Here is a 104,569-nt window from a genome sequence, read left to right on the forward strand (position 1 = left end):
AGTCTATAGTTTTAGATTCTTTTAAAACCCCACACCCCTGCAGCATAATTCAATATGGGGGAGACACATGCATCATCCCAAAGCTCTCCCAGCTGAGTCACCATTGTTGTCCCATATAAATGGATTAATAAATAATAAGTCATAAAAAATAAAACTATTTTATATATTGTAGTGCAGAGGATGAATTGAGGAATCTCACAGCCTGAGGAAAGAAGCTGCTCTGTAGTCTGGAGGTCTGACAGCAAATACTTCTGCCAGACAGCAGCAGGGTGAACAGGCTGTGGTTGGGGTGGGTTTTGTCTTTTAGTATCCTTTGGGCTCCATGAAGGCTCCTCATTTCACCAATATCACTGATGCTTGAGATGGGTACCGATGATGTTCTGGGTGGTTTTAATCACCCACTGCAGAGCCTTCCTTCCACATCCCATGCCAACTTGTAATGTTTCCAGTCAGGATGCTTTCTATCACTCCTCTGAAAAAGTTAACAAGAACCTTAGAGAGGAATTTTGCCTTTTTTAGTTTCCCTAAAAATTAGTCATTTCTGAGCGGATTAACTTTTTCCATTAATAAAATGTATTTATTTTTAATTTATTTATACTTATGTCATTTTTCATCCTCCATACTCCACATGGCGGTAGTGTGCAACAATAAGATGCCTGATGACGCGCTTTGACCTCAGTGAAGAAGAACTGGACTACCCACAATTCCTTGCCTCCTTCCGTTTTCCAATCATTCGAGTCGTAAGATGGCGGACCGGCGGCGAAGGAGGAGGCGCGTGTCCCAGGACAGCGAGGACGACGACGAGTCCGGTTCGGGCTCGGACAGCGGGAGGTCGGGCTCCCCGGCGACGAAGAGCCGAGGGAGAGAGCCCGACCCGGTGGAAGCTGTAGCGGGCCGGGTGGAGGCGAAAAAAGACGTGGAGTCCGAGTGTGTGAGTAGCTAACTACCGGGAAGCTAACGGTTAGCTCGCCGAGCTGACGGCTGCGTCTCCCGGCGGGGAGCTGTGGCAAATAACCCTTCCAGAAAAACTTTTGTCGGCGGTTCAAGTTCTCGCTTTTGCCCCATGTTATCACCGGGAAATCACCGATAAATAATTTAACTGTAGAGCAACTTGACTCTCCACGTAAACAACTTAATGTTTCATCCTTAGCCGGCGTTAGCTTCAAGGAAACTAACGTTACATTAGTGAAGTTTTTCAACCGTTTGGTAATTTCTGCCAAACAAGTTCTTCATCACATACATATTTAATATGTTATGGTAAATTAAGTGTTTTTAACGCCGTTAATCCCACTAGTTAACCTGATTGTGTCTCATTATGTGGATCCTAGACGAAAAGGCGCCAGTGGGAAGGCATTTACTCGGGCAGCAGATGTGTCCATAACACCGGCTCGGGCTCCTCTGAAACTTTCTGATTTTGTTACTAAAGGTTAAAAGCTGTTGACTGCATACCGGCCAGTTTGTCAGGTAGCCAGGCAGACATAGTTCCCGCACCGGTATGTATGAGGTGTGAGGAGGCGGTTATGAAAGTGGATTTTTTTTTGGGTTTAACCTCTCAGCTAGGCCCCGCTAGTGCTGCGGCTCCGTGTAGTCCGGCTGCCACGGTGCTGCACACGTCAACACCGCAGATACATCACCGGGTTACTGTCGGTACAACACACTCTGTGGCCCGGTTACACTCGTCTTCTGTGTGACACTGACTGAGTTTACATGCACACTAGTGTCCTGGTTTGATCATATTCTGGTTTTGATCATATTCTTGGAATGGAACAAGAGAAACCTGTTTATTCATCTCCCTGTTTACATGAGTCTAACAGGGTCTAACGGGATCCAGGTTTCTGTCATCTCTGTGCGGTTGTGTCTTGATTCCTCATGATCTCAGCTTCTAATTTCGCTACTAACTAAGACGGTTCAGAAACCACACTAGTATCCTGGTGTTGATCACATTCTGGAAGTGGTGTTTATATTAAACATGAGAATCTCCGTCGTTTATATCCCTGTTTACTAGGGATGCACAATATTGGATTTTTTGCTGATATCCAATATGCTGATATTTTCCAACTCATTTTGGTGATTGCTGATGCTGATACAGATATATGCAAATATTTTTTCCACCCTGTTGAGGAGGCTATTATGCATGCAAGCATAGATTGTACTAAGTATGATCAAGAAGGACAATATATGAAGGAAGAACTTTAGAAGACAGGAGCTCAGCATTAAAACTTTAATGAACCTGCCAAGTGGGAGCAGCAGTAGAGTTTTCTTTGAGTTTATTAGACAGACAGGATTAATGTGTAGGATTTAATCTCTGGTCCACACTCTGCAGAAGAAGGTGGCGGTAATGCACCTAATACGCTGGTTGCCAACTTTGGTTATAAACTAAAAATAATAAGTTTTTTCAAACAGAGTGGTACATCCTGTCCGCCGAGGTGTTTCCTACCTGTGCAGCCGAACACAGCAGCTCCTCTGTGGACTGTTTCACCCTGACGGTCCCGGTGTTTCCTCCGCAGGCTCCGCGTCACTCAGCTGTCCGACAGACCAGCTGCTTCTTCCTGCTTTAACCTGAATAACAAACCGGGGCTCAGTGCTCCGGTTGGATCCACAGGGAGACACACAGCCAGCTAGCCTCCGCTAAACCCGGCTTGTTATTCAGGTTAAAGTGGGAAGAAGGAGCGGGTCTGTCAGGCAGCTGAGTTAAGCGGAGCCCGCAGAGGAAGCACCGGGACCGTCGGGGTGAAACAACCCGCGGAGGGAAGCACATTGGTCTGTCATATCGGCAGAAATGTTCATTGCTGATATTCAGTTTTAAAGCCTTTATTTCTCACCATCTCTCTCCTCTACCAACAAATGATCAGAATCCGTGATCAGGTGTTTACATACCACAGTATCCTGGTTTCTGTTGGAGTAGCATGTCCAGGTTTCTTAAAATCAGGAGATGTTTACATGTGCGACGCAGAACAGGGATACTAGCGCCCATGTAAACGCATCCACTGCATTCTAGAGAGTTAGTTGTATGGAAGAATCTATCCCAGTTCTTCAGAACAGACCGGGTCAGAACCAGTTCACTACTCAGAGGCAAACCATGCTCATGTTTTACTGGAGCAATAAACCAAAGGCTGCCTGGGACAGTGAAAATACAACTATAAAGGACATTTTGAGATTCCAAACACCTGTACTGTGGGAACATGTGTGATGCTTAACAAGGAGGACACCGATACAAAAACTGCAGCTAAGAAAGCTACAACATGAAGCTGATCCTTTCTTAAAGCAGCAGTCAGGTGTCTGTAATCATTCCTCCTGTTCATACTGGATATTAAAAGATCCTTCAAATGTGCTTTCAATGGAAGTGATGGAGGCCAAAATCCACAGTGTGTCCACACAGTCGTTTAAAAGTCTGTGTGAAGCTTCTATTCAGCTTCATCAGTCTGAGTTAGTCATATCAAGTGGATATCTGACACATTTACAGTCTTTTTAGCATCAAATTCCCTCTTTGTGTTTCCTCGGACAGTGTTTCCCTGTTGAGCTGCAGGTGGAAGTATAGTAACAAAAAGAGGAACTTTGGCACTAAAAAGACTGTAACGTTGAAAGATATCTACTTGATTTGACTCATGTAGATTTTAGTCTATGGACTCTGTGTTCTTCATCCTGTTCTTGGCTTTATGAACATGTCAGCTGCTACAGAGTGGATGTTATTGTGATTTGATGGACGTAGTTCTGTTTTTGCTTCTTCTACACTCATTCAAACCGACACAGAGATGTTGGTTAAACTTGAGTCGGGGGGGTCTATCTGTATGGGTCGACCCTTAAGGTTAGTTGTCACGTGAACGGGTTCCTCGGCGCAGATTTCCATTCAGGAATCTGATTGGATGTGTTGTGAGCTGCGCGAGTATGACGTAAAAGCTTACCACAAATAAACTCAGCTCCACACATGGTTTAACATAAATGCTGTTCCTCTCAGTCGTTCCTTTGATTGAAGCTGATTGTAGAGTATTACTTGAGGCAGTAATGTTTCATAAATAGATAAATAAATAAATGGATGATTTCCTGGAGCAGCTCTACATTCCTCAGACTACAAACATCCACGGTGTTGTTGTTTCAGGTTCAGGTGAGACATGAAATCGGATCCACGAAGGTCGGTTTGAGCGACAGATGTATGAAGTTTATCAGATATGTCCAAACTGGACTTCCTGGATGTGTTTTTCATCGTCTCACCGGCACCTGAAGCACAAAAACACAAAAACAGCCTCTTGTGCCGTTTTGGGTCTGAACGCTCGATTAGAAACGAGAGAGAGACGAGGTTTTTGTTTGATTTCCGCCAACAGGAGCAGAGAAATGAACAATCAGTACGATCAACATGTACTCGTCTTCCTCCAGATTCACCTCGAGGAAATGACGGAAGTAGCGAATCATTTATTTGAAGCTGCAACGATAAGTCGATTAATCAACTGACAGAAGATTAACCTGCAAAGATTTTGATAATTGAATAATTATTTAAGCAAAAATAGAGAAAAATATCTTGTTCCAGCTTCCAAAATGTGATTTATTTTTTTTGTTTGTTTGTTTGTTTTCATTCTTTTATGATAATAAACTGATTGTCTTTGGAGCTTTAGTCGAACAAAACAAAACAAGACATTTTTAAGTATCTTTGGTCTCATTTTTCACATTTTTCTGATATTTTGACCAGATGAACTATCGATCAATTGAGAACATAAACAGTAGATTAATCACTAATGAAAATAATAGTTAATTGCAGCCATTGTGTTGTTTTGCACAAGTCTTGTTCTCTGTTTTCTGAGATGTTCGTCCTTCCTGTTGATACTTTCACTGTTCGGTGGCTGAATTGTTGACTGTTTCTCTCTCGTGTCTTTGCAGGAGAGTGAGGATGGAGTAGGAGAAGGTAAAGACACGAGAATATTCTATATCATATGATGTTCAGCTGTTGCGTTATCTCTGTAAAAGCCTCTGACACTCAGATGATCTTTGTGTCCATCCAGCGGTCCTCTCTGACTACGACAGTGCAGATCCGGAGGAAAACGGCTCCCACTCGGAGGTAAAAACACACCCGATGACTGAAGCTCAGACCGCCGTCCGTCAGCTACTAATCGATTAGTCGCTAACTATTTTGATCATCTATTAATTGTTTTGAATCATATTTATGTGAATATTTTCTGGTGTCTTTAGTCCTCTTAAGACAGTAAACTGGTTATTTTTGGGTTGTGGAAAAAACATTTTCATTAATTTTTTACATTTTCTGACAAACGACTAATCGATTAATTTAGTTGCAGCTTGATGTAGTAAATGGAAACCTTTTAATAGAAAGATTTAATTAAACAGTTTCACAATCATTCATGTCTGACTAATTTAGGGAAGGCTTTTATTGTGAAGCATCTACAGGAAATGCAAAGTATTTGTGACTGTTTTTGAATAAAATTTGTTTTATATTTTTAGCGCGAATGTTTTCCTTGATCTGCTTCTAAAACAAGCTAAACTTCCTGTTCCCTTCAGGGAGTGGAGGAGGAAGAGGAGGCAGAGCAGTACAGCGATGAAGAGGCTCCGGCAGCAGCCAGCGAGCCTAAACCCTCTGCCGCTGAGGTCCCAACGCAGGGGGAGGAAGAGAGGCATGAGGAGGCAGAGGAGGAGGAGGAGGAGGCAGAGGGGGAGGGAGGAGGAGGAGGCGGTAAAGAGGAGAGCAAGGTGGAGGAGAAAGGAAACCTAGCCGGAGAGAGACAGAGCGGTGACGGACAGGTGAGACACTCTGAACCTCTCAATTTATCACAATAATAATAGTGATGTAAATACTGACTAGAGCATCAACATGGATTAATATGCAGCTGAAAATAGTCCCCAGAACATGCACAGTTTCCCCCAGTTTCAGTAATGTTTGTTTCAAAATACAGTGGCCAGGAGTCTTAAAAAAAAAAGTTAAATTTGATGTCGCACCACAAGCTGAACACAAAACACATACAGGACAAACGAACATTCAGCCAGACAGCAAAAACATTATTACAAAGAAATATTTTTGTACTACGTCTACCTGCAGGAGTCCACAGATGATCCCGAGACGAAGGCGGGAGGAAAACCCGGCCAGAAGCTCGACGACGACGAGGACAGAAAGAACCCGGCCTACATCCCCAGGAAGGGTCTGTTCTTCGAGCACGACGTCAGAGGACACACGCAGGAGGAGGAGAGGTACGGATCGGCAGCGAAGGCGGCGGTTTGATATCAACGTCACTTCCTGTCACTGTTGGGGAGAAAAATCCTGTTTTGTTTGATGCGTTTCTGCTTGAGGAATATCACGAGTCTAGAGGTGTAACGGACCTCGGCTTTGGGGTTACGGTTCGGTACGTTTTCAGTACCACAGAATAAAAAGGAAGGTAATAATATTTTGGTCCTTTTATTTTGAAAAAAATAAAACAATGGCTCATCGGCCAGAACTATTACTGGCACAGTTTACCATATTTTCTCTAATATTAGCCGGGGCCTTTATTTACCTCAACTGCAGAGGGCAGCAGGCCTTTATTGGAAGCAGGCTTATATTAGAGAGACGCCTTTATTCCTAATTCCCTGTTTGATGAGTATATTTGCTCATATTTTAGTACGAAGCCTCCCTGTTCTCTGATCTGCTTCCGTTTGTTCTGTTAAATTTTTGTTACTGCATTATGCGATTAATAAAATTAAAAGCCTTCAATTCCTTACTTTTATTGTGAAACATTACACAAACATTTCAATATAACTTGTGTGAAGTATGACCGGTCAAGTACGGGAGGGGAAATATGGCCACTGTCAGTTAAAAACTAAACAACAGCCAGTTAACAGCACAGTCAAATATCAAATATCAATCAGCTGTCTCTCTAACGTTAGCTTCAAGCTAACTTTCTTCCTCTCACCTCCAGCTAGCCGAGCTCTCCTCTTGTCTCACGCTTCTGTTTTTTTCCAGTATCTGATTCTTATCGAGTCAGTGTCAAAAGCTTTCGCTCCTTAATTTTCCTTCGCATATCGCATAACTCTCTCTTTGAATTTGGAGACCCGGCTTTTAATTGAATACCAGCCACTATTAGAGAAAATACGGTAGATGTGCAGCAGTGAAAAAGGAAAACAACCTTTCTGCTTCGTGCGAGGAGTCGGGACACCTGCTGACAGCTGGTTTATTCTGATTTACGATCAATCAGAACCGGTTCTTATTACATGCTGTCCGACCACGTCAGAAATCAAATTTGTTTATTTGTAGTTGTTCCGAACGGCTTCACACTTGTTAGTAGAAGCCCTTTAAACTGTGTCACGTCTCCTCTCAGACCTAAAGGTCGAAACAGGAAGCTGTGGAAGGACGAGGGTCGCTGGGAGCACGACAGGTTCAGGGAGGAGGAGCAGGCGCCGAAGAGCCGCGAGGAGCTCATCGCCATCTACGGTTACGACATCCGCAACGGCGGTGGCTCCGGAGAGCGACCGTACAGGCAGCGCAGGCCCCGGTGAGTGCCTCCTTCACTCTCTCGTAATATACACATATCTATAAATTCATACTCTTACATGAACCGTCACCTCGCTCTCAAAATCATATTTCTTAATCACCTTATACCAGATTTCCAAAATTCATTTCATGACTGAGTCGAGCATTTTCTCACTTTCCTTGAACATCAAACTGTGGACGCAGCATCCCTCCACACTTCATTCAGTATTTTTCTAGTTGAAGTACAATAACGATCAGAAGTTTGGACACAGCGTCCCGTTAGTGCGTCCAAATGTTTTATTTAAAAAAAAAAAAAAAAAATTATTTGCACACATAAGACACATAAAATCCAGATAATAAAATTTTAAAAAGATGTGAGGGAGAGATCAAGAACATATATAACGGACCTCCCCTCCACATTACAGTGTCTAAAAACAACTAGACCTATGTTATATATGTTGTTGAGTTGTGTTCTTACATTATCCCAAATGTTTCCAACAAGTTTCAAACTCAGAGAAATCTGTAATTTAATCAAAGTAACGGACCGTTTCATTTGGTCGCCTGTCGATGGCGTCATACCTCCTCTACCAAAGAGTAAACACGCACAAGATGCATACAGCGGCGCTGTGTTTGTCCGCTACAATGGCGTCTACCAAAGAGTAACTTACACACATACAAGATCATACATCGGCGTTGTGGTTGTTCCACACAAACTGTTATAAATTAAATTATTTATTATAATTATAATTATAAATATTCAGTGTTTTTACCTGTAATCTCCGGGTCTGTTTGTTCTGGAGAGGAGGAGACCTCTGCAGGTAAAAACATCCTGAATGATGAACACTGGAGTAATCCTATCCCAGTGAAGCTGGTTATTTAACAACGAAGACAACAACTCCCATGATCCCTTGCTACTTCACACCGTCATCACACTCCGTCTGTTGTTTAAAAAATCTAAACTAATATAATTTAGAAACATAATTGACAACAAGAAGCAAAATGAACAGAATAATGAACCAATCAGTAGACGACAGATGAAACACAGATAAGCAGAGTGTCTGATGTCTGAGTGTTTGTGTGTCCTGCAGACAGAGTGTGTCTCCCAGCAGAGACAAACGCTGGCGAGAAGGAGGAGGAGAGCGAGCGGTTCGCTCCTGGCAGAACAGCGGAGGAGGTCCGAACCGAGGAGGAGCTCCGCCTTCATCCATCCATCCCTCCTCTTCCTCCCCTTCCTCTCTCCCTCTCTCCTCCGCTCAGCGTAGCAGCAACTCTTCCAGACCGCCTCCCTCCCGCAGCAGACCATCCCACCAGAATCAAATGCACCTCCCGCCTCAGTCCCAGTACAGGAATAACGAATCGAACGCACCCCAGATGCATCCCAGAGACCGACAGGGCTCCAAAGCTCAGTCGGAGCCCGCAGGAGACAGAGGCGTGGTCAGCAGAGGAGGGCGTGGCGGCGGGGGGAGGGGAGGTCCCTCCGTGGTCATCGAGGACATTACGGTCAGCCAAGGTGGCGTTGGGGACGAGGATCGGGGCTTAAGTGCTGTAACGGCGTCGTCAACGTCACATACGAGTAGTTATCAGTCTGCGTTGCCGAGACGACAGCAGCAGGAGCAACGAGGGAGCGCCGACAGATCTGCATCTGGATTGGCCGCCTCCACCTCTGACCCCGCCCTACAGTCGTCGTCAGCAGCAGCAGCAGCGACCAATCGGGAAGCTTCTCCTCCCACCGAGCGGCCAGTGGAGCGTAAATCATACTCGCTGGCTCGCAGGACTCGCTCTCGGCCCGCGGACCTGGGCAGCAAACAGCCGTCCATGGAGGAGTCTGCAGCCGGAGGGAACGCCTCCTCCCCCGGCAGTGGGGGAGGGAAAAGCTGGACGGGAGGAGGCAACGGGCCGAGCCAGGCGGGAGGAGGAGGAGGAGGAGGAGGCGGCGGAGGAGGAGGTGGAGGAGGAGGGGGCGGCGGCGGCGGGGGAGGAGGAGGAGGAGCGCTGACAGAGCTCGACCAGGACGTGGCTCGGCTCAGTCTGGCCGGACAGAACTGGAGCCAGAGCCCGACCTCGTACATCCGCTCCGAGATGAGAGGTGAGTCTCCGCTCTCAGGTATCCGGTGTCACTTTTGTATTTTTATAATTATTTCTATAAATTATAATACTAAAATCAATCCAGTGTGAGGCGCCAGGTAATTTTCCCCTTTTCTTTCTGTTTCTCAAAAAACCACAATACCCATGAACCTCTGCAGCTGTGGAGAAGAAACCAGTCAATAGTGTGAATCTTATTTTAATTCAGGAAGGTAACATGATGACACAGTTTCTAATTAGAATATTAACTTCAGATTAGGGCTGCAGTCCGCTGGTCGACTGGTCGATTAGTTGATCGATATGCTCTCGTCCGACTAAATTCTCATTGGTCGAATAATCTCCGTGTTATTTTCATAAGGAGAAAAGTGCTACATCAACAGCTTTCCAGGATTAATCCATTATTTCCTGCGGTGGGGGGGACAGACTAACAATTTACCTGTGAAAACAACGGGGGTGTATTCAAAACACCCCCGTTGTTTTTACAACTTTGAACTCGCCCAACCTAACGGAGACTGCTGGGTCTAACTGTACTCAACGTTTACTGAACGGTTACTGAACGTTTACCGAGTCTTTCTCCATAATGACACAACGAGAACCCCCGCCAGCCCCCCAAAAATTTTTTTTTAATATTCGACAGCGTTTGGGAGTCTCTTAGCAGCGCTGTTCCGGTACGTGAGTCAACCTCTGTGTCGTTGCCTGGGAAACCACTGGTCGCGCGGCTCCATTAAGGAGTATGTTTGCGTAGCGAGCGGGAAAGAGCGAGGGACAGAGAAGTGACGGTGGATGCGAACGGAGCAGAGGAAAAGGTTAGTAGTAAGTTGTCAGTCTGGCAGTAAATGTACAGCACAGACTACAGTGTGTCAGTTAATAAATGCTAAAAAGTCACGTCTGTTTCCCCAAATGCTGGAAAGTGAAGGAGGTTAGCTCCAAAGTTAGCAACGATGGGTTAGCATAACCCGAAGATGCTAAACAGAGAAATACAGAACAGAGAAATGTGTGGCTGCCGAGTTTATTGTGCACTCTGTCCCGTTACGCCCCCCCACCACCACTTCAGATTGTACAATCAGTTTTTTCACCAGCGTGATCTGAAGCCTCCGTCTGCCGTTAGCAACACATGGACAGAATTTTAAGATCAGCGATTGGATGTTTTTGGCTGAAATGCACTCTGGGAGTTGTAGTTAGTTTCTACTCCACAGTTTTCGTGTCCAGTCTCGTTTTGACACGACTGATGAAACAAATCGCTTGTGTTTCCACTTGAAGCTTTTCTGTTATTAAGACGTCACTTTGAGCTATGAGACATTATAACAGACATATTTCACTGTTTTCTGACGTTACATTGACAAAACGATAAATCAGGAAAATAATCAGCAGATGGATGGATAATGATGATAATCGTTACTATCAGCCCTAAAGCAAAGCTCAGTGTTTCAGGCTGCGGTGAGCTTCTAACTCCTCACTGCCTCTTGGATCTGCTGAGTTCAGGTTAAGAGATTTCGCTGTTCTGGTTCGTCAGCTTTAGTGTTGAGTCTGCTGACAGCGTCTCAGCTTTTAAACCCGGTTTTATAGACTCGCCTTCTCGTCTGACAATAAGCCTTTCATGTTTACATAACAGCTCCGTTGTGTTTACGGCTGCAACCAACAGTTCCTTTCATATCAGTTAATCTGCCACTTATTTCCCAGAATAATCGCTTTGCCTATAAAATGTCAGAAAATAGTGAAACTGTAGTGATCCTGCGATAAGTGACGTCTTCAAATGTCTTGTTTTTCCTGACCAACTGCCAAAACCCCCCAAAATATATATGTTTGACAAAGAAAAGCATTAAATCACAACGTTTGAGAAGCTGCAACAAGATCATTTCTGACATTTTTGCTCATAAAAATGATTATTCGATTATCAAAATAGTTGGTGATTTAATCTTCTGTCAGTGGACTAATTGTTGCAGCTCTAGTTGTGTTACGGTCAGATTCTCTTTTTATTTATTTTAGCTTTATAGATGATTCTGTACCTGTCTTATATGCTGTTTTTTTACTTGTATGACTGTATTTTATGCACTTTTACACTTGAAAATTATTTAAAGTGAACCCGACATCTCTGTCACCCGCAGGCCTCCCGAACCCCATGCACATCCCCGGCGGCCCGCCTCAGTTCTCCAGCATGGAGGAGATGGGCGTCGGCTCCAACCGGGCCAAACGTTACTCTTCGCAACGTCAGAGAGCCGTACCCGAGCCGGCGCCGCCCATGCACCTGGGAGTGATGGAGGGACACTACTACGAGCCCAGTAAGATCACACAGTGTGACATCAGACAGAGACGTGAATGAAACATGTTAAATACGTCTGAACAGGTCATTTAAAGTCTCACCAACAGTATTTATGTATAAATATGTGAAAGAAACACAACAAAGAAAAGTCTCAAACTTGTTTCAGTCAGTGTTGTTCTTCCTCCTGCTCACCAGCAGAGGTCAGTAAAAGTCAGAGAACGTCTCAGTGTTTAGAGCTGAAATGATTCATCACTTAAATGCAGGACTCTTTCTCTGTTTGGTATCACTATAAACTGAATATCTTAACAAAACCAAACATTGAAAGATGTTAATTTGAGCCCCTTTCAGCTCCAGAGCAGCTGTATGTGTGAACGCAACCGTCTGAATCAGTCGGACCAGACGTTGAACGGTCTTTACCTGCCTGACCGGGCCCTCGTGTGAATGCAGCAGGTCGTCCTCCAGAGCGTGTTGATGGCGTTTCTATCATGTGGCCGCTGCTGGATAAACGCAGCAGTCCAGTAAAGCTGTGAGAGGACTTCCTGTCATTTCTCATAGAATAAAAGCAGTTTTATTTCTGATGAAAAGCTTTAAAACGCTGAATTACAACGGCCGTGTACTTTTTGCGTCATGTCCTGCCTCCTGCACGCTCTGCCCGCCAGGACCAGTATCCTGTCAGTTTATTCCTGTTCAGAGTGGTGTGTTAACATACTGGGAGTCGGAGACCAGTTAACTGTAGTCGTAATAAACACCTCAACACAGAAAATCTGCACTATTATACACTTAACGTACGCTGATAACAATAACGTCTATATCTATTTATGATCAATATAATACGAGAAGTGATCATTTTATTACAAAAATTACAGTATTTATTTTAAGATTGACAAGTTTATTTTTCTAAAACAACACCGATGTTTACAGCTTTCACTACGTCCACAATTAATAATATATTTATTTATTGTGAACTTATTTGGAACAACGAGGTCCTTAATATGTAAACTAATATCAGCAGTGGTAGAAGAAATACTCAAATCCTTTACTGCAGTAAAAGTACTAATACAGCAAAGTAAAAATACTCCATTACAAGTAAAAGTCCTGCATTATAAATCCTACTACAGTAAAAGTACATAAGTATTATGAGCTTGATGTAGTTAAAGTATTGCAGTAAAAGTACATAAGTATTATGAGCTTGATGTAGTTAAAGTATTGCAGTAAAAGTACATAAGTATTATGAGCTTGATGTAGTTAAAGTATTGCAGTAAAAGTACATAAGTATTATGAGCTTGATGTAGTTAAAGTATTGCAGTAAAAGTACATAAGTATTATGAGCTTGATGTAGTTAAAGTATTGCAGTAAAAGTAGTGGTTTGGTCCCTCTGACTGATATATTATTATATATGACATCATTAGATTATTAATAGTGAAGCATCAGTGTTAGAGCAGCATGTTACTGTTGTAGCTGCTGGAGGTGGAGCTAGTTTACACTACCTTATATACAGTTAGCTAGTTTAGTCCAGTGGTTCCCAACCTAGGGGTCGGGCCCCTCCAAAGGGTCAGCAGATAAATCTGAGGGGTGGTGAGATGATTAATGGGAGAGGAAAGAAGAAAAAACAAACTTCCCTCCGTCTTTCCTTCCTGCTGCCTCCTCTTTTTGATCACTGATTGATCGGTTTGTCTCTGTCTCACAGTGTCGTATCAGGGACCAATCTACGCCCACGGGGATGGCCCCGCCCCCATCCCGCCGCAGGGCATGCTGGTCCAGCCGGAGATGCACATCCCTCACCCTGGTCAGTGGAGTTTATGTTCTTCTGTTGTTTTAGGATGTTTTATAAATGTTTACATATGAGAATCATCTCTGTGCCTCGTTTCCAGGCCTCCATCCCCACCAATCAGGCGGCCCGATCGCCAACCCCGCCATCTATGGAGGCCCGCCGGTGTCTCTGTCGCCAGGGCAACCGCAGCAACTGCTGCCTCCGCCTTTCTACCCTCCGCCAGGGGTCATGACCTTCCCTTACCCAGCCATGTACCCAACCCCGCAGGTACACGCTCACCTGTAAACATGAACATATTTTCTCTGTAAATATCCAGTTTATTGAGTTTAGTCGTGTTTATCCATCACCTGGTACAAATGCCAAACATCTGATCCTTTTAATATTATGACGACACAATAAATTGGAACCAAATTTCCAGAAAATCATGAAAAGAAATTAGTACTATTAGCTCTGCTGGTGTGAATATTAGAGATTAAACCAAACATATTAAACCAATCAGCTGCTGAATCGTCCACAGAGACGCTTCAAATCAGCTGCAGCTGCTGAAAAGTGTAAAAAGGTTTTAGAAAGTATCAACAGTCTGAAATTTAATTCACAAAGGTCTTAAATATTTCTTCATAGACACTAATGTTAGTTCTAAAATATTATTTAATGTAATTTTAGCAAAAACTGGCTGGAAAATCCCCAACAAACCTTCAATGAATGAGTTATTGTTGAATTGGTTAATCGATATATCCATTCATTGATTGTTTATCTGCTGCTGATTAATGAGTCGTTAGTTATATTATTAGTAATGATTATTTATACTGGCAGGACGTGATGTGAAATACATTTAAATAAACTGACATTTATTTCACATCTGCTAAATATCATCACTGATGGTTTTTATTAATGTCTTTCATACTTTTAACATAAAACAGGTGTTAAATTCTTCTCTATGTGGTATTAAAATGTCTTAAAATGTCTCTAATATAAATATTAAATACCTCTGGACTCTAATAATCCTTTAAAAATCAGTCAGTCTGTGAAGGAAAGTATCTTTTTGAAAGTAAATGTGACTGCTGTTATTAGTTAATGTGAATATCAGCAGATAAACTGATTCTCCAGTCGCTGCCGGTAAACCGCTGCAGAAGAAGAAGAAACGAGACGACGTCATGAAAAGCTCAAACGATGGAAAACATGATGGAAATATGAGGTTTCTGTTAGTTTCATGTATTGATGTGAGGAAGGTTACAGTCTCCTCATCATCGGGCCTCATTTATAACGAACCAACGCCACTTTTTAAGCAAACTTTGAGATTTATAACAAAACAAACTCCACAGTAGCTTCAACTCTGAAGGCAGGAGGAGGAAATGAGAGAAACGTTTATTTATTAAGTCTGTTTACATTTGATTTTTATCCCCCCCCCCCCCCCCCCCTCTGTCTCAGGGTCAGGCCCAGGTGACGTACGGAGGCGTGACCTACTACGACACGATGCAGCAGCAGGCTCAGCCCAAGCCGTCGCCCCCCCGCCGCACATCCCAGCCCGTCACCGTCAAGCCCCCCCCTCCGGAGGTGCCCTTCGCCTCAGAGTGACCCCTCACCCCTCCCAGCCACCCAGTCCCAGCCACTCTCCGGGTCCAAGACTACAGGTGAGCACCTCTGCTGGTAAAAACATCCTGAATGATGAACTGGAGTAATCCAACGAAGACAACAACTCCCATGATCCCTTGCTGCTTCACACCGTCATCACACTCTGTCTGTTGTTATTGTTTTGATTGAGACGCCTAGCGGCTGAAATTACATGTTGTGCGTTTAAACTCAAACTTCATTGATGTTTTTTAAGTCATCTCACATTTCTGAACCGTGTCACGTTGTTTGCAGGAGCGGGGTGGGAGGGTCGGTGAGGAGCTGCGGTCCCCAACAGCAACCACCAACGTCAACGAGGGAGGGAAGGACGAGCGGACGGAGGGGAGGATGGACAGATTAGAGGAGTGGAGGACGAGGCAGGTGACCCGCAGCAGCATCGCCGCCGCTGGAAGACGACTCGTTCCCTTTTTTTTGTTTTTCTTCTTTTCAACCCCTGCAGCAGCTTCGGCGGGTCAGCTGCGTCGGACTGAATCCCCCCCCCCCCTCTCGCCCGCCCGCTCGCCGGACTGACGAGTTCAAACCCTTTAGAGCCACTTTGAAGCATTTAACGTCACGAGAGTCGGATGTTGGGCTTCACAGTTTTCTACTGAGCTGCGATGTGTCGAAATGAAACGTTGAGAAAGGTTTTATTATTTTTTTGTTTGACTTGTTGGAGTCAACAGGCGATAGTTTCTCTGTGGAACGAACTGACACTCTGTTATTTTATCCGTTTACTTCAAACTGTACGTCAGCTTACTTTATTTCTGTCTTATAGGAAACTTTTCATTTCCAGCATCCATCCTAGTTACTCTGTTAACACAGAACGTTCAAACAGAATCAAATAAAAATCGTATCTGCGGTTGGAAGATGTTTGTAAGAATCGGTTGTGTATATAGTTTGACTGCAGCTCTTCGTGTCATGTTTCCTTTTTTTTTTTTTTTTTTTTTATATTCGTGGCTGACGCGGCGCTTCCTGTAAACCTCCTCGTTACCGTCTCGTTTACCCGCCAATCACAGCTGACAGGAGCTCCGTTCGGTTCTTACACCTGCTGATCTCTGCCTGCTTCTCTGTTGTTGTTGTTGTTGTTGTTGTTGTTTATTTTTAGTCTCTTTTGACGCCATCTTGATCAGCTCTGTGTTTCTTTACTGTAACAGATGTTTAAATGGGATTCAGAATAATATATTGCTGCATGTTCTGGGCTCATTTTCAGTCTCTTTAAATAGAAAGAAGAGATGATGCATTGCACCAAGGGCTTTTTCTTGTTTGTGGTTTTTTTGTTTTGTTTGTTTTTTTTCTTTGTTTTTGATTAATGGATTCATTGTTTAGTCTATAAAACACAGGAAAGCAGTTAAAAATGGCCTGTTACAATTTCCCATAATGATCCATTATCAATTAATCTGTCAGTTACTTCATTCATTAGTCGTTTGATCTGTAAAATTTAAAAAAAAACTTTTTTAAATGTGTGTTTTGTCCAAACTAGAGCTGCAACAATTCATCGATTAGTTGCCAACTATTAAATGAATCAACTATTTTAATAATAAATTCATCGTTTTGAGGTTTTTTTGTTTTGTTTAAAGAAAAAAAAAACGTCCAAATTCTGATTCAGCTTCTTCAATGTGAATATTTTCTGTTTTTTTTAGTCTTTATGACAGTAAACTGAACGTCTTTGCGTTGTGGACAAGACGAGACATTTGAAGACGTCGTCTTGAACTTTGATCCACATTTTTTTACCATTTTCTGACATTTTATGGACCAAACAAACTAATAGATTAACCGACAAAATAATCAGCAGATTAATCAATAATGAAAATAATAATTTGCAGCAGAAAAAGGTGAAAAAAGTTCAAGACGACGTCTTCAAATGTCACAACTCAAATATCTTCAGTTTACTGTCATAAAGACTAAAAAAAACAGAAAATATTCACATTTAAGAAGCTGAATCAGAATTTGGACTTTTTGTTTCTTACATAATGATTCAAAAAAATCAAAATACTTTGTGATTGATTAGAGGGAAGTCACAGCTCTGACGTTACAGACACAAAAATATTCAGTTAAGCATCATAGAAGACAAAAGAAAATTCTCACTAATTAAATATAAAACAGCAAATTTTATTAGTTATCAGGTGGAGTAATCCGACCGAACTCTGTACAGTTTTAACAAAGTTTAAGAAAATCACAAAACTTCACATTTTATGAGTTAATTGAGCTGTTGTATCTTTACATTCAGTCTCTATTGAACTATTTTTCCTCCTAATTTAACTTTCAGAAATTCAGAAATGGCCTTAAAGAACCCAACATGTGTAACTGTAGAGTATGACATCATTATTAAAACTTCCAGAAATATTACAAGCAGGGTTTTTAAAGTCGAGGTTATGAGACGTTCAGATGAGAAAATGTTGAATAACCTGAGGAAGCTGCGGAGGAGGTAACAGGAATTATGGGAAACGTGGTTCGAGACGGAGGTCTGACGGTTAATGTCGATGTTTTTTTTTCCTGTAACAGTATATTAATACTTTTCCTTCCTCTTGACGAGCAGAAAAGTCAAATTAACACAAAGAGACACAAAGAGTTGCACAAAAGTCCCGTCTGAGAGAAGCTGCTGCTGCTGCCGCCGGGTGGAGGCGTTTATTGTTGCTGTACATATATATAAAAATCTAAATGTGTATATAGAAGCTTGAAGAGAGAAAATAGAGCAGTAAACATATTCTAATAATACTACTAGTGCAGAACAGTCGGCTTCTGATTACAAACGCATCGGCAGGGACCTCGAATGTTAACGATGGATGGATTTAATTTAGAGAGAAGAAGAAGAAGAAGAAGCTTTGTGGCTTTAGCTTTTGGTTTGTTTTTGTTTTTTTTGAAATGTCACTGTTTAATTTTAATACTTTTTTATTATTATTAGTAAACGCAGGAGTGAAATGACGACTCGCTGCTCTTTGGTTTTTGTGTTAAACACCCTTAAAGACACACTGAGACAAAGAAGAAAAACCACTTTATGAAAAATGATTATTAACTGTTTAACATTTGTTTGTCCTGCAAAAAAAACAAAACAAATAAAAAAAAAATCTTCAACTCACAAAACAAAACAATATATTTTCAGAGTTGAAGGTAAGAAGAAGCATCTCTTTACTCGACATTCCTCCTCTTCCTCACCGAGCTGCTGCTCGCGCTCTGATGTCACATGACAAACCGAATCCTACATGTTTGTTTTTGTTTCTGTCGTTAAAGTCGATCCGGATGATTTAAAGATGATTTATAACTTCTATAACACACAGAAATAAGTAAACACGGAAGAAAAAAATACTCACGGAAAGTCAAAATTATTAAATGAGTTTTAATCTGTTTCATTCGATTTTTTAAATAAAGTTTTGTGTGTCAGCTGTTTCACTAAACATCCAGATGAAAAGGTTTGTTTCTCTTTATTTGTGGTGTGAAAGTTTTCAAATTTACAAACTGTTGATTAATTTTCGATTGTCTGAGTGATTCATGGATATAATTGTTGCAGCTGGTTGAATCTTCAGATATTTTTGATATAATTCAGAATAATTAAAGTAATTAAAATGTTTGTTTCTTTACAGGAAACATTTGATTCAACCTGCTGCAGAATAATAATATGGACTAATTTAGACTTTCTGTGAGTCTTTTTTTTATATTTTCATGTTATTTTCTTCTCCTGGAGGAAACTGTTGAGTTTACTAAAAGAGTCGCTCTGTAAACTCGAGTTTTAACTCTTTTATTCTGCAGGTTTGATGTTGAACAATAATAATAATAATAATAATAACCGCCAGTATTCTGCAAGAACTTCCAAACAGCTGCCTGAACACCAGATTTCTCCGTCAAGTTTCTACAAAGTCTTGAGGGTTTTTTTTTTTTTTTTCTTTTTTCACGTACGACCAGATGAAAGCGTGACGATGGCGGTGTGTTGGAGGACGGTGGCGGCGGCGCCTTCAACACACTTCCAGCTCAGAGATTCATTTCAGCTCGTTTGTGAATCAATCAGTTGATTTGTTGTTTAGATTTTCATTGGTAGAAAGTTTATTAAAAAATGTTCCTTAATTAGTTTGTTTCTAACTTTCTTCTTCGTTAAAACGCCGGTTCGATGACATATCTGTTAACTGTTTGACCTTTGACCTGAGCTGACCAGACTGTGTTCACTGTGAGGGCAGTGCTCGTTTGTTTGTTACGATGATGATGATGATGATGACGACGACTGCATCCATGGTTTTGTTTCTGTTCGTATGTGGAGAACGTTGTCGTCCACACAGAGGATCAATAAAGAATATGATGATGATGATGATGATGATGATGACAGTTTGTTTCGTCTCAAGACAAAGTTCAGTTTGAAGAACCGAAGGTTTAAGATTCAGAAACAGACGAGAGACGAGAAATCACAAAGATAAAACATGTTATTGATCACCGCAGCAAATATTCAACAGGAAGAGAAGAAATAGAGAATATGAAAGAAAATGTAGGATGAAGGAAGTAGGGGATGAAAAGATGAAGATGAGAATAAAAGGAAAAAAATAAAAATGGAAGCTGGCATGAAGGAGGAAATGTATGAAAATAAAGGATGAAGGGGAGAGAAAGATGAATGACAGGAAAAGAAGGATGGAGGAGGAAGATGATGAAAAAGAAAGAAGATGAAAGGAACGGAAGGAAAATTATGGAGGAGGAAAAGAAACAAAGGACAGGTGAAAAGATGAAAAACACAAGGAGAAAGAAAGGATGAAGGAAAGTTGGATGAGAAGGATGGAGCAGGAAAGAGGATGAAGGAATAAAGAGTAAAAAGTTTAACAGGATGAAGGAAAAATAAAGATGGAAAAAAGAATAAATGCAGGGTGAAGGAAGTTGAGGATGAAAAGATGACAAAAGAAATGAAGGAAAAAAGATGGAGAGTAAAAGGAAAGATGAAGGGAAAAAAGGAGAGAATAAAAATGAAAACTGGCATGAAGGAGGAAATGTATGAAAATAAAGGATGAAGGGGAGAGAAAGGAAGGATGGAGGAGGAAAAGAAATAAAGGACAGGTGAAAAGATGAAAAGCAAAAGAAGAGACGGAAGGAATAAAGAGTAAAAAAAAGTTTAACAGGATGAAGGAAAAATAAAGATGGAAAAAAGAATAAACTAGAAAAAGATGAAAAGAAACTGAAGACAGGATGAAGGAGAAAATGAAAACAGTAAAGGTTAATAAAATGATGGACAAGATGAAGGAAATGAAAAAGGGATGAAAGTAGGAATAAAAGATAAGATGGAGGAGTAAACGGAAAGACGGCGGGATGAAGGAGAAACTAAGAAAACGATGTGGAGGAAAGTAAAGGATGAAAGAAAAGAGGAAGATTTATTAAACATATTAAACATTAATGTTACAGATTCATCCGTCTAATAATCAGAATATATTAGAATATTTTAAATGATAAATTATTACAAAAGCACTAAAGACATTAAAACAGGAAACACTTTATTATATACTGCATATAAAAGGCTATATATATAGTATATAGTATATAAACACTATATATGTTTATACACAAGTTATTTATGTGCAAAATCAATAATCTGCACGTTAAAGTGCAGAAAACAGAATATTTGAATCTACATCACAGATCAGGTGATAAATGTTTCTTTACTTTGATTGAAATAACATTTAAAAAGTAAAACGCTGCAGAGATACTGAAGAGACTGAAGAAGAGTTTAAAGGGACAGTTCACATATTTTGAAGTGAGGTTGTTTGAGGTTCGTCAGTGTTTCACAGCAAAATGAGTTTTAACCACCTAAAAATATCAGTTTAAGTGTTTGTTATATTTAGAATATTTTCACCATCAGACTTTCCTTCACACTGCGTTTTCTCAACCATGAACTTCCTGTATTCCTGCATTATCAGCTTATTTACTACCTGTTTTATCTTTTTATCTCATGATTTTACCTCCTTTTATCCTCTCACCTCTTTTCATCACTGTAGTTTTTTTATTGTTTATTGTATTTATCTTTTAATATTATAAAATATCTTTTTTTTACCTCTTTCTGTAAAGCACTTTGAGCTGAAATGATTATGAAAGGTGCTATATAAATAAAGTTTATTATTATTATTATTATTATCATTATTATGGAAATCTACGTCATACAACCTCACTTCAAAATAAAACACAGCTTCCATCTGACAGACTGAAAACTGACCCGACCTGGACCAGGTAAGTCTGACTGCAGGGACACGTTTCCATGGTAACCGAGGTCAAACTTTATTTAAACCAACAGAAGATTAAAAACCACATTTACTGAACTGAGCCTGGTTTATGAGATAAATTAGATTATTATAACATTCTGCCTTCACATCATTTTATACAAACAATAGTAAACTTTATTTCTACAGCAGAGTCGTACATTAAGTGCTTCACATAAAAACAAAGAGTCATAACATTTACAATAAAACAAGGATAAAATTAAATAAAAAAGACAAAGAAATAACCCAAATTTCATCCTCATCTCTTAGATATTTGTGAATAAATAAAGTTTTGTGGGTTTGAATGAGTATCTGGTGATGACATCACTGCAGGGTCCGACAGTTAAAGGCGTAAATGAAGCAGAAATGAGCGGTATGGCCCTTTAACAGCTGAGCCTCTCTCTTTGTGTTGAGCAGCTGCTGCTGAATATTCATGAGGAGGAGAAACTCTGTGCTCTGATTGGCTGTAAGGCCCTGTCAATCAGGCTGTTTACGTAAGACCCCCCCCCCCCCCCCCCCCCCCCCCCCCCCCCCCCCCCAGGTTATAAATATTCATATTAACGGTCAGAGAGACGAGCAGGTGTGTGCAGAATAAATAAAACTTAATGAGTGTGTTTTGATTTAAAAAAGGAACAAAAGCATGAAGGAGGAAAAAGAGGTGAAACGGGATGAAGGAGGAAGGAAACAAGGACAGAGGAGGTAGAGAGAAGGAAAGGAAAGAAGGGAAAAGAGAGAAAGGAGGTAGAGAAAGGAAAAGAAGAAGGGTGAGACAAAGAAAAGTAACAAATGAGGAAAACTGAAGGAAACGAGGGAATGACAGAAAAAGTGAAAGGAGATGAAGATATAAAAGTTAAGAAGGATGAAAGTGGGAAAAAAGAAAGGAAAGAGGAATGAAAGGAGGTAGGACAAAGGGAGGGAGAAACGATGGATGGGAAAATTAAGGGAAGGAAGAAAAGAAAGAAAATGAAAGACAAGAAAAATGTACAAAGGAAAAGAAAAAAGGAAACAAGGGACAGGATGAAAAGAGGTGTGTTAGGAAGGAAGGAAAGGATGAGAATGGAAAGAAAGAAAGGAAGGAAGTGGAGGAAAAAATGGGAGAGAAGAAGTGAAATGTAGGACAGAAGAAACGAGGGAATCACAAAGTGTAAACGGAGGTGAAGGTATAAACGAAGAGTTAGGAAGGAAAGAATGACAGCGAGGAGAAAGAAAGAAGGAGAGAAAGGTGGTAGGAAAAGAGGAAAGAAAGGAAGGAAGAGGCTCAGACGAGGCGACTGACAGAAGTAACAAACTCAGACTTCGACACAAATGAAATAACAGACTGATAAACTAACTTCAAACAGGAAGTGGACGACGTCGTTAACCTCTCCCATGAAGTATAATACACATGCTGCACAGTCGACCCTGTTACAGTCAGACAGAGAAACACATGAGGGAACGACAGAAACGTTTAAAGGAGATGAAGAGTTTGAAAGAAGAGGATGAAAGTGTGAAGAGAGAAAGAAAGAAGATGAAAAAAGGAAAAAAGAAGTATGAAAAGAGAAATGCAAGAAGTGCAGGTATCATAATCAAATAACACTGATGTGAAATATTGCCTCAGATTTATCTGCTGACCCTTTGGAGGGGCCCGACCCCTAGGTTGGGAACCACTGGACTAAACTAGCTAACTGTATATAAAGTAGTGTAAACTAGCTCCACCTCCAGCAGCTACAACAGTAACATGCTGCTCTAACACTGATGCTTCACTATTAATAATCTAATGATGTCATATATAATAATATATCAGTCAGAGGGACCAAACCACTACTTTTACTGCAATACTTTAACTACATCAAGCTCATAATACTTATGTACTTTTACTGCAATACTTTAACTACATCAAGCTCATAATACTTATGTACTTTTACTGCAATACTTTAACTACATCAAGCTCATAATACTTATGTACTTTTACTGCAATACTTTAACTACATCAAGCTCATAATACTTATGTACTTTTACTGCAATACTTTAACTACATCAAGCTCATAATACTTATGTACTTATACTGCAGTAAAGGATCTGTCTGTCTATTTCTTCCATCACTTGTGCAGCAAAACCAAAGATTTTTTTTTCTTTTCGTGCTGTAACGTTTGCGTGACATGTAGCGCGGCGATGTCACTTCCTGTCTGTGCTTCCAGTTGAACACACGACTGTTACTGTGTGTTTCTGAGTCATGTGTCCGTCCGTCTGTCTGTCGTGGAGCCGGCAGAGCGAGCCACTGAGCGTGTGCAGAAGGGAGCTCCCATTCTGTCAGCCTGGTGATGTCACACACACATTAGACCACAGGCCTGTTACACGCGTGTTCATCGATGCGTCGGACATGAACATACTGTTTGAGCCCAGACACACACACACACACACACACAGTGTTATGTAACATGGAGTGTCTTGTTGTCTTTTTTCTTTTCTTGTGATTTAAAGTTATAATCTGTAAGATTTTCTTCATTCAGTATATTTAGATCCAGTAACTACCTGTCAATAAACCATATTGGCCCGAATACACGGTGATATTTTATCTTTAAAAAGTGGGAGAGTCTTATAAATACACGTCACCTTTCCTCCGGATCTGCCGGATGAAAGCGGCTGTTGAACAGAAGTCATGCTGCTGTCTCAGAGTCGAGGAGGAAGGTCGGAGGTTTTTGGTCAGAATGTTTCCACAGTGCAACGGCCTGAAATTATAGACATGAAAACATGACACATATTCCACCCAAAGCCGTCAGTTCACACAGAAAGACACTGAAACTCTGCATCAAACTGATCACCAGAGTATTGATCACAGTCTTCATTAAACATCCACCTCCTTCATGAAATCCAGCACGCTGAATCATCTCTGAAGCTAACAGCTAACAGGTTTCCTTCTGAGGATGAAGAACGTTTTCCATCCTTTATATCTGTGATGTTGATCTTCTAATAAACTCTCAGTCTTTCTGCACACGTCTCACTCATGATGATACCCGGAAACATCTATATGGCTGCAATATTCAGCTGTCCACATACTTTTGGCCATGTAATGTGTGTTATAGATCTGCTGCGGTGATACTTTACAGTGAACGGTCTGTGCTACAGTGTTATTGGCAGATCTGAGTGTCTGTTTCCTCGTCTCTGTATTCAGTCGGGTGATGGAGGAGGTGTCAGCTTACCGCAACATATTGCAAACTGCTCCTGCAGGAGTCAGCCATGCATACAGGAGGAGGAGGAGGAGGAGGATGAAGGTATGATGAGTAGAGTCAATGTGTGTGTGTGAGTGTGTGTGTGTGTGTGTGTGTGCGTGTGTGTGTGTGTGTGTGTACAGGTATTCCTCATGTTGTGGGGACTCGCCTCCCTTATGGGGCCAAAAAGCAAAAGTCCTTTTAATGTACATCATTCATTTCAGGGTGAAGACTTGGTTTAAAGTTAACGTTAGTTTAAGGTTATATTAAAGGTTAGTTTAGGGTTACATTAAGGTTAGTTTAAGGTTATATTAAAGGTTAGTTTAGGGTTATATTAAGGTTAGTTTAGGGTTATATTAAAGGTTAGTTTAGGGTTATATTAAAGGTTAGTTTAGGGTTATATTAAGGTTAGTTTAAGGTTATATTAAAGGTTAGTTTAGGGTTATATTAAGGTTAGTTTAAGGTTATATTAAAGGTTAGTTTAGGGTTATGTTAAGGTTAGTTTAAGGTTATATTAAAGGTTAGTTTAGGGTTATATTAAGGTTAGTTTAAGGTTATATTAAAGGTTAGTTTAGGGTTATATTAAGGTTAGTTTAGGGTTATATTAAAGGTTAGTTTAGGGTTATGTTAAGGTTAGTTTAAGGTTATATTAAAGGTTAGTTTAGGGTTATATTAAGGTTAGTTTAAGGTTATATTAAAGGTTAGTTTAGGGTTATGTTAAGGTTAGTTTAACGTTATATTAAAGGTTAGTTTAGGGTTATATTAAAGGTTAGTTAAGGGTTATATTAAGGTTAGTTTAAGGTTATATTAAAGGTTAGTTTAGGGTTATATTAAGGTTAGTTTAAGGTTATGTTAAGGTTAGTTTAGGGTTATATTAAAGGTTAGTTTAGGGTTATATTAAAGGTTAGTTTAAGGTTATATTAAGGTTAGTTTAGGGTTATATTAAAGGTTAGTTTAAGGTTATATTAAAGGTTAGTTTAGGGTTATATTAAAGGTTAGTTTAGGGTTATATTAAAGGTTAGTTTAAGGTTATGTTAAGGTTAGTTTAGGGTTATATTAAAGGTTAGTTTAGGGTTATGTTAAGGTTAGTTTAGGGTTATATTAAAGGTTAGTTTAGGGTTATGTTAAGGTTAGTTTAGGGTTATATTAAGGTCAGTTTAAGGTTATATTAAAGGTTAGTTTAAGGTTATGTTAAGGTTAGTTTAGGGTTATATTAAAGGTTAGTTTAGGGTTATGTTAAGGTTAGTTTAGGGTTATATTAAAGGTTAGTTTAGGGTTATGTTAAGGTTAGTTTAGGGTTATATTAAGGTCAGTTTAAGGTTATATTAAAGGTTAGTTTAAGGTTATGTTAAGGTTAGTTTAGGGTTATATTAAAGGTTAGTTTAGGGTTATGTTAAGGTTAGTTTAGGGTTATATTAAAGGTTAGTTTAGGGTTATGTTAAGGTTAGTTTAGGGTTATATTAAGGTCAGTTTAAGGTTATATTAAAGGTTAGTTTAAGGTTATGTTAAGGTTAGTTTAGGGTTATATTATGATTAGGATAAGTATCCAGGAAATGAATGTAAGTCAATGTACTGTCCTCTGAAGTGATGGAAACACGACTGTGTGTGTGTGTGTGTGTGTGTGTGTGTGTGTGTATGTGTGTGTGTGTGTATGTGTGTATCAAGTTACAGTTTGCGGCCCAGCTGATTGCTGCGGTTATGAAACTGTGACATGATCAAGTTACAAAACACACACACACACACACACTCATAATGACCATACACACACATCAATAAAGGGTCATGTGACCCTATTGGGAATCAGTAGTCAACAGATGTACACATGTCGATGCTGACACACGAACACACACACTTTACTTCTACGCTCGTTAGGACCCTCACTGATCCAGTTCTCTGGTCTCTAACAGTAACTGAGACCTCAAACAGCTGATTGAAAATTGAAAAATGGACAAAATGTCCATAAATGTCCTCACATTCATTAAAGTCTCCCTCTGCTCAGCTGGATGTTTGTTCTTCTTCTCTGTGCAGAGTGACGTATGTGCAGCGTTATCATTCATCTGCTGAAGGAGGAAAGTTTCTCTGAGCTCATTAAACATCAGATTTTTAAGGGGCGTGGCCTACGAGCAGGATGTGTGACATCACAAACAGTTTGAAGGCCAAACGTGGTCCAATATCCAACTTACACGAGTGTGATGTGGAAACTCGAAGAGCTCCAGAGCACAAACACTGAGACTGAACTTCACAGTGAAGGAGGAGACGTCTGCTGTCCAGCAGGAAAACTTATGAAGTGAAATATTTTTGCATATTTATCGATTCTGGAATTTTTAATGAGGGAGAAGGAGGAGTTAATGAGATAATTTAACTTTGTTTTGTGGAAAAAAACATATCAGACACAAATTATTATTCAAAGTAGAGTATTTTTATACATCTTAAAACATCTGTAGAGGGGATCTTTATACTTTAAAAACATTACTCTGTGAGACGGCTGGATTCGTGAGATCACGACATCTCGTCAGGCTTCAGGTTATGCGCTTGTGTCAATCAGCATCCAATAAGATTCTCTCGAATCCAGCTGCCTCACAAGGTAAGACGGTGATAGACAGATGGTTCATCCAATCACCTGTCAAGTATTTTTTGAAAGTGCCGCCCTTTTCCAAACAGTTTCCAAAGGTGACTTCTCAGACGGTTCTGTGTAACAAACCATCTGCTGCTAATAAAAAAAACATGTTCTCACTTTGCAGGTTTTAGGCCTCAAGACTCAGTGACCTGTTATCGATCTTTCTAAAAATAACCGTGTACTGATTGGCTGTATGCCCGAGACCTGAGGGTCGCCTGATAACACACTGACCACCTCCAGGTCAGTATGGATCAGTGGTCACATGATCAGCTCTTCCACATTTCATGTGGAAACACCTGCTGACTCGGCAGCAGACTGTGAGGAGGTCGTTCTCTGGAAAACTGGAGAGCTGGAACTTTCTTTGATTTTATTTAACTGACGTGTCTTCAATGATCTGTTTCAGAAGACAGAACTGGCCAAAATGTTTTAATTTAAAAATTATTTTTCATTCATTCGTTCATTTTATTCCCCGACGTTTTATAATAAAAGATGATTGTCGTTTGTGAAAAAGCACTTTGGAGGTCAGTAATAGTGGAAACATACTGTATATATGTATCAAAAGTGCATTATGGCCCCTTTCAGAGTGTTGTGTATGTGTGTGTGTGTGTGTGTGTGTGTGTGTGTGTGTGTGTGTACTTGTATGTATGCTTCCTCCTGGATGAAATGAATGTTATGAGTAACGGGATACTAGTTGATGAAATCTCGCGGTGTTTTTGGAGTAAATGTACTGCGTTACTTCCCTCCTCTGATGAATTATGCCTTCCTGTCGTCAGGGATATTTTCATTCCCATCAATTTTACAGCACTGGAAGTAAACGTGCATGCGTTTGCATGCGCGGTCCCGTCCTGTCGGTCGGGAGCGCGCAACTGCAGCAGATCAGAGAGGAGAGGGAGGGAGGAGAGGAGTGTGAATGTTACGAGTCACTTCTCATTCCACTAATTTAGCAGAAGGGGGGAGAGAGAGAGGTAGAGAGAGGCTGGCAGTGTGTTGGGGAGCCGGGCGGACTGTCGGAGCCTCTGCAGTATCTGACCTGAAAACAGCCGCTGCTGAGAAAACCTACAACACATAAACGCACCAAAACGCACCGGACCGGGCGGGCTGTTCCTCCTCCAGGTGTGCGAGCTGAGAGGAGGAGAAAAAAAATACGCGGACGGAGAAAAATCCTTCATTCATCCGCCGTTTATCTCGGAGATATCACGGAGAAAGCAGCCGCTAGTGACGCGGTGTCCCGGTGCACATCACCGAGAACCCACCGGGGAGCTGCGGGGACTCACGGCGCAGAGGAGGAGCTCTGTTTCGGCTTCATATTCTCGAGTTTTCCGCCCGCGGATCGTGCGCTCGGTGCCGGAACCGTCGGTTGGTGTTTACGCGGCGGCTGCAGTGAGAGAGGGAGGGGGGGAGGACGCGGAGGAGCGGCCGGGAGCAGAGCAGGTTTCTGGGAGATACAAGGGAAACAACGCCTCCCTCCACCTCCACAAATGGGTTAAAAATCGGCGTTTTCTTCCAGAGCAGCCGTGCAGAGCCTCGGAGGGACCGCTCACACCTGCTCACACCTGCCCACCCTCCGACCTGCAGGGTCGGTATGATGTAGGAGCCACCTGCCCCCCCACCAGCCCCCCTCTGCTCTGTCTCTCTGCATCACCATCCTTTAACCCCCTCCCACCCCCTCCACCAGTATCACCCCCACCCACCCAGACACCCACCATGCCGGCGGGTATGAAACCGCTGGAGAAGTTCCTGAAGAAGCAGACCACGGCGCTGACCCGGGCCGGGGGGTTTGTTGGCGGGGTGGCAGATAAGGCCACCGGGACCGGAGCGTCCCGGCGGAGGGCCAGCCTGTCCCGGGTCGTACCCTTCTTCAGGGAGACGTCGCCGGAAAGCGGCCAGGCTCGGGAGGTGTTCAGGTGAGGCAGCTGAACCTGCAGGGCCGGTGAACCTGCAGGGAGGAGCCGGGGGGGGGGGCTGTTCGTAATTAAGAACAGATTTATTTAGAAAAATGCACCATGTGACCTCTGACAGAGCTGCTGGTTTGGATGAATGTTCTGAACATGTGAAGGAGGCATGTTGAGCTGATCTGTGACCTTTAACACACCTCCACAACCCCATCAGGTGAACTTCAGCAGCTCTGTCCAAACCGGATGTAATCTAACGTATTAAATATATAAAAGATGATATTGTCCTTCATCATATTAAACTATCAAATTGTTCAGTTTGGTCAAGATTACCTTCTACCAGTTGGAGCAGTAGAACTTGACCTTTTCCCAGTTGACCAGTAGTCGTTAGTTCAAGCCATGACGCCTTAGTTCCATCAGGAACGGCTGCGTCGCGTTCAGGCTGCGACGCGTTTTTGTTACGTCCTCCGCACGGCGTTATACCGCCATGTTTGAGCCTGGCATCCAGTTCTCCTTAATTCATCCATGAAACAAACTATAGTAGCAAAATGTTATATAAAATCATATGTGGTTATATAAAATCTTGTGATTTTCCATTTCCAAGATGACTCTGTCATCGTCGTCTGACTAGCTGACCTCTGGCCTGATGCCATCGGTTATGACGTCATGTAGATGTAGTGACGTGATAAACGATCGGGAGTCTGCGCAGTGAAAACTGACCGGATGCTCGGTGGCGTTCCTGTGTCTGACTTCCTGTTCTGCTCTGTGCAGCTTGAAGCGGCAAAAATCGATGGTACGCGTGTTTAGCGGAGCGGAGAGCCGCTTCTGAAACACGCGGCGCTGACTGGAGCGGCCTCGATCAGCTCTGTGACGCAGATGCGCCCGCTGAGATCAAGCTAGTTAGTCGACTAGCCGTCGCATGTTTATGATGTTAATTTAATTATTTAATTTTTATTTTTTGATGCATCATGGTTTGATTTCCAGGGCTGAGAAAGATGTTTAGGTAACGTTGTTGATACTGTTCTACATCACAGAGAAATACAAAACCATCATAATGAGCCTTTAAAATATGCACAAAGCAAGCCGCCTGTTAGCTACAATGCTAACAGCAAAAACATGAATATTTCTGGATGTTTCAGAACAACAAACTGAGTCTGAGTCAGTGGGTCAGTTAGTCCCGTTAAATCCTCCTATCTCTTATTTCAGCCGTTTCCCGGCAGGAAAGTGCTGAAGCTGTCGGATATTTCCAGAGGAAATGGTGCTTCTGTTATCACAGCAGACTTCACTGGTCGCCTCGGCCGGGTGTCGACATATGTCGCCACATCCTGTATCCGTCGTTTCAAATTAAAAGCCCTTTTAGTGTTTCATACCAGGTCCGGCTACATACACAGTTGTGACCTAATTTTGACAAGACGCAGCTCTCAGATGGGGTTTGATGGTCAACTGAGACTAATGGCTGGTCGACTGTCTATTACTTCTCACTACTTCAGCTGTTTATCCTTTTTTAAACCATTTATCCATTACTGTTAGATAACTACTTCTAATTATCATAATTCTCATATTAATTTCTACTTTGTTAAATGAGTTGAACGCTGTGGTTTGTAAACGTCCATCTTTCTTTCTTCTGTTTTGATTTTTAAATCCTGCACATCAACAGATTTTGAGGAAACTTGATCTAATTTTTCTTTTGTTGTTTTTTTTAAGGATCTGCTAGTTTTGATGAAAACATTCATTTGGAACAAAATCTAAAAGATTTTTAGGAAAATTTATAAAATGTGAAAAATTCAGACGCCGCCTAGTGGTTCGAGGCAAAATCTTCCCCGACAGTTAAATTCTTCAGTGTAGTCTGATTACTGTTAACGTTTAAAAAGACATAAAAGACATAAAATCAATTAGTCAATAATAATAATAATAATAATGATAAATATAAACGATCATTTGTTTGGATTTAAACACACGTCGTAGACAAACTCTAAATCACCATCTCTGACCTTTGACCCTCTGCAGCCCCGACAGTGAGGACCCCCCCTCCTGGCCCTCAGCCACAGGCCCCGGTCTGGTGTCGGTGCCCAGCAGCGCTAACGGCTCCGGTTCCGGTTCTGGTTCTGGAGGGGGAGACGTCCGCAGTCCGTCCCTGTCCAGCGACGAGCAGAGCTCCGAGGCCAGCCTGATCACAGAGACACAGAGCGGGGGAGGAGGAGGAGGAGGAGGAGGAGGAGGAGGAGGAGGAGGAGGGACGCCTCTTCATCCTGACACACCGGACAACCTGACGCTCATCATGCTGGACAGCGTCGCTGGGAAACGCTACGGACACTGCACAGGTAAGACGCCTTCGTGTTGCGTCTGCAGATGTGCTGGTTTATCTATAAACTGGTGACGTGTCGTCTGCCAGCAGCAAGGCTGTTACTCAATACTGGTAATAAAATAATAAAAGCAATAAAGCAGAGAGAGTCATAATAAATCTGCTTTATGACACAACATTCACTTTTCTGTTTGGTTGTGTCCATTTAATGAGCCTGAGACGATGTTTCTGATGAGTCGGAGGCCGATGACCAGTTCTAACCAAAAGAATATTTAATATCTATATAAGCTCCCAGAACTGCTGTTGTTGTTTTTCATCAGTGAAGGAATTAAATAGTGATGGACGACTACAGCTGCAACAATTACTTTCATCATTTTCATTATTTTCTCTATTAATGGCAGAAAATGGTTTGCAGTGTTCATATTCTGCTTTTTGTGGTTTTCTGTTATTTACATCCTGTTCTGATGTTAAACGTGGTCAAAGTTCCAAAACCTGAGGTGAAAAATGTAGAAATGCTGCCTGCAAGTCAAAACTCAGGGCTTCAACCTGCTGCTTCCCTTTGCGACTGTTTTTTCTACCTTGCTGATGTCATCCGCTGCACATGCTCATAAACGGTTCATCTGTTCTGTAGCCTTGGTTGCTAAGGTGGTTGCTAAGGTGTTTCCATGTGTTGTCCACTCTCATATTTCAGATGTGATTCAGCTCCAACATGTACGGATGGATCTGAGCTACTATGGTTTGTTTGATGGAAGTTTGAAGGAGAACTGGACACAAACATGGCGTCCTGTTCAGTCCTGTTAGTCGCTCAGTGGCGCTTGATGTTAAAAAGTCGTCTTCCAGCTGTAAAGAAATGACCTGAATGGTTCTCACTCTTCCTGGTTGTTTGGGCCCACAGAGCATGCTCAGTAGAGACCACTGCTGGCCGAGCCAGCTGACTTTTTGTCGGCTCCTCGTTCACATGAAAGGAGATAAAATAATTTAATCGAGCGTCTCTTTTAGATTTTCCAAATGTTATCAGACCGAATGGATCAAATTCTGATAATAAAACGTGTCGTTTTGCTCAGAAACATTTTCACCGTTTTACAGCTGCTCCTTCTCTAATCCTTGTGTGCAGGAAAAATGCTTTTAGGGCCGGCGTGCATCGTGTGACGCACAGGAAGTTGTAATTACAAGGTTTGGCCACTATATCAAATTGGCGTCACAGCCTGGCGCTGAGCCTGGTGGGTTGGTTTGTTTACGTAGCCTCCGGAGCCGGAGGAAGCTTCCTGAAGCTGACCAATCAGAACAGAGCGGGCTCATCAGGAGGCGGGGCCTTAAAGAGACAGGAGCTAAAACGGCCTGTTTACAGACAGAGGCTGAACTGAGGGGCTGCATAAAGGACCAGTAGAAGATAAATAAGGAGTTTTTAACTGGAAATCATGTAAAGATATTCCAGTAGAGCCCCAGAATATAAATATAGAGCTGGAAACATGCAGAATACGTTCAGCTCTGCCTGCAGCGAAGGTTTCATTTCAGCTTTGGGACTCACAACTCATCACCTGAGCAGCAGAGGAGAGCGAGGTTCACATTGTTGCTCTGCAGAGTTGTATTACTGTGCTGAGGGGCGGGCGGCGCTAGTAGCTCGTAAGGGTCGCGCTGTCCGATCACGTCAGAAATCAAAAGTGTTTAAAGTTGTTCTGAACGGTTTCTGTCAAAGGTGGAGCGAATAGCCGACCGTCACAGAGACGGGAGACACGATATCATGATAACGGCATGTTTTCACACAGTCTCTCCTGGAACAGTGACAGAAACAGTCGACATCGTCCCCCTTAATTATTTTAACCGTTTTAAGATTAGCAGACGCTGTGAGCTAAATGTTCATCAACCAACCTGTTCAGCAGACAAACAGCAGTTTGTGTTTTTGGTTGTCAGACTGGTTGAGTTGAGTGAGTTTGCGGTTCACCGCTTCAACACGTAAATACAAACTCTGACACACCTGCTGTCAGTAAGGAGGAGTTTAGCTAACGGTTAGTTTAATAATTGTTGTCTTTGAATTAAAAAATGCTAAAATGCTGATTTCTTAGAGCTGAAAGAATCATTTGATTAGTCGATTGATAGAGAATCAGTCAGACTGCAGCTAACGATTATTTTCATTATCGATTAATCTTCAATCTTCAATTTATTATTTTGTCTATAAATTGTCCGAAAATTGTAAAAAAATGCCGTTATAATTTCTTAGAGGTCATGTTGACGTCTTCAAATGTCTTGTTTGCTGGAACCAACACATTTTTAGCACTTTTTAAAAAAAAAAAAAAAGACTAAAATGATTATTTTATTTTCAAGATAGAAATCAGCAACTATTCTGAGAATCTGTTGATTGTTTCAGTCAAATCAACAAACAACAGATTTTCTTCTATGTCACTGTTTTATATCATCATGAACTGATTATCTTTTGGTTTTCGAACAAGCGTGTAGGAGAACCTACGGCGGCCGTGACACTTGTGAAAAACGTGAAAGTCCCTCTAGAGCCAGCGTTTGGTTTGTCCGCTCTGGGCTACTGTAGAAACATGGCGGTGCAACATGGCGGGCTCCGTGGAAGAGGACCCGCCCCCTCTGTAGATATAAAGGCTCATTCTAAGCTAAAACACAACGATTCTGATGATCAGCTGTTTTTACACTAATTAAAACATACTCATGAGTCAGTTCTGTTAGATGCTGATAAACTCTACGCGCTGCACCTTTAAGGGTTGAAGACGTGTTGCGTGTCGCTGAATGAAGGGCGGCTGCTGCTGCACAGACGTGAAAGCAGCAGATTGAATTTGACAGTTTAGGATTCGTCCCCGGCAGCTTCTCTGAGAAAATATCTTCAGATTCAGAACATTCAGCCTGTTTTCTGCAGGAGGGTCTTCTTCATTTTACAGATTGTTCCTGCAGCCTCGACTGTGTGTGTGTGTGTGTGTGTGTGTGTGTGTGAGATACAGCGGTTACATAATCGCTGCCGTCCTCCTTTCACAAACACAGGCTGCTTATTACAGCTGAAGTGGGTGTGCATGCATGCGTGTACGTTTGTGTTTGTGCAGGAATGTTTTTCTGCATGCCTGTGTGTGTGTGTGTGCCTGTGTGTCTGTGTGTGTCCACATTTCATGTTGTCTGCACGTTGTATTTTTCCAGAAACACTAGTAAAAAAAGAACAAGGATTTAAAGTCTTGAACAACAGGATTTCATTTTTTAAAAATATTTCGAGCAGCAACAGTCTTACAGACAGAAAATTAACTATTTTGATAATTATAATCATTTTGATTCATTTTTTAAAGAAAAAAAAGTCCAAATTCTCTGATTGCAGCTTCTTAAATGTGAATATTTTCTGGTTTCTTTAGTCTCTATGACAGTAAACTGAAGATCTAAACAACATCATCTTGGACTTTAGGAAACACTGATCAACATTTTTCACCATTTTCTGACATTTTGTGGACCAAACAACTGAGAAAATAATCGTAACAATGATCGAAAACAGTGAAAATGTCCCTAAAACCAATGTGATTTAATGAAGTTTAGTCCAAACTTATTGAATTTATGTTTTTTTCTTTTAAAAATGACTTAAAGTGAGACTGTGTCACTCTTGAAAGGAGGAATAACACGATCTTTCTCTCACACCTGAAAAGTTTGATTCACCAGTGTGAAATTTGTTTTCTGTTATTTGTTTCCTGTTCTTGATGTCGGATGTTAAACGTGGTCAAAGTTCTGACACTTGAGGTGAACGTATGTAGAAACGCTGCCTGCAAGTCAAAACTCAGGGCTTCAACCTGCTCTGAACGCTTCGTTTGTGATGTTTTTTTCTACCTTGATGATGAGCTGACGTCTGATTCTTCGCCGTCTGATCTGTAGTCTCGGTTACAGAATACGTCCCCTTTAATATCAACGACTTTAGAGACATAACAGAGTTTTCTGACTTTGACTCACATATTAGATCATGTCTGATGAAAATCTCTGGTAGATCATAACGCGCCTGTCAAAGCTCTTTGGATGTGCTTTAACTTTAACCCTTATCCTAACCATAACCACCGACCCAAAGAACAGCTTTTCCCTCTACTGGGGTCATGACTTTTGTTTTTTTACGTGGTCTCTAGTCTGTAATTTGTCACCTATGATGACGGACCTGCAAACACGTATTAAGTAATAAAGAAAAGACCTCCTGCTGTATTTTCTGTCTGCTCACATTCATGAATAATCCAGTTTCCTCCTTGTTAAACAAATGTGCACATAAAGGATGATTTATTATCAGCAGTGTGTGTGTTTATGTGTGTGTGTGTGTGTGTGTGTGTGTGTGTGTGTGTGTGTGTTTTGGCTGCTGCATGTTATTATTATGCAACACCTCCCAGTTAATAAGCAGTTAACAGTTTGTCACCGAAGCTTCGGCACAGTGAAGTGAAGAGTTTTATTCTCTGCAGAAGATGCCGAGGCTTTGAAACGAACATGTGAGATCAAGTCTAAAAGGATACTAATGAATAATAATTCAAATATAAAATGACAGAATTGAAATGCTCCTTCATACATGTCTGATCTATAGACATAAATCAATTTTGATAAATTTTTGATAAAAAATCTCCAAATTCTCTGATTGCAGCTTCTTAAATGTGAATATTTTCTGGTTTCTTTTGTCTCTGTGACAGTAAACTGAAGATCTTTTGGACTGTGGACAAAACGAGACATTTGAGGACCAGTAATTGACATTTTCCACCATTTTCTGACATTTTCTGGACCAAACAACTAATCAATTAATTGAAAAAATAATTGTTAGTTGCAGCTCTACTGATTTGTGTCATATGTGGTTTTAAAGTTCAGTTTACGTCATTAAAATCATAAAAACAACAACATCTCCTCCTTCATGTAGAAATCCAGAATCTCTGAATATGTAAATATTTCTTCACTGTGAACTAGTTCTGCAACTAACAATTATTTTCATCATCGATTAATCTGTCGGTCGTTTTCTCAATTTAATCGATCAGTTGTTTGGTCCATAAAACGTTAGAAAACGGTGAAAAACGTTGATCAGTGTTTCCCAACATGACGTCTTCAAATGTCCCAAAGATCTTCAGTTTACTGTCACAGAGACCAAAGAAACCAGGAAACATTTCACAAGCTGGAATTTGGACTTTTTTTCTTAAAAAAATGTCTCAAAACGATGAATCAATTATCAAAATGATTGACGACTAACTGTGTTAATCAACTAATCGTTGCAGCTCTACTGTAAAGTCTCAGTCTGAGACGACTGTAAGTTACCAACTGGAGCACGATTTGGTCCAAAAGCTCGTTATGATGTCACAAATCCTGCAGGCAGGTGCAGATGTTAAACTGAGGTTGAAGGTGAACTCAGAGAAACTTTGACAACAAACTGCACGAAGAGGAAGAAGAAGGAGAAGGAGGAGAAGGAGGAGAAGGAGGAGAGGAAGAAGAGGGAGGAGGGGGAGAAGAAGAAGAAGTCTGACTCAGCTGCTGGTGTTGCTGCAGGTTTATTAGCAGGTTCAACTCTTCGTCTGCATGTCTGAACATCTGATTCATTACAGACCAGTAAACATTAGACGCAAAATGTTTTTAATACTTTAGAAGAGAGAAACTGGGCTGAAACGTCTGCGTGAGACAGAAATCACACATCATTAATTTACAACAATCACAAAAAACAAAAAGACGTTTTTGGTGTCAGAATCAAATAACGAAAAACCAATCAAACCCGTTTGGTTTTTGGTTTTTGCTGATTCGTTTTATCGTTATTCCTTTTTGGATTGAATATCCAGCAGGTCTGCGGACATTCAGCTAATTCGTTTTTGCGTTTGAAACCAAAAACGGAAGTCAGAGGTTTTTTTCCTTTTTTCATTTTAAACCAAAAACGAAATCACGTGATCTATTCCTTTTTTTGTTTCCGAACAAAAATCCAGAAAACCAAATTCAAAAGACCGAGCAACTTTGGCTTAGAAATCAAGTATTTTTGTCAGTTTTGTACGATAGCGGAAGCGGCTACATTAGCCTACCCATGATCCTCAGCGACCGTTGCTATGGTGAAGACGCCTGTCTTCAGTCTGTTTACATTTGCTTTTTATCCACACAGCTGCCGTTACACCTCAGACAACAGGAAACAGTTTTTTTTGTGATATTTCCTGCATTTCGGGTTTTTTATGCGCAGATTGGAAGTGTAAATGAAAACAGGTGGATGGAAACAAACACAAACTTTCACCTTCGTCAGCTCGACTTCTCCAAAATACGTGAAGCATCTCAGAGCGGAGGGCGTCGTCACACCTTGGATGTTTGGTTTGATGGGTTAAAAACACTCAGGTCAGCTGGTCTGTGAACAACAAACCATTTCCTCTCTTTGGTTTCTCGTGACTGAAACACAGCTGTGAACACTGTGTGAAGTCTGATGGGATGTTTCACACTACGAGCGACAAAGCTACACTACTTGTAGCTTGTTGCTTTGTCGCCGTCAGTCTGAACACACGGTTACACATCTGTACTTGTATGAAGCTGATTAAAAGTTAATGCATTCACGGTTTCATTTCACTCTAAATGACACGCTACGTTGTCTTCATGGACGTTTACAATCCGTCCATTATTACGTGATTGACGGCGATTACACGTGTTGACCAGCAGGGTTTGTTGGTGCAGCTGCTCAGCAGTGGTTCTACATTACAACATATTATCACAACAAGAATTTGATAAATCAGATTGTGTGTGTAGAATGAATGAACACAGGTTCCTCTAATCCTCCTGATTACACTAACAAGGTTTGTAGTTTACATGAAAAATCTGATTACTGGAGAAAGCTGAGTTTAACCTGATTTACTGAAGTGCACGTAAACGCTCCTTCACTTGCTTCACCTCATTGTGGCCTTCAGTCAAAGCGCAACAAACGTTTTTTTTTAGAGCGTTTTGCAGATGAGGACGTTCATGCAGCAGCTGCTGCCGTCATCGTGTTGCAGAGAGCAAACTGTCAGTTTCAGAGACTTTCACAGCTCCTTCCTGAGCTGGAACGAGTCAACACTGATAAATTATGGATGGTCTGAACCAGCTGTCCTGTGAGGAACAAAGCAAACTGTTCTGAATCACAGACTCACACAGGAAGAGAAAAATATCCCCCAAATAAAAACTTTTACAGTTTCCTTCAGCTCTTGATTGAAATATTCAAAACACAGACTCCATGTTGTTCTTCATGGCTTTATATTATAGTATTTATTAGGGGTGTGCCCGAATACAAATACGTTATTCGGCAACGGCACAAATAGTGTTTTTTTTTATATGAATATTTGTTTCATACAAATATTTTTAAAATTATTTGTTTTTGGGAAGAAAAAAACAAAACATGTCAAATACCAGCGAGCAGGTCAGTTATAGTCACTATCTCAGTGTCTCTCCTCTGCTCCGCTGTGACGTCTATCAGCAGGTCTCAACGAGGGGAGTCACATCCACCTGCTACATGACGCATATTTCCTAATTTGGATTTTCATCTTTAATTTTCTAAAATTATAAGTGTAATAAAAACAAAAACAGGATTTTTAAGCCTCTTTCCACTTTTATTCAAATACAAATACAAATAATTTTGCTGCCTCAACAAATACAGATACAAATACAGATACTGGACCCTCTGCGCATCCCTGGTATTTATATTTTTGATGCCTCTTTTGTTAATTGGGTTGAATTTAATCAATTTAAACTTTTGTTTTTGCACCATTTGGAAAATGTCTAAATCAAGAAAATCAAGTTACTACAACCCAAAAGTTACTTACATTAATGTTGATGCTAGCTGCTATGTTAGCCGTCCTGAGTCAGTGTGAAATAGTGAAAAACTAAGATGAACGTCGCTTCTGTTCGACCTCCACACTCTGGCTGTTGAAGTGTTTGTGTAAACTGGTGAATTAAAGCAGCAGGAATGACTTTCAATCATCAAACTCCTGATTTCTGTCACTGTCATCAGAATAAATGCATCATTTCATACAAATCTCAAACACATGATGCTGTAAACGTGGAATTTCAGCAGGAAACGTAACACTAGTTCTGTCTTCAGCGGCTCCTGGTCGCTCGTTTGTCGTCACGCCGTTCAGAACGAAACACGAGGATTTGATGCAGATTTCTGGACGTCAGATAGATTTGAAGGAGCAGATGTTTGTGGTGTCTGTTTGTTGTTGGTTTGTTTGTCTCATTTAGTTTGTAGATTATAAACTTTATTATATATGTTCAACATAGAACTGCTGCTGCAGGAATGAATAACACATTATAGATTATTCTGCCTATTATTTATTAGTCATCGTTGGTCTATAAAATCATGAATTAGTCAGAAATTAGTAAAATATGACCGTTATAATTTCTCACAATCAGAGGTGACGTCTTCAAAGGTTGTTTTGTCCGACCAACAGGTCAAAACCCAAAATCAGTTTATTATCATGAATGATGAAAAAAAAACATAAAATCATCACATTTGAGAAGCTGAAACCAGCAAATCTGCATTTTAGCTTAAAAAAAATGATTCAATTATCAAAACAGTTGCAGGTTAATATTCTGTTGATTGATTCATCGTTGCGGCACCGACTACGTACGACATTTAATGACTGTATTTTAACATGAAACTGTTTCTACAGAATCTTTTTGAGTGAATCAGGTTTTAATTGATGACTATTGAAGCTCATTTCAGTCACTTGGTTTATTTTTGTCTGAGGGGCAGAAACGGACTTCAGTAATCTTCCGTTTGAAGTGCAGATTTGAATCTCGACTGAATCTCTGTTTCTACAAACAGGAACAGATCAGTCAATGTGCCGCTTTGTGGCCCAGTTTTTGTAGTTTTGATGACTATATTTTTACATATAACTGCTTCTACAAGATGTCCTGGACACATATCTTGGTATAAAAGATTAAAAAGTGAAATCCTTTACAAACGTTACAGTTTACAGTGATGGCAGCCGATTCCTGTAAAGAAAGATTTCTGACTCAGCCAAAGACTTTTTTTTTTTGGTAGCTGTAATTAGTGGAGAGTACATTTGTAGTCCATAAATTAGCGCCCCTCCATATTTGTAGTCCATTAATGTCTTAAACTCTCGGCAGTAGCTGAGAGCAGATCGATAGAGACTCACTGACATGAAGGAGGACTGAACCACGTCCTGAATCGACCCTGAAACCTGTGAACAGCTACAAGACCAGCGACACACCCGAACATCAGCGTTTATAGTCCGTCTGCTAATAAAGCTGCAGATTAAAACCAAACAAGCAGCGATGGAAGAAGTTAAAGATCCTTTACTGCAGTAAAAATACCAATACAGCAACGTACAAATACTACAGTAAAAGTACATAAGTATTATGAGCTTGATGTAGTTAAAGTATTGCAGTAAAAGTACATAAGTATTATGAGCTTGATGTAGTTAAAGTATTGCAGTAAAAGTAGTGGTTTGGTCCCTCTGACTGATATATTATTATATATGACATCATTAGATTATTAATAGTGAAGCATCAGTGTTAGAGCAGCATGTTACTGTTGTAGCTGCTGGAGGTGGAGCTAGTTTACACTACTTTATATACAGTTAGCTAGTTTAGTCCAGTGGTTCCCAACCTAGGGGTCGGGCCCCTCCAAAGGGTCAGCAGATAAATCTGAGGGGTGGTGAGATGATTAATGGGAGAGGAAAGAAGAAAAAACAAAGTTCTGATACACAAATCTGTTTTCAGTTTTTGGACTTTTTCTCTAATCTTTGATTTTTGCTGAAATATTGGATCATTTGAACATTTATTGAAATGAAAGCATGTGAGAAGTTTAGAGGGAAAAATCACTATTTGGTGGAGCTGTTAACAACTCATAGACATGTGAAATGTGACCCCGACTACACACTGCTTTTTGTAAGACGTCAAAAGACAAAAAGGTTGGAAACCACTGGTTTCATCTTTAACAATGTGTTGTATTTTAAAAGCTTGTTATATTATCCATATATATATATATATTATCTGTCAGATAAATGTAGTCCAGTTCCTCAGAAAGCAGCAGACTAACAGGTGTTGGACATCAGATGTCGTGTAGGAACGTTCAACCTCGTCTCTCTGAAATAAACTTTTCACGTTAAGCTTTTTCTAAAACTAATCTGCAGTAAGAACAAACAACCTCTTTTGTAAGAAGCTTTGAAACAAACAAACAGTGAGCTGCTGATCACAGACCTTTGGACCGCAGCTCTCTGAGTTACAGACAGAAACTCACTTTTAATGAGACTCTGTAACAGGGTCAGAAACGTTTCATCCACAGAGTCACAGATTCAGATGAAAACAGTGGAAGGATGTAGACGTCCATTTCTGCCATAAATTAAGTTTTCATAAGTTAAAGACTGAAGAACTGTTGTGACTGTTTGTGTTTCTGCAGGAAGACAAACTGATCCGATGAGTTTTTGTCTCTGTGCTTCATACTTAATTACTCAGAGCGAGTTGATCCTCTTCAGTCAGTGTGACCCACATCCAGCTTTTATTTTAGTCTTTAAGTCTGCGTCACACACACACACACACACACACACACACACACACACACACACACACACACACACACAGCTGCATGAAGATTGTTTTATGAATTTAAACTTCGTCTGTCAGCTCAGTATTTGTTTGTTTGTTTGTCTGTTATGTTGATGTTCTTGATGTTTAACGTCTCTCACCTGTCAGGTTTTACCTGCCTGCCTCTACGTGCACACACACACACACACACACACACACACACACACACACACACACACACACACACACACACCTGCACAAATACTGTCAGTGACGCAGTTTGACTGAACTTCTGCTTTCTGTAAAGATGTGAGAAAGATTCTTCAATTATTCTGATAATCGATCAGTTATTCTCTGGTTCACGCTTTCATGTGTTTTTGTAAAACTTATTTTATCCTAAATATTTAATTTTCATAATTTTTTTGTTTTAGATTTTTAGACAATATATCAACTCTAATTTTTAAGAGGCAGCTGGTTAGCATTCCTGGCTAACTGAAAAAATCGTAATACTTTGAGAAAATATGTCACAATATATTGTTATTTCAGTCATATTATAGTCATATTATTTCAAGAAAAAAGTTGTAATATTCCTAGAAAAGGAGGATTTACAAAGAGGAAGTTGTAATATTTCAAAAGAAAGTTTTAATATTCTAGGGCTGTAGACAACCAAAGAAAATGTTGGTCGACTAAAATCTACATAATCTTCAACTGATCAATCAGTCGCGGAGGGGGGGGGGGGGGGGGGGTGTAACGGGACAGAATGCACAGTAAACATTTCTCTGTTCTGTATTTCTCTGTTTAGCCTCTTCAGGTTATGCTAGCCCGTTGTTGCTAACTTTGGAGCTAACCTCCTTCCTTTTCCAGCATTTGGGGAAACAACAGACGTGACTTTTTAGCATTTATTAACTGACACACTGTAGTCTGTACTGTTCATTTACTGCCAGACTGACAACTTACTACTAACCTTTTCCTCTGCTCCGCTCGCATCCACTGTCACGTCTCTGTCACTCGCTCTTTCCCGCTCGCTACGCAAACATATTCCTTAACGGAGCCGCGCGACCAGCGGTTTCCCAGGCAACGACACAGAGGTTGACTCACGTACCGGAACAGCGCTGCTCAGAGACTCCCAAACGCTGTGTTTTGAATACACCCCCGTTGTTTTTACAGGTAATTTGTTAGTCTGTCCCCCCCGCCGCAGGAAATAATGGATTAATCCTGGAAAGCTGTTGATGTAGCACTTTTCTCCTTATGAAAATAACACGGAGATTATTCGACCAATGAGAATTTAGTCGGACGAGAGCATATCGACCAACTAATCGACCAGCGGACTGCAGCACTATAATATTCAGAAACAAAAGTTCTGACAGTAAAAGTTGCTTTGAGTCAAATATAAATATTTATAGGTTGATGATGCGTGCGTGTTTAATTATTTCCTGTTAGTTAATCTATCTTCTAATAGTGGATCCTTCCTCTGCAGTCTCACCATCAAGTCATCATTTTAACTAAAACGAGAAAATGATTTCAAAATGCAACTAAACCTTTAACCTTTAACCTTTAACCTCTGCTCAGTGGCTCGAGTCACATCTCTATTGTACCTTTTTCAACATTACATAAAGACTTTCTTCATATAATTATTATATTATTGTGCCTAAAATATAAACATGGAATGTATTTTGGTTTAAAAAGCAAAACACACACACACACACACACACACACACACACACACATCAACATGATGGTTTTAAATAAAGCTCTGGAAAAACAGGAACAATCAGCCAGACGAGAAGTTTCCTGACAGTTTCATAAAAGTGGAACAAACACGCCAAAGCTTCTTACATAACACACACACACACACACACACACACACACACCACACACACACACACACACACACACACACACACACAGGAGCAGACATGCTCAGGCAGGTGTGTTCAGGTGAGGCCGTGTGACGCTGTGAAGCAGAATGTAAATAACATTTCTACTGAATGAAACTGCTGCTGTGTGAGGTCGATATTCATAATAATATATTGTGTGTGTGCGTGTGTGTGTGTGTGTGTGTGTGTGTGTGCGTGCAGGTAATTATACTGTGTGTTCTCGTTCTTTGGACTGTGACTTGTAACAGCTGGACTCCCTGAAAAACAAACAGGTCAAAGTCTGCTGGTGTGTTTCTGCCTCTCACATGTTTACATATTAAGACATTTGGATGGAAACCAGCTGCTGACGGTCGGCACGGTAACCTTCTGGTTAGGACGGACGCCACACGACCGCGACGTCTGCGGTTCGGTTGCAGCGCTGGACCTTTGTTGCATGTCACGCTCTTCTCTCAACTGTCCCCCGATCTGATGAAGACATCAAATAAAAAGAAATAAAGAATCATCATCACACACAAACATTTAAAAATCCAAACAAAAGAACAAAAAGACACAATTTAGAAGCTTTATTCAGCCGCTTTTTGGCCTTTTATTTTGAAAAATGACAAAGAAAAACAATTATCGGATTATCAAAATCCTCTCAGATACATTTTCTGTCGTTTGATGGATCGACTGCTCTAATTAAAGCTCTAATTACATTTAGAAACAAACCCTCATAAACTCATGATGTCACTTTCAGTTATTTAAGATTATTAAACAGAATCATATTGTAATTTCCTGCTTTAGCAAATACCTAAAAGTACTGAATATAGTCAATATTACTCAGTCATAATCCATCATTTTCTATTATTTCCCAGTATTATTAATTAATGAGGGTTGCACCGTGTGCACAGATGTGTCCGGTGAAGCCTGCTGTGTGCTGTGAAGGCCGCGGGTTTGAATCCCGGCTGAAGACTCTGCTGCAGAAACAGAAAGAGGAAGAAGCCGAGGAGAGAGAGAGAGAGAGCGGCGTGACAGGACTGGTTCATGTGTGGGAGGAATATTTTTCTTTTTCTCTTTAGAAAAAGAGGAGCTGAAGTGAAAAAGCTGCCCACTTGTTTACCTCTCTCTCTCTCTCCTACCTTCCTCCTCCTCCTCCTCCTCGTTGTCGACCTCTCGCTCTGTCATAGGTTCCCCTCTTTCAACTTCCTGTTTATGAACACGGCGGAGCATGTGTGCGTCGTCACGTGTTTGTGTATCGCATTCATGCATGTGCTGTGTGTCTGTGTGCAAGATACATGAGAGGCTCTTTAGCACCTGTTGACATAGCAACCAGCTCTCAACAAGACATTTGGAGAAGAGGAGTGGGAGGAAGAGCGAGAGAGAGAGAGAGAGGGAGGGAGAGAGAGAGAGAGAGCAGCAGAGGAGGTGGGAGGAAAATATAAACACAAAGAGCCTCAAATTAAAGGCTTCAGACGGAGCTGAAATAAACGCAAGAAAACCTCCAACTTGTCTAGAAAAGTCTGATTCCACATGAAGACCAGTTCACTTCTGCTGCTGGTTTATTGGTTCCAGTAAGTTCCAGTTGGAGCAGCTGATGTTCTGTTTTCACTTCTTTCTTTAATCAATATCCTCAATGTTTCTGAACATAGAAGCTCAGGATTCTCCTGGATGATCTTATTTTTACTGTTTCTACATTGTAGAACAAAAGTGAAGACGTCAAAACTATAAAAGAACAAAAAGTTTCCTCAAAGTCGCCGCCGTCGCTTTGATGGCAGCTTCGTTACACGGTCAGCGATTTGTGAAGCAGCCTCATTAAATAGTCACCTGGACGGTTTTCACACATACGCCGCTTCTCCGTCACTCTGTGCTCCAGCTCGTCCCCATGTGGCGATGGTGGAGGCCAGGTCATGTGATGCAGCGCTCCATCACTCTGCTTCCTGGTCAAACAGCCTTACAGAGCCTGTGCAGGTGTGTTTGGGTCTCTGTCCTGACTGAGCACAGACCTGATGGGACGGCGTCAAGCTTTGAAGTTATTGTGACATAGTGGCCAAACTGTGTAATTACATCATGTGATGCTTTTGGGCCCAAAAAGACTTTTTCCTGTAGACTTCGATCGTGAAAAAGCATCACAACCCGCACGAAACGACTCATTTCACTGTCAGGATCCATTCAGTCTGATCACATCAGGAAAGTCTCTTTATCCACATTAAAACATATCGAGTCGACCGGCAGACTACGGCTCTAGTGTCCAGGTCTCTTTATACATCCATGGTGTCGCTGCAGAATGTGGTGGCAGCCATGTTGGTTAAATGTGCCACGCCGACACCATCACACCTCCTCCTCCTCCATGCATGATGGAGAAGAATCTAAATATATAAGATGCTTGCAGACAAATAACACCAAATCAACAGCTGGTGTTCAGACGCCTGTGATCGTTCGCACGGTCGTCACACAAATCACAAAAAAATGATTTCCCCCCGTTTCTTACATCACACACTACTCAGACGCCCTCAACACGGTCAAACATGTACCAGCGGTGACAGTTTGTGGACTATTTTGAGTTTTTGATCAGTTAATTTCAGTGGATTTTCTATGATCAGGCAGATCTTTCACATCAAGATCAACTTTAGTGAACTTGTGTGTGTGTCGACCAGTCAGACACGTGAAGCTGGAGATTCTGAAACAGGAAGCTGTCGTCGTTTATTATCTGTGTGTCACCAAAAAAACACGCCGAGGTGGAAAATCAGCAGAGTTCCCCTTTAATGATTCTTATTTAGGTTTGTTGTCTTGTGGTTTGTGTGCGGTGAATGTAATCCTCATATATCAGTCTTAAATCTCTCTTTACGTCTCTCCGTCTCTCTCTCTCTCTCTCTCTCTCTCTCCGAGGTTGTGGGCGTTCTTTACATCCCATTTGGATTCTGCTGGTTTCTCTCCGCCGCCTCCTACGTTCACACTCCTTCACTCTGTTCTCCCTCCACGGTCACGCCATCTTTTCTCTCTCTCTGCATCTTTCTGCTCTTCTTTTTTTTTTTTACTGCAAATTAATCAGTTTGTGCTGATTTTCCAGTGAATCTGTGTGTGAATATATATCACAAATACATAAACATGCAGTGGTTGCAAGACGGCTTTATACACCTTTTTCAACCATTTGAATTCATTCACATTCTTCTGTTTCTGACATATATGAATATATCAGATACAATACATCAGAAGTATTGAGGTGTTCACTAGAAGAATGGTGACATATTATCAATAAGCCTGTAGTGAAATATGTTTTGGGGAGTTTTAAAGGGTTTTTCCTGAATCCACAACACAGTTTGCATTAAAGTACAAGTCTGCTGATGCAGAGCAGTGATCTATTAACTATTGTGAAATCTTATTCCACTGCACAGTTGACCTTCGTTATCCAAAAACCATTAAAAACCTGTTAATGAGTCACACAGCTGCACTGGGCAACATGTTCCTTCATATATTAAACCAAATCCAATAAAATCCACTAATTTACCCTTTAATAACAATGAAATTAGGATGTTTTAATGATGTTTAAGGTCAATTTTAATCAAAAGCTGCAACAATTAGTGGATTAATCGATTAGTTGCTAACTGTTAAATTAATCACAACTATTTTGATAATTGATTCATCACTTTGACTCGTCCTCTGTGACAGGAAACTGAACATTTGAGACGTTTGAAGACGTCATCTCGGGCTTTAGGAAACACTGATCCACATGTTCACTATTTTCTGTCATTGCAAAGACCAAATGACTAATCAATTAACTGAAAAAATAATTGACAGATCAATCGATAATGAAAATAATTGTTAGTTGCAGCTCTGATGGATTTAATTTAATTAATGGTATTTTTAATGGAATATATGGACTGATTGGGGGACTAAAAACCATGAAACTCAACTTAATTTATACCTTAAAAGGCCTTAATTTTACAATTAAGGTGGAAGTTCAGGGATTTTGATGGTTTTAATGGGTTTCTACCTTAATCTGTGTATATAAATTACAGTCCATTAATCCCATGTTTGGTGTGAACCCCTGAATTTCCTTTTAAAGTACAAGTAATGAAGGGGTTCAGGTAATGTTATTCTGTACATTTGATTGTGTTTTTACATCTTTGAATTGGAGGAGTATTTATATCCTGTTCTGATGTCGGATGTTAAACGTGGTCAAAGTTCCAAAACTTGAGGTGAACGTATGTAGAAATGCTGCCTGCAAGTCAACACTCAGGGCTTCAACCCGCTTCCTTTGCAACGTTTTTTTTTCTACCTTGCTGATGAGCTGACGTGTTCAAACAGCCGTCCGTTCTGTAGCCTTGGTTGCTAAGGTTGTTGCTAAGGTGTTTCCATGTGTTGTTCACGTTGTCCGCTCTCATATTTCAGAATTTGTTTACGTAGCCTCTGGAGCCGGAGGAAGCTTCCTGAAGCTGACCAATCAGAGCAGAGTGGGCTCATCAGGAGGCGGGGCCTTGAAGAGACAGGAGCTAAAACGACCTGTTTCAGACAGAGGCTGAACTGAGGGGCTGCATAAAGGACCAGTAGAAGATACATAAGGAGCTTTTAACTGGAAATCATGCAAAGATATTCCAGTAGAGCCCCAGAATATAAATATAGAGGCTGGAAATATGCAGAATATGAGTCCTTTAAAACTCTCCACTAAAACAGCACAGATGTAAATGTAGAGTGTTGTGATGAAGCCAGGATGGTATCGACTATTTGACTGATCAATCAACCATGTAATCAGTATCAGAGGTTTAATATCTGTCTGACCCCGTTATCGATACACACACACACACACACACACACACACACACACACACACACTAACACATGTATGTATGATGTTCATTTCTCTCCTCAGTGTTTCTTCTCTCACATTTCCCTCTCCATCCTCTCACTGTCGGCAACGTGGTGTCTCTATGGTAACCGCCTGCAGAGAGGCGGGCCCTGGCAGGACACGCCCACTGCAGCATGCATCTCTCTCTCACACACACACACACACACACACACACACACACACCAGCAGCAGCAGCAGCAGCAGCAGCAGTATATTTTAGTAAATGTGATCACAGGTTTTGTCTGAGTCGTGCTGTTTCAGCGTCTTAAATTACAGCTGTTGACTGCAGCCGGAGTTTATCATCGCGTCTCTTCTCTCCACCAGTGTTAGTTACAGACTGTTTTAGCTCAGAAAAACAGGTTTTATGTGAATGTTGCACTCTGAAAAACAGAAAACTACAGCAGTGCTCGTCTGTCTTTCTGTCTAAAATAGATCAGTCTTACTTTCTGTCCTCTTTTTTTTTTTTATTCCCATAAATGCTTCAGTTCCTGTTTTGCATATTTAAAACAACCACATCTTCAAGGCTAAATATATCTTCATGGCCTACATTTTGTGTGTGTGTGTGTGTGTGTGTGTGTGTGTGTGTGTGTGTGTGTGTGTGTGTGTGTGTTCACAGTTGATTTTCACAACAGAAACATGAACAGTGTTTCAGTCATTTTCAGGGTCTCTGCAGGTATTCAAGAGTGTTAAACGTCCTGTCCAGCGGGGTTGGATATCGTCTCTTTCTTGCTGTAGACAGTAACATGAGTTGTACGTTTTTGTTTATTCTTTGTTTGTTTGTATGTGTTTGCAGACTGTGTACTCAGATCCTTTACTGCAGTAAAAGTACCAATACAGCAAAGTAAAAATACTCCATTACAAGTAAAAGTCCTGCATGAAAAATCCTCCCACAGTAAAAGTACATAAGTATCATGAGCTTGATGTAGTTAAAGTATTGCAGTAAAAGTACATAAGTATTATGAGCTTGATGTAGTTAAAGTATTGCAGTAAAAGTACATAAGTATTATGAGCTTGATGTAGTTAAAGTATTGCAGTAAAAGTACATAAGTATTATGAGCTTGATGTAGTTAAAGTATTGCAGTAAAAGTACATAAGTATTATGAGCTTGATGTAGTTAAAGTATTGCAGTAAAAGTACATAAGTATTATGAGCTTGATGTAGTTAAAGTATTGCAGTAAAAGTAGTGGTTTGGTCCCTCTGACTGATATATTATTATATATGACATCATTAGATTATTAATAGTGAAGCATCAGTGTTAGAGCAGCATGTTACTGTTGTAGCTGCTGGAGGTGGAGCTAGTTTACACTACTTTATATACAGTTAGCTAGTTTAGTCCAGTGGTTCCCAACCTAGGGGTCGGGCCCCTCCAAAGGGTCAGCAGATAAATCTGAGGGGTGGTGAGATGATTAATGGGAGAGGAAAGAAGAAAAAACAAAGTTCTGATACACAAATCTGTTTTCAGTTTTTGGACTTTTTCTCTAATCTTTGATTTTTGCTGAAATATTGGACGATGTTGGACAAAACAAGACATTTGAGGACGTCATCTTGTGTTTTGGGGAACAATGATCGACATTTTTCACCATTTTCTGACATCTTATGGACCAAACAACTAATCAAATAATCTAGAAAATAGTTGAAAATAATGAAAATAATTGTTAGTTGCAGCCTTGTACAAAATCAAAATATTACTTTTTTACATTTTGTGATTTGTTTGTCATGTCATCACATAAAGCTGCAACTAACGATTATTTTCATCATCTATTTAATCTGCAGATTATTTTCTCAATTAATTCGATTTGTCTATAAAATGTAAGAAAATAGTGAAAAATACCCGTCAAATCATTTCCTTCAAATATTTTATCCGACCAACCGTCCAAAATCGCTTATATTTAATTTACATAAAAAGCTTAAAAAGTGACTGAAACAATTTTCAGAATATCTGGCAATTCATTTTCTGTTTTGTTTTTATTTGTTCGCATATTTTAAAAAGTCATTTTTTTTATTTTAGAAAAAATAAAAACATACATTTCCCTCCATACGCTCAGATATACATGAATCCAAAGTGCAGGAGGCGGGAAGCTGAACACTGATGCAAACAGCTCTCCTGACAACTCAACACAAGATGAACAGAGTTACAATAAACAGGAATAATGAGTGGTGGAAGGCTGATCAGCTAATTGATTAATGGTTTGGTTTTGAAGGTGCATTTTATCTCTTCTTCTAGGCTAACAGTTTCCCCCTGCTTCCAGTCTTTATGCTAAGCTAGGCTAACCACATCTCTCTGTGCTGGACACACAGAGAGATGAAACTGACATCCATCTTCTCATCAGGAGGTTTAAAGAAAATGTTAATTTTTTTTTTAGATAAAATGGAGACAAAGCAGCAGAGATCTCAATATGTTCAGTGTGAGTTTAAATTGCTTGCAGCCATATATTCAAATATGTGGAACGGCATCTGGGTGTTGATTTCCATAGATTTGTATGTGCTTGTCTCCAGCTGTCTGTGTATTCACTTCAGATCTTCAGTTCATCTCTAAACGCAGGAGAGTTTGTAAGAAAGAGATCAGAGGTCAAAGGACAGAGGTCACCGAGTCTTTACAATGTTGTTTAACTCTATAATGCTAACACATCAGCGTCCACCGGTTTGAGCTTCTTAAATGTGCTGATTTGCTGCTTTTCACTGTTTTATATTATAGTAATAAAACTATTATCTTTGTGTTTTTTATTGTTGATCAGACAAAACAAGACATCTGAATGTTTGGACTTTAGGAAATTGTGATCAGTATTTTAAAGAGGACAAACTCACTGCACATTTCCAGCCCTATATTTATATTCTGGGGCTCTACTGGAATATTTTTGCATGATTTCCAGTTAAAAACTCCTTATTTATCTTCTACTGGTCCTTTATGCAGCCCCTCAGTTCAGCCTCTGTCTGAAACAGGCCGTTTTAGCTCCTGTCTCTTTAAGGCCCCGCCTCCTGATGAGCCCACTCTGTTCTGATTGGTCAATTTCAGGAAGCTTCCTCCGGCTCCGGAGGCTACGTATACAAACTATAGTAGCAGGATATCACTTCTTTTTCTCCTTCTTTACTCCAAATGTCAACTTCTCAAATCCATCCATACATGTTGGAGCTGAACAACACATGAAAACACCTTAGCAACCACCTTAGCAACCACCTTAGCAACCACCTTAGTAACCACCTTAGTAACCAAGGCTACAGAACGGACGGCTGTTTATGGGCATGTGCGATGAGCCGACGTCAGCTCATCAGCATAGTAGAAAAAAACATCGCAAACAAAAATTGATAATGAGAATAATCGTTAGCTGCAGCTCGAGTCGTGTCCCATGATGAATCCTAAAACAGCATTTCTGGGAGTTTATGTAAACATTAACTCAGTTATATGTAAACAGTAAATATTATAAATATATAGAGCTGATCATCGGCTCAGTGAGGATGTAGATTAAAGAGCACGAAATGGAAAAAAAAAATCACCTACAAACGGAAACTATGGACAAAAGCATTTAAAAAAGATGGCGGCCGCTCATCAGAGATGATATCTGAGGCCCATGAAGTGAACACAATGAAACTGAAAAATGAATTTTGTGTCGTAATGCAGATTTATTATGAATCCATCAACTTTTATTAATCACTTTCTACTTGTTTGTTTATTTTTCTTTCATTTTTTCCTTCCTCTGTTTTTGTTTTCTGTCTCTTTTCTAAAGTTGCATCTGTCAGATCATTTTCACAAACTGCTGTGAGCAAATCAAAAGAAGATAAACAGCAAGTCTGTCTGTGTTGTTGTTGTTGTTGTTATTTGTGTTTGAAGGTTGTCTGTACAGCTAATCTCTCCGTCTGTCTGTGTGTCTCTGTAGAAACCCTGCTGGATGACTTCATGTTGACACATCCCATCTTCCTGACGGCCGACAGGTTCCAGCAGGTCCTGCTGCAGCAGTATCCTTCACATTCACACACCTTCACATGCATAATTACCTGCACAGAATGTGCTCTCAGCGCTGCCTTGTGTACCTGCATGTGACCGCAAAAGGGACGCCCAGATATGCACGTGTGAGCTGAGATCAGAGTCCACTTTGATCAGAGGTTTAGAAGCGTTTTATCATAGGTGGCGCTATTAAGACGCTAAACTATAACTGAAAACATTTAACCTTCAACAAAACCCTGATTTTTTTTTGTTGTTTTTTTTTAAACTACTGGCAAACAGGTTAAACTTTGTTTAAATCTACTGGTGGCTGTTGGGAACCCTTCACTGTAACTGGTAAAATAATGAAAACAGACAGTAACACATCATGTAGCCCCGAAGTTAGCGACAACCTGACCAGGCTCACTTAAGGTGGACCAGCTATTCTCTTTTTAGCGACAATCTCAGGGCTTGTGTCCATATAGCATGTTTTTCTGAGTGCCAGTGTCTTTCTTCAGTTGTCCCCAGTAAGGAGGGAGCGTATGCTGCAGCATGTAGTTCTGCACCCAGCAGCTTTTTTCTGTTCTGAGTTCTCTGAGCGCTTCTAGTTGAAAATCTCTGGTGTCGTCACTGTTGCTCCTTTTCAGGCAACCAATCATATGTCAGACGGATCGTGTCACATCCTCCTTGCTCTCTAGCGGCGACACCGGGGACGTCACAGTTATTAAGCTCGTCCATGCAAAATATGAAGGCAAACGTCCTCCAGTTGGTGCTCATGATGAAAAAACAATAAAAAGCAAAGGGACGATACTAGTTTATCATTCAGTGATGGTCAGAGTGGTGATATGTTGTCTTAGAAACAAACGTGTGCAGCGTTTTTTTTCTCTCACTGCACAAGCTTTTATTCCAACGCTCCCCAGCGCCCTGCTAGAGAAAAACGCTAAATGGACACAAGCCCTGAGCTGCTGCATGTCTCAGACGGCCTGCAGGACGACACTGCTCCTCAGAGTAGTTCTGTGTAAGGCAGTGAGAATGTGCTGCTTCTTTGGTGTGACATTGTTCTTCTGATCAGCTTCGTGCTGCTGATGGCGTCTAGCTGAACGATAAGAAGACTGAAGATCTGTGAGTGTCGGTCTTTTTTATTTCAAGACGTCACCTTTGACTCCGGGAAATTAAAACAGATGTTTTTCACCATTTTTTTGACAAAACACATTAATTGAGAAACTAATTGTCAGATGAATCAATAATGAAAATAATAATTCGTTGCAGCTCAACCTAAAACAAAACTGTTGTTTAGTTTATGTGACGACAGGACAGATGTGCCAAATAAATTACAAAATGTAACAAGTAATATTTTGACTTTGTATAGAGCTGAAACTAACGATTATTTTCATTATTGATTAATCTGCTGTTTATTTTCTTGATTAATCAATTAGTCATTAAAAGTCTTCAGTGTTTCTTAAAGTCCAAGACGACGTCCTCAAATGTCTTGTTTTATCCACAAGTCAAAGATCTTCAGTTTACTGTCAAAGAGACTAAAGAAACCAGAAAATATTCAGGTTTAAGAAGCTGGAATCAGAGAATTTGCACTTTTTCTCTTTAGTAAAAAAAAAAAGACTCAAAACGATAAATCAATGTAAGTGATGCAGGTATTAAAATTAAATAACATATTAAAATGCATCTGAATACACAACAGTTAACAACATATCTGAGTCCATGAAGTTACAGGTGAAGCTGCGTCGTTAAAAATGCAAATGAAACAGTGTTTTCTGTGATAGCGTCCAGTTTAATACTCATCCACACAGAGAGCTGCAGGGAGGAGAGGAAGTAGAGCAGAGAGAGCGATGTGGGCGGAAGAAGAAGAAGAGTGGGAGGGATGGACATCTTCATCTCTCAACTGCTGCTCTCAGAGGGAACGACTTAAATATGTGGAGACGTTTAAGAAGTAAATGAATATAAACATGAATAACTGTATGTGAAACGTTCAGGGACCCGTTCAGTGTGTCTGGAACTGACACCATCTGAGTGAGACAGAAATATGAAACAACAGTAATCCACTGATAAACGTCTGTTTCCATGGTTACAATACAAAGAGAAAATAATCAACAGATTAATAGATAATGAAAATATCTGTCTGGCTTTAATTCCACTTGTATTTCCCAGAGCTTTATGGGAACTGGAATCTCAAAAACAATTATTTTCATTATCAATTAATCTGTCAATCTTTTTCTCAAATAATCAATTAGTCGTTTGGTCCATAAAATGTCAGAAAATGGTGAAAAATGTTGATCCGTGTTTCTTAAAGTCCAAGACGACGTCCTCAAATGTCTTGTTTTGTCCACAACTCAAAGATATTCAGTTTATTGTCATAGAAACCAGACAATATTCACATTTAAGAAGCTGTTTTTCTTAAAAAAATGACTCAAAACAATTAATTGATTATCAAAATAGTTGGCAATGAATCGATTAATCATTGCAGCTGTGCATGTATGACACAGAAAAGCCTCAAATTCTCACATTTTAGGAGCTGCAACCTGCAAAAACAAGAGACTAAAACCACTATTTGATTATCAAAATAGTTTCTGTCAATTGACTAATCGATTAATGGACTAATCAATAAGTCCAGCTTTAAGACAAACAGCTGTAAAAATGAGAGTTTAACTACTTTATCAAAACATGCAGGATCACCTCTGAGCATCAAACCATAAAGATCAGAGAGCTCCACTGCAGCGCCATCAGGCCGCCGCCGCCGCTGCTGCGTTCATGAAGCAAACGAGAAAGAGAAAGTGAGAGACGGTGTGTGTGTGTGTGTGTGTGTGTGTGTGTGTGTGTGTGTGTGTGTGTGTGTGTGTGTGTGTGCGTGCGTAGTGAATGTGGGTCATCATGGCGGGGTGTCTCTCTCTCTGTAGTCACAGACTGAAGCTGAAACATTAAAATCGGAGCTGGATGACAGTCGCTGCAGTGACGGTGCAGCTTCCTGAAGTCTTTGGTCGGATTTGATGCTACAGAAACTAAAACCTGACTGAATCTGACAACCTGCACTGACTGAAGTAATGGGCCATTGTTGCCTTTGTAGGCAGCGGTGGAAAGTAACTAAGTACATTCACTCAAGTTCTGTACCTCAGCAGGGGCGTTGGCTGGTTTAACCATCAGGGGCTGAGCCCAGATTCTTCCCCATCAAAAACTTTTAAAACTTACTTCTCAACAGACTGTTTCCGTGCATTGTTCTTGCCTGTGAGGGCTACATATTGCTTTAGAAAATGAAAAAATCGGGGGAGGAAGGAAGCGTTTGGATATGATTTACCACATAATCTGCACATGAATATTCCAGCCACTCGAATGTCTCCAACCAAAATGATATTATCATATCAGATACCAACTAACATTATTACTGTAGGCCAAACTCATAATACAATGATGCTTTCACAAATGAGAGTTGAAAACGGCTAACTACTCTGTGACTGAGCAAAGTTTCAGAATTTGGTGTCAAAATCATTACTGATGGACCGACATGATATGAACCACAATGAACCACAAACGATTAAAGAATTAACTGTATATTACATCAATATCACTAAGATTCAGTGTTTATTTCATCTGACATCTCTCATGAGTGACAACTTTTTAAACTGACCAACGTTATCAGCTCAGCTAGTAGCCTGGAAGCTGTCGATGTATCGCATGATTAGAAAAAAAGTTGGGTTGGTCAGAAACCTTAACCCAATAGGACACAAGTATTTCCACGTATTTTCCTGTAAACCTTCTCTGATTGGTCTTGCTTCTGGTCTGCTCACTGAAAATACAAAATCACAACACTGCCGTCTTCTTTAGTGACAAACTGCTCAAAGTAGAGAATTATTCAGGGCTAAAGAAAAACTCTTCAGAGCTACAGCCCTGTCCCCGTCCATGTGATGCTACTTTCTACATCTCAGAGGGAAATATTGTACTTTCTACTCCACTACATTTATTTGACAGCTTTAGTTACTTTTCAGATGAAGATTTGACACAATGGATAATATAACAAGCTTTTAAAATACAACACATTGTTAAAGATGAAACCAGTGGTTTCCAACCTTTTTGGCTTTGTGGTTTCAAACTGAAATTATTGGCATTTTGTTCTTTTCACTCTTTATTTAAAAAAAACCCCCAAAAAACACTATCGTTTTGTCTTTTCATATTTTGTCCTGATGGTGACGCTGGAGGTGTTTAAAACCAGTAGGATTCATCCTCTGTCTGATGGACTGACAGGACGTTCTTGTCTTTTTGTCTTTTATCTGCTAACGTGTTTCAAGTTTCTTCCTTAACTCAAACTTTCCCAGATTCTCTCTGGAGACGGAGGGGAAGGATGGAGAGGAAAGAGGGAGGGAGAGGGAGGCAGAGGGTGAGAGAAGAGAGGGAGGAGGAGGAGGACGAGGAGGAGGAGGAGGAGGAGAGAGGGATGGAGAGACGGAGGGAGGGATGGACAGAGCAGAGAGGAAGCAGGCGGTGCTGAACGTGGCGTTCCGATACCTGGACACCTACAGAGAGCTGCTGCAGGAGGAGGGCGAGCGCAGCAACAGCTTCCCAAAGGTAACACAACATATAACACACACATACACAACAACACACACACACAACAACACACATACACAACAACACACATACACAACAACACACATACACAACAACACACATACACAACAACACACACATCCTCTGTTCACTCTGCAGCAGCTGCTCCTTAAATCCTCGTGTTTCTGGTGCTTCAAACACAGTTCTTGTACTTTTGTTGCTTCATAAACAAGTGTTTTGCACCAGTGTTTTAAAGACATTTGTTGTTGGAAGCCAAGTGCAGCTAATTTGGGATTCAAAAGCTGCCAAAAACATTTGAAATTCATAAAAAAAAAATGTAAATATGGGATCCAGTAAGGGTCAAAAAGATTTTAAACTTTTAAAATGATGGTCAGATTTGACTTTTGTTTTGACGTTGTTGGAAATAATGCAGCTAATATGGTTTTTAACTTAAGAAGCAATGTTCAAAAAATGACTTTCATCCTTGATGTTTCTATATGGATTTAATCCAGAAAAAGGAGAAAAAGTGGATTAAAAGTTAACAAAACTAAATGATAAGTCTAAATTGTGAGATTTTCAGTCCAATATTTGCTTTACCATGAGTATATGGGTATTTTTTTTAAAATTCCATTATGTCAAATTTTTCATTTATTTTGTCAGACTACATTTGTATTTGTCTGTATTTTGTTGACTCGGCATCATAAGTGAACAGTCCTGAGGCGTTCCTGGTGTTTCTGGTGTTTCTGGTGTTTCTGGTGTAAACACTGTCTGAAAGAAAATAAGATGATTTACTGTAGTTGAGTCACTGAGTTGCTAAATTACGGTCTGTGTATTACAGTTGATATCGTATTATTGGTAAAATGATCAAAGCAATATGAGACAGAAAGTGAAACAATCACACACACACACACACACACACACTCAGGTACAGATGATCACATCTTTGCAGGACGGGAACTGTTGATGTTGACATCTGGTTGTCTTGGCAACCGCACTGACTCACATACCTTTGAGAACTTTCTGACCTTTTACACACACACACACACACACACACACACACACACACACACACACACACACACACACACACACACACACACACACACACACAGTAACACGGCCTCATCTGCTCTCTTTGACAAAGAACAAACAAGTTCTTTGTTAAAAGTGTGAAGTAGAATTTTAAATGACTGTGTGTTATCATTGTGTGCAGGAGCTTTACCTGTGTGCAGTTCAGGAGTTGAGTCGGTATCCAGAGCTGGTGGAGGACGTCCTCAAACTGCAGAGATGGACCGAGATCTTACACTGCCCGTAAGACACACACACACACACACACACACACACACACACACACACACACACACACACACACACGCACACACACACACAGAAACTTTATACACATCTAGGGCTGGGCGATATGGACAAAATCAAATATCACAATATTTTTGACTAAATACCTTGATATCGACATTGCCACAGTATTGTAGGGATGAGTATCACTGCTCTCACAAAATATTTATACAATGAGATTTTTGATAAATAATCATTAATAATGTGAATATAATGACTAAGGGGGTAAATGCAAATAATAGAACAGCTGGAACAGTCTGTTAAGTTCAGAAAACGACATTTTACTGTAATGCAGCTTTAAACCAGGAAAAGACAACACTTTTATCACATATTTACTATCATTTGTATAGCATCTGTGTATCATAGTTATCACATTTTTATCACAGAAAATATTAATATATATTTTTACCATGTGTTTATTTATATTTATCTTGTAATTATTATATATTTCTCATGAAGATAATAATAACGCTTATTGTTATTATATTGTTATGTTATTATTACTAGTAGTAGTAGAAGTTGTTGTTGTTTTACCAATGAATAATGATAATGATACAAATCTTTTAATAGTCAGTATGAAAGGAGGAAAACCTCTTTCACTGCTCATATGGACACGTGACTGCTGGTTTAAGACACAGTGGAAAGACTGTGAACCCGTCCTTTAAAGAGGTTAGATTTGATTGCATAGAGTCAAACAACCCTTTAATCTGTCTTAATTCTGTCTGTGTTTGTTCAGCTCTGATGAGGAGAAGGAGAGCAGGAAGAAGCAGGTTCGTCCTCTGTTCAGACACTTCAGACGCATCGACGCCTGTCTGCAGCCCAGAGAGGCTTTCAGAGGCTCCGACGAGAGTATGACACACACACACACACACACACACACACACACACACACACACACACACACACACACACACACACACCTGTACACACCTACATGCATGCATGGGCAGAAATATAAAAGCTACTGTACTGTATTATCTGTAAATACAAACACAGTTGAAAGGCAAACACACCTGCACTCTGTGGTCTGAATAAACAAATCACACACTGACTGACACACCCTGGACACACCCACACACACACACACACACACACACACACACACACACACAAACACTTTGTGTTATCAAAGGTATCAGAATAATTTAGTTTGTTGTACAGTATGTATCTGTAGTCACCATTTATCAGCTATTTATCACATACCAACACATTACCTTGCTATAAACACCTAATATAGCATTGATGTAGGTAGCAGCTACACAGGCTAGCAGTCTTTGTGCTAAATGAACCTATTTAATGTTATGGTTGCCATTGGTTGCTAATTGGTGTAATACCAGTATGTGCTTAGCCTAGCTTAGCACAAAGACTGGAAGCAGGGGAAACTGTCAGTCAGACAGACTTGGAATTGCTGGAAGGTTGATTTTTTTCTCTCAGCTATTGAACAGCGGTAGAAATGTAAGCGTAAAAATGAGACATTGTTATTTTAGCAGCCCTTTGCATTTTATCTTTTGTTTTTGTTGTTGTTGGAACTGTTGGTGACCAACAACCGCTGGGTGTAGTGACTACATGCAGCATCCAAAGTCTTTATATTTGGCTTCTAGGTCCCATTGGTTGCTCACATAATCGTCTTAGTTTCTAATATCAGGAATTTCTGATAGCTATGATGTCTCCCACTTGGTGAAATGTTGCTAATTTAAGCTTTTTAAATGGGGTGACCACAAGGCTAGCAGTTGGCTAACCATCTTGTAATAATGTGTGAACACTTCCAAGTTGGAATAAGGTGAAGTTTTCCTGTTCTTCCCATTTTGTACACAGTGTGTAAATGTATTGTTACAGTTTACAGTTACAGTTTCTAGGTCCCTGTAGTTTTAGAGTTATGTTCTAGTTCCTGACCTCTAACTGCGGTCATCTAAACCTGGCTGATGGCGGAATGGACGGATTACTAGCTTGTTAGCTAACAAGATATAACATTTAAATCTGACAGACTTGGAGTTGTTGGAAGGTGGAATTGTCCTCATTTAAAAGGCTAACAGTTTCCCCTGCTCCCAGTCTTTGTGCTAAGCTAGGCTAAATACAACCTGGGCCTACAGTATCTCAGTACAGGACACACAGAGATGGAACTGATTTCCACCTTTTTATCTGAAGACAGAGAACAGGAGGATTTACCAAAATATCAGACTGTCCTTTTAAGATGCAGTAACACAAAATGGTCACCAGATGGAGCTGAAATTTTGCTACTTCTATCGAATCTGTTTGTTTATCCCACAATTTAACATCTGTCTCTCTGTCTGTCTCTTGTTTCCAGTATTTTGCAGGGTGTACACTCCGGATCATTCCTACGTCACCATCAGGAGTCGTCTGTCCTGTCGGGTCGGAGAGATTCTGGCTCTGGTCAGAGAGAAACTCCAGTACAGTGAAGACCAACCGGTTCTACCTGGAAACCTCATACTGGTGGCAGTCACATCAGCTGGAGGTCAGGAGACGCACAGTTATATCAGACTCACCAACTTAGGAAAATATTAGGAATACCTTTCACAATATAACACTCTTTAAATAAATACAGGGGCCAGTGAGCATATATTTAACTGTTTTTATTGGATATGTGTTCAGAGAAGGCCGTGTTTCGTCCCAGTGATGAGGCTGTTTTCACCACGCTGGGAGTCAACACTCACCTGTTCGCCTGCGAACCCTCTGAGCTGGAATCACTGGTGAGAAACTGATTGATTCATTGATTGAAGTTTAAGGTTATGTCTGGTTATTTTCTGTATTTTTCTTCATGTCAACAAATCTCATGTTTGGATCCAAATCAACAATGAACTGATCTACTAACTAGTATTGTGTGTGTATCCAAAGCCTGATATATCGTAGACCTCTGTTGTTGTCCAAAAACTATCAAAAACACGTCAAAGAGTCACACCGCTGCACTGGGTGACATGTTCCTTCCTTATGAAGAGTTTGGTCACGTTAGTTTGATTAGAAACAGCTCCAAAGACTAATAACAGTGATCACAGTTTCAGTTCTCCAGTGAGTAGTTCTGTCTAAGGCAGACTTATCAGCTTTTAAGATGATATGTTGAATTTGTTAGCAAACAGTTGCTTATTTCCACATCCAGCAGTTAAGGACCAACATTATCATCACATTGATAATGTCAATAATTATTTGTGGGATTCCTCAGATTTCTAGTCTTGGTCCTTTGTAGTTTCAATCTGGTTAGTTAGTTAGGTTTGTCCACCTGTTTTCACCAGAATAGTGTGTAAATACAACTTCTGTCATATTATTAGATTCTTTCTTTTTTTTCATTTATCCCTTATTTAACCAGGTAAAATAAAGTACCAGGTTATAAAGTAGCTGAGTTGTGTTTCTGTCCACCTGGTGAGTGTAAGTCCAATATTCACTCTCTTTTAGCTCTGTTTTTACTCTCTACCAAGTCCTGAGGGAAATATCTGGCTCTTTAGCTGCTAAATGCTCCACTATGTTCACCAGCTAGTCTACAGCTAACTGTGTCTGTTTGCCGTTTGGTGCTTAGCAGGTAGTGTACAGTGGCTTTTTAGAACTTTTTCTCTGAATATAGCTGCCTAATGTGGCCCAAAATGACGCTATGAGAGCACTGAGAGTGAAACCAAAACAGTAAAATTGCAGCCAGACAGATAAACAATGAGCTGAAACTTGAGAAAAATTAAAGCAATTAAACTCAAGGAATTTCCAAAAAGTTCCGTAATAAGTCCACCAAAAGTAAAAGTGGGAAAAATATAACTGAAGTGTTGCTAAAAGACTCCAAACCGACTCACAAAGTTTGGTGAAAGGTTTGTAGGCCTGGAGGGTTTATTACATCTGCAGGAACCGCAGATTTGATCTTATTCATGTGACGATCTTATTTGTGTTCACATGTTTTCAGGTGTTTCACACTTTAGTAAAAAACAAAACTGTGTGTGATGTCATTTGCTGCACCCTCAGCTCCCTCTTCCTGAGGAGATCCACTGGACTCCAGGTGACAGCAAACTACATGACATGTCAGCGGAGGAGGTCGCCAATCAGCTGGTTGTGTTCGACTGGGAGCTCTTCAGCTGCGTGCACGAGGTCAGTGACACAATTTTGTCAAAGTCAGGGTCTTGTTTCTCAAACTACTAAACACGATCAGTCATGTCCAGATATATAACAAAACTGCACACTCTCACACATCTTTGACCTTTGACATTTAGACAGTTTCCTGTTTATAAAGAATCAACGACGTGTGCACACATTTCCAAAACTTTATTTTTGTAGCCATTTGTCAGCTCTGGCTAGCTATCATTTCACATATTCCAGAAAGAAACAGCAGCTAGTAGCAGTGATAACACTAACAGGCTACAGAAAGTTAGTTTTAAAACTAAGTTTAGAATTGAAGAAACAAAGTGATGTTGACATGAAAAATAAAAAAGTAACGTTAGCATGAAAAAATCACGGTGCGATTAAAGTAGACGAACACCACAATAATGGAATATGTCTTTGGGCGTTGTATTCTTCTTCATTGGTGTCTCTTGCAGGTGGAGTTTGTGTGCTACGTGTTTCACGGAGAGCAGTCCCGCTGGCGCCCCCTCAACCTGGAGCTGGTACTGCAGCGCTGCAGCGAGGTGCAACACTGGGTCGCCACGGAGATCCTGCAGTGTCAGTCACTGCCGAAGAGGGTCCAGCTGCTGCGCAAGTTCATCAAGATCGCAGCGCTGTGAGTCCACGTAGAGCGTCTCGTTTCAGGGAAAACATCTGGACTCCTGCAGCTGGCCAGACGGTTTTCACGAAATGAGCATTTATTTGTTTTTATTTTGTCTTAACAGATTTGATTTAGTGCTGAAACAGTCAAAAGTCAATTATTCCAAAAAAATTGAATCACCTCACCAACGCACCTTATCTTCAAGTTAGCTTCTAGGCTCCTTTACATTCATATCTGACAGGTGTTATTAAAAGCCGACGCTGTCAGTCAAAAGATCAACTTTCAAATAACTTGTTTTATGATATTCAGTTACAATATACTGTCACATTAGACAAAGTTAAGAAGCTGGACTGAGGTAATATTTGGTATTTGTACATAAAATATGACTGCTGATGAATTTTCTGTTGACTGACTAATCAATTAATTGACCAATCATTTAAGTTTCCTGACAGTCAAGTGGAAAGGTTAGATGGCAAAGAACTAAAAATCCATGATTGTAATGTTGTGTTCTGTGTGTTTCAGCTGTAAGCAGCAGCAGGACTTGCTGTCATTCCTCGCTGTGGTTCTGGGTTTGGACAATCCAGCTGTCAGCAGACTACGACTCACCTGGGAGGTAAAACACACACCTGACACCGCTCTGCTTCACCTTCACACTACTGCACTACACTCCTATAACACTTCAGAAAAGGAGATTATGATATATGATCAAACTGGCTTCATGAAACGTCAATTCGCTCAGAAAACAATCAATCAAACTTTATTTATGTAGCACCTTTCATAGTCAAATACAATTCAAAGTGCTCTGCAAGTGATTGACAAACATACAGGATGGTAAATATGGATTTGCAGACTAATGAACACCAAAAATAAGTAAAAAGCAAAGGAATTAATTGACTAAGACAACAATAAAAGATGAGATAATGAAAGAAAGACAGATAATAAAAGATAATACAAGCAATAAAAATCCAAATAAAATGATAAAATACCACACAAAATAGATTATAATTAGACAGAAAAATGTTAAAATATAATAAAATAAATAATAATGATGATAATAAAAAAATTGGTACATAAATAACCAATACAAATAAGATCATCAGAGGAGGTGAAACAGATTGTGGTTCAAGGTACCAACTAAAAAATGTGTCTGTATGCTGATGATTTGTTGCTGTATATGGACCAGCCTCCTGTTTTATGTTTAGTTTAATACCTGAATAATGTAATGACAGAGTTTAATTTAAACACAGAATCACAGATTATTAAAATTAAAATTAATTTCTCAAAGAATTACAAAACAATATATTTTAAGATCATCATTTGAGACCTCACAACTTTTAAAACAAAACTGAAAACTCATCTTTCAAAATTCGCCTTTATCTACAAACGTTAACTATATTTTAACCTCATCTACAATATTATTATTTCATTTACTATTAATTTATAAATTATTTAAAAGACCATTCCAGTGATTTTGCACAATCAGTCCAGTAAATCCTGTGCTACAACTTGCATTACTGACAGCCGTTTCGGTTCATTTCAGTTTGTTCGCTCGCAGAAACTTCAGCTGCTAATGCATCGTCATGAAACACTGGCTTTCGTTAAACTGACTCAATTTTAGAGTTTTAATAGAGTTAATAGAGTTAATAGAGTTAATAGAGTTAATAGAGTGGTCTGTGAATCCTGCTTCGTGGTGCGTTCAGGTGCTGAAGTGAAGGTCTGATGGCTGCAATCACTGGCTGTGATGTTTAGAAACTCAACAAATATCACACATGAATATCGTAAAAACTGAATTGTAATGTGGATGTGTCACCTGAACTTTTCATTTTGAACATTTAAAGAATTATGCAAATTATTACAAAAGCTAAAATATGGCCGCATGTTTTGTTAAATCTCCCTTTCATCAGTCTCTGTGATGGGTTTAATATTCCTGTCTTGTGTCTGTCTTTGTGACGTTTTTGTGACGTTTTGTGAAGCACATTGTATTTCATCTTGGTATAACGTGTGCTATTTAAATATAGTTGAATCATTTTATGATTATTATCATTATAAAACCCAATGATGAGACACTCTGCAGTGTTTCTCAATGTTCAAGGTTACTTTCATTGTCTCCTGTAGGAGAAAACTGTCCTGGATGAGGGAGCAACAGCAACATCAATCATCACAAAAGAAACACATTAAATAAGAGCAGGCACAGCGCCAGGATTTCAGTTTTAGCTGGGCCTTTCAATTACAGAAGTTAATACTGTTTGCCTTCCTTTGACAGTTTCCAACTGGTAGTCTCGCTAAAACAGAAATGACTGATGATCATGCTGTGGACGAGCACGTCTGGTTGATTATGACACTTTTTAAATGTTTTTCTAAAACATTTTCAATGTAAAGGATAGCACATTATTTACCCGCGACAGTTTGTATTTATTACAAGCGGCACACGCGGGAATATTGCTCAAATCGTGCGGAAATTAAACATAGTGATCTTAGTATCTATCATGTATATTTTTTCCTATGGATTGTGTTGACCAACACATCCATTCATTTAGAACCCTGACATTTTAATTCTATTTAAGGAAATACCATCTTGTTTGGATGATCTGGATTATTATTTGTTGAAGCTGACTGCAGGGAGAGAGAGAGATCGACTGCTGGGTGAGCTAGATTGACTTTTAACGAGAGAGAGAGAGAGCAGTGCACTGCGCTGACAATTCATAAGCTTGTCTCAACAGAAACAGTCTGTGCTTTCAAGGCAATAAAGAGACAATCAAGTCAGACAGTGATTTTCAGCTCTACTTCCCGTCTTGCCTGCATTGTTTTCTAGGTTCTTCTAGTCTCAACAGGAAGTGGATTTGCAGCTGTGTGACTGCATCTGTATTCTAAACCGCACAGCTGGAAACTGATGTGTTATTACAGCCAACATAGACCGCTGGGCTGAAGCCTGAATAAAAACGCACGAAAAAACCAAATCTGCTGCTGAACAACCTCCGTACTGCGGCGCGCATGCACAGGCTTAACAGGCCTGGGCCAACGTGAAATGGCCTGTTGTGATTGGTCCAGACTTCACACTGACAAGGTTGTCTGGTACACCAGGGCCAGACCCAAACACACGACTCAAACAGTAGTTCCAAAAAAACAAGTCTTTAATAGCAGGTTCGGTACACGGGCAGGCAGTCAGAGAAGACAACAGGACCAAAAAAAGGCAGATCCGGGGTCAAAAACACTAGAGACTATAACAAAGAGGATAATGCTGGAACGCTTGCAACTAAGGGCTAAGACGAACTGGCACAGGAAGCAGTGGTCACACAGACTAAATACGCAGGTGGAGGACATTTGGGGATGATGACGAGGACAGGAGCGGGAAACACACAAGGGCAGGAAGTGGATCTGAAACGAGAGGAGAGTTAGAAACCAAAATAAAACAGGAAATGCACGACTAAATGAGAGAAAAAACAAAACATAACCTAAAGGCAGGATGATTCATGACACACACACGATAGCAGCTTAAAAAATGTTGTCTTTTACTTTTTTAGGAAGAGAAACGTTCTTTTGTTTTTTTTGTCTTTATTGTGTATTTAAATGTTAGTTTTATTAAAAATAAAAGTTGTTCCAGTCGTTTAGGATGCGCCAGTTGTACAAGTGGGCGGGTCCAGGCCTGTTAGACCCGCCCACAACGCCACGCCAGAATAAGAGCACAACAAATAACACACAATAGATATGAAACCATTCACTTAAAAAATAATTCTATGGCAAAACATCTCAGAACAAACAGACAAGTCTCACTTTACATGCTTACAGACAGACACACAGTGAAATCCTGCAGTTATTTTGCCTCCTACACTTCTGTCTGTCCTCCAGGAGATAAATATAATAAATGTAACTGATAGAGGGACAAATGAATGTTTATAATGATTATTCACAGTAGTGTAATTTGATAAAATTGTTGTGTGTGTAAACATACAATCTGGATGACACACGTGTGATGTGATTAAAAAGTAGAACTGGTGTATCAACAGAAAAATTCATGAATATTTGGTCATTAGTGGGAGAAATATCCAGTTTCTCAGCCGTACGTGGTCGGTGTTTTAATGATCTGTTCTCTCTGTTTCTGTGTGATCAGGGTCTCCCCGGGAAGTTCAGGAAGCAGTTTCAGCAGTTTGAGAGCATTGCGGTGAGTTTTCTGTGCTCTGGTTGATAAAAAAAAGTAAAATGTTTTGTTTAAAACAGAAAGGTTGACAGTGGAAAACGTACGTTTTAAGGATGACTGGGCTGAGAAATACACATTCATGGTTCCCGTAGGACGTACAAGACCAATGAAACAGCATCTGTAATGAAGAGCTGGAACATGAAACATCATTACGACACTTAACATGCAACATTTTGAACAGAACTGTCCCAAAAACATGAACATCAAGACTCCAGCAGAATAACTGTGAAATCAAACATTTTGTCACACAACAGTACATCATCTTTTCATGCTCAAGTTTTAGGACTCGGTTACACAACGAAGGCGTTACGTCGCCTATTAATAGAAATGCTGGAGTTCTGGAGTTTTTGTACTGAAATGTAATTTAATGCAGCCGTACTGGACCTGTAGTGGACGTCTAAGACCTCTGCTCAACCTGATCATTTCTGTTACCCAAAAATCAATTTCATTCAAACAAACAGGCCTGTATGTGACACCAGCATCATGAATTTAATTGATCATATCTGTGTTACAGGACCCGTCCAGGAACCACAAGTCCTACAGAGACCTGATCACCAGCCTGAGACCTCCACTGATCCCCTTCACACCTCTGCTGCTCAAAGGTAGTCACAGACACTCCCAGCGGAAGATAACGTTTGAGTTGCGTTAAAAACAAATCAACTCACAGACCACTTTATTAGGAACAGCTGCGTAATCTAATGCATCCAATCCAACAGCTCTGCCATCATTTCTACTTTAACGAAGTTTAAACATTTTCAGTTTCTGTTGACGTTGTCAGAAAGGTGATAATTCTACTTTATGTTTATTATTGATGTCCTGGTGGGTGATGGTGTATTGGAGTGCATTATTTATTATTTATGTTTTTTGGCAACATATATTTGTATTTCATATATTCATTTGTAATCACTTACGGTAATTTATTCATTCATTATTTTTTGGTAACTTTTTTTTTTTTAAATCGCAGTAATTAATTTATTCATTTATTTATAACTTTCGTGTGTCACCCACAGTTTATCAGCTCCGCCAAAAACCAGCGTTTTCTGTTTCAGAGACAGATCTGCTGCCTTAACAGGAACTAAATGAGACGACATTTCATTTAATTAATATGTATTTTAATTATGTGACTCATTTCTAGCGTTCTTCATGTCCAGCAGCAGAACGACAGACTGAAACTTTCCAAATAAGACGTCTTTTAGTTTTGTGATTTGATGAAAGTTCATTAGCGGATCATTTATCGGCCCTCTGAGAGACTCTGTTTCTCTCCAGCTGCGTTAGCACGTTAGCACCACCTCACTAATTAGCACTTCTGGCTAATCAAAGCACTTCAAAGACTCTTCTCTTCATCGCTGCTTTTCTTTTCCTTCTCTGCTACGTGTTTCTTTTCATCGTTCAGTTTCAAAGGACTTTTAAATGAGATTACTGTACACACTGTATGCCTCTGTGTGTGTGTGTGTGTGTGTGGAGCTTTAAGCTCTCCGTCTCCATGGCAACACCACCAGAGAAAGATGGATGGAAGTGAATATAGTGGTTAAAAGGAGAAAGAAAGAAAGAAGAGATTAAAGCTGTTATGTATTAAATGTTTATAGGACAGACGCACTAATATGAGATTTAATGGCCGACAACCAAAACATAACTGATAATATTACAAAGAGGACAGCGAAGGCCTTTTCTTTGATTGAAAGGTTAATTATTTCATTGCAAGTTTGCAGTTTCAGAAAGAAAGATTTCTTAAATTGGTAATGCTTTATTTCACAGGTCTGTTGATTTTACACTAATTTCCTGTAAATCTTATGTTTTGTTTTAAAATCTGAAAAGTTACTAATAATTATAACTGTTATAAATGTAATGGATTACACGCTTTATTTTACAGCTCCCTTCATTTTATACTAATTTCCTGAATATCTTTCAGGTATTTGACGGGTAATTTAACCAAAAAAACATATGATCAGTTTATAAAATATTAAAAATGAACAGTATAAAGTGGTTAAAATGATCCATCTTGACCGACAACAACATCAAAGTACCGCTTACATAATGATCCAATAATATCACATTCTGAAAGGAGCCATTTTGCAGAATGAGACTGTTATCAAGGACATTTTGCTGAAAATATTATTATTATTATTTATATTTATTAAAATTTTGAGTGTAGGACTTTAACTTGTAATGAAGTATTTTAACAGTTTTCCTTTGGTAGACTTTATGCTATAAAGAATATTAATATTAATGTAAACGTGATTCATTTATTGAATATGTCGGTGTCTAATTAAAGGACCAGTGTGTAGGATTTAAGTCAAGTCAGTTTTATTTATACAGAACCAAATCAACTGTTACTTGAGCAGGTTAAAAGACCAACTGACTGAAAGTGACTTAAATTAAATGAGTGGTGATAAACGGATGGATTTTAAAGGGCTGATTGTTTTCTGTCTCTGTCAGACTTGACGTTCCTTCACGAGAGCTGCAAGACGTTTCACGGCGAGCTTGTCAACTTCGAGAAGATGGTGAGTAAATTCAGATTCAGTTAAACTTTTTTCATTTCAGTATAAAAATCAACTGAGTCTAATGAAACTTGATTACTGTCTCTGGAGTTTAGGCTCCTTGTATGATCAGATATCAACACATTTAAATACAAACCAATACACAGAAGTACATGAACAGAGGCAGTGTAGTGTATATTACATTTAGTTTTACTGTAAATGTACAATACAGTGCAGTGGTGGAAAGTAACTAAGTACATTTACTCAAGTACTGCACTTAAGTACAGTTTTGAGGTACTTGTACTCTACTTGAGTATTTCCATGTGATGCTACTTTCTACATTTCAGAGGGAAATATTGTACTTTCTACTCCACTACATTTATTTGACAGCTTTAGTTACTTTTCAGATGAAGATTTGACACAATGGATAATATAACAAGCTTTTAAAATACAACACATTGTTAAAGATGAAACCAGTGGTTTCCAACCTTTTTGGCTTTTGATGTCTTACAAAAAGCAGTGTGTAGTCGGGGTCACATTTCACATGTCTATGAGTTGTTAACAGCTCCACCAAATAGTGATTTTTCCCTCTAAACTTCTCACATGCTTTCATTTCAATAAATGTTCAAATGATCCAATATTTCAGCAAAAATCAAAGATTAGAGAAAAAGTCCAAAAACTGAAAACAGATTTGTGTATCAGAACTTTGTTTTTTCTTCTTTCCTCTCCCATTAATCATCTCACCACCCCTCAGATTTATCTGCTGACCCTTTGGAGGGGCCCGACCCCTAGGTTGGGAACCACTGGACTAAACTAGCTAACTGTATATAAAGTAGTGTAAACTAGCTCCACCTCCAGCAGCTACAACAGTAACATGCTGCTCTAACACTGATGCTTCACTATTAATAATCTAATGATGTCATATATAATAATATATCAGTCAGAGGGACCAAACCACTACTTTTACTGCAATACTTTAACTACATCAAGCTCATAATACTTATGTACTTTTACTGCAATACTTTAACTACATCAAGCTCATAATACTTATGTACTTTTACTGCAATACTTTAACTACATCAAGCTCATAATACTTATGTACTTTTACTGTAGGAGGATTTTTCATGCAGGACTTTTACTTGTAATGGAGTATTTTTACATTGTGATATTGTTTACTGCAGTAAAGGATCTGAGTATTTCTTCCACCTCTGCTAAAGTAAAGATAACTGTTGATGAATCTCACAGTCAATGTGGTTGAAAACTCCATGAGGATTTTTTTTCTTTTTTTTTCAAAAGGTTTCAGTGGACTTTGAGTTGTGAAATTATGATTAGAAACATCAAAAACATTAACTATAACAAACTGAAACAATAAACCTAAAGCTCAAACGTTTACTGCTTTTAACTTCCTCCCTCCTCCTCCTCTTTCTTCTTCTTCTTCTGCAGCATAAAGTGGCGGAGATGGTGAGGATAATCAGACGATACAGGAGCAGTCAGCTAGGTAACTCACTCTCACACAGATGTATGAATGGACTCCTCCCTGCTGTCAGTACAGCACAGGCCTCAGGGCCGACATTAAAACATGATGTTATGTTTTTACCTGTTCATGTGTCGACACGCTGCTGCAGCTGCTGTGACCTCTGACCTCTGACTTCACTCATCAGACTTCTCTCAACATGTTTCTGTCAAACCAAACAGACTGAACACGTCTGTGCAGAATATTACATTCAACTTTAGTAGTAGCACATAAAGTGATAAATGTAATATAAACATGCATAGAGATAAATACATATGAACACATTAAATGATTAGTCGATCAACAGAGATTCGTTGCCATTTATTTTGATAATCAATTAATTGTTTTGAATCATGTTTTAAGAAACAATGTCCAAATTATTAATTATTATAATATTTTTTGGTTTCAGCTACCAGAAGATGCATGTTTTATGAAATATTGTAATCCCATGTGGTGTCTTACATCACACAGAAATGAAAATTAAAATAAAATTAAAAATATAGGAAAAAGTGCAGAAAATCAACAGATTATTTGATAATGAAAATAAATTGTAGTTCTTCTTGTAGATCTTGTAGATCTTCACATTATGTTGAAGTTTGTCTCCATCTGGTGGTGAAGTTGTGTCACTGCATCTCTGTGTTCTGTAACTGATTAATGATGGAAAGATTGTGATTTTATCTGTTTACCTTCCTTTCTGTGTTTTCCTCTCTGTCGCCCGGTAGCCATGGACACGGAGACGTCCCCGTCCCACCTCCAGACGAAGGCGTACGTGCGACAGCTACAGGTGATCGACAACCAGAACCTGCTGTTCGACATGTCCTGCAAACTGGAGCCCAAAGACACATAGAGAGAGAAAAGAAAGAAGCTGGGATGAAGAGATGAAAAGGAGGAGGAGGAGGAGGAGGAGGAAAACGATCACATGCTGTTATTCAAGAAACTTGTGTCAAGGGGAAAAAAGGAAAGGAAACCTACAATCTCCTCCTCTTCCTCCTCATCTACCTGCAACAAGAAATTAATAAAAACAAGATTTTGATCAGCTGAGAAAAAAAGCTTCTTATTCTTCCTCTCCATGCGCGACTATCACTTCCTTTTCCTCTGACTCGTCTTCTCCACATCCCCTCCTTCCCTTGTCCTTCCATCAGCAACTGTCTAGTCCAAACACTGCCAGTAACCCTGACAACCAACACACGATGATCCACAACAGACACATTTGGACGAAGTTCGTCGATTCGACCGACAGTTGGACCAAGAACTCGTCACCTTCAAACAAACTGAGAGACATTTGTCAGTTCATGATCCAGTTGGAGTTTGTAGTTTGAACTCCAGATTCATTCAGCAACTATCAGGAACATTCTTGAGATGTTCGTGAAGGTCTACTGAGAAAACCTTTGACGGAAACATCACAGAAACCTCCGTAGTCTTCCTGAATCTATTTGGGACATTCAGATTTCAGATATAAACACCTACAGCAACCAAACTCTTCAGAAATAACACAGAAGTGTCCTGTGAAACTTTTTTCCACAGTTTGTTTGAGACACTTTGCAACTCTGAAATCTTAATCTCTGTTGTGCAACAGTTTTGAACGTTTCTCTTCCCTGAACGCAGCCTCAATGAAATAAATCCTGTCAGAGGTGAAACAGGACAGCAGTGAAGATGAAGAAATGAATCATTTTCCTCCTCCTGTGGCGACTGACCAATCAGACTAAAGACAATCTGACCACCTGATTGTCACTTGACTGACCTCTGACCCTTTCACAGCCTGCAATCTGGATGCTTTCCATTCAGCTAACGTGACTCATCACTTCCCTCCCTCACATCTCTTCTTTGTGTCTTAGCTCGTCCTAATGAGAATGCAAGAAATTGTTTTCATGAAATGACACATCCTCGCTCACTCCAGCATCGTATCAAAGAGACGGCAAATTACTACTGATGCACAGGAACTTTCCTCTAGTGACAGTCTTATAGAAAAACACTATAAAACTCCAATATTGATTATAGATCTACTGCGGCTCCACAGATAGTGACTGTCAATTAGAATTTATTCATGAAAGAGCAGAACACTTGAGGCAGCGAAATAAGTGCTCTACGTAAAGCCTATGATACAGCTGAATCGATCATCAGAAAATGAATCAACAACTATTCTGATAGTCAATTAATTGTATTGAGTCATTTTTTGCTATTACTATACTAGATATTACACATTTTCTGGTTTCTTTAGTCCTGTAGACCAGTTTCTGAATCGATTAATCGAGAAAATAATCGACAGATTGATCAATAATGAAAATAATCATTAATTGCAGCCCTAGTCTATAATCTGTTTGTGTAAGACTCAGGCTTGATACTACAGGACTAATAATAGCTGTGAATATACAGAAGTTTAGCAAGTTTTGGCTGTTGATGAAAAATCAATCAGTCAATGTACAGAAAATTAATCAGCAGCTGTTTTGACGATTGATTAACAGTTCATTCTTCAAGCAAAAATTAGTGAATTTGCTGCTTTTCCAATTCATACATGATAGTACAGTAGTAGTCTCCACAGCGAGTCTCCTGTACAACTTGCAAACATGCAATAATATAAAAAATATTACAGATTCACTGAAACTTCCCCATAAGATACACCTGTGGTTCCTCGTCTCCTGTGAGACTCTTTTAAGTTATTGGAACATCCTCGATGATGGCGCATTGATTTGTGGGTCCTAGTCTGAAAGGACAGGAGGAAGTAGAGTTATCTGAATGGAAAGCACCCTTCTGTCGATCAGCTGCCAAACAATTAACATGGGAATTATGTTCCTGCGAAGATGCACTAAAACATGTCCATGGATCTACAAATGAAAGGTGTTTTGGGTAACTGGACGTCGCGGACAACCATATCTCGAGCTGACTTGTTGATCCAACTTCCTGTCAGGAGACAGGTTGGAATTCACACACTGGAACTGAACTGGAACAGGTTACAGTATAAACCAAAACTGCTTCACCAACATCTCTGAACAACAACAACAATGTGCAGACGGAGAATTTAGACAGACAAGTTGATTCTTTAACTGGAGAATACATCGCTTTCAAAGACGAGTAAATGTCGATTTACATTTCGCAGCGTTGGTTTTGTTCTCCAGGATCTTTTCTTGGACACAGGCCAGACTGTACAACACTAAATCTTTGCAGAAACAGTCAGTAAATCATGTGACACTAAACCTTGTAGAAACTGGTCTGAGTGCAGGTGGAACCAGTAGAAATTAGACTTTTTAACTCTAATGTCACTCCACGAGTTTACATGTCAGACTCCTGCACCCGGAAATCTGTTCATGACTGAATATATTTTTCCATCAATAATGAACTATTTCACATCAAATTCAGGACACAAACACGAAAAGACCAGTTATGGATCTGCAACTGAACTGGCGATTATGGTTAGTTGTGTCCATAGTTTACATCAGTGGTAAGGGCTGATAGTCTGACCTCTGACCTCTCTGATGTTACACACAGGGGAACTGTTTCTTTATGCTTCAGATTCCTCCATGATTTAATCTAAACAATGACGATGCATTCACTGACAGTATCTGTGATGGACTTGTGGACACTGTGGGACATCTGTCACAGTGCGTTTGCAAACTCAGATCGCATGATTGGACTTGTTTAGCAGAGGACTGTCAGGATGGTGGACATTCCTCGCTGGATGCGAGCGTGTAGATGCTGGTTTTCTACCGAACGTGATCTCAGTTTCAGTCTGAAGATGTTCACCAACTCTTCGGTCTTTTCTGCTTTTTGTTTTGGGGCTTTTATTGTCTCTCACAGTGTTTTCTGATCCAACAGGGGGGCTGGAGAATTCAGCAAACTGCTCAACGCCACTCACATCATGCTCACTTTAAAGGACCATACTGATGTTTTAGCCTGTTTACAACAAATCACATCTACTCTGCATTGCTGCCAGCTGTTTTTCAAACTGCACCACAGTGGTTTATATTTTTGAATGTGGTTTAGTTTAGTCAGTATTATTGGACAATATTTTTGGTCACTAGGGGGCAGCAGATTAAGCTGTAAACAGAACACCTGGCATAGTATCTGCTTATAAAGTAGTTGTGGCTAACATGTTAGCAAACAGCTCCCTACTTCCACAACAGAAACAAACATGATCATCCATTAACAGTGAATAATTACCTGTGGAGTTCCTCAGGGTTCCATTCCTGGTAAATTTTCAGTTCACATGCTAACACGTTACGTAACGTAACATGCTGTAATAGGTTGACACTACCTTCAAAGACATCACAAAATAGTGTTAGAAAAATGAATCATACAAGCATTTTCTGATCTGACACATCATGTGTGAGGTTTGGTTCAGTTTAGGCAACTAAAACAAGATTATTACTTTTGCCCACTTTGGGGCAATGCAACAGACTGTAAACACAACACCTGATATATTATCTGCTTATTAAGTGGCTAACATTTAAGCAAACAGCTGCCTACTTCCACATCCAGCAGACATCGGAAGGGTGTTTATATTCACTTGATGAATTTAAGTCCAATATTCACTCTCCTTTTAGCTCTGGTTTGCTCTCCACCAACAAAATATTGATTAGAGTAGCTTTTAGAGCCAAAAAATAATTATAAAATTCAAATCTCATTTTAGACACTGAAAAGTTGGCACGTATGGATGTTACCTGATAGTAGTCATTTTCAGGTCCATGCGGGTTGATTTGCAGATTGAACTGAGGCCATCAGAAATCTGGAAGATATAAAAACACTTAAAAAATAAATCTAAAACACGTTGGCACATTTTGGAAAATGGTTGGCTGTGATGTCACATACATAACACATAAGTGTTTAAACATGCAAAAAAAAGAAAAACAAACCCACGGGTATGGTCCTTTGATAAAGTGACTGAAAATGATCATAAGCTGATTGAACTGATAATCACATGGCAGCCAATCAGCTGTTTACGTGACGACATCATCAACTTGACTACAAAGATAAGTCAACAGGAGAACTTATTTCTCAGCATTTGGGATCTAACTGCTGTCACGTTTAAAACGGCCAATCGACTTTAAGGAAAGACCCGATCGGCCCCACACAGCTCTCCTGTTACCGGTTGGATCAGTGGATTGGCGGGTTGAGGTCCGAGGCAATAACGGAGTTACAGGAAGTGACGCTGGTTGGCCAACTTATCGCATCAACGAAGCACTTTTGCCAAACCTCAGGGCTCAGAGACAGAGAGAGGTTTTGTTTACTCTTCTATTCTAGATTTTCAGTAGAGTTCAGTTCAGTTGAGTCCAGTTGTGTTGCGATCGATTGGTTCTGTGTTTGTACAGCTGATCACACTTCAGTCATTAAGACTATAATAATAGAAACCTACAGAGTTGTTGTTTTTATGCTGTAATCACCACCAGGTCTGAGTCCAGACTGTTGACACTGAAACATTATTTTAGTTTGGTTTTGACAGATCTGTAAAAAGAAAATCTCCATCTGAAGTTATTTTGTCTGTTATTGAGTCCTCAGGGTCTAGTCAGATCTAAACTTTGGTGAACTTGGTGAATCACAAATTTGCACTGTTGAGGGAGTCTAAAATGGAGGAAGCTAACATGACTGACTGTATTACAGACTCTTAATTTTTTTTTCTTTACACAAATAGTGTTCATTGATTTTTCAAGGTCGTTAATCCAATATATATTTGTGTCATCCTTAGTCTCCCTTTTTTCCCAAAATATGATAAAAGATGCATACTCACCCTTTGCTTTTAGAGAAATCAGTTTACAACATTTGCCTGTGGCTTTACAAACACAAGGGTTGTGGAGAAGCATGTGTTTTGAATGCAATTAATTGTTAGAACATGCATAGAATCCTTAGACAGGATTTAAATATAAGTGTTAAATGTTTTTAGATTGTTAGATATAATAATACCTCTTCCCTGTCCAGGATACTGTAAGTTGAAAAATCCAGTTATCTGGACCGTGTCTCTCTGTAATTTTTTCATAATTTTTCTCAAACAATTGGCGCAAAATGTGTTAATAAATTTTAATTTGTGACACTTAGAGAAGAAGCAAGCAATCAAGCTTATGAGTGCATGGACATAAACGCTGGAGTAAATTCAATGTGACGAGTGTCTGAAATACAGTGAGTCTACGTTAGCATATTTGAATGTGTAGCTAAACTAAATGCAGCATGATCTGCAGTTAGTCGGAGAGACAAGTCAATGGTACAAATACATTTCTCATTTTATTGTCTGGTTAGCAACCAAGCTAGCTAGCTAGCTAGCTGGTAGCTAGCTTGCAGGGTTATTGTAGCATGTTCCCGTAGTCCCTACAACCCCAAGCGGTGCCATGCCATTGGTCAGACGTCCCATTATTCCGAAACCCCAATAGTTCGAAAAAACTCCCATTGAACCAAAAGCCCATTAATCAGATGGCCCGTTATCCTGAAAACAAAAGCCCACTGCTCCAAAGACTCAGTATAGTCTGTTATTTAACAGTGTTCATCTGAAGTTTGCTAACATTAGCCACCTAAGCTACTGGCAAAACCCAAGCAAGGATGTGTTTTATGAATTCAACTTTGAATTTCAAAGAGGAGGACTGTTAATTCTTCTTTAAAAATTCACAAACCACTTTAACAATATATATAAAAAATATATTTTGCAACTCAACACAAGACAAAATGAATGAAGATGGAGGTTTTTCCTTAGTGAACTGAAGAGTTTCATTCTTAAGATGCTCGTAGTTTGTAATGTTTACTTCTTGCAGCTGATTCACAGAAAAACCCTTTCAGCCTTTAATGATCACTTCTCTTCGCTTGAAGTCTTTTACTGCATTAACCTGACCCCCTTTTTAAATATATGAGCCCTGGTCAAAACACTTATTTGAGACTTTTCATTTCCAGTAAGATTTTCAGTCAGTATCCTGCTTTGTGTTTGGAATGAAACTCTTCACTTAACTCAGAGTACTGTAAAAAGTGTCTCAAGAAGTGTGGAAAGTTTGCAAAATGTTGACTGTGCTCAGCTCTGGTGGCCGGTGAGACTTTGTCATTTTCCATCTGTACCATAACATCCTGTTTGCAAAAGCTCAGTAAGGCTGATCCCGTCCAGAGACAAGTCCACCTCCTCACACATGTCAACATATCCGAGACCAGGTAATATCTCTGAAGTCTGTATTTTGTTTTACAACTAGGCTGTTACTTTCGTAGTTTTTGGATTTCATGGACATAAATTTAAAACAAGCTCTGAGCTCTTCATGTAACCACACCCGCTAGTGATATCAGAATGCACTGACCACACCCTGAATACACTTCTACATCACTGCAACAAGGTGAAAACATCAACCAAGATTTTCACCTTTTCACACTTAATGTAGTATCATACCAGAACTGATATCTGCCATAAAGAAGAAGTCCAACATTTGCTGTCATGTTTTTACAATAGAGGATCTTTGATTCAGGAGTAAAACTCAGGACAGGAACATAATAGAAGTCTCAAATTACCTCCACCATTTGTTTACAGTGATTCAGATTTTGAACAACATGATGTGTGAACTTGATTCTGGACAGGGACACAACCTGCAAAACGTCTCCAGTTTGACAAGATCTTACATCTCATATGGAGAGAATCTTTATTTTCTCCTCAAAATATATGAAATAATCCCAGCAGGGTTAGACACAGTAGGCCTTTCTCAGTCTCCGTTATTGTCTGTTCTTGTGAAACATCATTAGTCACAAGTATCCAAGCGTGCATCTTACATTAACCAGTGGCTCCTAAGAACAAAAGTTTGAACTCCCAAAAACACAAGTTAAAGTTAGAAACCCCGAAGAACGCGAGTCCCTGTTCATGCTCCCAAGATCACAAATTCAAGTTTGAACTATCAAGAACATTACTTCGACCTCCAAAGATCACGTTTCATGTTAAACTCTTTAGAACACCATTTAAAGTTCAAACTTCCAAGATTGAGTTAAAACTCCCAAGAACGAGAGTTAGAGGTACCAAAAACACATGTTCAATCTTTTGTGAACACAAGTTCAAGTTTGACCTCCCAAGATCATGAGTTTAATTTCAAACTCCCAAAAACACAAGTTGAACTTCATAGAACGAGTTAGAAGTCCCAAGAACACCAGTTCAAACTAGATATCCAGATCACAAGTTCGTTTGAACTCCTAAGAACAAAGATTTGAGTTCAAATTCCAAGAACACAAGTCAAAGTTCGAACTTGCAAGTACACGAGTTTGAATTCCCAAAAACATGACTTTGACCTCCCAAGATCAAGAGTTAAATTTCAAATTCCCAAGAACATCAGTTTGAACTCCCAATATCACAAATTCAGTTTTGATCTCCCATTTATTTAAAGAACATGTAACTCTGTTGCTTCAGAGATCAAAATGAATTTTCAGGACTCTGTATTTGATGTTAGCTATCTTGTCGAGAAGGAGACATTTGCAGCGGTTCAGTCGGGTACAAAGTGTGAAACCCAGCGAAGATGACATCATCACTAGTCTGCCGGTGGCTCTCTCAGGACCACTTCCTGGGTGTCGGGCGCTTTATTATGGATCCCACTGTAGTTCTGGGCAGAAACAGAAGTCCTGAACCCCGGCTGTCTCTAAATGCAACCCTAACAAAACGATTTTCAATGCTACACCTAAACTCATCTAAACTGAACCATTTCTAACCTCACACCTGAACCAAACCTTCCTGTTATTTTGGGACAATCGCAGCTTCTGCCTGTAATTCTGCTTCTGGGATCCATAATTTTGAAAGGTGGGCGACCTCTTGGGTCGAGGCCGTCCGCTGTGTCGCCTGTATGAAAACACTGAAAAAATAAAAAATGTGTATATATTGCAACCCTGTAAATAGGCAAATACTAACGGAGACTCTATTTTATGTATGAGCTGAGAGAGAGTGACGCTAACTCAAGGAGAAATATTTGATTTGGTGTTTTTTATTTGTAAAGGTGAGAGAAAGTGTGCAGTGATGATAGAAGGAGAAAGAAATGATGATGAGTTTATGACTTTATGAATTGTACAGTTAAATCTCTTCAGTTTTATTGTTTGGTTGTTTTCTATCTAAAGCTTGGGGTTGTTTCTGTTTGTTTTTTTGTACAGAAGTGGTTGTTTACATTGATACAAGTCCTTATTTCTGTGAACGTCAGACAGACGATGTGATTGGAGCAGAGGCCTGGAAGGAGGCGGGACCTGGAGGGTTAGTATCATACTACAGAAAGTTTAGGAAAAATACTGCAAAAACATCCGGGAATTTGAACAGCCTGCTGTAATGTATGATGGAGTACTAGGGCCAACGTTAAGGAAAAAAGATATTCTGAGAATTAAAAAAATCATAATGTCATAATTTTTGAGGAAAAAAACACATATTTTAAGTAAGTAATTTTAAGAGAAACAAAGTCACAATTTCAGGATAAAGTAATTTTTTTGTGGAAAAAGTAAAATTATGAGATATAAGATAAAAAAGTTGTAATAGTATGAGAATAAAGTTGTAATTTTACAAAAATCGAGCATCAAGTATATTGTGATTTTTACTTGTAAAAAGGATAAAGTAATTTTACAAGTAAAAATCATAATATTAGTAATTATTAATTATTGAAGATAAAGTTGTAATTCTTTTGAGAATTAACTTGTAATGAGTTTTTTCAACACTTTTTGAAGAAGTAGTCACAACATTACAAGAAAAAAAGTAATTTTACAAGAACACAGAAGTTTTATGAGGAGAATGTTGTAGTCATAGTAGTCATAATTTTACAAGAAAAAAAACATGCAACACTTTGTCCTGGAATTACTTTTTTCTTTGATATGACATTTAAATCATATTGTGATTTTCTTTTCCCTCTACGACTTTATTTTCTCTTAAAATTACATTTCTTTTCTTTTCTCTGATCGTTTGTTACTTTGTTACTGTGCCATTGTTTTTTCTCTGCAAAACAATTTATTTTTTACAATTCTGATATAGAAATTATTCTTAAAGCTGCCAATGAGAGCAGATAATTCAAGCGTTTCCAATTTAGCTGTTCACCTTAAAAATAACGACAGTATTTTGAAATAAAACACATCTCTTATAAGTTTACCAACAAGTTTGTGGGAAAAAGTCAAATCCCCCAAAAAATTAAAAAAGCAGGCCAGGCCAGAAGTAGAAGTTTAAAGGCTTATGGTGAAATTGATTGGTTGGAAAGGTATTGATTACACTTAATCTAATTCTGTTGAAGTGCTCAGTCGGGGAAGTTATGATTGACAGCTCGTCCCTCCTCCTCCAGACTTCTGCTCCCTCTGCTGTCACACTACAGACACTGAAATAAAACCTCTGGACAACAATAACGCTGCCGCAGACTCACTTTATGCATGTGTGAGTGAATTTTATCTACAACACAAACCTCTTGCAGTCAATACTTAAGTATTAAAAAGATAAAAGTATTCATATCCTCAAAGTAGGATTTAAGTCCTGTAGCAGAAATGAGATAAAACAAGTGCAGAATAAACTTCTGTAGGTTCACAACAAGGAGTGACCTGTTCCACATAAAGTAATTTAAATAAAAATGTATATCAGAGCAGCTTTAATGGGTAAATTCATGCAGCTGTAAGTTAAATTAGGAGATGCTGGTTAGTGACGTGTTTATACTAAGACTACATCTACACTAATATGTTTTCATTTTAAAACAAAAAAAGATCTCTGTCCAAACAAGCTTTTTAGCAACATTTCAGAAATAATCTCATTCCATACTAACACCTGAAACTAATGCCAGTGGACACGGGAATTGTCGCACATAGCTGAAATAATAGCTTCCTTCCTGTGCATGTAGGCAGTAGTAGTATTATAAAATGCAGAATTTAACTGCACAACAGCTGCTAGCATAGACAACAAGGTCAGCAACACCTGTAATTCGTTATCCATGTTGAATTAACCACTGGTAGTCGAGGCTTATGTTGATTGTTTACCTCTTGAAAAGGGTCACATGATAGGAGCGTGACGAATCAGGGAAGGACATGTTGTGACTGATAGTCAGGAAGCGAACGTGGGTGTCTATGTCATTGTTTTCAAAAGTCTCTGTTTCCGCCCGTCCAGACTAAAATGCAATCCTGGAGTTGGTGTCGGTGTCTGCAGCGTTTTCAAACATCTCCATTTTAGGGGTTTGAAAACCCCAGAGTAGTTTGGATGCTTGGCGTAAATGTAGCAGGAATTATGTGTTTTAAAACAAAAATTTATTAGTGTGGCTGTAGCCTAAAACACACACACACACACAAAATACTAAAATTTTCTTCTTGCTGACAACTGCTTACATGATTTTGTCTGTTTATTTTTGCAAATGTAGAATGTCACTGTCATTTCCATTTTAATGTTACAACACTATGATTTGTGGGTTATTCTTTAAATCCTACTGCCTGCGGTAATGTACGAGAGTATTAGAGCCATGGTAAAGGGAAAAATGTATATATATTTTGAGAACAAAGTGAAAAAAGGCATAATTTTAAGGAGTAAGGCATAGTGAAGTAAAGTAATGTTACAAGGAGAAAAAAAGTCTACTTTAAAGTAAATTTTGTGTGGAAAAAGTTGTAAAATTATGAGATAAAGTCAAAATTTTACAAGAAAATTCTAATATTTCAAGATTGTTGAAATATATACAAGATAGTTGTTATTTTACAAGTAAAAATGTTGTAATGGTAGAAGTCAAATGATTAAATAGAATGTTGAAAAAATGAAAATAAAGTTGAAATATTTTCAGAATAAAGTCATAATTTTGAGAAGAAAAAACCAAAGAGAAAAAAAGTCAATTTCAGGATAAATTAAATTTTACAAATTATGAGATTAAGTCCAAATTTTACAATTAGAGTTGAATATTTCAAGATAAAGTTGTAATTTTATGAGAAACTAGATGTAATATCAAAAGTAGGAAAAAAATGTCACACACTCTGGCTCCATATGTATTTCTCTTTTATATGGATGAGGTTCAATCATGATTGTTGATCTTGAAGAAGGCCGCTATAAACTAGATGTAATATGACATAAAATTGTCGGTTTTCAATGTAAAGTTGATCCTGCACTCTGCCCTTGCTCAGCATCACAATTTATTGATCGTACTAATGTTTCGGTTCCTCTGGATCTTGACAAGAGTATTTATAGGTCTAGAGAGACCAAAACATTAGTACGATCAATAAATTGTGATGCTAAGCAACAGCAGAGTGCGGGATCTTCTTTTCTCAAGACTGAGGTGATACTTTCCAATTATGTGCGAATATCTCCTTTGATAACCAAGTAAAAAAGCTGTAATTGTAGAATGTCATTGCTGCTTTTACCTCACAATGCTGCATTCTGGGTTATTCCCCTAACTTATACAGCCCAATGCATGACAGAGTTTTAGGGTCACTGTTAAGAAAAATTCATGTCATGACAATAAATCACTATCATCATTTTGAGGGACAAAGTAAATTTTATGTGGAAAAAGTTGTAAAATTATGAAATAAAATCTACGTTTTACAGTTAGAGTCAAATATTTGAAGATAAAGTTGTAATTTTATGACAAACCAGATGTAATGTGACATGAACTCATTTTGCAAGTAAAAAAGTTGTAATGGTAGAAGTCAAATGGTAGAATTTCATTGCCATTTAACGTCGCAACTCTTGCAAATCATTGTGGGTTATTTCCTTAACTTGTACAACCTACTGTAATGTACGATGTTTTAGAGTCACTCTTTAGGAAAGAAAACTGATATTTTGAGAATAAAGTTATCATTTTCAAAGACAAAGGAATAATATTACAAAAAAAAATAATTTAAAGAGAAAAAGTAATTATTTCAGGATAAAGTTAATTTTATGTAGAAACAGTTGGTAAATGATAAAGTCAAATTTGAACAAGAAAAGAGTCAAGTTGTAATTTTATTACAGAAGTGCTTTTAACGGGTTTCAGTTGGTCTTGAATGTTTCTTGGATGCATTTACACGATGCCTCTCAGAGATCCGGTAGCTGACCTTCATCAGAGTCTTATTGATGAAGGTACCAAAGTGCTTTTGAACAGTGAAAATGTATAAAACTACAGTCAGTTACAAAAATGGAACAATGAACTGAACAAATTGATTCCAATCAGCAAAGTGATTCATAATTTCCACCTGGAGTTTAAAAGTCTAAACTCCTGCAAAGTTGAAGCGTTTGTGAATATTATTCCTTGTGAAAAATGGACTTATAAAAATAATTGTACTTATTTTTATTTTAGACTTAAGCATGCAAACTTTCTTTGAACTTTGACATTACTTATACTTGACCCAACTCTCTTTTCTCGTCTTTCGTTGATGAGTTTTCTTCCACCTTCAAAACAGCTCAGTAACAGGAGAAGCCACACAGCTGTTTTTGTGCAGGTTCTTGTGGTCCAAATGTATCGCAATATAAGATGGGTAAAAGTCTAGAGTGTGTGTTTGTTTTAAATTCAGCTGATAGGGTCCCTGCAGCCCCCCTGACCTCCAGGACTCCAGACTGGACCAGCATCCCCCCTGGGAGGACAGCTTTCCAGCCCTGATTAGGAGAAGGTTTATATTTAGGGTAAAATTTGGGGGAAGGGTGAAGGTTGGAGCTTCAGATTAAATACTCGACACATACAGTAGTGAATGTTTCAGAATGTGTTTGCATGCCTGCAGGAGAGTGTGTGTGTGTGTGTGTTTTAGGTCTGATTTCAAACAGGTGCAGGATCAGATGCAGTAACCGCCCCTCTTACATAATACGTTACACCTGTTAAGTCCACTGTGCAGAATTATTATCAGCAAAATGACCTCTGTCAGCATTCTATTACTATATATTATACTACTGTATTATTATCATTACTGAGGTATTAACATTTAAGCAGAATTTTAAAGTGGATTTGAGCCTTTTTATATACTGTTGGGTGGTTTAATTTACTGTATAATCAATGCAGTTATTTATATACTCATACCTCAGAATTGGGAACAACTTACTATATTGTACAGTGCAGTATTAGGGTCACTGTTGAGGGAAAAAACTTATATTTCCAGAATAAAGTAAAAAAAAAAAAAAAATTGAGAAAAAAGTCATGTCATCAGAAAAAAGTAATTTTAAGTGAATAAAGTCATATTTTTTAGAAAAAGGCATAGCACCAGAGAAAGAAAACAAAAGTCAAAATTTAACAAGTCAAGACAAAGTTTTACAATACAATATGAGATACAATATGAGATAAAACTTTTAGTAGAAGAAAACTGAATTTAAAGAGGTAAATCATTTTAGTAGAAAGTAGAAAGTTTTAATGGTATAAGAATAAAGCTGTAATTTTGAGATAAACCAATTTTACACAAAAGGTGTAATATTAAAAGTATAAAGGTAAAAGTACCCATTGTTGGGACAAAATGCAGAGCTGCATTTTAAGATGAAACTTAGCTAATTTGAGCCTTTTTAAATACTGTTAGGTGGTTTTATCTACTTTATAATCAATGTGTTGTGTTTTAACTGCTCACTGAAGGATTTTACATTTTTAATCTGCAAAGTAACACAAGCTGACATAAATATAGTGGAGTAAAAACTATAAAGTATGTCAGAATTGTACTGAAGTGCAGTGATTAAGTAAATGTTTTCAGTAATTTTGCACTGCTTCAGAAGTATTTTGTCATGTTTAAAGGTGCAGTGTGTAGAATTTAGTGTCATCTAGCGGAACGGACTTGGCAGAAATGGAATATAATATTCATAAGTATGTTTTAATTAGTGTATAATCACCTAAAAATAAGAATTGTGTTTCTGTTACCTTAGAATGAGCCATTTATATCTACAGAGGGAGCGGGTCTTCTTCCACGGAGCCCGCCATGTTGCACCACCATGTTCCTACAGTAGCCCAGAATGGAAAAACCAAATACTGGCTTTAGAGAGGGACTTTCACGTTTTTTGCGAGTTTCACGGCCAGGTTCTCCAGGGGGAGGGGTATTCAGTTGGTTGCAATCTGCAACCTCACCACTGGATGCCACAAAATCCTCCATACTGGTCCTTGAATTCAGTTTTCTTCAATGGGTATGAAGACCACTGTGTAAGTCTCTCGAGACAATAGCCAATGTTTCCATTCAAATTTAGCACAAATTTTAACAGCATTTCCAGAAAATATGCAAAGTAAAATGTTGTGAATGCTTTTCGTCCTCTGTTGTTGTGTGAATATTAGTAGATAAACATTTGGTGGCGCTAATTCTCCAGTTGGTGCCATTTAACCATTGCAGAAGAAGAATCATGTGGATGTAAGCATTTAGCTCAGCGTCACAGAGTGCTTGCATGGCTGTAGACTCTTTGTGTTGTTTCAGCTCAGTGTCTCATAGTTTGCCATGAAGTAAATTTTCCCCAAAATAAGTACATGAAAAGTTGCGTATGAAGAAATAAAAAATACTCCTTGTAAATCAAAATTATGTGATATTAAGTCCCCGCTTGAAAAAGTTCTCCATAAATGTCATCACTTTTCCAAGAAATGTCCTCACCTTCCAAAAACTTTTTTTACCAAAAATGTCAATTACCAAAAATGTCTTCACTTTTCAAGGAATGTCCTTGCTTTTCAAAAATATCCTTTTTCAGAAGTGAGGAAGATTTTTTTCAAGTGAGCAGTTTGGTATGTGGTATGCATGGATGTATTATAAGAGCTAGATAGGGCTCCGCCACTCAGCCTTGCAGCCAATTTTTCCCAGTGGTCACTCGTGGTATTGCAGCGAAAAATACCCTGTAGCCCAAAAAGCATTTTCCCCGTACACCATCATCGTAAAAGAGACGTTGGTGAAACTATGGACTGCAAACAAGGACAATTACGACTCTTTCTATTATGAATTTTTGATCAATGGAGGTTTTATATTTATAAAAGTTTCCTTGAGTCAAAAAAAGTGATTTAAAAATCTGTGACATCATCACAATGTAAAGTCTATGGGCCAACTGGGAACTGGCAGGTGGGGCTGGCGGAGGAAACGCTATTGTGCATATTCAGTGAGCCGCACAACACGGAAGCACCAGCCGAGCAATTGTCATTGGACTGAATGGGCACCATTTTTGGTTTGGTATCAAACTCTCATAATACATCCATCAATTCCCATGAGCCTCAGTGTCTGTTGCTATGGAGAAAACTCCATAAAGAACTGTTCAGAGCTCATTTAGAGATATTCAGAACAAAATGCAACATCACAACTGCTGAGCTTATCCAAATTCCAATTTATGAATCAACAAGTTCTGCAAAGATTCAACCTCTAACTTAACCGCCATCAGCTGCATGAGAACAGAGTCAGAAGCAACGCTCTCTGAGATTCTTAGTTGACCTCTTTACTTAAGTTGTGATGAAAAGCTGGGCATGATGTAAATAAAAACACTCATATTGAGTCAAAAGTTTGATTTATTAAGTCTAAACGATGAGGTAAGAAGTCAAAATTGAGTTAAAAAGTCAGAAGGTCAAAATTTGGACGAAGTATCTCAATTTTACTCTAACCCTAACCCTAACCCTTTATTTGGGTAACATAACATATACCCAACTGTTCTGACTTGAAAAAAATGACATTTTTGAAAAGCAATGAAATTTATAGAAATTTAGGAAATAATTGTGAATATTAGGACATTTTTAGAAAGTGAGGAAAGTTTTTGAAAAAGAAAATTTATGAAATTTATGGAAAGTAGAGATATTTATGAAAAGTACAAACATTTTTGGAAAGCAAAAATATTTTTGACTTTTGGCTTTTACAAAAATATCTTCAATTTTCAACAGTGTCTTACTTTGCCAAAATTGTCCAAGAGCACTCTCAAGGTCTAAAACTCAAACAGGTCCTCACAAAAATACATACATGCATGCGCACACACAGTGGAGGACTGTGCTGATCTGTTGACACAGATTCATCCAGTCATCCTGTACGCACACACACACGCCCCCAAACAACATGCACAGACTTATATTTTTGGCTCCACCCCCCCGCAGTGAACCCTTTAAATAGAGCTCCTCTTTGGCTGTTCGGCCTCGGTGATTGCATCCCCGCAGCCGGTCTTCACAAGTTCTCCTCAACTCCCAAAACCAAGGTAGATATCAACACACACTCACAAGCAAAGCAAAGTATTTTTGTGTAATTGTCCACTGCTCTTGTCACTTTTTTAATTGTTTAATAGGAAAACTTGAAATATAATCAAAAGAACCCACAAAATTAGCCAATAGTGTCTCTGTGGTGTCTCAGTTACTAAATGTTTTTTGACAGTCAGCGTTGCTCATTTTCCTGCGTGCATTATGTGCATGTTCGTCCTGCAGGCAGCACATGTGCTTTTGCTGCAGTGACATGCTGGACGGCTGCAGACAGCTGCAGACAGACAGTCTGTGAGTGTGCAGAAATGGCCGTGTCAGGCATGCATACCCAGTGTGCCTTCCGTGAAGACGCACCCCTACTCTGCCTCTGATTGGCTCTGACCCTGATATTTTTACCCTAACCCCACCCATCTCACACCCCATGCCTAAACCTAACCAATCGGTTTGCGTCGTTGCACCACAAGGCATTCTGGGTATACATGTCCGACAAGGGCATTAAGTTGGTCCCATGATCACACACTAATCATTCATTTTACCCTAAAAACCAACTGTGTTTGCAATTACACTGAACCAATTTAAAGCTGCAGTTCAACAGGCTAAAATAAGGGTCAAAAACATATTGCACTTGTGAAACAATGTTCAGAAATAATATCAAACTCTTCACCGTTTGTAAACCTACAAATAAAATTCAGCATGAGACATTAAAGGCTGTGAATGTGAAGAAAAGATTTGCATTTGCTGTAAAATTTGAAAAGTTACACCAGAACTCTGAGAAACTGAGTATCTGAGTGCAGATTCATAGCAGAAAACTTTGACAAAAACATGCATTTAAGTTACAAGGACGAATTTCAGCTCTGACTTTAAAGCTGAAAGCAGGGACACAATTTTTAATCACATAATTTGCTCACAAATTTTATTGAGATATACACATTCACAAACTTTAATTTCTCATTCAGTTTTCCCACAGGTTTACAAAAGGCCGAAAGCCACAGGCTTTGAAAATATTTCTGAACATCATTTCAAGTTCAAAATGTTCTGAAACTTATTAACCTTAATTTTCGCCACTACAACATATTTGGAATCCAAAAAGGGGACTATGCAGAAGAGAAAAGTGTTTAGTTTGGAAATGTAATTTCTGGATTTTTACACAAAAAAGGGAAAACATGTTAAGGGGTTTTAATGTGATATATCAGCTTGAGGCAGAGATCATTGTCTCCATGCTTCTGCCAAATATCTGTCTTTGCTTTGTGATATGAACATATGCACACTTAAAAAAACACCAGGTTAGGAGTCTACATGGTCATAGAATCTGTATCTCAAACAACAGAAATCAAGTTACTGCCAAAAATTGAGACAAATCACATTAGTTATTTGAGGTGAAAGACTTGAAATTGTGAATATTACTTTGAAGGTCTGCAGGAACTTTTGGTTCTGATTTGTCAGAGTGCCATGTGCTTCAAAACAGCTGTTCTAGCCCTCCCAGACTCTCCTACCCCCCAGATCTGTCCTGATTGGTTCCTTCTTGTTAAACTGAGCTGGTTTGCTTGAATGAGCTGCCAGTTTTAAAATCATGGACATGACTCTTGTTGAGGAATTCTCGTTCCTTTTGTCCCCATTATTTGGGGAGTCAGAAACATCATAACTGAAGTTTCTGAGTGTATAAAGTTATCTGCTGTGAACAGATGACCCAACACAGACCCTGGACTCAGCTGTTTCTAGAAGGTGTCTCTCAGCCCTGCTGAGAAAGCGTAAAAGAAGCAAATTCCTGCCAGTGCCACCTGCTGCCAGTTGACATCAGCCTCCCATGACCAGCTACCAACAGGCAGTAAAATTAGAAAGCAGGCCAGCCGATCACGCTGAAGCTTTGTCCAAAATTATGAGGAGGCATTGCTGAGATAGGAGCTGAGAGAGAAGGAAATGCCGTCCAAACTCAGCAGCAGATTTGATTTCACATTCACTGCTTCAGCAGAATGAACTCCAGCTTCATAGAGTATCTTTAATTAGTGGTAATTTAATATTACCCTCTTAATGAAAACACATGCTGGAATGATGACAATGAGCTGCTTCAGTCTACACTCTACTCTTGAAATGTAATGTGACATTTCCAACATCAGGCTGTAGCAGAAACTTTCTTCTCTTTCTGCAACTTCTTTTTGTTATTTGAAGTGACCAAAAAATATCTCATCTTCCAGCTCTCTGGGCTTCTCATAAATCTCCTGCCTGTGTTGGTGACCACCAACACAGGCTCACCTGGTGCTCACCTTCAACTCAAATCCAAATAGTTTCAGAGGTGACCCAACTTGTTGCCTCCTCAGACAGAAGTTGAACAGAATGTTTGGATCTGGAGAGTAACATGAATTTAGTTTTTACTGTTTTATTAAGTACTTGTATAGTACTGTACTGTATAGTACAGTATCGTCTGCATTAAGACGAATTTTACAATCAGACACAGAAGAGACAATCTGATTTATATAAATGCTGAACAGGACGGGACCCAAAATGGATCCCTGTGGCACGCCGCTGGTGACCTTCAGGAATTCAGATTAGACCGTTCCAACCTTCATGCATTGATAAATTTATAAATATGGAGTAAAACCAGACTGGTGTTGATTTAGGATGCAGTACTCTGACAGAAATGCCTTCAACTGGGTTATTTTATTTTTGATTGTAGAAAACACAAAAACTTGAACCTCAAACAACAAACTTCTACACATTTCCATTCTTAATTTTGGAGGCTGATAAAAATAACAACTTTCTCTTCTGTTTTTCTTTGGTGTTGTTTCTGTAGCCTTCTTTGAGCAGACATGGAGCGTACCTTCATTGCCGTGAAGCCCGATGGCGTCCAGAGAGGCCTGTGTGGCGAGATCATCAAGCGTTTCGAGCACAGAGGCTTCAGGCTGGTTGCTGCCAAATTCATGCAGGTAACCATGACGACATCAGGAATTAAAACACAGGACAAAGAGGGGGATCAATAGGCCTTGATGCAAAATAAAAACAACACCTTGCTTTTTTAAAAGGGGACATATTTAAGAAATTAGAATATACTGAATAAGCACTAAAGATGCCCAAGGCCTAAAAATAAAGTCTTTCAAACTATCAAATCGAAGTATCCAATGCATGACATGCTTGAGTTTTAAAAGGTCATATAGGTATTTCTATTTCATGTGTAACGAACATTAACTGTGCAGAGAAGTATAAATATAGGCTAATTTATGTTTAACCTGTAGAAAAACTTTAAAAAATGGCACATTTGCGAATGGACTATCTGCTTTTAGTAAGCAGATTATTTCAGAAAAGGTTTATCAAAAATTTAAACTTGTTTCAAAATATTTTTACATGATCACAATGTAAATGTACTGTAGTGTGTTTTAGATATTAGATATACCTCACGACACGACAACTAGTCACATGACAGCTCGACAGCTGCAGATGCATACAAAAAAAATGTAATGTTACTGTCTGCAGCAGGAAAGAGACGATATTCAAGACCTTTGGACAGGAAATTTAAGACTTTTTAATACGTTCTAAGGACTTTACACTCTCAAAGCCTGACAGTGATCCTTTCAAAGAAAGAATACACACACAACACAGTGGGTTTTAGATTTGTGGGAGGAGATGACAGCTGCTGAATTGTTGACAGCTGCTGAACTGTTGAATGCTGCAGCTGAACTGAAGGACTGATACTGCTGTCACTATCACACATACTTTACTGGTGTTGATCCCACAGTTACCTCACCTCTTCTATTTTTGAGGATTAACAATCTACATGCAGATCACACCAGCGAGGATCAGCTCCAGCTGAGATTCAGATTCATCAGAGTTGATATAAACTGAACTTTACATTTCATGAACTCAAAAAATAGTTCTGTGACAAAGATGAAACTAAATTCTTACAAGCTATTAACATTTTGTGTTGTGTTGTTTTGTTTTATGCCTTGTTGCCCTTAAATTTTGAGAAAAGAAAAGGTTCTGACTCCAAAGCGTTCCCTAACTTTGTTCTATAAGGTTCCAAATGTAAAGTAGCAAACAGTGATTGGAGAGTAAATTAATCTAAGTTTTGAAACATTAAAACTGGTTTTATGTAACTACTTATTTTATGACATGTATGTCATTATGAATGACACTGATACAAACACCAACTGAGTTAAAGTCATTTTTATCTTGTTTGAACTCAGTGAAAAGTGGACTTTTACCTTTATCTACCATGCTAGTCAGCTAGCCTGCTAATTTCGATTACAGACCTCATGCTAATTTTAGTTAGCAATAACTAATGTTATTATTAGTGACTTAAGTTACTCTGACTATTTAAAAGAAAACAGCAATGAAAGCTAAAAATGTGAATACGTAAGAATATACATTCAAGCTGCTAGCTGCTGATGCTAACTCTACCTGCTGCTAACTGGGTTTGTGTGTGTTAAACGTTATAACCGGAGTCCTGCAGCAGACACAGTGATGACAGAGAAACATTCAGAGGTCAGACACTGACAGAGACCACAATTTGTCCAGACAGAAACAAAAAGTAAATTTGTTTGCAGAAAAAGAATGACTAAAGAAAATATCAGCGAATTAACGGAGAAACATTTTTGCGCTTTCTAATTATTGCTGTTGGTAAAACTTTATGAATTGTATTATCTGTTAAAATCTGTCAGTGAAAACCAAATTATTTTGTTTAGTTTACAACAAAGTAAACTGTCAGACTTTTTCACAAAAAATTGGAAAGCTTTCTGTAAAGCTTTAGCAGATAGAAACTTAAAATTACAACTGAAAAATGTGTTTTCAGAATTAGATGGTTCTATCTGATCAAGAAAACCTAATTTAAAATGTGATAGGATGTTAATATTATATATTTAGAGCACAAGACTGTCTGTTATTTGACCAATAAGTGAGAACTTCTCTGTATGTTTTGCTAAAACTTTGTTAATTGTGTGTGCAGGCCTCTGAGGACCACATGAAGAATCACTACCTGGACCTGAAGGACATGCCCTTCTACGGTGGACTCTGCAAATACATGTCCTCTGGACCCATCCTCGCCATGGTAACGCACACATACATAAATATGTTTTTCTATACTGCATCAAACTCTAACCCTAATCTTAAAACCAAATCCTAACGTTTAAAAACTGAGGAAAGGTGAGGACAGGCGAGAGGCAAAGAGGAGTTGCTGTTGAAACAGTCAAAAAGGGAAGAATCGCCAACAAACATATAGGAATGAATACATCAGCAGTTTTTTATTTTTTTAAACAATGGGGCTAGATTTGTAGGCAGTGTTTCATGAAATTACACATTTACCCCTATTTGTTCTTTTGGTTATGACTAGCATACGATAATTATGCTTGAAATACGATAACTTTAAACGTCTGGTATGATACTTTAACATTTCCCATCTGGCAACACTGAATACATGACACTCAAACACACACACTCAAACACACATTCTGCTCATCTCTGGCACTCCTCTTCTGTCAGTCAGGTATCTTTTTATCAGTCTTTCCATTTCATCAGCACTCTCTCGGTGTTTCCGTCTTTGCTCTCTCATCCAGCTGTCAACATTCTCTCTCTTCACACCCTCTTGTTTTCAAGGTCGTTCTCCTTTTATGGAGCAGGCGATCGCACACACCTACTCAGAGGTGACACTCCTGACCCCTTACAGGACAGTCAGATAATAAAAACTTATTCCAAAAACTATTAAAAACACATCAACGAGCCACACTGCTGCACTGGGTGACAAGTTCTGTCATCACCATGAACAGACACTGTAGTTTATTTTGGCTCAATCCCACACATACCGTCCTGCTGCCAGGAATCTTCATGAGAGGACCAAATGTGGATTCATCCGCCACTGAAAATAGTCCCCAACAATTCGGTTTGTTTCAATGGGACATATTCTGCTTTTTCTGCTGCGTTTTCTGTTATTTATATGCTGCTCTGATATCGGATGTTAAACATGGTCAAAGATCCAAAACTTGAGGTAAACATGTAGAAATGTTGCCTGCAAGTCGAAAGTCAGGGCCTCAACCTGATCTCAATGCTTTGTTTGCAACATTTTTTTCTACCTTGCTGACAAGCTGACGTCGGCTAGTTACACATGTAGCCTTGGTTGCTAAGGTGGTTGCTAAGGTGTTTCCATGTGTTGTTCACGTTCTCCAGTAAAGAAGGAGAAAAATACATGAAATCCCGCTACTGTAGTTTAGGAACGCCTGTCAAATCTAGTGCGATCCAAGTGCGTTATATTGAAAAGTGTTCCTAATATTTTGTCCACTCCATTAACATACATGAGGGGGGAAAATATTAGGAACATCATTCAATATAATGCACCCCAGTACACCACCAGTGCACACTACAACCTCAATAATAAACATGAAGTAGAATTATCACCTTTCTGAATGTCATCAGTGAATATACTAAAAATGTATAAACTTCGTAAATGTAGAATTTATGGCAGAGTTGTGACCACACAGGTGACAGGTGTGTTTTTGTGTGTGTTTCAGGTTTGGGAGGGTCAGAACATTGTGAAGCTCGCCAGGATGATGATGGGTGAGACCAACCCCGCTGACTCCAAGCCCGGCAGCATCCGTGGAGACCTGTGCATCAACATCGGCAGGTAAGGAGACGTTAACGCACACATTTTAGCCTCATTCGATTATCAGCATTAGTTTAGTGATTTCTTCTCCAGCAGCCCACTCTGAAATCTGACATATTGAGTCTTAAATCCAACTGTGACGAAGAATTTAGGTTCTAGTCTTTTAAGCAAAACTGCTAATAAAACATATATAACAAACTGCATTAAAAGTGAAATTTAAGCATTTACATTTAAAAAAAAAATTGAGACATAATATATACAACATATAGCATATACAGTCATACATACATGTACACTCATTTATCTGGGGGTCACGTAATATAAAGCCAAAGCTCCCTCTGGCCGCCAATCTAGACACACCATGGGACTGACGCCATGACTAAAGAACCAATCAAATCCCCCAAAATAAATATCATAACATGCCATGTTCATACATACACAAACGGTAATGTAGTTAGGTTGAATCAGAATATGAACAGAGGTAGGTGGATGGCCAGAACAACTAAACAAAAGAGAATAAACAGATAAATAATAATATCTATAGTTATAATAGTAGTAATAATAATAAAATATATAATTAGATAATATATAATCAGATAAATAAGGTGTCATCCGTGTAATGAGGTTCAGGACATATTTGCTTAATGTACTGAAGTAAGAGCAATAAAGTTGAGGTGTTTATTGTGACGCTTTTATTTTACTGTTGTAGGTAGTCCAGGTGAAGCTAAATATAAATATATTACTAAATATAACTACTTTATATACTCGTGAGTAGGGATCAGCTGCTGGTCTAATAGCTCCTGGCAATGACAGACGTATTCCTATTAAGTATTAATTCATCCACAATTGGAAGTACATTAACCATTGACAATAACATAGCTTTGATAAAAATAGCCCACTAAATATTGACTGATGTATTACCTTTTTGTGATGGAAGGACCACCAGGTAAAGAGATGAGATGTAACGAATGATAAAAAAAATAAAGGCACCGGCTACGGATATGGAACCGGTGCAATAATTTACTGACTATTGACACGGACGATTCCCTGCCAGTAGTCCACAGGCTGTTGGTCCAGACTGGTTCTCCATGCCGATATTAGTTTGTTCTATTGGTACGAAATGGGTTTCCGGAATTTAGACCACTTGTAGACCACTAACCGGACAATTTGACCGTCATGTCGGGCATTTTAGTGTCGTTAAATGGGACATTTTTTACTGTCACGTCAGGGATTTTACTGTTTTAACCCAAACTATAACCTTTCTCTAACCCTAACCAGTGGCTTTTGTGTCTAAACCTAATCATTTTAACCCAAATCATAGGAAGGATTGATGTATTACCTTCAAGCAAAAACGTTTGAGTGAAACACTTTGAATTTGATCATGTGATCTTGCGCAATCAATACCAATGCACATGCCCTATAATTCCGTACAAACAATAAACAGACTTCCAAAAATAAAACTGTTCCTGGTAAGTCAAAACTATGAGACAGTAGGTAAATCAAAATGACTAAAAATTACTTCAAAATTTTGAAGTAACACAATTATGAGATAGGGAGGCACAAGTTTGACTTAAAAATTTAAATTATGAAATACTAAATAATCTAACTTTAAATGTCGCAATTATGAGATTCAGGGTCTCACAAAGTCAAAAAGTTACAAAGTCCAAATTATAAATTATAACATACTAATCAAAGTCAAAATTATGTGTTTTTGATTAAAAATGACTGTAAGTCCAGAATTGTCTTTAGGTCAAAATTATAAGAATTTTGGTTAAAATTAAGTATAAAAGTAGGTAAATAAAGTGGTTGATTTTCTCATAAATGAACTGCAGGAAGGAAATCAATCTAAAACTAACTGACGGATGTTTTGAGACATTGAGTAAAGTGTAGTTAACAGGCTTGAAGATACAAAGTCACCAGCATGGTTCTTTAAAATGTATGTGTTTTTACTTTTGACAATCACCTCTCTTGTTTTCTCAGGAACATCATCCACGGCAGCGACACCCTGGAGAATGCCAAGAGAGAGATCGACCTGTGGTTCAAGGCCGAGGAGTTTGTCGCCTACACCCCATGCGCCCAGCACTGGCTGTATGAGTAAACTGGCCACTCAGAAACCAGGAAATTACATTCAACTGGATCCCACCGACCTGACCTGATTACACCCGACCTCCCTGCAGTTGATCCTCTGACTTGGACAATCAACAACATGTAGCACTTACCAATAAAGTCTCATGTTAATAACAACTGTCTGTGACCTCTGACTACTTTTATATACTATTTTTAACCATGTTAGCAGCAAAAATAGGTGCATGGTGATGTGTGTTCATGTAAGTATAATATACTACAAATTATTGGATGGATTCCCATTAAATTTGGTTCCTAAAGGCTGAATCCTAATAACTTCAAGATGGTCAGACCAGAGCTTAATGTGATGACTTTCATTATCTATTCATCTGCAGATTATTTTCTCGATTAATCAGTTAATTATTTGGTCTGTTAAATGTCTGAAAATAGTGAATACAGTTTTCTAAAGCCCAAGGTAATGTCATCAAATTGCTTGTTTTCTCTGACGGAACAGAAGATAGTCAGTTCAGTGACTTCAGTCAATTAATTGAGTAGCTGACTGACAGAAAAATAACCGGCAACTATTTTGATAAGTGATGAATCAACTAATGGTTTCGGTTCTACTACAGACATCACATCTGGAGACTTGAGGTCTGCAAACCACTGAGAAGAGAGTAGAGCACCAATACCAAAATGTAAAAATACTCCATTACAAGTAAAAGTCCTGCATGAAAAGTCCTACTACAGTAAAAGTACATAAGTATTATGAGCTTGATGTAGTTAAAGTATTGCAGTAAAAGTACATAAGTATTATGAGCTTGATGTAGTTAAAGTATTGCAGTAAAAGTACATAAGTATTATGAGCTTGATGTAGTTAAAGTATTGCAGTAAAAGTAGTGGTTTGGTCCCTCTGACTGATATATTATTATATATGACATCATTAGATTATTAATAGTGAAGCATCAGTGTTTAAGCAGCATGTTACTGTTGTAGCTGCTGGAGGTGGAGTTAGTTTCAACTCCTTTATATAGTTTATATAGTTTGAGTTTAGTGAGTTATGTGTGCCTAAAGTCATATTAGGCACACAATTCAGACTGCCTTCAAAACTAACGCATACAATTGAAAAAGGTATTTTGCAGTATTTATTTACTGCTCTGCGCTCACAATGAGAAATTAATTACTGTAATTTCAAACACAAACAAAATATCACTATATACAACAAGCTAATCTTTAACACTAAATTTGTTGATGTTAGCATGAAGTTAGATTTCCCTTAATTCTTTCACACCTCACTAATGCTAACATGCTAACAATAGAAACGTCCTTATAAAAGACTGGAGATTAAGTTATATTTGCCCAGTAGGACTTGAATATACTTACAGATTGGATTTTATTCAGATTTTTGCCATGCTAGTAGCGCTAGTGGCTATATGGATGGCAGCCAGGCCGCCTTCTGATTTTGCTGGTACTCTGACTTTTTCTCTAGTGCCACCATGAGGTTGACATTTTGAGTGAAATGGATGGATTGTCATTAAATTTGGTTCAGAGATTCTGTTCACCTCAGGATGAATTTTAATAACCAGTAATCATCTGACTTTTCCTCTGGTGCCATCATCAGGTTGAATCTTTATTTGGTCTAATACTGTATGCTAACACACTAAATCAAGATGGTGAGCATGGTAAACATTATATCTGCTAAGCATCAGCATGTTAGCATTTAGCTCAAAGCGCGCACGCACACACAAATCCAACTGTCTAACACTTTAGTCTATGACAGAGTAACTCTAAAACTAATGACTGAAAAGACATCAGTCTCAGATCTTTAGTGTTGCTAATGATAGCATGTTAGCATGTAAATGTGCTTTAAAAAGGCGATATCCTTAAACAGCTGGGCAATGTAGTTTGTAGCAAATGTTACTCACACAGGAGGAAATACTGCATTTGTTGGGGACTATTTTCAGCAGCGGATGAATCCATATTTGGTGCTGTAGTGAGTATTTCTGGCTGCAGGATGGTGTGTGTGGGATATTCACACTCAAGAACAGAGTTGTTGTGTTTAATCTTGTTGATATATTTTCGATCCGCTGCAACATCTGATTAGCTTCAGATATCAACAGAATAGTTTTATTGCTGGTGGGCCAAAGCACCAGGTGTGTATCACATGTCTACTCAACTTACAAGTTGACTTTGGCTGCCTTTAGAAGCCCGAAAGGTAAATCTAAATGGTTCTGGCTGAATGTCAGTAATGGAAGCTGCTGCAACTTCAGTTATTTGGCTCCAAATTAAATTAATGCTGACGATGGAAAAAAGGACTCAGACAATCCCATCAGCTGAATTCTACCCTCCTCAGCAGCTTAACGAACCATCCCAAACATCAGGTGACCCTGCTGACCTCAGATCTGCTGGGTGGAGTCCAGACTGAGGTCCAGGAGGGAAACACATCAAGCTGAGATCCAGATCCAAACTCTCTGTCGATGGACTGACACTTGTTTGCTTTTAGAAGGCTAAATGTGAAGAGCAGAGACAGCAAATGTCAATATTACTCACTGGCACAGTGGTCCAGCTCATAAATATAATCCTTCAACAGTAATAAAATCCTGGAATACTTGAGTGAATCTTCCAGTTAACTTGATGATTTAACTCTTCTGATGATAGTTGCACTTACCTCTCTAATGAGTCAGCTGTTCCCTTCTGACAATAGTCTATAATTCAGAAACACTTACCAGTTTTTAGTGTTTTCTGCTGTCATCTGAGTAAAAAAAACCCTCAAAAACACCATGAAAATGCTCAGAAAACATCCATCTTAACAAGTAATTTGGTCAAATATTTAAAATACATTAAAACAAAACCTGACATTTTACTTGTTCAAAGGAAGTTTTAGCTGCTTTGAGATTTTTTTGTGAAACAGGTTGATATTCAGAGGAAAGAATTCAGGCAAAAAACTGTTAATCCGATAAAACTGTTGAATAAGCTGGATTGTTTTGAGAGCTATGAAAAAAATCTCTCCCTCCATTATCAGAAATATTTCTAAATTGAAAATTAATCATTTTTTTATAACAGGATGTAAGAAAAATTTACTTGTTAAGACGGAGAACTTAGACAGGGTCAACCTGGAGCAACTGAAATACAAGAAACATGTAATACACAACATTATATGCAAAAATAATCATTTCAAAAATAGTAATTTTAAGTATTTTTCTCTTTTATTGCATATAAACATGCAAATTGAGTCATTTATTTTATACCTAAATGTAATCATTTCTTCACAATCATGCTGCCAAAATTTTCAGCGGTGGATGAATCCATATGTGGAGCTGTAGTGAGTATTTCTGGCTGCAGGATGGTGTGTGTGAGGGATATTCACAACTGTCTCACTCAAGAACAGAGTTGGTGTATTTTACCTTGTTGATATATTGTTAATCCCCTGTAGCATCTGATTAGCTTCAGATGTCAACAGCATAGTTTTATTGCTGGTGGGCCAAAGCACCGGGTGTGTATCACATGTCTACTCAACTTACAAGTTGACTTTGGCTGCCTTAAGAAGCCCAAGAGGTAAATCTAAATGTTTCTGGCTGAATGTCAGTAATGGAAGCTGCTGCAACTTCAGTTATTTGGCTCCAAATTAAATTGATGCTGACGATGGAAAAAAGGACTCAGACAATCTCATCAGCTGAATTCTACCCTCCTCAGCAGCTTAACGAACCATCCCAAACATCAGATGACCCTGCTGACCTCAGATCTGCTGGGTGGAGTCCAGACTGAGGTCCAGGAGGGAAACACATCAAGCTGAGATTCAGATCCAAACTCTCTGTTGATGGACTGACACTTGTTTGCTTTTAGAAGGCTAAATGTGAAGAGCAGAGACAGCAAATGGTGTCAATATTACTCACTGGCACAGTGATCCAGCTCATACATATAATACTTCAACAGTAATAAAATCCTGGAATACTTGAGTGAATCTTCCAGTTAACTTGATGATTTAACTCTTCTGATGATAGTTGCACTTACCTCACTAATGAATCAGCTGTTCCCTTCTGACAATAGTCTATAATTCAGAAACACTTACCAGTTTTTAGTGTTTTCTGCTGTCATCTGAGTAAAAAAAACCTCAAAAACACCATGAAAATGCTCAGAAAACATCCATCTTAACAAGTAATTTGGTCAAATATTTAAAATGCTTTAAAACGAAACTTGTTCAAAGGAAGTTTTAGCTGCTTTGAGATTTTTCATGAAACAGGTTGATATTCAGAGGAAAGAATTCTAACTGGACTGTTTTGAGAGCTATGAAAAAATCTCTCCCTCCATTATCATAAATATTTCTACATTGAAAAATTAATCATTTTTTTTATGACAGGATGTAAGAAAAATTTACTTGTTAAGATGGAGAACTTAGGCAGGGTCAACCTGGAGCAACTGAAATACAAGAAACATGTAATACACAACATTATATGCAAAAATAATCATTTCAAAAATAATAATTTTAAGATTTTTCTTTTTTATTGCATAAAAATGTAAAATGTCATCTATTTTACACCTAAATGTAATTTCTTCACAATCATGCTGCCAAAAATTGCACAATGTATTAAAAAAAACTTAATGAAAGTTTAAATTGTTACATAACTACATTTCTTTTGTCCTACATTTATATTATATAGATTATATCTATATATAGATATTTTAAAACATTTGTATGGTTTGATAGAGCTCGGTAAACTTCATGTTCACAGCACGAACATGTGGACCAAATGGACAGTAACATGATCAGCAAATATTCATAAAACTCGTCAGTGTGGGACACAAATAGATTCATATATCAATTTTTTTTTTTTTTATCAATTGGCACATATGTAAAAAAACAAACAAAAAAAAAATCTGTATGAGTCTGGGTTTGGCTCTGCAGGCTTTAGGTTTAGCTTATTGAAAATTCTCTTATTTATCGTTGGCTCTGTTTTGCAGGTTTTGTAGGCTACATGTGAAGTACTGCAAAGTCTACATTTACAGATCTCATACATCTGTAACAGCAAGAAAACACAAGACAAAAGCTTAATTATTTGCCTATTCTGAAATGAGTTCTGTAGCACATGGAAATAAAGTTGCGTTAATAAATGCAGCCCAAGTTGCCATCAGAACCGGAGCGCAGCTGTGGTTGCTAATAGTTTTGTCAGGTTTGTTAATGACCTCGTTATGTCAAGATAAAAGTTTTCTGTGATCGAACGTTTCATTATCTTGTTTTCTTGAGATGAAAAATCTCAGGATGTTGGTTTTATATCTAATTCAAGTAGAGGTCTTTTTTCTTTTGGAAAATGAAATTATGCACACTAAGGTCAGGTAGGTTTCCTGGAGGTCCATTTTGTAGCAGTCCATAAAGTCCTGGATACAAGACTTGATTGTGTCCAATTCGATCTGGAATCCAAGACCTCTAATCTCAAAATATTAAACTCATGATGTCACCTGAAGTGCCTCCAGAATGTGGTACAGTCTTGAATCAGGCCTTAGTTGGATCAAAAATTTCGTACCTGATAAATGTTTGTCTTGGATCCAGTACTAAATTCTGGACTCAATCCAAGACCTCCAACCTCATGATAATAAACTCTCAACTTGTCTTCAAAACTTGGTGCCCTGATCCAGCTTTGGATTGGGTCCAAAATATTTTACCCGATCAACAATATTTTATACTCGATCCAGTCTGCCATCGAGTCCAACATTTTTTACCTAATCCAAGACCTCAAATCTCAATGTATCGAACTCATGGCCCCACCTTAATTGCCTCTAAAATTTGGTACCCGATGAAGTCTTCCATCCAAGACCTCCAACTGCAAGCTATTAAACTCATGACCTGAATTTAATTGCCTCCGAGATTTGGTACCCAACCCAGTCTTGGATTAGCTCCAAAATTTTATACCTGATCAAATTTTTGACTTGATCTAAATACGATCAAGTGTAAGTGGATCCGGTACAATCCAATACCTCCAACTTCAAGACTTAATTTTCTCTGATGTTGTACCAAATCCAGTCTTGGAATTGTGGTGGCAATTCAGTCTTGAATCCAACCCAGTCAATTTTGTATCCGATCCAGTTTTGGGTTCAGTCTTGAACCTCTAATCTCAAGATATCAAAGCCATGATCACAACTTAATTATCTCATTATCAGAAGATAACAAATGTAACAGTAGATGGTAAAATATTTTGTAGGCCTCTTTGTAGAGTCCATAACAAGACATTTAAGTCCTGATTTCCTCTGAACTATGTTTGATTAACACACACAAACTTTCTAAATAAACCAAAATCTAAAGATAACAGGCTTTGAGTTGTGATCACAAAAACAGTTTATCTCAAGATAACAGGCCTAAAAGCCTAAAAAGCAACCACTGCCAGTCTTGCCTTTTCCAGACTGACTGAAACATCCTTATTATTTTCAGGTCCCAAACCACAGTCTAAGAAAACACTGCCATTTAGTAAGTCACTGTAAAACCCACAAAAAACCTATAAAACCCACAAAGTCCTCCTTCCCACTACTGACACACACATTAAACCAGAAACTGATGGGGAAGACCACTGAATTCAAGGATCCAAATCTATTTCCACTCAGAATAAAAGGCGCTCAGTGTTGACATATGCTGCCACAAAAGACAAACAGAAATTTGTCATTTCAATCAAAGAAATATGGACATTTTTCTGGTTCTGGCACAAGAAGATGGCGCCCCCATTCTTAATCCAGACTACGAAACTCTAATTGGCTAAATGATTTTTCTATCCAGGGGAAACAGCCAACCCTCCGAAATGAATGTTGATACTGGACGATTCTGCAAAACCCTGTATTACATTCAATGAAAACATCCAGTGAAAACATTATTAAATTCTTGTTTTCTACAGTATCTGTGCATGGCAACTACTGTATGGTTAAGGTACATAAAGGACACACTTCCTACCTTGGCACTGGACATAAATCATAAGATGCTGAACTGTAAAATATGGATGCAATTCCTAAAGATATCGGACTGCAATGAACACACCAGACTTGTTTGAATCAGAGATTTTGAATGGTGATCCAGAGGTCTGAAATTACGTGTCTGTCACGATGTTCAATTTTTGTGGTTTCATTGGATGTTTCTTTACAAAACTGACATGTAATACCTCAGAGAGTGTTTTGTTTTCACAAATATTGCCCCAATTTTAGCCTTGGGTCACAGCACACGTGAATCTTTAAATTGAGTGGTTTTCCCCTTAAACTCACATCAATCATTTCCTCCAAGTACAAAATCTGTGTCCAAAATACGAGTACAACTTCTTCACCAGGGTCACAGACAGTTTGTCAAAATCATTCCATAAAAACATTATCAAATGTATATATCATCTATAGATAGCACCATAATACAAATAAGACAGTTCGACATTATCGGAGATTCACGTACAAAAAGACAACAAACACAGACAACATACACACAGTAGTGATAGTAACAAGTATGAAATTTAAAAAACAGCCACTAGTTTAGTGTGCAAGTTGCTCAGACTGATGCATGCACACACAGTTTAAAACACACACACACACACACTCCCACACACAAATTATTTATGTTATACATTGCAAGCCCTATAACGCTTGATTTATGCGTTTTCATCATGTCTTTCCCTCCCGGAGAAAAGACACTTAAATTAGATTAATGTGGAAGCTCATTTCTGTCAGAAAAAAAAGAA

The 104,569-nt window shown here is 39.0% G+C and overlaps 3 protein-coding genes and 2 long non-coding RNA genes across 5 annotated transcripts; 3 read left to right on the plus strand and 2 right to left on the minus strand.

Annotated features, from left to right (window-relative positions):
- Positions 1 to 716: 716 nt before the first annotated feature.
- casc3 (casc3 exon junction complex subunit) lies at positions 717 to 15,509 on the plus strand. The gene is made up of 13 exons (XM_042393432.1): positions 717 to 931; positions 4,870 to 4,894; positions 4,992 to 5,047; positions 5,503 to 5,742; positions 6,038 to 6,186; positions 7,290 to 7,463; positions 8,530 to 9,374; positions 9,441 to 9,527; positions 11,629 to 11,802; positions 13,471 to 13,569; positions 13,655 to 13,821; positions 14,983 to 15,185; positions 15,418 to 15,509. Exons 1-12 carry the CDS (start codon positions 746 to 748, stop codon positions 15,127 to 15,129), a joined length of 2,349 nt encoding a protein of 782 aa, XP_042249366.1. The 5' UTR covers positions 717 to 745; the 3' UTR covers positions 15,130 to 15,185; positions 15,418 to 15,509.
- A 7,889-nt stretch (positions 15,510 to 23,398) lies between these two features.
- LOC121884567 lies at positions 23,399 to 26,767 on the minus strand. The gene is made up of 3 exons (XR_006092367.1): positions 26,539 to 26,767; positions 23,970 to 24,085; positions 23,399 to 23,745 (listed from the first exon to the last, which is right to left on the minus strand). It is a non-coding gene; the product is annotated as an uncharacterized LOC121884567 (long non-coding RNA).
- Positions 26,768 to 28,232: 1,465 nt separating this feature from the next.
- On the plus strand, positions 28,233 to 75,408 carry rapgefl1 (Rap guanine nucleotide exchange factor (GEF)-like 1). Its single transcript, XM_042393433.1, has 16 exons — positions 28,233 to 29,086; positions 31,082 to 31,395; positions 52,430 to 52,519; positions 56,885 to 57,042; positions 58,238 to 58,335; positions 59,114 to 59,226; positions 60,683 to 60,850; positions 60,988 to 61,085; positions 62,332 to 62,454; positions 62,901 to 63,079; positions 63,587 to 63,677; positions 67,173 to 67,223; positions 67,774 to 67,861; positions 69,696 to 69,760; positions 71,180 to 71,234; positions 71,972 to 75,408. The coding sequence occupies exons 1-16, from the start codon at positions 28,887 to 28,889 to the stop codon at positions 72,094 to 72,096; spliced, it is 2,016 nt and encodes a 671-aa protein (XP_042249367.1). The 5' UTR covers positions 28,233 to 28,886; the 3' UTR covers positions 72,097 to 75,408.
- LOC121884570 lies at positions 66,178 to 72,008 on the minus strand. The gene is made up of 4 exons (XR_006092370.1): positions 71,936 to 72,008; positions 71,334 to 71,442; positions 67,304 to 67,377; positions 66,178 to 66,439 (listed from the first exon to the last, which is right to left on the minus strand). It is a non-coding gene; the product is annotated as an uncharacterized LOC121884570 (long non-coding RNA).
- Positions 75,409 to 88,125: 12,717 nt separating the features above from the next.
- On the plus strand, positions 88,126 to 97,055 carry LOC121884543 (nucleoside diphosphate kinase A 2-like). Its single transcript, XM_042393419.1, has 5 exons — positions 88,126 to 88,233; positions 91,020 to 91,152; positions 93,165 to 93,266; positions 94,720 to 94,832; positions 96,792 to 97,055. Exons 2-5 carry the CDS (start codon positions 91,036 to 91,038, stop codon positions 96,907 to 96,909), a joined length of 450 nt encoding a protein of 149 aa, XP_042249353.1. The 5' UTR covers positions 88,126 to 88,233; positions 91,020 to 91,035; the 3' UTR covers positions 96,910 to 97,055.
- The last annotated feature ends 7,514 nt before the right edge of the window (positions 97,056 to 104,569 follow it).

This window comes from Thunnus maccoyii, chromosome 18, assembly GCF_910596095.1.
Source record: "Thunnus maccoyii chromosome 18, fThuMac1.1, whole genome shotgun sequence".
NCBI lineage: Eukaryota > Metazoa > Chordata > Actinopteri > Scombriformes > Scombridae > Thunnus > Thunnus maccoyii.

Bases quoted from the DNA above. Each gene is read 5' to 3' on its own strand.
- LOC121884543 (XM_042393419.1), top strand. From the start codon at position 91,036: ATGGAGCGTACCTTCATTGCCGTGAAGCCCGATGGCGTCCAGAGAGGC. The intron at 91,153-93,164 runs GTAACCATGACG...TTGTGTGTGCAG, and splicing joins TTGCTGCCAAATTCATGCAG to GCCTCTGAGGACCACATGAA. The intron at 93,267-94,719 runs GTAACGCACACA...TGTGTGTTTCAG, and splicing joins CTGGACCCATCCTCGCCATG to GTTTGGGAGGGTCAGAACAT.
- casc3 (XM_042393432.1), top strand. From the start codon at position 746: ATGGCGGACCGGCGGCGAAGGAGGAGGCGCGTGTCCCAGGACAGCGAG. The intron at 9,528-11,628 runs GTGAGTCTCCGC...TGTCACCCGCAG, and splicing joins CATCCGCTCCGAGATGAGAG to GCCTCCCGAACCCCATGCAC. The intron at 11,803-13,470 runs GTAAGATCACAC...TCTGTCTCACAG, and splicing joins GGGACACTACTACGAGCCCA to TGTCGTATCAGGGACCAATC.
- rapgefl1 (XM_042393433.1), top strand. From the start codon at position 28,887: ATGCCGGCGGGTATGAAACCGCTGGAGAAGTTCCTGAAGAAGCAGACC. The intron at 58,336-59,113 runs GTAAGACACACA...GTGTTTGTTCAG, and splicing joins ACCGAGATCTTACACTGCCC to CTCTGATGAGGAGAAGGAGA. The intron at 61,086-62,331 runs GTGAGAAACTGA...CTGCACCCTCAG, and splicing joins CCTCTGAGCTGGAATCACTG to CTCCCTCTTCCTGAGGAGAT.